Source organism: Equus przewalskii, chromosome 9, assembly GCF_037783145.1.
Source record: "Equus przewalskii isolate Varuska chromosome 9, EquPr2, whole genome shotgun sequence".
Classification (NCBI taxonomy): Eukaryota; Metazoa; Chordata; class Mammalia; order Perissodactyla; family Equidae; genus Equus; species Equus przewalskii.
In genome coordinates this window covers 27,556,208-27,690,813 of record NC_091839.1, presented here as the reverse complement: position 1 = coordinate 27,690,813, position 134,606 = coordinate 27,556,208, and the positions used below count along the sequence as shown (strand labels likewise).

Below are 134,606 nucleotides of genomic sequence, written 5' to 3'. Positions count from 1 at the left end.
GGGCACTGTGCAGAGCGAGTTGTTTCTTAGCTTCCCAAAGAGCTGGAAGCAAGATGCTTTGGGGCCCAAATCGCCCTTTGGAAAGAAGCCTGCACGTTGTGATTTTCAGCTCTAGGGCAATGTAGCACACCCAGAGCAGAAGTTCTACTTCAGGCAGATCAGGCTTGCTAAGAAACTGCATTTCACAGGCCTTTGTAAGAGATGTTCCCGGTAGGCTGTAAGAGCACTGTGCAGAGCGAGTTGTTTCTTAGCTTCCCAAAGAGCTGTAAGCAAGTGGCTTTGGGGCCCAACTCGCCCTTTGGAAATGAGAATGCACGTTATGCCTTTCAGCTCTAGGGCAATGGAGCACACGCAGAGCAGAAGTTCTACTTCAGCCAGATCAGGCCTGCAAAGAAAGTGCGTTTCACAGGCCTTTGTAAGAGATGTTCCCGGCAGGCTCTAAGACCACTGTGCAGAGCGAGTTGTTTCTTAGCTTCCCAAAGAGCTGGAAGCAAGATGCTTTGGGGCCCAACTCGCCCTTTGGAAAGAAGCCTGCACGTTGTGCCTTTCAGCTCTAGGGCAATGGAGCACACCCAGAGCAGAAGTTCTACTTCAGCCAGATGAGGCCTGCAAAGAAACTGCGTGTCACAGGCCTTTGTAAGAGATGTTCCCGGTAGGCTGTAAGAGCACTGGGCAGAGCGAGTTGTTTCTTAGCGTCCCAAAGAGCTGGAAGCAAGATGCTTTGGGGCCCAACTCGCCCTTTGGAAAGAAGCCTGCACGTTGTGCCTTTCAGCTCTAGGGCAATGGAGCACAGCCAGAGCAGAAATTCTACTTCAGCCAGATGAGGCCTGCAAAGAAACTGCGTTTCACAGGCCTTTGTAAGAGATGTTCCCGTTAGGCTGTAAGAGCACTGTGCAGAGCGAGTTGTTTCTTAGCTTCCCAAAGAGCTGGAAGCAAGAAGCTTTGCGGCCCAACTTGCCCTTTGGAAATAAGCCTGCACGTTGTGCCTTTCAGCTCTCGTGCAATGGAGCACACGCACAGCAGAATTTCCACTTCAGCCACATCAGGACTGCAAGAAACTGCGTTTCACAGGCCTTTGTAAGAGATGTTGCCGGTAGGCTGTAAGAGCACTGGGCAGAGCGAGTTGTTTCTTAGCTTCCCAAAGAGCTGGAAGCAAGATGCTTTGGGGAGCAACTCGCCCTTTGGAAAGAAGCCTGCACGTTGTGCCTTTCAGCTCTAGGGCAATGCAGCACACCCAGAGCAGAAGTTGTACTTCAGCCAGGTCAGGCCTGCAAAGAAACAGGGTTTCACAGGCCTTTGTAAGAGATGTGCCCGGTAGGCTATTAGAGCACTGTGCAGAGCGAGTTGTTTGTTAGGTTCCGAAAGAGCTGGAAGCAAGATGCTTTGGGGCCCAACTCGCCCTTTGGAAAGAAGCCTTCACGTTGTGCCTTTCAGCTCTAGGGCAGTGGAGCACACCCAGAGCAGAAGTTGTACTTCTGCCGGATCAGGCCTTCAAAGAAACTGTGTTTCACAGGCCTTTGTAAGAGATGTTCCCGGTAGGCTGTAAGAGCACTGTGCACAGCGAGTTGTCTCTTAGCTTCCCAAAGACCTGGAAGCAAGATGCTTTGGGGCCCAACTGGACCATTGGAAAGAAGCCTGCACGTTGTGCCTTTCAGCTCTAGGGCAATGGAGCACACCCAGAGCAGAAGTTCTACTTCAGCCACATCAGGCCTGCAAAGAAACTACGTTTCACAGGCCTTTGTAAGAGATGTTCCCAGTAGGCTTTAAGAGCACTGTGCAGAGCGAGTTGTTTCTTAGCTTCCCAAAGAGCTGGAAGCAAGATGCTTTGGGGCCCAACTCGCCCTTTGGAAAGAAGCCTGCACGTTGTGCCTTTCAGCCCTATGGCAATGTAGCACACCCAGAGCAGAAGTTCTACTTCAGCCAGATCAGGCCTGCAAAGAAACTGCGTTTCACAGGCCCTTGTAAGAGATGTTCCCGGTAGGCTGTAAGAGCACTGTGCAGAGCGAGTTGTTTCTTAGCTTCCCAAAGAGCTGGAAGCAAGATGCTTTGGGGCCCAACTCGCCCTTTGGAAAGAAGCCTGCACGTTGTGCCTTTCAGCTCTAGGGCAATGGAGCACATGCAGAGAAGAAGTTCTACTTCAGCCAGATCAGGCCTGCAAAGAAAGTGCGTTTCACAGGCCTTTGTAAGAGATGTTCCCGATAGGCTGTAAGAGCACTGTGCTGAGCGAGTTGTTTCTTAGCTTCCCAAAGAGCTGGAAGCAAGATGCTTTGGGTCCCAACTCGCCCTTTGGAAAGAAGCCTGCACGTTGTGCCTTTCAGCTCTAGGGTAATGTACCACACCCAGAGAAGTTCTACTTCAGCCAGATCAGGCCTGCAAAGAAACTGCGTTTCACAGGCCTTTGAAAGAGATGTTGCGGGAGGCTGTAAGAGCACTCTGCAGAGCGAGTTGTTTCTTAGCTTCCAAAAGAGCTGGAAGCAAGATGCTTTGGGGCCCAACTCGCCCTTTGGAAAGAAGCCTGCACGTTGTGCCTTTAAGCTCTAGGGCAATGTAGCACACCCAGAGCAGAAGTTCTACTTCAGCCAGATGAGGATTGCAAACAAACTGCGTTTCACAGGCCTTTGAAGGAGATGTTGCCGGTAGGCTGTAAGAGCACTGTGCAGATCGACTTGTTTCTTAGCTTCCCAAAAAGCTGGTAGCAAGATGCTTTGGGGCCCAACCTGCCCTTTGCAAAGAAGCCTGCACGTTGTGCCTTTCAGCTCTAGGGCAATGGAGCACACCCAGAGCAGAAGTTCTACTTCAGCCAGATCAGGCCTGCAAAGAAACTGCGTTTCACAGGCCCTTGTAAGAGATGTTCCCGGTAGGCTGTAAGAGCACTGTGCAGAGCCAGTTGTTTCTTAGCTTCCCAAAGAGCTGGAAGCAAGATGCTTTGGGGCCGAACTCGCCCTTTGGAAAGGAGAATGCACGTTATGCCTTTCAGCTCTAGGGCAATGGAGCACATGCAGAGAAGAAGTTCTACTTCAGCCAGATGAGGATTGCAAACAAACTGCATTTCACAGGCCTTTGAAGGAGATGTTGCCGGTAGGCTGTAAGAGCACTGTGCAGATCGACTTGTTTCTTAGCTTCCCAAAAAGCTGGTAGCAAGATGCTTTGGGGCCCAACTCGCCCTTTGCAAAGAAGCCTGCACGTTGTGCCTTTCAGCTCTAGGGCAATGTTGCACACCCTGAGCAGAAGTTCTACTTCAGCCAGATGAGGCCTGCAAAGAAACTGCGTTTCACGGGCCTTTGTAAGAGATGTCCCCGGTAGGCTGTAAGAGCACTGTGCACAGCGAGTTGTCTCTTAGCTTCCCAAAGACCTGGAAGCAAGATGCTTTGGGGCCCAACTCGCCCTTTGGAAATAAGCCTGCACGTTGTGCCTTCCAGCTCTAGGGCAATAGAGCACACCCAGCGCAGAAGTTCTACTTCAGCCTGATGAGGCCTGCAAAGAAATTAAGTTTCACAGGCCTTTGTAAGAGATGTTCCCAGTAGGCTGTAAGAGCACTGTGCAGAGCGAGTTGTTTCTTAGCTTCCCAAAGAGCTGGAAGCAAGATGCTTTGGGGCCCAACTCGCCCTTTGGAAAGAAGCCTGCACGTTGTGCCTTTCAGCTCTAGGGCAATGTAGCACACCCAGAGCAGAAGTTCTACTTCAGCCAGATGAGGATTGCAAACAAACTGCGTTTCACAGGCCTTTGAAGGAGATGTTCCCCGTATGCTGTAAGAGCACTGTGCAGATCGACTGGTTTCATAGCTTCCCAAAGAGCTGGTAGCAAGATGCTTTGGGGCCCAACACGTCCTTTGCAAAGAAGCCTGCACGTTGTGCCTTTCAGCTCTAGGGCAATGGAGCACACCCAGAGCAGAAGTTCTACTTCAGCCAGATGAGGCCTGCAAAGAAACTGCGTTTCACAGGCCTTTGTAAGAGATGTTCCCGGTAGGCTGTAAGAGCACTGTGCAGAGCGAGTTGTTTCTTAGCTTCCCAAAGAGCTGGAAGCAAGATGCTTTGGGGCCCAACTCGCCCTTTGGAAAGAAGCCTGCACGTTGTGCCTTTCAGCTCTAGGGCAATGCAGCACACGCACAGCAGAATTTCCACTTCAGCCACATCAGGACTGCAAAGAAACTGCGTTTCACAGGCCTTTGTAAGAGATGTTGCCGGTAGGCTGTAAGAGCACTGGGCAGAGCGAGTTGTTTCTTAGCTTCCCAAAGAGCTGGAAGCAAGATGCTTTGGGGCCCAACTCGCCCTTTGGAAAGAAGCCTGCACGTTGTGCCTTTCAGCTCTAGGGCAATGCAGCACACGCAGAGCAGAAGTTCTACTTCAGCCAGATCAGGCCTGCAAAGAAACTGCGTTTCACAGGCCTTTGTAAGAGATGTTCCCGGTAGGCTGTAAGGGCACTGTGCAGAGCGAGTTGTTTCTTAGCTTCCCAAAGAGCTGGAAGCAAGATGCTTTGGGGCCCAACTCACCCTTTGGAAAGAAGCCTGCACGTTGTGCCTTTCAGCTCTAGGGCAGTGGAGCACACCCAGAGCAGAAGTTCTACTTCAACCGGATCAGGCCATCAAAGAAACTGTGTTTCACAGGCCTTTGTAAGAGATGTTCCCGGTAGGCTGTAAGAGCACTGTGCACAGCTAGTTGTTTCCTAGCTTCCCAAAGACCTGGAAGCAATATGCTTTGGGGCCCAACTGGACCATTGGAAAGAAGCCTGCACGTTATGCCTTTCAGCTCTAGGGCAATGGAGCACACCCAGAGCAGAAGTTCTACTTCAGCCACATCAGGCCTGCAAAGAAACTACGTTTCACAGGCCTTTGTAAGAGATGTTCCCGGTAGGCTGTAAGAGCACTGTGCAGAGCGAGTTGTTTCTTAGCTTCCCAAAGAGCTGGAAGCAAGATGCTTTGGGGCCCAACTCGCCCTTTGGAAACAAGACAGCACTTTGTGCCTTGCAGCTCTAGGGCAATGTAGCACTCCCAGAGCAGAAGTTCTACATCAGCCAGATGAGGCCTGCAAAGAACCCGCGTTTCACAGGCCTTTGTAAGACTCGTTCCCTGTAGGCTGTAAAAGACCTGTGGAGAGCAGGTTGCTTCTCAGCTGCCCAAATAGCTGGCAGCTTGACACTGAGGGACTAGTCTTCCCTTGGGAAAACAAGGCAGGACTTTGTGCCTTGCAACTCTAGGGCCATGTAGGACACGGCAGAGCAGAAGTACTACTTCAGCCACATCAGGGCTGGGAAGAAACTGCCTTTCACAGGCCTTTTGTAAGACATGTTTCCGGTAGGCTGTAAGAGCCCTATGCAGAGCGAGTTGTTTCTTAGCTGCCCAAAGAGCTGGAACCTGGACGCTGAAGGACTAGTCTCCCCTTCGGGAAACAAGGAAGGACTTTGTGCGCTGCAGCTCTAGGGCCATGTAGGACATGGCAGAGCAGAAATTCTACTACAGCGAGATCAGGACTGGGAAGAAACTGCATTTCACAGGCCTTTGTAAGAGATGTTCCCGTTTGGCTGTAAGAGCACTGTGCTGAGCGAGTTGTTTCTTAGATTCCCAAAGAGCTGGAAGCAAGATGCTTTGGGGCCCAACTCGCCCTTTGGAAAAAAGACAGCACTTTGTGCCTTGCAGCTCTAGGGAAATGTAGCACACCCAGAGCAGAAGTTCTACTTCAGCCAGATCAGGCCTACAAAGAAACTGCGTTTCACAGGCCTTTGTAAGACTCGTTCCCTGTAGGCTGTAAAACTCCTGTGCAGAGCAAGTTGCTTCTCAGCTGCCCAAAGATCTGGAAGCCCCATGCTGTGGGGCCTGTCTGCCCTTGAGGACACAAGACAGGAGTTTGTGCCTTGCAGCTCTAGGCCCATGTAGGACACGGCAGAGCAGAAGTTCTACTTCAGCGAGATCAGACCCTGGAAGAAACTGCGTTACACAGGCCTTTGTAAGGTATGTTCCCGGTAGGCTGTACAACACCAATGCATAGCGAGTTTTTTCCTAGCTGCCCAAAGAGCTGGAAGCTGGACGCTGAGGGACTAGTCTCCCCTTGGGGAAGCAAGGCAGGACTTTGTGCCTTGCAGCTCTAGTGCCATGTAGGACACGGCAGATCAGAAGTTCTACTTCAGACAGATCAGGGCTGGGAAGAAACGGCTTTTCACAGGCCTTTTTAAGACATGTTCCCGGTGGTCTGTAAGAGCCCTATGCAGAGCGAGTTGTTTCTGAGCTGCCGAAAGAGCTAGAAGCTGGACGCTGAGGGACTTGTCTCCCCTTGGGGAAATAAGGCAGGACTTTGTGCCTTGCATCTCTAGGGCCATGTAGGACACGGCAGAGCAGAAGTTCTACTTCAGCGATATCATGCCTGGGAAGAAACTGCGTTTCACAGGCCTTTGTAAGATTCGTTCCCTGTAGGCTGTAAAACACCAGTGCGGAGCAAGTTCTTTCTTAGCTGCCCAAAAAGCTCAAAGCCCCACGCTGTGGGGCCTCTCTGCCAATTTGCAAATAAGGCAGCCCTTTCGGCCTGGCAGCTCTAGGCAAATGTAGCACACCCAGAGCAGAAATTCTACTTCAGTAAGATCAGGCCTGCCAAGAAACTGCGTTTCACAGGCCTTTGTAAGTGATGTTCCCGGTATGCTGTGGTAGCATTGTTCAGTGTCAGTTGTTCCTTAGCTTCCCAAAGAGCTGGAAGCAAGATGTATGGGGCCTCTCTCCCCCTTTGGAAACAAGGCAACCCATTGGGCCTGGCAGCTCTATGCCAATGTAGCACACCCAGAGCAGAAGGTCTGCTTCAGCCAGATCAGGCCTGTCAAGAAACTGCATTTCACAGGCCTTGGTAACAGATGTTCCAGGTAGGTTGTAAGAGCACTGGGCAGAGCCAGTAGTTTCTTAGCTTCCCAAAGAGCTGGAAGCAAGATGCTTTGGGGCCTCTCTACCCCTTTGAAAAGAAGCCAGCACTTTGGGCCTGGCAGCTCTATGCCAATGTAGCACACCCAGAGCAGAAGGTCTGCTTCAGCCTGATCGGGCCTGTCAAGAGACTGCATTTCACAGGCCTTGGTAACAGATGTTCCAGGTAGGTTGTAAGAGCACTGGGCAGAGCCAGTAGTTTCTTAGCTTCCCAAAGAGCTGGAAGCAAGATGCTTTGGGGCCTCTCTACCCCTTTGCATGGAAGCCAGCACTTTGGGCCTGGCAGCTCTATGCCAAGGTAGCACACTCAGAGCAGAAGTTCTGCTTCAGAAAGATCAGGCCTTCCAAGAAATTGCGTTTCACAGGCCTTTGTAAGACATGTTCCAGGGAGGATGGAAGAGATCTGTGCAGAGCAAATTGTTTCTTAGCTGCCCAAAGAGCTGGAAGCTGCACACTGAGGGACTAGTCTCCCCTTGGGGAAACAAGGCAGGACTTTGTGCCTTGCACCTCTAGGGCCCTGTAGGACACGGCACAGCAGAAGTTCTACTTCAGGTAGATCAGGGCTGGGAAGAAACTGCCTTTCACAGGCCTTTGTAAGACATGTTCCCGGTAGGCTATATGAGCCCTATGCATAGCGAGTTGTTTCTTAGCTGCCGAAAGAGCTGGAAGCTGGACGCTGAGGGACTTGTCTCCCCTAGTGGAAACAAAGCAGGACTTTGTGCCTTGCAGCTCCAGGCCCATGTAGGACACGGCAGAGAAGAAGTTCTAATTCAGCGAGATCAGCCCTGGGAAGAAACTGCGTTTCACAGGCCTTTGTAAGACACGTTCCCTGTAGGCTGTAAAAGACCAGTGCGGAGCAAGTTGTTTCTTAGCTGCCCAAAAAGCTGGAAGCCCCACGCTGTGGGGCCTATCTGCCCTTGAGGACACAAGGCAGGATTTTGTGCCTTGCATCTCTAGGCCGATGCAGGACACAGCATAGCAGAAGTTGCACTTCAGCGGGATCAGGCCTGGGAAGAAACTGCGTTTCACAGGCCTTTGTAAGACATGTTCCCGGTGGGCTGTAAAACACCAATGCAGAGCGAGTTGTTTCCTAGCTGCACAAAGAGCTGCAAGCTGGACGATGAGGGACTTGTCTCCCCTTTTGGAAACAAGGCAGGATTTTGTGCCTTGCAGCTCTAGGCCCATGTAGGACACGGCAGAGCAGAAGTTCTACTTCAGAAGGATCAGGCCTGGGAAGAAACTGCCTTTCACAGGCCTTTGTAAGACATGTTCCAGGGAGGATGGAAGAGCCCTGTGCAGAGCAAGTTGTTTCTTAGCTGCCAAAAGAGCTGGAAGCTGGACGCTGAGGGACTAGTCTCCCCTTGTGGAAACAAGGCAGGACTTTGTCCCTTGCAGCTCTAGGGCCATGTAGGACACGGCAGAGCAGAAGTTCTACTTCAGCGAGATCAGACCTGGGAAGAAACTGCGTTTCACAGGCCTTTGTAACACTCGTTCCCTGTAGGCTGTAAAACACTAGTGCAGAGGAAGTTGTTTCTTAGCTGCCCAAAGTGCTGGAAGCCCCACGCTGTGGGGCCTAACTGCCCTTGAGGACACAAGGCAGGACTTTGTGCCTTGCAGCTCTAGGCCGATGAAGGACACGGCATAGCAGAAGTTCTACTTCAGCGAGATCAGGCCTGAGAAGAAACTGCGTTTCACAGGCCTTTGTAAGACATGTTCCAGGTAGAATGAAAGAGCCCCGTGCAGAGCAAGTTGTTTCTTAGCTGCCCAAAGAGCTGGAAGCTGGACACTGACGGACTAGTCTCCCCTTGTGGAAACAAGGCAGGACTTTGTGCCTTGAAGGTCTAGGGCCATGTCGGACACAGCAGAGCAGAAGTTCTACTTCAGCGAGATCAGGCCTGGGAAGAAACTGCGCTTCACAAGCCTTTGTAAGACTCGATCCCAGTAGGCTGCAAACCTCCAGTGCAGAGCAAGTTGTTTCTTAGCTGCCCAAAGAGCTGGAAGTCCCAAGCTGTGGGGCATGTCTGCCCTTGAGGACACAAGGCAGGACTTTGTGCCTTGCAGCTCTAGGCCAATGTAGGACACGGCATAGCAGAAGTTCTACTTCAGCGAGACAAGGCATGGGAAGAAACTGCGTTTCACAGGCCATTGTAAGAAATGTTCCCGATACCCTGTAAGAGCCCTATGCAGAGCGAGTTGTTACTTAGCAGCACAAAGAGCTGCAAGCCCCACGCTGTGGGGCCTGTCTGCCCTTGAGGACACAAGGCCGCACTTTGTGCCTTGCAGCTCTAGGCCCATGTAGGACACGGCAGAGCAGAAGTTCTACTTCAGCGAGATCAGGCCTAAGAAGGAACTGCATTTCACAGGCCTTTGTAAGACATGTTCCCGGTAGGCTGTAAAACACCAATGCGGAGCGAGTTGTTTCTTAGCTGCCCAAAGAGCTGGAAGCTGGATGCTGAGGGAGTCGTCTCCCCTTGTGGAAACAAGGTAGGACTTTGTGCCTTGCAGCTCTAGGGCCATGTAGGACATGGCAGAGCAGATGTTCTACTTCGGCCAGGTCAGGGCTGGGAAGAAACTGCGTTTCACAGGCCTTTGTAAGACATGTTCCCGGTACCCTGTAAGAGCCCTATGCATAGCGAGTTGTTTCTTAGCTGCCGAAAGAGCTGGAAGCTGGACGCTGAAGGACATGTCTCCCCTTGTGGAAACAAGGCAGGACATTGTGCCTTGCAGCTCTAGGCCCATGTAGGACACGGCAGAGCAGAACTACTACTTCAGCGAGATCAGGCCTGGGAAGAAACTGCGCTTCACAAGCCTTTGTAAGACTCGATCCCAGTAGGCTGCAAACCTCCAGTGCAGAGCAAGTTGTTTCTTAGCTACCCAAAGAGCTGGAAGTCCCAAGCTGTGGGGCATGTCTGCCCTTGAGGACACAAGGCAGGACTTTGTGCCTTGCAGCTCTAGGCCGATGTAGGACACGGCATAGCAGAAGTTCTACTTCAGCGAGACAAGGCATGGGAAGAAACTGCGTTTCACAGGCCATTGTAAGAAATGTTCCCGGTACCCTGTAAGAGCCCTATGCAGAGCGAGTTGTTACTTAGCAGCACAAAGAGCTGCAAGCCCCACGCTGTGGGGCCTGTCTGCCCTTGAGGACACAAGGCCGCACTTTGTGCCTTGCAGCTCTAGGCCCATGTAGGACACGGCAGAGCAGAAGTTCTACTTCAGCGAGATCAGGCCTAAGAAGGAACTGCATTTCACAGGCCTTTGTAAGACATGTTCCCGGTAGGCTGTAAAACACCACTGCGGAGCGAGTTGTTTCTTAGCTGCCCAAAGAGCTGGAAGCTGGATGCTGAGGGAGTCGTCTCCCCTTGTGGAAACAAGGCAGGACTTTGTGCCTTGCAGCTCTAGGGCCATGTAGGACATGGCAGAGCAGATGTTCTACTTCGGCCAGGTCAGGGCTGGGAAGAAACTGCGTTTCACAGGCCTTTGTAAGACATGTTCCCGGTACCCTGTAAGAGCCCTATGCATAGCGAGTTGTTTCTTAGCTGCCGAAAGAGCTGGAAGCTGGACGCTGAGGGACTTGTCTCCCCTTGTGGAAACAAGGCAGGACTTTGTGTCCTGCAGCTCTAGGGCCATGTAGGACACGGCACAGCAGAGGTTCTGCCTCAGGCAGATCAGTGCTGGGAATAATCAGCGTTTCAGAGGCCTTTGTAAGACATGTTCCCGGTAGGCTGTAAAACACCAGTGCTGAGCAAGTTGTTTCTTAGCTGCCCAAAAGCTGGAAGCCCCACGCTGTGGGGCCTGTCTGCCCTTGAGGACACAAGGCCGGACTTTGTGCCTGGCAGCTCTAGGCCGATGAAGGACACGGCATAGCAGAAGTTCTACTTCAGCGAGATCAGGCCTGAGAAGAAACTGTGTTTCACAGGCCTTTGTAAGACATGTTCCCTGTAGACTGTAAAACACCAATGAAGAGCGAGTTGTTTCTTAGCTGCCCAAAGAGCTGGAAGCTGGACGCTGAGGGACTAGTCTCCCCTTGTGGAAACAAGGCAGGACACTGTGCCATGCAGCTCTAGGCCCATGTAGGACCCGGCAGAGCAGAAGTTCTACTTCAGCCAGATCAGGGCTGGGAAGAAACTGCGTTTCACAGGCCTTTGTAAGACATGTTCCGGGTAGGCTGTAAGAGCCCTATGCAGAGCGAGTTATTTCTTAGCTGCCGAAAGAGCTGGAAGCTGGACGCTGAGGGACTTGTCTCTCCTTGTGGAAACAAGGCAGGACTTTGTGCCTTGCAGCTCTAGGCCCATGTAGGACATGGCAGAGCAGAAGTTCTACTTCAGTGAGATAAGTTCTGGGATGAAACTGCGTTTCACAGGCCTTTGTAAGACTCGTTCCCTGTAGGCTGTAAAACACCAGTCCGGAGCAAGTTGTTTCTTAGCTGCCCAACAAGCTGGAAGCCCTTCGCTGTGGGGCCAGTCTGCACTTGAGGACAAAAGGCAGGACTTTGTGCCTTGCAGCTCTATGCCAATGTAGCACACCGAGAGCAGAAGGTCTGCTTTAGCCAGATCAGGCCTGCCAAGAAACTGCAATCAAAGGCCTTGGTAACAGATGTTCCAGGTAGGTTGTAAGAGCCCTGGGCAGAGCCACTTGTTTCTTATCTTCCCAAAGAGCTGGAAGCAAGATGCTTTGTGGCCTCTCTACGCCTTTGCAAAGAAGCCAGCACTTTAGGCATGGCAGCTCTATGCCAATGTAGCACACCCAGAGCAGAAGTTCTGCTTCAGCCAGAACAGGCCTTCCAAGAAATTGCGTTTCACAGGCCTTGGTAGCAGATGTTCCAGGGAGGTTGTCAGAGCACTAGGCAGAGCCAGTTGTTTCTTAGCTTCCCAAAGAGCTGGAAGCAAGATGCATTAGGGCTTCTCTGCCCCTTTGCAAACAAGGCAGCCCTTTGGGCCTGGCATCTCTATGCCAATGTAGCACACACAGAGCAGAAGTTTTTCTTCAGCCAGATCAGGCCTGCCTAGAAACTGCGTTTCACTGGCTTCTGTAAGAGATGTTGCCGGTAGGCTGTAAGAACACTGGGCAGAGCCAGTTGTTTCTTAGCTCCAAAAGAAGCTGGAAGCAAGATGCTTTGGGGCCTCTCTCACCCTTTGGAAACAATGCAGCCCTTTGTGCCTGGCAGCTCTAGGCCAATGTAGCACACCCAGAGCAGAAGTTCTACTTCAGCCAGATCAGGCCTGCCAACAAACTGCGTTTCACAGGCCTTGGTAACAGATGTTCCACATAGGCTGTACGAGCACTGGCGAGAGCCGGTTGTTTCTTAGCTTCCCAAAGAGCTCTAAGCAAGATGCTTTGGGGCCTCTCTGCCTCTTTGCAAACAAGGCAGCCCTTTCGGTCTGGCAGCTGTAGGAAAATGTAGCACACCCAGAGCAGAAATTCTACTTCAGTAAGATCAGGCCTGACAAGAACATGCGTTTCACAGGCCTTTGTAAGTGATGTTCCCGGTAGGCTGTGGTAGCATTGTTCAGTGTCGGCTGTTCCTTAGCTTCCCAAAGAGCTGTAAGCAAGATGTATGGGGCCTCTCTCCCACTTTGGAAACATGGCAACCCTTTGGGCCTGGCAGCTCTATGCCAATGTAGCACACCCAGAGCAGAAGGTCTGCTTCAGTCAGATGGGGCCTGCCACGAAACTGCATTTCACAGGCCTTGGTAACAGATGTTCCAGGTAGGTTGTAAGAGCACTGGGCAGAGCCAGTTGTTTATTAGGTTCCCAAAGAGCTGGAAGCAAGATGCTTCGGGGCCTCTCTGCCCATTTGCAAACAAGCCAGACCTTTGGGCCTGGCAGCTCTAGGCCAATGTAGCACACACAGAGCAGAAGTTCTACTTCAGCCAGATCGGACCTGCCAAGAAACTGCGTTTCACAAGCCTTGGTAACAGATGTTCCACATAGGCTGTACGAGCACTGGGGAGAGACAGTTGTTTCTTAGCTTCCCAAAGAGCTCTAAGCAAGATGCTTTGGGGCCTCTCTGCCCCTTTGCAAACAAGGCAGCCCTTTCGGCCTGGCAGCTCTAGGCAAATGTAGCACACCCAGAGCAGAAATTATACTTCAGTAAGACCAGGACTGGCAAGAAACTGCGTTTCACAGGCCTTTGTAAGTGATGTTCCCGGTAGGCTGTGGTAGCATTGTTCAGTGCCAGTTGTTCCTTAGCTTCCCAAAGAGCTGGAAGCAAGATGTATGGGGCCTCTCTCCCCAATTGGAAACAATGCAGCCCATTGGGTCTGGCAGATCTATGCCTATGTAGCACACCCAAAGCAGAAGCTCTGCTTCAGCCAGATCAGGCCTGCCAAGAAACTGCATTTCACAGGCCTTGGTAGCAGATGTTCCAGGTAGGTTGTAAGAGCACTCGGCAGAGCCACTTGTTTCTTAGCTTCTCAAAGAGCTGGAAGCATGATGCTTTGGGGCCTCTCTACCCCTTTGCCAAGAAGCCAGCACTTCGGGCCTGGCAGCTCTATGCCAATGTAGCACACCCAGAGCAGAAGGACTGCCTCAGAAAGATCAGGTCTTCCAAGACATTGCGTTTCACAGGCCTTGGTAACAGATGTTCCAGGTCGGTTGTCAGAGCACTTGGCAGAGCCAGTTGTTTCTTAGCTTCCCAAAAAGCTGGAAGCAAGATGCTTTAGGGCTTCTCTGCCCCTTTGCAAACAAGGCAGACCCTTGGGCCTGGCAGCTCTAGGCCAAAGTAGCACACTCAGAGCAGAAGTTCTACTTCAGCCAGATCAGGCCTGCAAAGAAACTGCGTTTCACATTCTTGGTAACAGATGTTCCACGTAGGCTGTGCGAGCACTGGGCAGAGACAGTTGTTTCTTAGCTTCCCAAAGAGCTCTAAGCAAGATGCTTTGGGGCCTCTCTGACCCTGTGCAAACAAGGCAGCCCTTTGGGCCTGGCATCTCTATGCCAATCTAGCACACCCAGAGCAGAAGTTCTACTTCAGCCAGATAAGGCCGGCCAAGAAACTGCATTTCACAGGCCTTGGTAAGAGATGTTCTGGGTAGGCTGTAAGAGCACTGGGCAGAGGCAGTTGTTTCTTCGCTCCCCAAAGAGCTGGAAGCAAGATGCTTTGGGGCCTCTCTGCCCCTTTGGAAACAAGGCAGCCCTTTGCGCCTGAGAGCTCTAGGCCACGGTAGCACACCCAGAGCAGAAGTTCTACTTCAGCCAGATCAGGCATGCCAAGAAACTGCGTTTCACAGGCCTTGGTAACAGATGTTCCACATAGGCTGTACGAGCACTGGGCAGATCCAGTTGTTTCTTAGCTTCCCAAAGAGCTCTAAGCATGATGCTTTGGGGCCTCTCTGCCCCTTTGCAAACAAGGCAGCCCTTTCGGTCTGGCAGCTGTAGGCAGATGTAGCACACCCAGAGCAGAAGTTCTACTTCAGTAAGATCAGGCCTGCCAAGAAACTGCGTTTCACAGACCTTTGTAAGTGATATTCCCGGTAGGCTGTGGTAGCATTGTTCAGTGCCAGTTGTTCCTTAGCTTCCCAAAGATCTGGAGGCAAGATGTATGGGGCCTCTCTCCCCCTTTGGAAACAAGGCAACCCTTTGGGCCTGGCAGCTCTAAGCCAATGTAGCACACCCTGAGAAGAAGGTCTGCTTCAGCCAGATCAGGCCTGCCAAGAAACTGCATTTCACAGGCCTTGGTAACAGATGTTCCAGGTAGGTTGTAAGAGCACTGGGCAGAGCCAGTTGTTTCTTAGCTTCCCAAAGAGCTGGAAGCAAGATGCTTTGGGGCCTCTCTACAGCTTTGCAAGGAAGCCAGCACTTTGGGCATGGCAGCTCTATGCCAATGTAGCACACCCAGAGCAGAAGTTCTGCTTCAGACAGATCAGGCCTTCCAAGAAATTGCATTTCACAGGCCTTGGTAACAGATGTTCCAGGTAGGTTGTAAGAGCACTGGGCAGAGCCAGTTGTTTCTTAGCTTCCCAAAGATCTGGAAGCAAGATGCTTTAGGGCTTCTCTGCCTCGTTGCAAACAAGGCAGCGTTTTGGGCCTGGCATCTCTATGCCAATGTAGCACACCCAGAGCAGAAGTTCTACTTCAGCCATATCAGGCCAGCCAAGAAACTGCGTTTCACAGGCCTCTGTAAGATATGTTCCCGCTAGGCTGTTAGAGCACTGGGCTGAGCCAGTTTTTTCTTAGCTTCAGAAAGAGCTGAAAGCAAGATGCTTGGGGCCACTCCTCCCCTTTGCAAACAAGGCAGGCCTTTCGGCCTGGCAGCTCAAAGCCAATGTAGCACAGCCAGAGAAGAAGTTCTACTTCAGCCAGATCAGGCCTGCCTAGAAAATGCGTTTCACAGGCTTCTGTAAGAGATGTTGCCGGTAGGCTGTTAGAGCAATGGGCAGAGCCAGTTGTTTCTTAGCTTCCCAATGAGCTCTAAGCAAGATGCTTAGGGGTGTCTCTGCCTCTTTGCAAACAAGGCAGCCCTTTCGGCCTGGCAGCTGTAGGCAAATGTAGCACACCAAGAGCAGCAATTTTACTTCAGTAAGATCTGGCCTGCCAAGAAACTGCGTTTCACAGGCCTTTGTAAGTGATGTTCCCGGTAGCCTGTGGTAGCATTGTCCAGTGCCAGTTGTTTCTTAGCTTCCCAAAGGGCTGGAAGCAAGATGTCTTAGGGCCTCTCTCCCCCTTTGGAAACAAGGCAGCCCTTTGGGCCTGGCACCTCTTGCCAATGTAGCACACCGAGAGGAGAAGGTCTACTTCAGCAAGATCAAGCCTGCCAAGAAACTGCATTTCACAGGCCTTGGTAACAGATGTTCCACGTAGGTTGTAAGAGCACTGGGCAGAGCCAGTTGTTTCTTAGCTTCCAAAAGAGCTGGAAGCAAGATGCTTTGGGGCCGCTCTACCCCTTTGCAAACAAGGCAGCCCACTCGGCCTGGCAGCTCTAGGCCAATGTAGCACACCCAGAGCAGAAGTTCTACTTCTGCCGGATAAGGCCTGTCAAGAAACTGCCTTTCACAGGCCTTGGTAAGAGATGTTCCCCGTAGGCTGTAAGAGCACTGGGCAGAGCCAGTTGTTTCTTAGCTTCCCAAAGAGCTCTAAGCAAGATGCTTTGGGGCCTCTCTGCCCCTTTGCAAACAAGGCAGCCCTTTCGGTCTGGCAGCTGTAGGCAAATGTAGCACACCCAGAGCAGAAATTCTACTTCAGTAAGATCAGGCCTGCAAAGAAACTGCGTTTCACAGGCCTTTGTAAGTGATGTTCCCGGTAGGCTGTGGTAGCATTGTTCAGTGCCAGTTTTTCCTTAGCTTCCCAAAGAGATGGAAGCAAGATGTATGGGGCCTATCTCCCTCTTTGGAAACAAGACAACACTTTGGGCCTGGCAGCTCTATGCCAATGTAGCACAACCAGAGCAGAAGGTCTGCTTCAGCAAAATCAGGCCTGCCAAGAAACTGCGTTTCACAGGCCTTTGTAAGTGATGTTCCCGGTAGGCTGTGGTAGCATTGTTCAGTGCCAGTTTTTCCTTAGCTTCCCAAAGAGATGGAAGCAAGATGTATGGGGCCTATCTCCCTCTTTGGAAACAAGACAACACTTTGGGCCTGGCAGCTCTATGCCAATGTAGCACAACCAGAGCAGAAGGTCTGCTTCAGCCAAATCAGGCCTGCCAAGAAACTGCATTTCACAGGCCTTGGTAACAGATGTTCCAGGTAGGTTGTAAGAGCACTGGGCAGAGCCAGTTGTTTCTTAGCTTCCCAAAGAGCTGGAAGCAAGATGCTTTGGGGCCTCTCTGCCCCTTTCCAAACAAGGCAGCCCTTTCAGCCTGGCAGCTCTAGGCCAATGTAGCACACCCAGAGCAGAAGTTCTACTTCAGCCAGATCAGGCCGGCCAAGAAACTGCATTTCACAGGCCTCTGTAAGAGATGTTCCCGGTTGGCTGTAAGAGAGGTGTGCAGAGCGAGTTGTTTCTTAGCTTCCCAAAGAGCTGGAAGCAAGATGCTTTGAGGCCCAACTCGCCCTTTGGAAAGAAGACTGCACGTTGCGCCTTTCAGCTCTAGGGCAATGTAGCACACCCAGATCAGAAGTTCTACTTCAGCCAGATCAGGCCTGCAAAGAAACTGGGTTTCACAGGCCTTTGTAAGAGATGTTCCCGGTTGGCTGTAAGAGAGGTGTGCAGAGCGAGTTGTCTCTTAGCTTCCCAAAGAGCTGGCAGCAGGATGCTTTGGGGCCCAACTCGCCCTTTGGAAAGAAGACAGCACTTTGTGCATTTCAGCTCTAGGGCAATGTAGCACACACAGAGCAGAAGTTCTACTTCGGCCAGATCAAGGCTGCAAAGAATCTGCATTTCACAGGCCTTTGTAAGACTCGTTCCCTGTAGGCTGTAAAACACCTGTGCAGAGCAAGTTGCTTCTCAGCTGCCCAAAGAGCTGGAAGCTTGACACTGAGGTACTAGGCTTCCCTTGGGAAAAGAAGGCAGGACTTTGTGCCTTGCAGCTCTACGGACATGTAGGACACGGCAGAGCAGAAGTTCTAATTCACGCAGATCAGGACTGGGAAGAATCAGCGTTTCAGAGGCCTTTGTAAGACATGTTCCAGGTAGGCTGTAAAACACCAGTGCAGAGCAAGTTGTTTCTTAGCTGCCCATTGAGCTGGAAGCCCCACGGTGTTTGCCCTGTCTGCCCTTGAGGACACAAGGCAGGACTTTGTGCCTTGCAGCTCCTGGCCGATGTAGGACATGGTATAGCAGAAGTTCTACTTCAGCGATATCAGGCCTCAGAAGAAACTCCGTTGCACAGGCCTTTGTAAGACATGTTCCCGGTAGGCTGGAAGAGCCCTGTGCAGAGCAACTTGTTTGTTAGCTGCCCAAAGAGCTGGAAGCTGGACGCTGAGGGACCAGTCTCCCCTTGGGGAAACAAGGCAGGACTTTGTGCCCTGCAGCTCTAGGCCCATGTAGGACACGGCATAGCAGAAGTTCTACTTCAGCGAGATCAGCCCTGGGAAGAAACGGCGTTTCACAGGCCTTTGTAAGTCATGTTCCTGGTAGCCTGTAAGAGCCCTATGCAGAGCGAGTTGTTTCTTAGCTGCCGAAAGAGCTGGAAGCTGGACGCTGAGGGACTTGTCTCCCCTTGGGGAAACAAGGCAGGACTTTGTGCCTTGCAGCTCTAGGGCCATGTAGGACACGGCAGAGCAGAAGTTCTACTTCAGCGAGATCATGCCTGGGAAGAAACTGCGTTTCACAGGCCTTTGTAAGATTCGTTCCCTGTAGGCTGTAAAACACCAGTGCGGAGCAAGTTCTTTCTTAGCTGCCCAAAAAGCTCGAAGCCCCACGCTGTGGGGCCTCTCTGCCAATTTGCAAATAAGGCAGCCCTTTCGGCCTGGCAGCTCTAGGCAAATGTAGCACACCCAGAGCAGAAATTCTACTTCAGTAAGATCAGGCCTGCCAAGAAACTGCGTTTCACAGGTCTTTGTAAGTGATGTTCCCGGTAGGCTGTGGTAGCATTGTTCAGCGTCAGTTGTTCCTTAGCTTCCCAAAGAGCTGGAAGCAAGATGTATGGGGCCTCTCTCCCCCTTTGCAAAGAAGCCAGCACTTGGGCCTGGCAACTCTATGCCAATGTAGCACACCCAGAGCAGAAGGTCTGCTTCAGCCAGATCAGGCCTGCCAAGAAACTGCATTTCACAGGCCTTGGTAACAGATGTTCCAGGTAGGTTGTAAGAGCACTGGGCAGAGCTAGTTGTTTCTTAGCTTCCCAAAGAGCTGGAAGCAAGATGCTTTACGTCTTCTCTGCCCCTTTGGAAACAAGGCAGCCCTTTGGGCCTGGCATCTCTATGCCAATGTAGCACACTCAGAGCAGAAGTTCTACTTCAGCCAGATCAGGCCTGCCTAGAAACTGCGTTTAACAGGCTTCTGTAAGAGATGTTGCTGGTAGGCTGTTAGAGCACTGGGCAGAGCCAGTTGTTTCTTAGCTTCCCAAAGAGCTCTAAGCAAGATGCTTTGGGGCTTCTCTGCACCTTTGGAAACAAGGCAGCCCTTGGGCCTGGCATCTCTATGCCAATGTAGCTCACTCAGAGCAGAAGTTCTGCTTCAGCGAGATCAGGCCTGAGAAGAAACTGCGTTTCACAGGCCTTTGTAAGACTCGTTCCCTGTAGGCTGTAAAACACCAGTGGAGAGCAAGTTGTTTCTTAGTTTCCCAAAGAGCTGGAAGCCCCACGCTGTGGGACCTGTTTGCCCTTGAGGACACAAGGCAGGACTTTGTGCCTTAAAGCTCTAGGGCCCTGTATGACACGGCACAGCAGAAGTTCTACTTCAGCTAGATCATGGCTGGGAAGAAACTGCCTTTCTCAGGCCTTTGTAAGACATGTTCCCGGTAGGCTGTAAGAGCCCTATGCAGAGCGAGTTGTTTCTTAGCTGCCGAAAGAGCTGGAAGCTGGACGCTGAGGGACTTGTCTCCCCTAGTGGAAACAAAGCAGGACTTCGTGCCTTGCAGCTCCAGGCCCATGTAGGACACGGCAGAGAAGAAGTTCTAATTCAGCGAGATCAGCCCTGGGAAGAAACTGCATTTCACAGGACTTTGTAAGACACGTTCACTGTAGGCTGTAAAAGACCAGTGCGGAGCAAGTTGTTTCTTAGCTGCCCAAAAAGCTGGAAGCCCCACGCTGTGGGGCCTGTCTGCCCTTAAGGACACAAGGCAGGACTTTGTGCCTTGCATCTCTAGGCCGATGCAGGACACGGCATAGCAGAAGTTCCACTTCAGCGGGATCAGGCCTGGGAAGAAACTGCGTTTCACAGGCCTTTGTAAGACATGTTCCAGGGAGGATGGAGTAGCCCTGTGCAGAGCAAGTTGTTTCCTAGCTGCCCAAAGAGCTGGAAGCTGGACGCTGAGGGACTAGTCTCCCCTTGGGGAAACAAGGCAGGACTTTGTGCCTTGCAGCTCTAGGGCCATGTAGGACACGGCAGAGCAGAAGTTCTACTTCAGCGAGATCAGGCCTGGGAAGAAACTGCGTTTCACAGACCTTTGTAACACTCGTTCCCTGTAGGCTGTAAAACACTAGTGCAGAGCAAGGTGTTTCTTAGCTGCCCAAAGAGCTGGAAGCCCCACGCTGTGGGGCCTATCTGCCCTTGAAGACACAAGGCAGGACTTTGTCCCTTGCAGCTCTAGGCCCATGTAGGACACGGCAGAGCAGAAGTTCTACTTCAGCAAGCACAGGCCTGGCAAGAAACTGCGTTTCACAGGCCTTTGTAAGACTCATTCCCTGTAGGCTGTAAAACACCAGTGCGGAACAAGTTGTTTCTTAGCTACACAAAAAGCTGGAAGCCCCACGCTGTGGGGCCTGTCTGCCCTTGAGGACACAAGGCAGGACTTTGTGACTTACAGCTCTAGGCCGATGAAGGACACGGCATAGCAGAAATTCTACTTCAGCGAGATCAGGCCTGAGAAGAAACTGCGTTTCACAGGCCTTTGTAAGACATGTTCCAGGGAGGCTGGAAGAGCCCTCTGCAGAGCAAGTTGTTTCTTAGCTGCCCAAAGAGCTGGAAGCTGGACGCTGAGTGACTAGTCTCCCCTTGGGGAAACAAGGCAGGACTTTGTGACTTGCAGCTCTAGGCCCATGTAGGACACGGCAGAGCAGAAGTTCTACGTCAGCGAGATCAGGCCTGAGAAGAAACTGCCTTTCACAGGCCTTTGTAAGACATGTTCCCAGTATGCTGTGAAACACCAATGCAGAGCGAGTTGTTACTTAGCTGCCCAAAGAGCTGGAAGCTGGACGGTGAGGGACTAGTCTCACCTTGTGGAAACAAGGCAGGACTTTGTGCCTTGCACCTCTAGGGCCATGTAGGACACGGCAGAGCAGAAGATCTACTTCAGGCAGATCAGGGCTTTGAAGAATCAGCATTTCAGAGGCCTTTGTAAGACATGTTCCCGGTAGGCTGTAAGAGCCCTATGCAAAGCGAGTTGTTTCTTAGCTGTCCAAAGAGCTGGAAGCTGGACGCTGAGGTTCTTGTCTCCCCTTCGGGAAACAAGGCAGGACTTTGTGCCTTGCAGCTCTAGGGCCATGTAGGACACGGCAGAGCAGAAGTTCTACTTCAGCGAGATCAGGCCTGGGAAGAAACTGCGTTTCACAGGCCTTTGTAACACTCGTTCCCTGTAGGCTGTAAAACACTAGTGCAGAGCAAGTTGTTTCTTAGCTGCCCAAAGAGCTGGAAGCCCCACGCTGAGGGGCCTATCTGCCCTTGAAGACACAAGGCAGGACTTTGTCCCTTGCAGCTCTAGGCCCATGTAGGACACGGAAGAGCAGAATTTCTATTTCAGCAAGCACAGGCCTGGGAACAAACTGCGTTTCACAGGCCTTTGTAAGACTCGTTCCCTGTAGGCTGTAAAGCACCACTGCGGAGCAAGATGTTTCTTAGCTACCCAAAAAGCTGGAAGCCCCAAGCTGTGGGGCCTGTCTGCCCTTGAGGACACAAGGCAGGACTTTGTGCCTTGCAGCTCTAGGCTGATGAAGGACACGGCATAGCAGAAATTCTACTTCAGCGAGATCAGGCCTGAGAAGAAACTGCGATTCACAGGCCTTTGTAAGACATGTTCCAGGTAGAATGAAAGAGCCCCGTGCAGAGCAAGTTGTTTCTTAGCTGCCCAAAGAGCTGGAAGCTGGACACTTAGGGACTAGTCTCCCCTTGGGGAAACAAGGCAGGACTTAGTGCCTTGAAGGTCTAGGGCCATGTCGGACACGGCAGATCAGAAGTTCTACTTCAGCCAGATCAGGGCTGGGAAGAAACTGCATTCACAGGCCTTTGTAAGACATGTTCCCGGTAGCCTGTAAGAGCCCTATGCAGAGCGAGTTGTTTCTTAGCTGCTGAAAGAGCTGGAAGCTGGACGCTGAGGGACTTGTCTCCCCTTGGGGAAACAAGGCAGGACTTTGTGCCTTGCAGCTCTAGGGCCATGTAGGACACGGCAGAGCAGAAGTTCTACTTCAGCGAGATCATGCCTGGGAAGAAACTGCGTTTCACAGGCCTTTGTAAGATTCGTTCCCTGTAGGCTGTAAAACACCAGTGCGGAGCAAGTTCTTTCTTAGCTGCCCAAAAAGCTCGAAGCCCCACGCTGTGGGGCCTCTCTGCCAATTTGCAAACAAGGCAGCCCTTTCGGCCTGGCAGCTCTATGCAAATGTAGCACACCCAGAGCAGAAATTCTACTTCAGTAAGATCAGGCCTGCCAAGAAACTGCGTTTCACAGTCCTTTGTAAGTGATGTTCCCGGTAGGCTGTGGTAGCATTGTTCAGTGCCAGTTGTTCCTTAGGTTCCCAAAGAGCTGGAAGCAAGATGTATGGGGCCTCTCTCCCCCTTTGGAAACAAGGCAACCCTTTGGGCCTGGCAGCTCTATGCCAATGTAGCACACCCAGAGCAGAAGGTCTGCTTCAGCCAGATCAGGCCTGCCAAGAAACTGCATTTCACAGGCCTTGGTAACAGATGTTCCAGGTAGGTTGTAAGAGCACTGGGCAGAGCCAGTAGTTTCTTAGCTTCCCAAAGAGCTGGAGGCAAGATGCTTTCGGGCCTCTCTACCCATTTGCAAGGAAGACAGCACTTTGAGCATGGCAGCTCTATGCCAATGTAGCACACCCAGAGCAGAAGGTCTGCTTCAGACAGATCAGGCCTTCCAAGAAACTGCGTTTCACAGGCCTTTGTAAGATCTGTTCCCGGTAGGCTGTAAAACACCAATGCAGAGCGAGTTGTTTCCTAGCTGCCCAAAGAGCTGGAAGCTGGACGCTGAGGGACTAGTCTCCCCTTGGGGAAACAAGGCAGGACTTTGTGCCTTGCAGCCCTTAGGCCATGTAGGACACGGCAGATCAGAAGTTCTACTTCAGCCAGATCAGGGCTGGGAAGAAACTGCATTCACAGGCCTTTGTAAGACATGTTCCCGGTAGTCTGTAAGAGCCCTATGCAGAGCGAGTTGTTTCTTAGCTGCCAAAAGAGCTGGAAGCTGGACGCTGAGGGACTTGTCTCCCCTTGGGGAAACAAGGCAGGACTTTGTGCCTTGCAGCTCTAGGCCCATGTAGGACATGGCAGAGCAGAAGTTCTACTTCAGTGAGATAAGTCCTGGGATGAAACTGCGTTTCACAGGTCTTTGTAAGACTCATTCCCTGTAGGCTGTAAAACACCAATGCGGAGCAAGTTGTTTCTTAGCTGCCCAAAAAGCTGGAAGCCCTTCCCTGTGGGGCCTGACTGCACTTGAGGACACAAGGGAGGACTTTGTGCCTTGCAGCTCTATGCCAATGTAGCACACCGAGAGCAGAAGGTCTGCTTCAGCCAGATCAGGCCTGCCAAGAAACTGCATTTCACAGGCCTTGGTAACAGATGTTCCAGGTAGGTTGTAAGAGCCCTGGGCAGAGCCACTTGTTTCTTATCTTCCCAAAGAGCTGGAAGCAAGATGCTTTGTGGCCTCTCTACGCCTTTGCAAAGAAGACAGAACTTTAGGCCTGGCAGCTCTATGCCAATGTAGCACACCCAGAGCAGAAGTTCTGCTTCAGAAAGATCAGGCCTTCCAAGAAGTTGCGTTTCACAGGCCTTGGTAACAGATGTTCCACTTAGGTTGTCAGAGCACTAGGCAGAGCCAGTTGTTTCTTAGCTTCCCAAAGAGCTGGAAGCAAGATGCATTAGGGCTTATCTGCCCCTTTGCAAACAAGGCAGCCCTTTGGGCCTGGCATCTCTATGCCAATGTAGCACACCCAGAGCAGAAGTTTTTCTTCAGCCAGATCAGGCCTGGCTAGAAACTGCGTTTCACTGGCTTCTGTAAGAGATGTTGCCGGTAGGCTGTTAGAGCACTGGGCAGAGCCAGTTGTTTCTTAGCTTCCCAAAGAGCTCTAAGCAAGATGCTTTGGGGTCTCTCTGCCTCTTTGCAAACAAGGCAGCCCTTTCGGCCTGGCAGAAGTAGGCAAATGTAGCACACCCAGAGCAGCAATTCTACTTCAGTAAGATCTGGCCTGCCAAGAGATGGCGTTTCACAGGCCTTTGTAAGTGATGTTCCCGGTAGCCTGTGGTAGCATTGTGCAGTGCCAGTTGTTTCTTAGCTTCCCAAAGATCTGGAAGCAAGATGTTTTAGGGCCTCTCTCCCACTTTGGAAACAAGGCAGCCCTGTGGGCCTGGCAGCTCTATGCCAATGTAGCACACCCAGAGCAGAAGGTCTGCTTCAGCAAGATCAAGCCTGCCAAGAAACTGCATTTCACAGGCCTTGGTAACAGATGTTCCAGGTAGGTTGTAAGAGCACTGGGCAGAGCCAGTTGTTTCTTGGCTTCCCAAAGAGCTGGAAGCAAGATGCTTTGGGGCCTCTCTGCCCCTTTGCAAACAAGGCAGCCCTTTCGGCCTGGCAGCTCTAGGCAAATGTAGCACACCCAGAGCAGAAGTTCTACTTCTGCCGGATAAGGCCTGCCAAGAAACTGCGTTTCACAGGCCTTGGTAAGAGATGTTCCCGGTAGGCTGTAAGCACTGGGCAGAGCCAGTTGTTTATTAGGTTCCCAAAGAGCTGGAAGCAAGATGCTTTGGGGCCTCTCACCCCCTTTGGAAACAAGGCAACCCTTTGGGCCTGGCAGCTCTAGGCCAATGGTGCCCAGCGAAGGAAGAAGTTCTTCTTCAGCCAGATCACGCCTGCCTAGGAACTGCGTTTCACAGGCCTTGGTAAGAGATGTTCCCGGTAGGCTGTAAGAACACTGGGCAGAGCCAGTTGTTTCTTAGCTCCAAAAGAAGCTGGAAGCAAGATGCTTTGGGGCCTCTCTCACCCTTTGCAAACAAGGCAGCCCTTTGTGTCTGGCAGCCCTAGGCCAACATAGCACACCCAGAGCAGAAGTTCTACTTCAGCCAGATCAGGCCTGCCTAGAAACGGCGTTTCACAGGCTTCTGTAAGAGATGTTGCCGGTAGGCTGTTAGAGCACTGGGCAGAGCCAGTTGTTTCTTAGCTTCCCAAAGAGCTCTAAGCAAGATGCTTTGGGGTCTCTCTGCCTCTTTGCAAACAAGGCAGCCCTTTCGGCCTGGCAGCTGTAGGCAAATGTAGCACACCCAGAGCAGCAATTCTATTTCAGTAAGATCTGGCCTGCCAAGAGATGGCGTTTCACAGGCATTTGTAAGTGATGTTCCCGGTAGCCTGTGGTAGCATTGTGCAGTGCCAGTTGTTTCTTAGCTTACCAAAGATCTGGAAGCAAGATGTTTTAGGGCCTCTCTCCCACTTTGGAAACAAGGCAGCCCTTTCGGCCTGGCAGCTCTAGGCAAATGTAGCACACCCAGAGCAGAAGTTCTACTTCTGCCGGATAAGGCCTGCCAAGAAACTGCGTTTCTCAGGCCTTGGTAAGAGATGTTCCCGGTAGGCTGTAAGAGCACTGGGCAGAGCCAGTTGTTTATTAGGTTCCCAAAGAGCTGGAAGCAAGATGCTTTGTGGCCTCTCTGCCCATTTGCAAACAAGGCAGACCTTTGGGACTGGCAGCTCTAGGTCAATGTAGCACACACAGAGCAGAAGTTCTACTTCAGCCAGATCATACCTGCCAAGAACTGCGTTTCACAAGCCTTGGTAACAGATGTTCCACATAGGCTGTACGAGCACTGGGCAGAGACAGTTGTTTCTTAGCTTCCCTAAGCGCTCTAAGCAAGATGCTTTGGGGCCTCTCTGCCCCTTTGCAAACAAGGCAGCCCTTTCGGCCTGGCAGCTCTAGGCAAATGTAGCACACCCAGAGCAGAAATTCTACTTCAGTAAGATCAGGCCTGGCAAGAAACTGCGTTTCACAGGCCTTTGTAAGTGATGTTCCCGGTAGGCTGTGGTAGCATTGTTCAGTGCCAGTTGTTCCTTAGCTTCCCAAAGAGCTGGAAGCAAGATGTATGGGGAATCTCTCCCCATTTGGAAACAATGCAACCCATTGGGTCTGGCAGCTCTATGCCTATGTAGCACACCCAAAGCAGAAGGTCTGCTTCAGCCAGATCAGGCCTGCCAAGAAACTGCATTTCACAGGCCTTGGTAGCAGATGTTCCAGGTAGGTTGTAAGGGCACTGGGCAGAGCCAGTTGTTTCTTAGCTTCCCAAAGAGCTGGAAGCAAGATGCTTTAGGGCTTCTCTTCCACTTTGGAAACAAGGCAGCCCTTTGCACCTGACAGCCCTAGGCAAATGTAGCACACCCAGAGACGAAGTCCTACTTCAGCCAGATCAGGCATGCCAAGAAACTGCATTTCACAGGCCTGTGTAAGTGATGTTCCCGGTAGGCTGTGGTAGCATTGTGCAGTGCCAGTTGTTTCTCAGCTTCCCAAAAAGGTGGAAGCAAGATGCTTTGCGGCCTCTCTCCCCCTATGGAAACAAGGCAGCCCTTTGTGTCTGGCACTCTAGGCCAATGCACCACACCCAGAGCTGAAGGTCTCCTTCAGCCAGATCAGGGCTGCCAAGAAACTGCATTTCTCAGGACTTGGTAACAGATTTTCCAGGTACGTTGTAGGAGCACTGGGCAGAGCCAGTTGTTTCTTAGCTTCCAAAAGAGCTGGAAGCAAGATGCTTTGGGGCCTCTCTGCCCCTTTGCAAACAAGGCAGCCCTTTGGGCCTGGCAGCTCAATGCCAATGTAGCACACCCAGAGCAGAAGTTCTACTTCAGCCAGATCAGGCCGGCCAAGAAACTGCATTTCACAGGCCTCTGTAAGATACGTTCCCGCTAGGCTGTTAGAGCACTGGGCAGAGCCAGTTGTTTGTTAGCTTCCAAAAGAGCTGGAAGCAAGATGCTTTGAGGCCTCTCTGCCCCTTTGCAAACAAGCCAGCCCTTTGGGCCGGGCAGCTCTATGCCAATCTAACACACCCAGAGAAGAAGTTCTACTTCAGCCAGATCAGGCCTTCCAAGAAACTGCGTTTCACAGGCTTCTCTAAGAGATGTTGCCGGTAGGCTGTTAGAGCACTGGGCAGAGCCAGTTGTTTCTTAGCTTCCCAAAGAGCTCTAAGCAAGATGCTTTGGGGTCTCTCTGCCTCTTTGCAAACAAGGCAGCCCTTTCGGCCTGGCAGCTGTAGGCAAATGTAACCCTAACCCTAACCCTAACCCCAACCCCAACCCCAACCCCAACCCCAACCCTAACCCCTAAACCTAACACTAACCATAACCCTAGCCCTAGCCCTAGCCCTAGCCCTAGCCCTAACCCTAACCCCTAGCCCTAGCCCAAGCCCTAGCCCTAGCCCTAACCCTAACCCTAACCCACTAACCCTAACCCTAACCATAACCCAAACGCCTAACCCTAACCCTAACCCTAACCCCAACCCCAGCCCCAGCCCCAGCCCCAACCCCAACCCCTAAACCTAACGCTAACGCTAACCCTAACCCGACCCTGACCCCGGCCCCAGCCACAGCCCCAGACACAGCCCCAGCCCTAGCCCTAACCCGAACCCTAACCCTAGCCCTAACCCTAACGCTAGCCCTAACCCTAACCCTAACCCTAACCCTAACCATAACCCTAACCCTAAACCCTAACCCTAACCGTAACCCTAACCCTAACCCTAACCCTAGCCCTAACCCGAACCCTAACCCTAGCCCTAACCCTAACGCTAGCCCTAACCCTAACCCTAACCCTAACCCTAACCCTAACCCTAGCCCTAACCCTAACCCTAACCCTAACCCTAACCCTAACCCTAAACCCTAACCCTAACCCTAAGCCTTACCCTTACCCAAACCCTAACCCTAACCCTAACCCTTACCCTTACCCTAACCCTAACCCTAAAACCTAAACCCTAATCCTAACCCTAACACTAACCCTAACCCTAAACCCTAACCCTAACCCTAACCCTAACCCTAACACCTAACCCTAGCCCCTAGCCCCGAGCCCCTAGCCACAGCCCCAGCCCCAGCCCCAGCCCTAACCCCTAACCCTAACCCCTAACCCTAAACCTAGCCCTAGCCCTAGCCCTAGCCCCTAACCCCTAACCCCTAACCCTAACCCTAACCCCTAGCCCTAGCCCTAGCCCTAGCCCTAACCCTAACCCTAACCTAACCCTAACCCTACCCTAACCCTAACCCTAACCCTAACCGGACCCTGACCCTGACCCTGACCCTAACCCTAACACTAACCCTAACCCTAACCCCTGATCCCTGACCCTGACCCCTAACCCTAACCCTAACCCTAACCCTAACCCCTAGCCCTAGCCCTAGCCCTAGCCCTGACCCTGACCCTGACCCTAACCCGACCCCGACCCCGACCCCGACCCCGACCCTGACCCTGACCCTAACCCTAACCCCAACCCTAAGCCTAACCCTAACCCAACCCGAACCCCAACCCCGACCCTAACCTGACCCTGACCCTGACCCCTGACCCCTGACCCTGACCCTGACCCTAACCCTCACCCTAACCTCTAACCCTAACCCTAACTCCCTGACCCTGACTCTTGACCCTAAACCCTGTCGTTTGGCTGCTGTGACTCTCCCTAGTATTCCTGTGGTATTAGGATAGTTTCTGTTCAAATATGTTTGCTCCTTTTTCTTGTGTTTTGGAGCGGAGAATGTCCCAGGCAAGCTCACTCCACCATGACACTGACATCATTCCCATGTTCTCGGTTTTTGTTTTTTTTTTTTTTTTTGGAAGATTAGCCCTGAGCTAACATCTGTCACCAATCCTCTTTTTGCTGAGGAAGACCGGCCCCAATCCAACACCCATGCCCATCCTCCTCCACTCTACATGTGGGATGCCTACCACAGCATGGCTTGCCAAGCGGTGTCATGTCTGCACCCGGGATCTGAATCAGTGAACCCCCAGCTGCCAAAGCAGAATGTGCGAACTCAACCACTGTGCCACCAGGCCAGCCCACCCCATGTTCTCATTTTTGATGTAATAGTGAAAGCTGGTGTTGCCTTCTGACAGGGATGATCAGTATGTCTTCGTTCCTGATGCACACAACATCAAATCACTTCAGTCGGTGGAATGAGAGGGAAGACTTCCTCTTTTCTAGTTTGGCATTTTTCACTCGTTTGACTATCTCACTGTACTTGTCACTTGTGAAATACATAGAATTGCCTTCTTTTTAGACAGTAAACGGTTAAAGCAATGATAAAAGTGTCAACTAGCATCATACCTGAGGTTCTCTCTGGATGTATTTGGGAGCTGTGACAACAGTGGGAAGCAGTATCAGCTGGAAACTAATGAAGGTTTAGGGAAGGCCATTTACTGAAAACACTCAACCAGGTGTCCCCACCACGGCAGCTGGGCACACGCTAACCAGCAGGCTTGGACTCCTAGATGGAGAGGTGCCAGACATCCCACGGCCAACTAAGGTCAAGTGACTCTTCCCTTATCTGATTAATATGCCCAAAAATGGTGTTTAAAGTCAGGCTCTCATCTGACTCTGATTCTACAACGAATGGCAAAGACACCCAAATAGGAAGAGGTCCAGCCAGCAGGCAGTCCTCATTTCATGTGTGTGATCTGAGGTTGGGTCTGGGCACACCTCAGCCAGGTGTGCACAGGTGTGTATGGCAGGCAGATGCAAGATATGTGGGCACCTGAGCTCTCAAGCAAAACCTTGAGGCCAAGTTTAGCCCTTGACCAAACCCCTGGGCTAGCCCCTCCAAATCTCACAGGAGGCAGGCAGGCTCAGGTAAAGGATTCCTCTAGGTGGGGCCCATGGCTGGAAACAGGGACCACTCACCTGAGGACCTGTGTATCTTACAATAAGACCAACCCACACCCAGAAACCCGCATCCTTACCCAAATGGGTCACCTCCCTGCAGGCCTCCTTCTGCAGGGCATCATGTGGCCCCTAGTCTTCCCATGTGGGATGCAGGGCCTGGTCTCCAAGCGCCACCAACAGTTGGAATGAGCCCGTGTCCATGGGAAGAAGAGAGTCAAAGGGGCATGGTAGGAGTCAAATGGAAACTGGGAGAGAGAGAGAGTGCAGGCCAGAGAGACCAGGGAGAGGGGAGGACAAGGGGAGAGGGAGAATTAGCACCCAGGTCTGGCCAGAGAGTGCGTGCAACCATGAGGATGCTGGGAGGCCTGGTGAGTGCTCACTAGCTCACCCACCACAGGCTGAAGTCTCTGCTCCCTCTGCCCATCCAGTCAGCTGGGGCACAGCATCATTTCAGAGGACAGGACAGGGTGACAAGCATCCAGGGCCCCAGAGGAACAGAACAGAAAGGTGTGTGGCAGGCAATCCTCCCACCCAGGCCCACCCTCTGGATCCCTGAGTCTCTTTGGAGGCCCCTCTGGGGTCAGCCCTTACTGTCTGCAGGGCCTGAAGCCCAGCTGAAGGGTGAGAGGACCAGAAAACAAGTGGAACCCCTCTCCTGACTAGATGTCCACCCAGCTCCGCGAGCCCCACCTCTGAACACAGGAAGAGCTCAGTACAGTGAGCAGGTGTCAGGGACACCGTGCCCAGGGTGCTGCACAGTAAGCCTGGCTTTCTCATGGGCTTCCACTAAAAAACTGGGTACACTGTGCTCCAAGAGGCCCAAGATGTAATAAAATCACACTTGAGAATTCATCAAGGCTTTTAAAACCATGTATTTGAGTTCACTTGAGATAATAAATTATTTGCTGATAAAAAAACATTTGTGAAAGGGGCTGGCCCAGTGGCACAGTGGTTAAGTTCGCACATTCCACTTCGGCGGCCTGGGGTTCGCCAGTTCAGATCCTGGGTGCAGACATGGCACCACTTGGCAAGCCATGCTATGGTAGGCATCCCACATATAAAGTACAGAACAATGAGCACAGATGTTAGCTCAGGGCCAGTCTTCCTCAGCAAAAAGAGGAAGATTGGCAGCAGATGTTAGCTCAGGGCTAATCTTCCTCAATAAATAAATAAATAAAAACATTTGTGAGAGTGGAAGGGCCCCCAACATGAAACCAGGTGAAAACAACGGGGTGCAAAGCACTGACGGGGCTTTCTTTGGAAACGTCTATGTACTGCTCAACACACATACATGTGCATACATGAGAGAAGGGAGTAAGGACACATGACGGGTAACAGTGGCCATCTCAGAGAGGCAGACGAGGGGGGAGGCTTGAAATTTTACATACTTTTGTTAACGTTTGAATTACTTATAATGCACATATATTTTGAAATTTTTTTAAAAGTGAGAGGACAGACAAGATTAGCATATTTCTTTCTACCTCTGTGCAAGAGAAACTACAACTAAACTAATAAATGAAAACCCACTTTTGAAAAGTCAGGCAGAGCCCAGGGGTGGACAGTGAGATGGGGAGGAGCCTGAGAGAAGCAAAGCCAAGATCAGAGACAGCCCAGGAGGCACAGCCGAGGCACCCTAGACAGGAGAGGAAGCCCAGGCCTCGCTGCAGGCTGGTATGGTCAGTCCTGCCCACAAGTCTGTGTCCTCTGGGGCTATCTGATGCCATTTTAAATTGTCAACTGGGGGGCCAGCTCCGTGGCCGAGTGGTTAAGTTCGCGTGCTCCGCTGCGGCGGCCCAGGGTTCGGATCCTGGGTGCGGACATGGCACCGCTCGTCAGGCCACGTTGAGGCGGCGTCCCACATCCCACAACTAGAAGGACCTGCAACTAAGATATACAACTATGTACAGTGGGGGTTTGGGGAGATAAAGCAGAAAAAAAAAAAAAAAGATTGGCAACAGTTGTTAGCCCAGGTGCCAATCTTTAAATAAATAAATAAATAGTCAACTGGGTGCCAAGGATAAAACCTGGATTATGGCTTTTCTGGCAGCACTGCTGTCTGTCCACAGCCAGAAGAGACCAGGCAACCAATCTATCTGGGCCCCAACCTCACTCTTGTGCCTGTGGGTTTGGGCGCTGGGGTCCTGAGTTGTGGGGACAAGCACCTACTCCACTATTCAGGCAGTGTGAGCCTGGGGAGGCCTGGCTCTCAGAAGCATGAGCTGGGGGAGCCTACAGGGCAGGCTCCTGGGTCAGGCCTAAGGATAAGGGAGGTGTGTTGGGGGAGCTGCTGGACACAGCTACTGAATGTGACCCTCCATGGCCCGTGGTGGTGAAAGGTTGGGGACATGGACAGCAGGATGTGGCATCTCTGACTTTGGAGGACTCACAGCTCACCTCAGCTCCATCTGTGAAGGGCTCGGCTGGCTCTGCTAGGTCACCAGAACACTGGTCCTCAGGAGGGGCCAACACTGAGGGGAGAGGGGAGTCAGTGTCCTCAGCTCCACCTTGAGGACACAGGGGTCAGCACCGAAGGCAATCAATCAATCAGGCAGTCAACATATGGCCAGTGTCCTCAAGTGTTCCTTGCACCAGCTTGGGCTGGCCAGTGGCCTGAGACTGAGCTGGACAAGACATGGGCCTGCCCTCTATATCACACAGAATTCCCTGCCCTGGCTGGCATGCAGCCCCACTCTGGGCCACATACATACGCATACCTCAAGAGTACACCCAAGGCCCCTGAACCCAAGTCATTGAAACACGAGGAAACAGTCATTAGAAGCTTCCTTCACCTGCAGCCAGGTGTGCAGTAAAGGGTTGACTCAGCAGGCCTGGGTTGTCCAAATCCTAACATTCCAAAGGTTTGGCTCTTGACCTGCTCCTGGGAGGTATCTCTAACTGCTGGAATATTCTGCCTGTTAAGAGTATCTTTGTTTACCTAAGGCCTTGGGCCAGATAGATTCTGCTAACAAGGTGACTTAAGGTAGTGACCTTGGGCCACACTGTATCAGTGTGACCTCTGGGGGAAGTTGAGACTGAGTAACTTAGGTCAGTCATGACTGTGTGACTGACCCAAATAAAAAGTCAGTACACCTGGCTCAGGTGAGCCTCTCTGGTTGACAACACCCTGTGTGTGTTGTCACACATCAGTGCTGGGAGAATTAAGCACCGTCCACATGACTCCCCTGGGAAAGGACATCTAGAAGCTCATGCCTGAGATCTCCCAGACTATGCACCTTTTCCCTTGCTAAACTTAATCTATATCCTTTCACTGTAAGAAAGTATAATCATAAGTATAACAATCTTGCTGAATTCTGTGACTTCTTCTAACAAATCATTGAGCCTAATGGTGGTTTTGGGGACCCCCAAACACACCGCAACAGTGACAGTCAAGGAAGAGCTCAGGGATCTGGCCAAGATTAAGTAAGGACATAGAGCAAAGGCAGGAGTCTTGATGTAAATGTGAATTGTGGCGAACTGGAAACCATGGGATTTCAAGGCTGAGTGGACATAACCAAGCATGCCCCACAGGATCCACATGAGTACCAGGCCAGAGCCCATTCAGTGACCAGTAGGCTCTTGTTCCAACATGCACATCGTTACAATGCAAAGTCTCTTTTTAGTGTGTGTCACTTAAGCATCGATTCAGTGGGAAGCTGGGAACTGGAACCGGGGTAAAACCTCTAAGGAGGAGGCAAATGCTTGCTGTTGTTCAGGAGATAGCCTGCCTCAAAACGCTGGCAATGGGCTTAGAAAAGAGCCCAGCAGTACAACCCAACACCCCATGAGGACCACAGACACACGCATCCAAGATGTCTCACCTGCACCTCAGGTTCAGGCCTCGGTGAAAACCAGTCATGTGTATTCAAGGTTTTCCTCAGCAGTAGCTGAATCCAGTTTTCAGCTTTTCCAGCAAGTGTAGAACCAGCTTCATCATGTCCTCCTCGAGACCCCAGCACCATCCAGCAGCAGCCCCTCCTCAGAGGTCTGGGTCCCAGCCCCTCCTTTGAGTTTCTGTCATAACTCCAACCTTTTCCCTTTGTTCCCACAGCTCTAGAAGTGCAGTGTCCCCTGCAGTGCCTACCACCATGACACCTGAGGGTTCTTTTTGTCCTTTTTTACTCCTTCAATACCTACGTTAAATTCTTTACATCAAATTCCCTCTGTTAAAACAAGTGGTATGTTAGAAGTTCCTCAAAAAGGGGCCGGCCCTGTGGCCAAGTGGTTAAGTTCGCATGCTGCGCTTCAGCAGCCCAGGGTTTCGCCAGTTTGAACCCTGGGTGCGGACATGGCACCGCTCATCAAGGCATGCTGAGGCGGCGTCTTACATGCCACAACTAGAAGGACCCACAACTAAAAATACACAACTATGTACACAGGGGGCTTTGGGGAGAAAAAGGGGAAAAAAATAAAGTCTTTAAAAGAAGTTCCTCAAAAGGACCCAGCACTTTCACTCCTGGGTATATAATCAAGAGAAATGAAGACATTTGTCCACGCAAAAACACATAGATACATGTTCACAACAGCCAAGAGGTGCAAACAACATAAATATCCAATAATGGATAAATGAATAAACAGAATGGGATATATCCATACATCAGAATGTTATTTAGCCATAAAAATGAGTGAGGTGCTGACATGCTACAACATAGATGAACACCGAAAACATTATCCTCAATGAAAGAAGCCAGTCATAAAAAGCCACATACTGTATGATTCCATTTAATGGAATGTCCAGAATAAGCAAATCTAGAGAGACACAAAGGAGATTACTGGCTGCCACGGCATTAGGAGAGGGAAGAATGGGGAGTGACCACTAATGGGCACGGAGTTTCTTTGGAGGTAATTAAATTACGGTATTAGACAGTGCTGGTGGTTGCACACTTTGTGAACACACTAAAACCCAAGAATTGTATGCTTTCTTGGTATGTGAATTACAGCTTAGTAAAAGTGCTTTTTTTTTTTTTTTTAAGTGCTATGGTTTCTATCTCTTGATGCAGAGGGCCAACAGGCAAAGGCTCTGCATAGATCTGTGTGAATATGTGAGTCAACAAATGCCAGGACAAGTGACATTGTAACTGACCATCTCTCCTACCTGTTTCATGGCTGTCATCTCCTCACAGGTGTATAGATGCATATGTGGCCCAAGGTGAAGACATCACACGGCAGGAAGTGCAAAGCCACCCCTGGCCAAGTCTACCTCTTTGCTCACCTCCTCTTGCCCCCAACCCCTCCAAAGAAGAATACCCTAATTGTGACTGGTGGTCTCAATGTCCAACTCTCCAACCAGACTAGGCTTCAACAGGGCAGGAACTTTGCCTGTCTCCTTCCCTGCTGAACCCACAGGGCCTGGCACCTAGCATGCACTCAGTGACCTTTTGAGGAAGGAGAAAAGGAAGAGAAAGGAAGCCCAGTATACCCCAAGAGGGTGACATGTCATACCAACCTCAAGCTCACACCTCTGCAAGGCTCAGAGGCCAGAAAAGGCTCCAAGCATGTGGCAGCTTCTCAGTCACGTTCCCAGTGATGAGAACACTGAGGGCCTGGGCAGTACGGGCAGGCATTCAGGCCTCAAGTTCCTGGGTTGTGTCCCCTTGCACATTCCCTGACCCCCAGGCCTCCTGACCAGCCCCTAGGTGCCTGTGGCTCGCTAGACTCCCATAACATCTAAGCGAGGTCCTCCAGCAGCACCACAGCCTCCTCACCACTCTCAGGACACTGGGACTCCACCCAGACCCAGGCGTCAGGTGGCAGCACACCCAGGAACTGTTCCAGCACTAGCAACTCCAGCACCTGCTCCTTCAAGCACACATCGGGCCTCAACCACTGGCAGCACAGCTTTCGTAGCTGGGCCAGGGCCTTGCAGGGCCCTGTTGCCTTCTCATAGCAAAAGCTACAGAAGCGCTGCTAGGGGTCCCTACCAAGCCCAGGCGGCAGGGTTGGGAGCTGAGGGTTGGAAAGGGGTTCAGGATACCATGGGGTGGCCTCATCCTCCATCTTGATGATCACGAGCTCTTCCTGATCAAGAGATGCTGGGTCACCTGCCACGGCAAGACCTCAGGAAGCTGGCCTCCCTTGCCCTCACTCAGGCCGCACTCACTGTTTTCCTGGGACACACATGCACCCAGTCAGGGCCACGGACCACCCACACCCCTTCATTTACCCACACCCTCCAAGGCCACTTGCTTTGGGGAAACTGTCCCCAGACCTGGCCAGCTGGCAACCTGGCAGGGGACACCTCCAGCCTCAACCTCCCCATCTGTGCCCTCAGGAGGACAGCTGGCAGTGGAAATCCACTTAAGAGGATAGTGAGCCAAGCCCTACAGGGAAGCTCTCGGGAGCTCAGGCCAGACTGGGCCAAGGTAAAATGGCTGCTCCTAGGGACATGGATGCAAACAAACCCAGTATCTCAATGAACTGAAAGAACCCCCACAGCAGCCAAGCAGAGGTGCTGGCAGGAACTAGCAGAAGGTCTGTGCCCATGGAGGGTCTGAGCAAGCAAAGGATGCAGTCTGAGGGGCACTTGGAAGAGTGATGTAGAGAACAGACAGGAAGGGGACGGTGGAAGCTGATGACAGCTGCAGTGCAGCCAGAGTGGGCCAGGTGGAGGGAGAGCAACAGCTGGCTCCCGCCCTGGGAGGCCTTCCTTCCTCCACGGCAGACTACTACAGAGCTTGAGAGGCTCAACTAGCCAAGATCAACAACGGACAGGAAGAGATGTCCACTCTATGATGCCACACAAGAAAGTAAGCTGTAGACCTCCTCACTCGACACGATGCCACTAGTGTTAAAATTTTAGAACTTACCTCTGCGGGCGTATATGCCTGTGTGTACACAGGAGCTGCCGTTATAAATGTTCAGAAAACGATCCTGAAAAACAAATCCCCAGCTGGCAATCCTTGGGAAAGAATTTGGAGGACATTCACGTTTTCCTTTATAGATCTCTGATTATTGTGATTTTTTTTCTTTTGCAATGGCCATTTGTTACCGTTGCAACTTCAAAAACCAATAAAGATTGTTGTCAATGCCAGCGCATGTTTCTAAAACGGCTCGTCAGGACTCCCCAGACCTGGGCGGTGCCATCCCTCCCCCGACGAGACCTCGGGCTCCTCACCCCCTGGTGCCCTGTGAAGGTGACAGCTAGAGAGCAGGACATTCTGGGCAGCGGATCAACAGAGGCAAAGGCCGTGTGGCCAGGGCGATCCGGTAGAGCCTCGGGCCGGCTAAGGATCTCCGGTTTAATCCCGAGTGCGGCGAGGGCCCCTGCACCGCGCTCTCACTTCACGGAGGGGCGAGCGCACAGGTGCAGTGAGATCAAAGAGGGGACCCAGGCCTGGGCTGCGGAAATCCAGAGTCTTCCCAGAGGAGGTGAGAAGAGTTTACGGAGAGCTGAGTGGGAATGCGAACGGAGTCTGCACGGAACCGGGAACCGCCGGAGGGAGGCCAGGAGCTTCCGCGGAGGATGGACCGGCGCACGTCCGCGGCTGAGAGCCGGAACCGCTGCTGGGACAGGCCCCGCCCCCCCGGACTCCATGTCCCAGTGGCCCCCGCGCCGCCCTTCCCTGCGGACTCGCAGGAGCTCCTGGGAGACAGGTGGTGCTTCTCTGCCCCGCCTCCCCGCCACCCTCCGGCAGGCTGCACACTCTACTTCCGGCCTTCCCGACGCCTCTGGCCGCAACGAGCCCACGCTCTCCGCCCCCGGGAGCCAGGCAGACCGGCACCGAGGCGCAGGAACAGCGACCAACCACCCTGGGGCCCGAGGACCGGGCGCTTCCAGGAGCACCAAGAACTGCTTCTGGCGCCTTGTACCCTCTCTCTCCCGCCCCTGACGCGCAACCCACACTAACACCCGACATTCCAGGCAGGCGCGCCAAGAGGGGAGAGCTGACGGGTCAGTGATTTCTGCGTCTCTATGGCAACGGCCCGCGCCCGGAAGTGAAAGGCATGCGACACGGTCGGCCGGGGAAGTTCCCTGGGAAACGTAGTCCTCGACGGTCGCAGCTGCAGACACTACATTTCCCAGAAGGCAGCGGGCGCCCGCGCTCGGGGCCGGAGCAGACGCAGTGCCGCCCGGAAATGTACTTCTTCAGGGGCCCGCGAGAGGGCGCTGCTTGAACGCGTCCGGGGCGCTCCGCTGCGCGCTTGGGGAGGACCAGGCGTCGTCCCTAGCTGCGAGGAAACGAGCCCTGGAGCCGGACGGGCCCACGTGCATGTGGTCTCCGCCACGCACGGCCTGCGTGACCGCAACTGCAGTCGCTTCCGTGCGCTCTGCTAGCATGCGGTGGCTGTGCCCGGCTGCCGCTCACCTGCCTCTCTATTCCTTCCACCCCTCCGAGTTTGGCCTCAACCACTCCTGCCTGGTCCCCTGGCCTCTTCCATCTCTTGTGCGGCGCTCAGCTGCCATCGGGGCTACTCCTTCCTTCCGGGCCTCAGGCCTTTACCAACCACCCCATCATGCTGGGGCGCCTCTGACAAGCCCCTCTCTGACGGTGGCATTTTGAAGTGACCAATCCACTGATTGTCAGCACCGTCCCGAAGGCTAGGACACCACCTCCCCAGAAAGCCTCCCCTATCGTGTCCTGTCCTCTGCCCCTGGCTCAGTTGGGGTCCCTTCCAAGTCGCCTGTCACAGACCTTGTCACACAGAATGTAACAACCTCTGGACTGACGGCTCCTGAAGCCAGTCTCACTCACCCTGGTCTCCCCAACACCTAGCCCAAGTGCTCATAATTGGTGCAATTAATCCAGTCAGTCATCAGGGTGCTAAGAAAAAAGCTCCTTCCCTTCTCCTTGCCACTCCTCTTGCCACTCTCCCCCAGAACACAAACAAACGACCTCATCTGACCTTTCTCCCAGTAAGAGTGGGCCCTCAAGCCCCTCCCTGGCCCCAGTCTCTGTGATGTGTTGACTGCAGGCCCATCACTGCAGGTATTGGCTGGGACAGAGGTGGTAGAAATCCTTTCTCCCATCTTTATTTCTTGGCACGAGAGTCTATGCGCATGTGTGCAGGCACATGCAGGTACCTGTGCTGAAAGGAGTCCAGGAGGCCAGACATCCCTGTTCCATCCCCTATGGCTCATCCAGGTGGAGCACAGGAACATCTTCCCTTGCTGACTGTGTTTTGGCAGCCCATGTGGTGCGTCTGCAGAATCAGGCGGACACCCTAGGGTGCCTGGTGTTAGAGTTTGGGGAACAGAACAAGCTGGAATGAGGGGAGATAACAAGACTGTCCAGGGAGCCCATCCATCAGAATCAGAGGTGTGGGTCTAACTTCAGGGAGAGGCTGGTTTGCAGCCAGTGCACTGGGAGCTGAGCCTGAGGTGGCCACTGAGCCCTCATAAGTGGATGGGATTTCCCAAAGAGCACCAGACACAGGAAACCATCAGAGTCATAAAAGGCTCAGCCTCTGAGGCTGGAGGGAAGCCAAGACAACCATGACAACCACAGAAACCCAGAAAAGAGAACATCTCCAAACCAAAGACGTGGTCCCTGGTATTAAAAACCACAGTGGACCAATATGTGCCCATGGGCTTGGGCACAGGGAGGGTACCAGAGACCTCAGACAACAGAGGCCACAGAAACCACAAGGGGACAACGATGGCACGGAAAGCGAGCAAGGAGACGCTGAGAGCAGGAAACCCTCATCTAAACTTGGCTAGGAAGGGTCACAATGGTGCAAGGAGTGAGAGGTCAAGGTTGGTAAATGGGAGAGGCTGGTCTCTGCCCTGGCCCCTGTGAAAAGTGATAAAGAAAACCTTATTCAAAATGGAGTCAGGAAGCCATGAAGACAGAGCTCTCATGCACATACCACTCGTCAAAGCCTACATAACTAGTGAGGGAAGAAGGAAGATCCCTCCTCACCCCAGCAGCAACACACTAACCACCACTTGCAGCCAATGAGAAACCTCCACAACCTCAAACTCATGTCCTCCCCTATGAACTTTTATTCAAAAGAACCCTCTCCAATTTCCTCCTAAAACCTAATAAAAGCTGACCTTCCCTTTGTCTCTTCAGACTTTCCTACGGTTCACCATAGTTTACTTGTCCCAAGTTGCAATTTCTCTGCTATTCCTAAATAAGATCAACTTTAATAATCTGCCAATTATTTTATTTAAGGTTGACACTCCTTACAAGGCAGGCCACCCTGAGGGGCTGTGCTGGGCAACTACTGTGTTACGGGGTGTGTCTCTCTCATGGGTGAGCACTCCTGGGCCCTGCAGCTCATTTGCAAATCAGAGACCACCACCCTCCAGTTCCCCAAGCCTGGCACTGTGTGTACCACTGTACAAAGACCAGAGGGCATGAGATATGAGAACCATGGGAGAGAAGGGACAGTGTCCACCCTCTAGAAACAAAATGTCATCAGACAGGGCCCATCTGAGGTCAGGCCCAAACCCCAAATCATGCAGGACAGCCGTACAGGTTTGTCCTTCAGCACCTGTACCCTTAGCCACTGGTCCACCCTGTGGGCCCCACCTGGGGTGAGTGCAGGCTTCCAGCCAACTCCCTCGTTGCCAACACCACGGGGCCTCCTGAGGATGTAGCTGCCTGATCTTGTCGCCTCCTTTCCCGGTGCAGCTCCCGGAGGCGGGCAAGGGCACAGTGGACACCCCGGGACACACGCAGGCTGCGCTCCCGGTTGGGATCATTCTCTGTGAGGACCCGCAGGCCAGCAGCGAAGTGGGAGAGGGCCTGGGCCAGGTGCTCGGGGCTCGGTGCACCCACACCAGCTTCCTCCTTAGTCCCTGCACCAACCACAGCCCCTGTAAGATCTGGCTCTGGTCTTCTGGAGGCCAGGCCTTTCCCTACCTCCCAGGGCAGCTCAGAGGCACTGGCGTCCCCATCCTCTGCATCTTGAGGGATGCCCCGGGGCAGGGGCTCCCCATGGGCCTGGAGCAGGCAGGTGACATCAGCCTCAGCCACGTCCCCAAGGCCCACATGGCTTGCTAGTGCCATAATGCTGCGGTGGAGCTGGGGCACAGCATTAGGTTCAGGGGCACCAGTGGGCACGCACTCAGGCCACAGCTTCCTCCAGGCACTATTCATGGTGGCAGGCTGCAGCTCTGCCCAGGCCTCGGCAATATTGTCTACAGCGGTTATGACAGTATAGCTGCGCCAGAACTCCCGCACAGAGGGCCGGTCCTCACCAGCCGTTTCCTGGACCAGCTGGCTGAGCATGCGGTGCAGGTAATGGGCCTTGAAGGCAGCGATGATGCCCTGGTTCATGGGCTGGATCAGGGCTGATGTGTTCTTGGGCAGGAACTCGACACGCACATGGGCCGAGAGGCCACCCAGGTGGGCAGGGTGGCAGGGCGCACCATCCAGGAGCAGCAGGGCACGGTGCGGGAGGCCGTGGCTGGCACAGTAGCTCTCCACAGCAGGGCAGAAACAGCCAGTGAACCACTCTTGGAAGATGCTGGGCGTCAGCCAATCATTGCGGTTGGAGCGCCAGACCACAGGCAAGCTGGACTTGGAGCAGCCCCTGAGGGCGCGTGGGTTCTCTGAGGGGTACACTAGCAGGGGCTTCAGCTTGAAGTCACCAGCTGCATTGCCACCGAGCAGCAGGGTCAGGTGGTCCTTAGAGGCCTTGGGCCCAGGCCCAGCTGCCCCCTCCAGTGCCAGCAGCATGCGCTCAGGCAGCCGCTTCCAGAACAGGCCCGTCTCATCCACGTTGAAGACTTGGCTTGGTGAGTACTGGCCTTCCTCCAGAATGGTGCGCAGCACTGGGGGGTACTGGGCTGCAGCCTGGGCATCAGCCACAGCTGGCTCATCTGTCAACAGCACATTGTGGCGCATCTTGAAACGGGCAAACCAGCCATTGCTGGCCCCGAAAGTCTCGACCTGGGTGCCATCACCCTGCTCGTGCTGCAGCTGCGCAAAGAGCCGACGTGCTTTGTCCTGGATAAGCAGTGTGCTGACAGGCAAGTTCTGCCGCTTCTGCTCCTCAATCCACAGGCTCAGCAAGCGTTCCATGTGGCCCATCACCACACCCCGGCAGCGGGTGAGCTGTGTGGCACTGACAGGTGTGGCTGCCTGAGAATTGGCACGGATCTTGTCCTTGTTGACACGGATAGAGGCGACAGTGGAGGTGGCCAGCCCCAGGGCCCGGGCAATCTGTGTCAGCTTCTCACCCTCCTCAAACCTCCGAAGCACCTCCAACTTCATATGCAGGGTGATGGACTTCCGGTCCCGCCTGGCACCGGGACGGAGGCCAATCCCACCAAGGGGCGCCTTCCCTGATACCTGCAGGTGGGGGATTGTCTTCATTCCGCCTCCCCAAGCCATGCACCTGGACAAGCTCTCTCCCCACTGCCCATCCACGGTAGCTACTGCAGTGCCCACGAAGGCAGCCTCTTGGCCTCTCCTGCCAGGCCTGCCTCTGCCTGTGAGAGGAGGAAACATGGGCATTAATGTGTGAGCACATGGGAGTCCCAACCACTGCCCAGCCTTCCCATGATCTGACACAGATCACCCAGCCCCGCTGACCACTGCCTCAGAGGTACACCCAGTCCTTTCTCTCTCTACTGCTAAAAACACTGCACGCTCATTTCCAAGCATTCTTTGCATCTGGAGGAACATGTCACTTAGTTTTAGCTTATGAGATCAAAAGAGAGATCTGTTGGGAGACTTCACTCTCTTCCCCCCAGCAAACCCCTTGCAACCACAAGAGAAAGTCAAGAGAGTCTAGAAACCCTGCCAAACACTGATGAGCAGATGAGCTACCCATCTCCATGCTTCTCCCTCAAAGACATCAAATGTCAGTGTGAGAAGCTGAATAATGGCTCCTAAAGACATCCATATCCTAATCCCAGGAACTTATGAATAAATTATCAACACGGCAAAAAGGAGAGTGCAAATATGATTAACTTAATAATCTTGAGATGAGGAGATTATCCTGGGTTCTCTGAGTGGACCCCAAACGTAATCAGAGGTCCTTGTAAGAAAGAGACAGAGACTTCTTCACTCAGAAGGCAATATGACCACTGAAGCCTGGAGGTTCCAAAAGGAACCAGCCCTGCCAATATCTTGGTTTTTAACCCAGTGAACTTATTTCAGATTTCAGACCTCTAAGACTCTAAGATAATAAACCTGTGTTGTTTTAAACCACTAAGTTTGTAGTAATACATTACAGCAGTCATAGGAAACTAACACAGAAGGGAAGCTCCCTAATTCATGCCACCACTGTGGTGTACCTGGGGATAGAGGAGGAAGGTGGTTCCCCACAAAGCAGCCAGAATGATTCACTAAGTCAGGTCCTGTCCCCCTCTGCTCAGAGCCCTTCCAGGCTACCCACCTCTCTCAGAGTAAAAGCCACAGTTCTCATCAGCTTCATCAAGGGCCTCAAGGCCTACTTCTCTCCTTTGCTAACTCCTGAGCACATCCTCAGGGCAGACTAAGGATGTTCCTGACTCAGAGCTTTTGCTCTTGTGGTTCCTTTGGCCCAGAGCCGGCGCTCTTCCCTGTTATCTGCATAGCTTGTTCCCTCTCCTTCTGCAAGTCTCTGCTCAAATGTAACCTGATCAGAGAGGCCCTCTCCCCCTATATTTTATTGTGCATCTGTCACATGCTGCCTGAGGGCAGGAGCTGAGTCTGCTGAGCTCTCTGTTGCATCCCAAGGCCCAAGAACAGTGCCCAGCACTTAGCAGGCATCCAGTGGTCGCTGGCTGACTAAATTATTAAACGAAATACAGTGGTGGGAGGCAGGGTTCTCACCTCATCCCTTTTGCATTTTAAACCACGTGAAAGTAGCACCTAATGAAAACACTAAGATTTTTTTGAAGGAGTGGGTGTGAAAAGCAGGGAAGGACAAATGCCTGACGGGTCTGTGTTTGGGGCGTATCTATGGCACCTAGGACGAATACCTTCAGGGACCCACGGGCTGCACCTGGCTTGAAAGAGCCCACAGAGCCCTCGAGCCGGGGAGGCAGAAAAAGGTAACTGGCCACGGGGAAGGCTCCTGACCAGGAAGAGGCCCCGAATTCTGAACCACTCACGCGCCCACCCTTCTCTCTCCGATATCCACGCCTTTGCCTGCGAGCCCACAATTTCAAATTAATTCACCCATATATTCACTCATTTCCTCCCTCCCCATCTCGAGACAAAGACCCCAAGCCCGCCACCAGGAAGGCTCGCCGCCCAGTCTGGGTGAAAGACAGGGTTCGACCCTCGAGACTACATGTCCCAGACAGCCATGGAGCAGCCGAAGGCTCCGATTGGCCCACTAGCGCGCGTCCCCGGCTGCGCGCGCAGCGGCCTCTCTCCGTTCCCTTCCCCCCGGCCGGAGCCGAAAGAAAGGGCGCCCCAGCCCCCGCCCCCGGAGCCCGGTTCCCAGCGAGGCCGAAAGTCCTCACCCCCGGACCGCGACGCGAGCCGGCTGCTTCAGCTGGGCAGGTCGGGCTGCCGCCCCTCCCCAACTCCTACCTCACAATGCCGATTCCCAAAAGCGGCCGAGCCCAGCCTCCATCTTGCCAGAGGAGGCCGAAAGTTGTCGGGCGACGGCCAGGATTGGAGGAGGGTGCGTGGGGCCCGCCCCCGACGGCGCTCTGGCCCTGCGCCCGGCGCTCCCGGGCCTACCGGGAAATGTAGTTCAGCGTCGAGCCCCCTACGCGCGGAGTCCAGGCGGGGACGCCCGAGGCTGTCTCTGCTGGCGGTTGGTTTTCTCGACGGTTAATTTTTCTCTCGTATCTTTTCCGCCGCCTACTTTCTCTTTCCATCATCATCCCTACCTCCTTCCCTTCCTGTCTCTGTCTCACTGTTTTCTCATTATCCCTGTCTGTTCCCCATCCCGGAGAACTGGTTCCCTTCAGACTGTCAAAACAGAATTTTCAAAAAACTTAAACTCAGAACGTGTCAAAGATTTATTTACCTCATGGAGGGAACTAGTAGGATAACGTAGGTGGTTCCAGGAAGATGAGAGAGAAGGAGCGATAGAGTAAAAGAAAGAACAAACACTGAAATAAAAGTGCAAAGTCGGATTAGTGCCCTATAGGGCAGTGGGCAGGCCCGGGAGTCTTAGTATCCTGTTTAGTGTCCTACAGGGTCACACAACTATAACCCTTGGGGCACTCTTTTCTACCAGACAGAAAGCATTTGCAACCTTTCAACCTTTTACAAGTTAGCATCTAACTTCACAGTATCTGGACTCTGATAAAAAGTAAAGTCAAAAAGAGTTGCTTCGCTTAGAGAGTCAAGTGACCCGAAGCAGGCTTGGTAGAGACATGCTAGGGAACTCAGAGAGGGCTCCCAGTCAGCTTCTTTGTCTTATTGTCAAGTTTTGGATAAGGTTTTCTAACAAATCTCCCTCCAACTCTCTGTCTCTCTTGCTGCCTGTCACCCTTCTCTGACTCTTTGAAAACTCAATCCATCTTACTTTATCTCTAATTTCTGTCCCTTTCTCCCCTCTTGCTTCTGTACTCCTGTATCCTTGTCTGTCCCTTAGTCTCGTAATCTGCCCTTCTTGTCTTTGTGAATCTATTCTCCCTCTCCCTCTTTCCCTCTCCTTTCATCTGCATCCCTTCCTGATCTCTCTCCCTCTTATCTGTTCTGACACACCTGTCTCTCCGTCCCTGACTCTCTGACACTCTAGCTTATCACATTCTCTAGGTCTCTGAGGGTAGAAATCTCTCTCCGGTATTCTTCTTTTCTACCCGTGTCTCTGTCTCCTGTCTGTTCACTTACTTTCAGTCTCTCCTCACATCTCTCTCTGCCCCAGAGTCTCTGCCCTAGAAGGCTCTGGGTCTCTCCTTGTCCCTGAGTCTCTGGGTTTGTTTGTCTTTCTCTCCACACTGTCTCTTACTCGGTATCTCTGCCCCAGTCTCCTCCCCACGCCCTCACCCTACCTCTCCTATCGCCTTTCAGACGCCCGCCAGGTCCCTGGGGTTGCCTTGGAGACCTCCGTGTCGGTCCAACCGGTTACTATGGAGACGCCCGGGCCCGCCTACTGCCTGCGAGCACAAAGGAAAGTCTCGCCGCACACGCGCGCACGGAGGACCTGGCCGACTACACCTCCCAAGAAGCACCGGGCCGAACCTCTCTCCATTTTGCTGTCCCGGCGGACGGTGAAGGAGGAGCGCCCCCTCAGCAGGGGGTTGCCATGGAGACGCGGGCTGACGGCGTCCTAGCGAGGGCAGTGATTGGTGCAGAACCCTGCCCCCGGAAGGCCCGTAGAGAATTGAGGGAAACGTGGTGGGGGGCATGCGCGTTTGGGAAGGCTGTGCTGGTGTCGGTTGCCCCCTGAGAAGCTTGCGCACGTTGACGGGGGCCCAGAGGCCTGGATCTGAGGCCGGGAGCGCGGGAAGAGGCGGCGGGAATGTGACCTGATCGTTGTGAACAACGCTACCCCGGGGAACAGGGGGAGAAGGGTGGAAATAGAGGCGAGGGTGGGGGAAGGGCAAGGAGGCGCTCGGGCTGGTGCGTGGAGCATTCTGGGAGACATAGTTCGGCCGGGGAGGGGAAGTCGGCAATTGCGCATGCTCAGCAGCGCGGAGCGACCTGCTGAGCGCCGAGGTGAGGGCCGGAGCCTCTCGACTGGGAAGGCTCGGGCGGGGTCCAGGGCAGCGGCTGCGGACTCGTGGATTCTGGCTGCCCAGCGGGACCAGTATCGCGGGGCAGGGACCTGGGTACTATGCACGCAGGCCCGGTGCTGTCGCGCGAGGCTCGTCAATCACTGCGTATTGCCATGGTGACAGGCTCTGGGAGCCCCGCCTCCTGGTTGCCATGGCGGCACCAGGACCTGCCGGGGCTCCCTCGCGGGGAAGTTGCCTGCCAAGATTTCTGGTAAATGTAGTTCAGGAACCTCCACAGGTGCGGGCCGGCTTGGCGAAGCTTTCTCCCAGGATTTCAGGATGACCTGGAATCGAGGAGCAGAGGTTTGATTTGGAATCAGGCGGCCCTCGAAATCGGATCCAAATCGAAATCTTAATTAGATTGCTTCAAAGAGCTCGCTCCTTAACCCTAGCTGTAGAAGGAGCAGCAGGGGGTGGGGGAAGGGGGGAGGTCGTCCACATTTGCAGATGAAGAAACAAGTTCACAGAGACACAGCGACCTGCCAAGGTTACGTGGCAAATCGACTGGATCAAAATTCCCGACCTTGCTTGCAGGCTCCTGGTGCAGTGGTCTCAGGGCCTTTGTGCGCCCCCTGGAAACTCCCCATCACCTTTTAGCAGCATTTAAAATCAGGAAGCTGAAGAAATGATGGGACGTTGTGTGGTGTGAAAAGTTGGGTTCAGAGGATGGGGCTGAATGGGGGGAAGATGCTGCCTGGGGGCTGGGACACACAGACGACCTTGCACAGGTGGAGAAGAGGGGAACAGGTGGAGATAGGCTGCCCTGTGGAACCAAGCTGGGAGGGGAATAGTCTGAAGGACTGGGTGGGAGAATGGATAGTGTAGTGATGGGCTGGTGTTAGAAGTGGGGAGTAGTGGTACTGATGCCCAGGTGGTGGTGTTGTAGGTGTCATTCACCTATAGGGTAGGGATGAAGTGGTATGAACAGAAGAAGAGCAGGATTTAAGGGAGAGCGAAGGTATCTTCTGGACCTAAAAAGCAGCCTGTGTTTGGAACGGGACTACCAGAGACTGCATAGGCCTAGCTAGAGACCAAGGATACGAGTGATTCATTGAGGGCTTAACAGCCCCACAGCTCCCTGGCATGTGAGCACCTCTCTATGCCTCAGTTTCCTCATATTCCTTTCACTCAGGGTAACTCTGAGGATCAAACAGCACAACATACAGTAGCCACTCAATAAGTATTCGTTGCCACTGTTTGTTCTCATCTTAGCAGCCTCTTCCCATTCTTCCCCCAGGGGCAGACACTGGTCTCAGAGGTCCAGCCCGGTCTTTCCAATGAGGCCCGCAGCACTGGGATCCCCAGGCCATGCACCCCCGGAACACGAGGGACCTGTCATGGTGAAGCTGGAGGACTCTGAGGAGGACGGTGAGGCAGCCCCATGGGATCCTGGCCCGGAAGCTGCACGCCAGCGTTTCCGGCACTTCCGATACGAGGAGACAATGGGTCCCCGAGAGGCCCTGGCCCGGCTCAGGGAGCTGTGCCGCCAGTGGCTACGGCCCGAGGTGCGCTCCAAGGAGCAGATGCTGGAGCTGCTGGTGCTGGAGCAGTTCCTGGGCACACTGCCCCCTGAGATCCAGGCCCGCATGCGGGGACAGAGGCCAGGCAGCCCTGAGGAGGCTGCTGCCCTGGTCGAGGAGCTGCGCCCAGAGCCGGGAGGGCCCCGGAGATGGGTGAGTCAGTGGCCCTTAGCTGGATTCAAGGCTGGAACAGTTTCCAGCTTTGCCTCACCTGAGTCATGGACACAGGAAGGGACACAGAGTGGGGAAGAGGGAGGGCATTGGGCAGCCATGGGTGTCAGCAGCAGGAGAGCAACTGCAGGTGGTCCCTTCACTCCCTGCTCCCTCCCAGGGGAAGGTAGGTGCTTGGAGAACCTAGTCAGTCAGGATCTCTGGGGTCTCACAGTGGGGTGGATGCCCAGGAATCCCTTGCTTGCGCCCAGCCCAACTTCCTGCCTGGGCCCCTAATGGTGGGGGGTGCGCCTCCCCAGGTCACAGTTCAAGTGCAGGGCCAGGAGGTGCTATCAGAGAAGATGGAGCCCTCTGACTTCCAGCCCCTCCCTCAAACCAAGCCTCGGACTCCAGAACCTGGGCCTGAGATACCCCCTGGGGCCACGCGGGAGTCGCCACTGGGCCTTCAGGTGAAAGAGGAGCCCGAGGTTACAGAGAACCCAGGTGAGGGCAGGCAAGGTGGGCACAACCCAAGGCCTGATTGGATGGGATGAGGGGAACTTGGCCTGAACAGCCTGAAGCCCACTGGGCTGGTCATCTGCCAGATGGGACTCTTCCCATGCACTGGTGGCTCCCACATTCTGCTCACCCAGTGGCCGTCACTACCCCTCGCATGCCAAGCCTGACTGTCACAGCTGTGTTTCCATGCTTTCCCCTGGCATGGAGCAGACTGTTGGGGTTTCCGTATGTGGGAGGTACGTGGGGTTCCCAAGGAGATCCACTGGGGGACATGAGCCCGTTGCTGGTGAGCAGACAGCAGGCTGGAGTATGGGTGAAAGAACTCCAAAGTGCTGGGGGGCATGCTTCTCCTTTGTATGCCTCCAGACAGGTGCTACAGCTGACCACCCACACTCTCCGCCCTTCCTGTGTGGGCCCTTGTGCAACGACCCTCTCCTGGCCTCACTGGCCATCCTGTACAGGCTTCACGCAGGGGTGCAGGGCACTGACCTGAGCCTGCCTTGTCCTGCTGCAGCTCCTCCCATAGCCTTCCAGGGGTCCCTGCTTTGCTCCACCCTCCAGCTGGGCCCTTCGAGCTACTGTGCTATGCCCAGCCCCAAGCCTGCACCCAGGTGTCACCACACCTGGATCCCAGCATCTAGCACACCACTGAAGAAGGCAGTGGAGTGGGGACACCCTTGGACTGCCTAACCCCACCCTTTCTCTGCAGAGCTTCTGGCTTCTGGGCCTCTAGCCAACCCCGAGGAGGCCCCTTCCACTTTCCTGCCTGAGGAGGCCCAGGTGAGCCCCACACAAGCCATGCCCTCTCCATACCCCGGGAGCGTCAATGGGTGGGGGTCAGGTATGTCCCTCCCTGGGCCTATATTGGCACACTTGAGCAGTGAGCACTGTGGTTTCAGGGCTGTAGGATCGTGCTGGAACAGGTCCCTCCCCAGAGCGAGACTGGGCCTGAGGGGCCCTCATGGAGGGAGCACCCTGGAGCCCTGTGGCAGGAGGAACGTGGAGGAGTCTTCTCCCCAGGTAAGACGAGATGTGGTGGGGCTGGGCCCTCTTCATGGACATCACCCATCCCACTCCTGGCCCTGCTCAGGTGGCCCTCTAGCTCCAGCATCCCCAAGCTCTCCCCTTCCGTGGACCATCCATGGCAGCATTCAGCATGCTTCAACATCCTACCCTCCAAAGCCAAGCCCTCCACTGACCTCATGACCCCTCCAGCTGATCCTCCCAAGATCGGAGCTTGTGTTCCCCACCCCCACATTCTCTCCCACATTCTGGGCTTGCACCCCACTGATTGAGTGGCAGGGAAGGAAGGGTTGGGATCTGGCAAAGACAGCAGGTTCATGGACAGGGTGGGCAGGCAGGAGGGATCTTGACAAAGGGTGGGTATCAAATAGGACAGAGCAGGATCCTGCCCAATAGTCCAGGCATCTCAGGCAAGAGGCCCCCTGTTGTCCATCTCAGCCACACCGCCCTCTGGCTGCCATCATCCACGCTTCCCACCTCCTCTTTCTCCATGTTCCCTGGACCCCGCCTCTTTCTTGGTTTATTCCCTTGTTCTGGTGGACCTTCCTGTGAACTGTGAAACTCTGGTGTGGGAGGTGAAGTTGTGAGATGTTATATATCTGAAGCACATTTGTCTAACACTCAATGTTAGACTGAAGTTTGGCTGGATGAGGAATTCTTTTTATTAACTCAGTCTCAAACATTTTTTACCACCATTGTTGATGAGATGAAATTCACATCTCAGTTGTGGGAAATTGGCTTGAATTGTTTCTTTGATTTCCTTCCCCTCCATTGTTCTGTTCTCTTGTTTCTGGAATGCCTGATACTTGCTTATTGGCCTCTGAGGCAGGTCCTCTAATGTTCATTTCACTCCGATTTCCCATCCTTTTCTTTCTGCTCTATTTTCCAGAAAATTTCCTTAATTATATTTTCCAGATTTTCTGTTGAGATTTTTGTGTTTCCTAGCATAGTTTTAATTTCCAAGAGTGTTTCCATTTGCTGTTCATTTTTATAGCCACTTCCTGTTGTTCTTACAGTTGTACCATAACATCTTTCCTCATTTCTCTGAGGATTGCAATAATTTAAGTTTTTTCTCCCAGTGTAGTCTCAGAGGGACCACAGATCTGGCGGCTCTGAGCAGGTAGGTGAGAAGCTTATCAGCCATGACAACAAACCAGGGCTGGAAGGAATGTTGGGCGTCACTAGTCAAGGAGACCCACTTCTTGGGGGATGTGAGCGGGTGGGTGGAGTATAAATGGACGCTACTAAAGGATCCATAGGGCAATGTGGCTGGGCCATTTGGGGGCACCCCATTGCTGTGAACATCTTTGGGTCTTTCCTCTGAGTCTTCCAAGAGGGCACATCCAGCATCTTGCAAGCATCCCAGGAGAGAGGCTGGTGTCTTAGTGCCCAGTGTGACTTCACTTAATCTCTTGACTTCCTCAGTATGGTCTCCCATCCTCAACCCAGCCTTTTGCCACGATGGGAAAGAGAGATCCAGGGATGCGAGCTACAGCAGTGCCCACCATTTACTCAGGATTCTGTGCAGACAGAGCCCAGGGCTGTTCTGTGCAGTAGCCATGCCCAGCTTCTGTTTCTGACACAGCCTCCCCAGCCTGCTTGGTGCCCCTGTCGCTTCACATGCACAACCTGAGGTACCTGGTACCTCCAAGTCCTGAACTTTTCAAGTCTTCTTTGGGGTAAAACGAGTTGATTTTTTTCAATTTTCCCCATTGCTGGCTTAGTGTTCACCTTTAGTCTGCCCCACAGTTGCCATTTACCCATCTGCTTTCCAGACTAGAAAATGTCAGGGGTTGGTTTGTTGGCTTATTTTTCTTCTGTTCATCTTTGTGGATTTTATGCCTAAAAAAAGAACATTGTGGTTTTTACTATTGTTTCAAGGTAGAAAAAATTTAAATAGATGCCATGGTTACCCAGAAGTCCCAATTTATTATGGTTTTTTTATCAATAAGGATCCCAACTCATTAATTTTTTCATAATTTCCTTGTTTCATGGATACTGATCCTACCTTTGAGGATTTGGAAATACTTTAGTGTCCTTTCTAGACTGGTTAGTAAGTTCTGTTTCCTCAGGTGTGAGTTATCCCACTAGTTGCATTGTTGACAGCCTGCCCTTCACAGCTCTAGGAGCTTCTTGTTTGTCCCTGCCCTAAGCATCATCCTAAGTGAGGGGGCCACAGGGTCCATCATAACCCAGGCCATTCAGTGAAGATACCTCTGTAGCCCAGCCAAAAGCAAGCAACCTATCCCTGGCCAGGTCTGTGGGTAGACTATGCTAACGCAGCCCATTTCCCCAACCCCTACCTTCACGACAGAGCCTGGTTTTAGTCCCTGGATTTCCACAGTCTTAGAGCTTTAGAGCTTACTGTACCAGGCTCTGGATTCCTGAATCTTACCAACTGTCCTTTCTTGCTTTGGAGCTGCCCAAGGTATTTTTAAAGTTGTTCTTCTTATGTTTTGTCATTTTTGCATGTTGGAGCAGAGAGAGTAGGATCTAGCACATGCTCCTTCTGCTGTTTTAGTTTTCAGCTGGCTGGCTGGGCTCAGCCCATGCTGTGTGGCTGACCATTCTCTCCAGCTTGGGTCTGCTTCTCTCTCAGTTCACAACCCCAGTCTCTTGGCTTTCTCCAGCCACACAGCAGCACTCCCTCAGGCTCTTTGGTATGTTCTTTCTCTGCAGCACCCCCATTCTCTCCTCAGGCTGCACTCCCCATAGACAACTTCAGCTCCCAGCTTCAGACACTGATTCCCCTCTGAATCAGACACTGATCTCTCCATCAGGTCTCCTGGCTGTTTCCCTTGTCTCTCAACTAAACATCTTCTGTGCAGCCAGTGTTTTCATCATGAGACTATTTTGAATAGCTAATGCATTCACACGTTAGAAAATTTAAAAGGCACGAGGGAGTATACACTGGAATGCCCCTCCCTTGCCTATGTCACACAGTCCTGCTCCCCATCAGCCAACATTACTAGTTTCTTGTGTGTCCTTTCAGAAAGATTCTCTGCCTAGAAGAGCAGACACAAATTCAGGTGCATACTCATTTCCCTTCTTTAAAACAGACATGGATGCTTAATCTCCACTGTGTTCTACACCTGACATTTTTTGTGCACCTTCCCACTTTAACACATAGCAGCAAGTGCTCTTGTCTTTGGACCGCTGCGTAGAGCCCCACTGTGGACATGTTTATCCATGCAGGCTCCTACTGACAATCCTTTGGGTCACTTTTAAGTGATAAAATGAGAAACTTCATATGTAGGTCATTTCAAACAGGGGAACACAGCTGTGGGAGAAGTACCTGAAAGTGGAATTGCTGGATCAAATTGTGGGAAATTTGCCATTTTGATGTATTTTGCCAGACTGGCTTCCCATTCATGATCACCAGCAATGCACACAAACACTTGGGTCCCTGCAGTAAGGGTATGGAAATGGTAGATGAGTACAGCTCTGATGTGCAGTTTTCTTATTAGGAGGGGATTAAGCATATTTTATGAGATTTAAACATTAGTTACATTTCCTTTCCTGTTCACATCCTTTGCCCATGTTTGTCAGGTCGTTGGTCTTTCTTGTTGATTCATTGGAGCTATTTTCTTAGGTTAATTAGCCCTTTGCCTCTGGAGAGTTTCTCAGTTTGTCATTTGTTTTTTGACACTGAGTTGTTTTTTCTATGCACAAATGACTTCCTTTGATGCAGTATAATTTATCTGACTTTTCTTTGACAGCTTATTGATTTTCTGTCACCCACTGAGGCCCTTGCTACTGCCTCCTTGATTTAACTTCTTCTGGGCTTCCTCCTTCTCCCACCCCTGCTTTGCTCACACGTCCTCCCTCACCCAGCATCTAATGCTGGAGTGCTCACAGCATGGCTGGGACCTACTCCTTTTCTCCATAGACACCCACCCCTATTTGATCACATGCAAGCCAGGGCTCTATGTGCCATGCATATGCCACAACACCCATGTGCACATTTCCCTGCACACTGAGCCCCTAACTCCAGCACCCCTGACCCTGCTGGAGTCTCTGTCCCTCAGACACCCCACAGACATCTCAAGCAAGGTACATCAGACCAAAGTCCTGGCACCTGCATTCCCTCCCTCCCCTCCCCCATCCCTTCTATTGGCTCTACTTCCAGCCTCCCTCACCCACCCACTTATCTACATTTGTGGAAACCATCATCACCCACCTGGACAGAGCAATGGCCACCTGCCCCACTTTGCCCTACAGCCCTTCCAGAAAGGAGATTCTTGCAAACTTCAGTCAGACCTAGGAAGCTTGTCCTCAGTTCCTCACTCTTCCTCCTCATGCAAGGTTCTGTCCATTGTCACCTCCTTGGGGAAGCCCGCACAGACAGAATCCCTGCACCTGCCCATGTCACCTCAGACTGCCTCATTGGGTCAGTTTCAGATCCCTCTGTTCACAGTTTCCCCCAGACTGCAGTGTGTCCGGGTACACAGTGGGTTCTCTGTCACGAATGAGTGGATCTCCTTGTGCAATGCAGGGTTCGCACTCCCGATGGACAACGTCTCTGCTGGCCCAGTCACTGTGAGCCCCCACCTCCACATTCCCTGGCACCTCGGGGTACCCGACCTTACTAGCCGACTCCGGTCACCCTGCCGAGAAAGTAGTTTCTCGCACGCGCTCGTCCTCCACAGTGACCTGGGAGGTGAGCAAGATCTCACGGGCGAGGATCCCCGCCAAAGCGTGGGCCCAATGCTGGCCACCGCCCGCTGGCGCGCCCCCAGGGGTCGGAGCCGGGGCAGGGGTCGGCCCAGTACAGGCGCCGGGACCGTGCGAGGTGGCCGCTGCGACGTATGCGGGAAGGTGTTCAGCCAACGCAGCAACCTGCTGAGGCACCAGAAGATACACACGGGAGAGCGGCCATTCGTGTGTGGCGAGTGCGGCCGCAGCTTCAGCCGCAGCTCACACCTGCTGCGCCACCAGCTCACGCACACCGAAGAACGTCCGTTCGTGTGCGGCGACTGCGGCCAGGGCTTCGTGCGCAGCGCACGCCTGGAGGAGCACCGACGCGTGCACACGGGCGAGCAGCCCTTTCGTTGCGCTGAGTGCGGCCAGAGCTTCCGGCAGCGCTCCAACCTGCTGCAGCACCAGCGCATCCACGGTGACCCCCCGGGTCCCGGTGCTGCGCCCCCCACACCTCCCGGAGCGCCCGAGCCCCCAGGCCCCTTCCCGTGCAGTGAGTGCCGCGAGAGCTTCGCGCGGCGCGCCGTGCTGCTGGAGCACCAGGCGGTGCACACCGGCGACAAGTCCTTTGGCTGCGTGGAGTGCGGCGAGCGCTTCGGCCGCCGCTCGGTGCTGCTGCAGCACCGGCGCGTACACAGCGGCGAGCGGCCCTTCGCCTGCGCCGAGTGTGGCCAGAGCTTCCGGCAGCGCTCCAACCTCACGCAGCACCGGCGCATCCACACGGGCGAGCGGCCCTTCGCCTGCGCCGAGTGCGGCAAGGCCTTCCGCCAGCGGCCCACGCTCACGCAGCACCTGCGCGTGCACACGGGCGAGAAGCCCTTCGCCTGCCCCGAGTGCGGCCAGCGCTTCAGCCAGCGTCTCAAGCTCACGCGCCACCAGCGGACACACACCGGCGAGAAGCCGTACCACTGCAGCGAGTGCGGCCTGGGCTTCACGCAAGTCTCACGGCTTACCGAGCACCAGCGCATCCACACGGGCGAGCGGCCCTTCACCTGCCCTGAGTGCGGCCAAAGCTTCCGGCAGCACGCCAATCTCACGCAGCACCGGCGCATCCACACGGGCGAACGGCCCTATGCCTGCCCCGAGTGCGGCAAGGCCTTCCGCCAGCGGCCCACGCTCACGCAGCACCTGCGCACCCACCGGCGCGAGAAGCCCTTCGCCTGCCAGGACTGTGGCCGCCGCTTCCACCAAAGCACCAAGCTCATCCAGCACCAGCACGTCCACAATGCGGAGTAGCTAGTGTTCACTAGACCCCCTCTCTGCTCCACCTTGGTCCTGTGTGTGGGAGCGGGCAGAACACATACCTCACAGGGTTGTTGTGAGGCCTGCAATCGCTTCGGTACGAGCAGACCCGCCCAGGGCCTGACCCCCTAGTAGGTGCTCAATAAACAGTAGATGGAACCTGGGTCTGGGTCTCTACCCACTCAGTGCCTCCCCACTTGCGCGAGTTCCTCTCTGCCCACCTCACCCATCCACCACTACTTCTACAACAGTGTGGTTTCATGGCCCCCTGCCAGGTGGCTTCTAACAGCACCTGCCCACGGCTGTAGGGTGCCCCCATGTACCAAGGCTCCTATACTGTTTGCCCATCGTGCCTTTAACCCACACATCCACAGGCCAAGCCAGCTGCCAGGTGAGTACCTGAAGCGGCCCAGTTCTCCCCAGCCAGACGATCATCAGATGCAGAGGTAGAAAATGTGCCCAGAAGGCCAAAGACAGCCTGGGGATGAGCATTTGTAAGCTTTTAAAGCTAGGAAGCCATAGGTTTTATCTGTAAATCCAGATTCTTTCAGGACCTTTCTCTGGTTCCAGTATGTTCACCACCACCAAGTGTTGAGGATGGGGGCCCCTTTGGGGGGGACCCCAGCCAGTCTGGGAATTGAAGTGGGCTGCAGGCCCCAGGCCAGTTCTCCAAGCCTCTAGTGATCATCCCGGTACCATGGGCCACAGCCTCCTCCCACCCTGACCCCTTGCACAGCCCCCAAGGGCTTCCCCACACTGGAAGGTCACCATCAGGAGTGTGTTCAGCAGCAAGTCAAGAAACATGGCTGGCAGCAGCTTACATGAAAGTGGACAGACACTGCTAGTGTGGGTTCAACGTTCTGCAGACTTGGCTGGCATTTCTGGAACCGTCTAGCCTTTTCCCATGCCATTGCCTCTTTTGCCCTATCTTCCCCTTCCATCCCGTTGCCCAGGCTCTTGACATAACCCCCACTACACGAGTGTGTGCACTGGGTGCTTGAAACAAGGAGTAAAAGTTAGCGCCAAAGAAGAGGACTTCATGCAACAGGGTCTGGCTTGGGACCTAAACCCTACTCTGGGTGGGTGTCAGCCTGGCCTTGGCCAGGGGGATTCCAGGACCAGCCTTTCGAGGCCTGTGTGTCCAAGCTTCTTAGACAGGTACAGCTGGACTTCACTGCTTTGAGTCACCATGACCCTCACAAGACTGGGGCCCTGGTATCAGGGAAAGAAGACAAACCAGCCTGGGCCAGACATTTTCAATGGCCATGCTAGAAAAGGTGTGCTCCCTGCTCCTGCCCCCTTTCTCCCCTTCCCTCATCCTCCCGCCCTCTCCATCTCCCCAGATGCCTAGCCCCAGCCAAGACCAGGGCCACTCTGGCATCCATACTGGCAAAGTCAGCAGCTCCCCATGCAGGGGCACTCCTGTGTGGCATAGTCAGGAAAGGAGTGTCTCCTGGGTCCTGGAACAACACTCGCCGTCCTCTCCAACAGGACTCTGGTGTGGGATCTGCAGAATCAGAGCGGAGAGGAAGGTGGTCACTGGGGCCCTAGGCAAAGGCTGGGAGAGTCAGATCAGGGAAGGCAGGCAAACACTGAGGTAGCTAGTGGTCTCAGGTTGGAGCAATGTTGCCAAAGCTTTATAAATCATGTAACAGATTTTTTTACAAGCCTGTGTGACTTTTAAGATTTTACTTTTCCGGGGCTGGCCCCGTGGCCGAGCGGTTAAGTTCGCGTGCTCCGCTGCAGGCGGCCCAATGTTTCGTTGGTTCGAATCCTGGGCGCGGACATGGCACTGCTCATCAAGCCACACTGAGGCAGCGTCCCACATGCCACATCTAGAAGGACCCACAACAAAGAATATACAACTATGTACCGGGGGGCTTTGGGGAGAAAAAGGAAAAGTAAAATCTTTTTTTTTTTTTTTAAAGACTTTTTATTTTTTCCTTTTTCTCCCCAAAGCCCCCCAGTACATAGTTGTATATTTTAGTTGTGAGTCCTTCTAGTTCTGGTGTGTGGCCTGACGAGCGGTGCCATGTCCGCGCCCAGGATCGAAACCGGCAAAACCCTGGGTTGCCACAGTGGAGTGCACAAACTTAACCACTGGGCCACAGGGCCGGCCCCTGTGTGACTTTTATAATCAGAAACAAAGAGAACAAGAAAGCTCTCTTTCATGTTTTGATTATTTTGGTGTTGTGAAGAACATGAAAGGAAATCTGTGCAGATATGACTACATAAAAATGTGAAATTCTGCACAGGAAAAATTATGACAAACATGAAAGACTAGGATAAATCACGCCAAGGTCCCACGCCCAAAGCCATGAGAAGTCTGCCGAACCAGCCCACTGAGAAGAAACATGAAAAGCAAAGTGAGAACCCTCCACAAAAGGCCATTTCTGCAGTTTGCTGGGGAGACCCCTGCAACCTGGCCGTGTGGCTGCAGGTTGAGAATGCAAGTGCTTCCATACCATCAGCAAGACTGAGGGCTTGGACAGAATAACTATTTGGCCCCACCTGGCCAGAGCCACAGGAGGAACCCAGGAGAGGAACCCCCAAGGCACTGGTCATCTGGTGAAGCTACAACAGTGCCAAGCCAGCCTGTCCATGGATCGTCTGTACCTGAGGCCATTGTTGTTTGCTCCCAAGCCCAGCCTCCCCATGCCACATCCATCCAGTTATTCTCACCCCAACCCCAACCTTGTAAATCTGTCCACTTCTCTCCACCCCCAAGCACTGCTCTGATCCCAGCCACCAATCTCCAGCCTAAAGGTCCACAGCACTCAGCCTCCCTTCCCAGCCTGCTCTTGCCCCTTCCTTCCCAAAATGGACCCTATCTTCCCAGTGTCAGCTCCCAAAGGCTACGCTAACACCCCCAGTGCACTTCCACTCTCACTTCCTTGCCCACTATGTTCTACCCAGTCCCTCCAAGACACTGGCCCCACCTTCTCTCAGGGCCTTTGCACATGCCAAGCCCTGTGCTGCCTCTCAAGAGGCACCAGGAGCTACAGGCACCCTTGCTACACAAACCACCTGTGCCCCTCTGCCACTTGGGTGGCCATGAGGGTAACAAGGAAGACACAACTACACCACTTTTCAGCCCCCTGCCTCAGTTCAGACATCCCTCCTCCCTGGTCCAGACCGCATGACCCCCTTTTCCCAGCATTTTGTTGCATGGTCAAGTCTTCCCCACTGGATGGTGGGGAAGCCACAAGGTCAGAGACCAACAAGTCCAGCTTTGACTATTCCAGCATCACCTGTCCAGGGAACCAACACCATAACCCCAGATAGGCCCCCAGCTGATGGGCCTCAACAACTGGCCTTAGCATGGACACGTGGACCAGGCTGGCCAATATGAAGCACCCCTGAGACTTTGGCTGGAAACAGCAGGATGGTCATCAACCCTCAAGTTGATACCTGTGTGAAAATAATCACCAAGAGTAGAGTGGCTGAGAAGAACAGAGAGAAAGGGATAGCGGAAGAGGGAGACTGAGTCTGGAGGGGCCCTCCGAGTCCCAGGACCAGCCATGTCTGAAGCCTGAGAACACCGGGATAGCTGCAATCATGTCAGCCCCAAACCTGAGCTGTTTGATACTTCTGAGCCCCCATCCTCACCCCGGCACCTCTCCAGCACTCAGCTCTGGAGGGAGTCAAGAAAGGATCCTGGGAGTATGAGGCTGGGACCATCAGAGGGCTGAAGGGGGCGTCTGGGATGGTGGCGTTGAGAACGGAAGGGCAGAAAGGGGGAGCGGTTGCAGAGACACGGCTGGGATCAGCCCACGGAGCCCAAGGGCGCCAAGGGTACCGGGCACGCATGGGGCAGGGCCTCCGAGAAGACTGGGCCGCATGTACGCCAGACCAAGGAACGGAGAGGCGGAGGCGACTCCCTGAGGTGAGGGTGGGAGCCGGGTGGACGCCGGGACGGGTCCGAGGAGGCGCTGGGCCTGAGGGCGTCAGGACCACTCCGCCGAGGCGAGGACCGCGGGTGCGGGCCGGGACGACGGCTGAGAGGAGCCCACGAGCACGCCCCGGGCGCAGGCCCAGGCGGACCGCGCGCGGGCCCACTTCTCCCAGAGCTCCGGGAGGCGACAGCACTTGGCTGCGCAAGGGCTGAGCGGCAGAGCCCCGGCAGCCCCCACCGGCCCGGCCTCCCGCCCTGGCCAGCCCTCTCTGCGCCGCTCACCCGCCTGACGGTTTCCGTGGTGACAGCCGGAAGTCGCAGAACCTCCCGGCACCGCTTCCTCCCGCCCTTCGAAGCACGCAGAGCTGTGATTGGAGAGAAGGCTGGGCCCGCTCACACCTGCCAGTGCAGACGGCGGAAGATGGTGGCGCGCCTCCGCTGGAACTCAGGACCCATGCCGAGAGGCCCAGTCCCAAGTCCCGTCCCCCAAATATCCACCCGTGTACACCTCCTTGGTGCTTACCACTCTCTGGCACAATACAAGTTTAATTGTTGTTTACCTCAACCAGAGTCTCCGCGAGCGGGTTCTTTGGGTTTGCGATGGGACACCAAGGGTGCTCGACCCCACACCCTCTAGACAACGCCCCTGGCGTCGCCCAGGATCTAGCCTGCCGTGATCACCCTGCCTCTGTCACCTCCGGGGGGGGGGGGGCAAGGACCTCATTTGACCGAAACCCGCCTCGATCAGTACAAGCGCAAGTTGAGCGGCCGGACCGCGCACGGAGCGGCTCGCGTCTGCCTCACTTAAAGATGGGGACGGCACCGCCCCCTTCCTGGACCCGCGAGATTCCCCGGAAGTGACCGTGGGACGGCCTGTATGATCGGAAATACTCGAGCCCAGCCGAAAGAACCCGAACCCCGAGCCCCATCGCTCAGCAACGCGGAGCGGAGGCACCGGTGGCTGCGCAGGCGCAGAACGCAGGCCAGGCGGGAAGAGCCGAAGCGGGCAGGCGGCGGAAATATCCGAAGCGGTGGGGCGCCCGAGGCCGTTGCAGAACCCCGCGCTGCAGCCGCTGCTGCCGCGGAAACCGAGCCTCCTCCAGTACACGGCCGCCGCCTCCTCTTTCCACCTCGAGCTGCACCCTCCTTGCAGAGGGAGGGAGTGAACAAGCAAGCGGCGCGGCCCCAGGAGCCCGCGTCCGTAGCCTCAGCTGGGCCTGAGGAGACCTGAGCGGGCGAGGGGGAGGAGGGAGCGGCCTGTGGAGGCGGGGCCGAGCGGGTCCGAGAACAGCCGAGTCGGCCCGAGCGCCGCCGAGGGAGCCCGAGGCGCCGGGCCAGGCCAGAGCCGGACTACGGGAGCCGACGCGGGCCGCGCGGTGGGCGCGGAGCGGCGCGGCAGGCCGGGCGGGCGGCGGCAGCAGCGGAGGAGGCCGCGGCGGCGAGTCCGAGTGGCAGAGGCAGCGCGGGCGGCGGGGGCGGCGGCGGGGGGCCGGGTGGCCGGGGTCCCGGGCCCCGCAGCGGCGGCAGCGGCGGCGGCGGCAGGATGATCAAGCTGTTCTCGCTGAAGCAGCAGAAGAAGGAGGAGGAGTCGGCGGGCGGCACCAAGGGCAGCAGCAAGAAGGCGTCGGCGGCGCAGCTGCGAATCCAGAAGGGTAAGGGGTTAGGGGATGGAGGTAGGAGCTAATGGTCAGGGCCTGGGGTGGGGTGATGTGGGAGTCATGAGTGGGATAATGCGGTCACCGGGGATCAGAGATGTCAGAGACGGGGAGGCCGCGGATGTGGGGGGTCGGCGGTCAGAGCCTAGGGGTTGGGGGGGATGGGGAAATGAGAGGCAGGGTAATGTAGTCACCAGGGGCTCAGAGACGGGGGACCGAGGATGGGGCAGTTAGGATATTTGGAAAACTAGGCATCTGGTATTAGGGACCGGGAATTTGAGGGTCAGGCGGTGGAGGGCGGGGGTGGGGGGCCTGGGACTCTCCAGAGTCTGGGAGTCAGATAGTAACTAGGTGACAGGCAGAGATGATATTGGGATTGGGGATAGTAGTGGGAGAGGATTTAGTGTATTATGTGGGGGTCACTGGGTGGAGTCAGATAGAGTGGAGTAGATTCTGGGGCCTAGGAATCGTGGGTCTTGGGGGGGTCACTTGGCAATTTGGAGTTTGGGGTGACAGGTGGAGGAGAGAGGATAATGCGTTCCAGGAATTGGAAACAGGAGTGGGGTTGGATTTAGCCTATTGTGCTGGAGGTGTTGGGAATCTTAGAGTCAGACAGTGGTATAGCGTAGGGAGACTGGGGACTCACAGGTCTGAGATCAGATGGGAACCTGGATTTGGGACAACAAGCAGAGAGAGAAGAGGAGGGACAACGGGGGCCTGGGATTGGTGAGGGGATGATTTATGGTATGGGGGGCAGGGTCCTTGAGTTTGGGTGGACAGATGGGGACCAGCAGTGTCCACTATAAAGTCGAGGTCATGGCTGGGGATCCTGGGGTTTAGGGTAGTCAGAGACTCTTGGGGGCCACATGGGAGTGGGGGCATTTAGGAGCTGGGTTGAGGGGACCCAGCTGTTGGGTGCTGGGACTTGGTGCTGTGCATTCAAAAGGATTGTTGATTACCCTGGGCCGGGAGCTAGAGCAGAGCCACAATTGAAGATGCATGTTTGGGGCGTGTTGGGGATCCAGAAGAGCCTGCCTGGAGACTAGGGAGTGGAAAAAGCAGGGAGAGGGTTGGGGATGTGGGGCACAGCCCAGGACAGAGCCCTGGGAGTCCTGGAGGAGGCCATGGGGGCTCTGCTGACACTTGGACTTAGCTTCCTCCATCTCCCTTTCTATTGTTTGTTCCCCTTCTCTGTTGTGCAAATGCAGACATAAACGAGCTGAACCTGCCCAAAACGTGTGACATCAGCTTCTCAGATCCGGACGACCTCCTCAACTTCAAGCTGGTTATCTGTCCTGATGAGGTGAGGGCACACTCAGCTGGATTCCCAGGCATAGACCTGAGAAAGGCCTCACCTCAAGTAGGGAGACCTGGTTCACCTGTCGGGCCCTGCAGGATGCAGCCCTAACACCCTCCTCTCTTCTTCCCCAACAGGGCTTCTACAAAAGCGGGAAGTTTGTGTTCAGTTTTAAGGTGAGTCCCAGGTGGGCAGGGGTGGCCCCCTGGGCTGAGGAGGCAACTGCCAGGGTACCTATCCACCTCCCCTCTCTTTTCCTGGAGCCAGGTGGGCCAGGGTTACCCGCATGACCCCCCCAAGGTGAAGTGTGAGACGATGGTCTATCACCCCAACATTGACCTCGAGGGTAACGTCTGCCTCAACATCCTCAGGTGAGGGCGCTGGCCCTCCACTGCTATCCCTAGCCCTGCCTGCCAGGCCCTCCTCATGGCCTTGCACTGCAACGGTCTCCATCCCCCGTTCTCTCTCCTTTGTGGTCTGATCCCTCTGTCTTTTCATCTCCATATTTTCTTTCTCATGGCTTGATCTTGGCTTTGTCCCTGACCTGTCCTGCTCTGTGCCCTCCACCTAGTCTTTCACATCTGCATTGTCCCGTGCGCTGGGTCTAACCTGTCCAGTCCCCACAGGGCCTGTGACAGCCTCCCATTCACCAATCCCCTGACCCTTATACTTTCTGCCCACAGAGAGGACTGGAAGCCAGTCCTTACGATAAACTCCATAATTTATGGCCTGCAGTATCTCTTCTTGGTGAGTAGGGGTGGGTGGGTGGGTAGGGGGAGGTTGGCCCTCTGCTCCTTGGGCTTGTTGACCTCCACCCATACCGGCCACAGGAGCCCAACCCTGAAGACCCACTGAACAAGGAGGCCGCCGAGGTCCTGCAGAACAACCGGCGGCTGTTTGAGCAGAACGTGCAGCGCTCCATGCGGGGTGGCTATATCGGCTCTACCTACTTCGAGCGCTGCCTGAAATAGGGTTGGCACACGCACCCACCCCTGCCAGGGCCACCAGCCCCGGCATCCCCTGCAAATATTTATTGGGGGCCACAGGTGGGGGGCATGGGGCGGCCGGTGGGGAAATCCCATGCCCTGGCCTTGCCTCCCCTCCCTGCCACCCGCTCCTATTTTTTTTTTTAACCACCATGTGATTAAGGTCGGCACAGCCTCCCCCGACCCACTCAGCGATGGGAAATGAATTGGCTTGTCTAGCCCCCTGCTGGGTGCTGTCCAGCCCCCCACTCTGGGCTCTGGGGTGGGTGGCCAAGGGGACTGGATGGCCGGGGCCCTGGCACAACTCCCCCTCCACCACTGGAGGTTCCACCAGGCTATTAAAGGGGAATGTTACTGCATAGCCTCTGCCTCTTCCTTCTGTTGGGTGGGAGGGACAGGTGATGTCCACCAGGGCTCCTGTGGCAAGAGTGGTGGGAGGTGTGGTCACAGGTGGCATTGGGCACCCCTTAGCAGGCTGCCCAGTGGCTGGGGCAGCCCTCGGGCTAATGGGGGGGACCAAGCTCCAAGCCTTGGGTTGAGTGGGATGAATCCCACTCTGGGATGAGGGAGGGGCAGGATCCCATAACCGCTGGCTTCCAGGCCGGTAAGCCAACATAGGGGAAAGTCCGCGCCGTCTCCAGCTCTGCTCCCTTATGCCATGGGTGGGCCCGCGGAGGAGAACCCTGGTGGGTGCTACCGGTTGCTACCAGGTGCCTGAGGTCCAGAAACATCAGGGAGATGTCAGGGTCCTTCGGACGAGCAGGGCCCTCTAGTGGGTGATGTGGTGGAATGCAACACTTCTGAGGGGACTAGACGGAAGACACCCGAAGTTACAGCAACCCCGCCGGGGCTCCGGGTGTGGCTCCACTCCCTTAGGCGGCAGTCGAACCTGTAGAAGATCCTCGCTGCACCCGAGAAACAGAAGCTACTGCGCATGCGCCTGGGCGTCTCCCTGTGCCAGAGCGCCTGCGCACGCGCGCTCTTGTCGCCTCCCAGCATTCCCGGTGCCGACGGGGCCTGTGACGTCAGGTCGTTTAATCCGGAAACGGCGGCGACGGTAGAGGCGACAGAACCGAGGGGCTGTGGTTGGTGGGCGGCACGCTGTCAGAGCGAGAGTAGCGTGACCCGGAAGCGGAAGCAGGCCCCCGTCACGGCTCCGGTGAGTGGCCCTTGCCCGGCTGTGGGTCCCGGTTGGGAGAGTGGGCGGTGGCGAACGAGGGCTTCGCTGGGGCTTCCAGTGCCTCGCCCTTCCCTGGGACTCTGGCCTCATTATCAGGGCCCCTGACGCCGCTTTGCCCTCGATGCACAGGAGCCCCGACGCCCCCAGATTCTGAGTGGACAAGGCGCCCGAAACGCCCATCATCCGGTCCTCGGTGTACAGGGGTCCCCGACGACCCCAGACCCTGTCTTGGGTCTACGGGGCGCCCCAAAGTCCATCATCGCGTCTTTAGTGTACAGGGTGCCCCAACACCCCCCACCTGTATCTTCTGCACCCAGGTTCCCCCCCAGTCCTAATGCCATCGATACGCTGTTAGCTTCAGAGCCACTATATCGGCCCTGTTCTTGGCACTCAGGGCCTCCAATTATCCTGCCCTCCCTTCTCAAGTACCCCTACAACTGCCCTTTCCTTGGCGCTGAGGGTCCCAAATGCCCCACTGCACCCACGCGCATACACCTCTAGTCTCAGTCCGTCAGAGACTACAAGGCCTCACCCCCCACGTCTGGAGAGGGAGGCTGAAGCCTTGAACCTCCTTGGGGGTACTGTGATGGAGGAGGGGCTGGAGTGGGTACATTGTCAGTAACTTTTAAGTCTTCACTTGGGGCTACCCTGATGTTCCAGGCTGCAATCTTTTGGCTTTCCATTCACGCCTCCTCTCCCTGCTTGCCCTTTCCCATTCTGCAGGCCTTCTGCCTGTGCCACACACACAGTGACCCTGCCTCTGCCTCTTCCCCTCTTTCTGGATCCCCCGCTGCCCCACATCTAGGCTTCGCATTTATCGCAAGCCCGCTAGCAGGCTTCTGCCTCCATGGACCTGTTGTTTGGGCGCCGGAAGACGCCAGAAGAGCTGCTGCGGCAGAACCAGCGGGCCCTGAACCGCGCCATGCGAGAGCTGGACCGTGAGCGACAGAAGCTAGAGACCCAGGAGAAGAAAATCATTGCGGACATCAAGAAGATGGCCAAGCAGGGCCAGATGGTGAGCTGGGTTGGGGCACAGGGCTAGGTGCTGTGGCTTGGTCAGGCACTGAGGCACTGCTGTGACTGCAGCAAGCATGACACCAACAGATAGATGCTTCAGGGAAAATGGAGTGAAGGGTAAGGAGGGCTTCCTTAGTTGGTGGCTCCAAAGAGGCTGTCTCCAAGGAGGTGCTGTCAGAAGTAAACCTTGAGTAATGAAGAGAGCCTCTGAAGATCCAAGCAGCAAATGTTATCAAGCAGATGGAGTGGCATATGTTAAGTGAAGGAGTGATAGGTGACCTCAGAGAAGTGGATGTAGGCCAGAGCACTCAGAATCATGGACCGCAGTGGGAGCTAAGTCGAAGGGTTTACTGGAAGAGGCTTGGCCTGGAATACAGTTTGACTTGGAGCCCAGTGAGAGAAGAGATGGAGACAGCGTGAACTAGTAGGGAGCAGATGTCACCCTCTGATGGGTGACAGAGCCTTGGCCCTAGCAGCTGGGCTGAGAAGGTCCCACTTCCTGGGATGGGCAAGGCAAGAGGTTTGGGGAGGAAGTCAAAAGCTGAGTTTTGGATAGGTTTTTATGTGATTTCAGATAAAAAGCTTGAATGAGGGTGTGAAGTTGAGGGAGTGACTTTAGACATGGGGGGAAAAGGACCCCCAAAGAGTGAGCCCTGCCTTCCAGCATTTGAGAGGTGAGGAGAACCTTACACAGGAGCTTGTGGAGTGATGACCACTCCACAAGAGGATTGGAGGGTGAGGTTGGGAGGGAGGAAGCAGTGACCACTTGAGTTTAGCCATACGAAAAGTCTCCAAAAGCTTCAACTTGAATGGTGGGATGGGAGCAAGCATATTCACGTGGCCCACTCTCTGCCACCTTTTTGTCCACTCAGGATGCTGTGCGCATCATGGCAAAAGACCTGGTGCGCACACGGCGCTACGTGCGCAAATTTGTACTGATGCGGGCCAACATCCAGGCTGTCTCTCTCAAGATCCAGACACTCAAGTCTAACAACTCAATGGCACAAGCCATGAAGGGCGTCACCAAGGCCATGGGCACCATGAACAGACAGGTGTGCCTCTCCCGATTTCCCCTCCCTGTCCCCCCTCTGATTCAGGGATGACTCACCCTCCCCCCACTTCCAGCTGAAGCTGCCCCAGATCCAGAAGATCATGATGGAGTTTGAACGGCAGGCAGAGATCATGGACATGAAGGAGGAGATGATGAACGATGCCATTGATGATGCTATGGGTGATGAGGAAGATGAAGAGGAGAGGTTCGAGGACACTAGGTGGGAGTGTGTGGATGGATACCTGACCTTCCCATGTCCCTTGCCCTAATAGAGTTCCTCTTCTCTCTTCCCTAGTGATGCTGTCGTGTCCCAGGTCCTGGATGAGCTAGGACTGAGCCTGACAGATGAGCTGTCAAGTGAGTACTCAAAGCCTTGGTCCCTGTCCCATTCACAGCCCAGCCATAGCCCCTGATCCTCCCTCTCCTAGCATTACTCTCCATGGGGGCTCTTCTCCTAATCCCTACTCTCTGCAGACCTCCCTTCCACTGGAGGCTCACTTAGTGTGGCTGCCAGTGGGAAGAAAGCAGAGGCCGCAGCATCAGCCCTAGTCGATGCTGATGCAGACCTGGAGGAGCGGCTGAAGAACTTGCGGAGGGACTGACCACTCCATGCCACCCCAGGAGACCAGTGGATGCCCACCCAGCATTTTCACTGTCTCCTTCCTGTAATAAAAAGAGATTGGACACTAGTTCCTGGCCCTGTGTGACTGGCCTGATGTGGGCAGAGCAAGTGTCTCTTGGCACAGGAGTCACTTGCCCCTGGGTGGCATAGGGACAAGTACCAGATCAGCTGGGCTATGGGATAGGGAAGGGTGGACTGTTTCCCAGTTTGGTACAGGGGTGGACAGGCCAAGCCCACCCAGGATGTTCAGGGCCTGGGAGCTGAAGGTCAGCTGTAGGCCCTGCTTCAGCACCCCTTTGGGGCCTCCAATGCCTTGGCCTCAACACCATCATCCCCAAGTTGGTGAGGTCCTGATACCCTGGGTAGAATCCCGGGAGTGCGGTCCTATCCACCAGGAATACAGTACCCAGTACCCAGCTCACCTTGGCCCCAATGGGAGTCTCTGCCCACCTAGTTCACTGTGATGCCCTATCTGGTAAGGAAAAATGGTTACACCCAACTCCAAGAAACACTGAGGAAGTGTGGACACCATGTAACAATATACCTGGGACTTCACCCTATCTGCTGCCTACCTACACGGCACCCAACAGCCTCCAGTGTGTGCACCCTGTGACCCTCCCACCCACCCACCCAAGGAACCCCCAACATCAGGAAGGGCCCAGGAGGGATGCTCTTGGACACCCACATGGCTAGGGGAAAGTGCCTCCACCCCTACTCAGCCCATCACAGCTTGGGAGACTGATGCAAACAAAGACTAGGTCCCAGGACCACTGTCCCCACCAACCAAGGCCTGAGGAACCGGTGAAGTTTTTATTAAATCCACAGAAGTAAAAACCATATAGTGAGGAGCTGGGGGATGGGGCCACCAAGGAGTGGGAGCCAGGCCACCAGAGGGAGAGGATGGTGGGGGCAGGGCTGACAGGACAGAGAATAGAGCCACGCTGGACTGGCCCAGGGGGCCCATGCCTCAGGGGCCATCACCAGGGCCACTGGACAGCTCCTGGGCACTCAGGCTGGCACCAGGCAGGCTCAGTGGCGGGGGCTCCACCAGCACAGCAGAGAACTTGGTGTCACCGAAGGCCTCATTCATGCGAGTCTCAAAAAAGCGCTGCAGGCCGATGATGGACTGCACATCCGCCTTGTCCTGGGCAAGCAGATTTCGATGGGTGGGTCCTAGCTCTCCCCGCTCCACCTCCCTTCCCCCTGCCCACAACCCCACTCTCCACAGGCTCACCTCTGTGAGCTTGTTGAACTGCTTGAACATGCGGCCCACATCCTGGGCAAACTCCTGGGGGGAGCTGTAAGGTGGTGACAACTTCTCCTGGAGGCGGGCACGGATCAGGGTCAGGTCCAGGGTGCCACCAGGCTGATCCTGTAGGCAAGGACACAGGCCAAAGTTGAGACCAGGCAGCCCCTGGCCCTCCCCTCCTCCCAAGTCCCAGGACTCACCAGGGAGAAGGTGGAGTCAGTAGCCAGCTGGTGCAAGGGCCGGCAGGGCTCATGGCAGAACAGGGCCAGCAGGACACGCTCACACTTCTATAAACATTACAAGAAACATCAAGAGCCATAGGGTGAGCTGAGGGCAGTAAAACTGCTGGGCAACCCCCAAGGGAGTGGGCCCCTGCTCTCACCTGCTGGTTGGCTGGAGAAAGCTTGGCTACCACGCCAGTGCTGTCACCACCATCCAGGCTCAGGTTGCCATCCTCCTCCTTCAGGTCTGGTAGCACATGGCAAAGCGAGCAGCTCCACTCCTCCCTGGAAGAAAAAAAGAATGAGGGGCTGCACAGGACATGGCCCTGCCCTCCACCCCACACAGACCCCACATAGCCTCCTACCCTGGCACATCCTGCAGGGCAGGCAGGTGGCAATCCAGGTGGAAGCAGAACTCGCACTGGTTGCACATGACGAGGTCGCCTGGCTTCTGGCAGACGCGGCAGATGGTGGCACTGTCATCCAGGGCACCTGGGCCACCAGTTGGGGCTGAGGTGCCCTCTGGAGCCACCACCTCCAGGCCTGAGCTGGTACTGCCACTGGGTGAGGCCAGGCGAGGGCCCTCAGCACCAGGACCCTCTGCCAGCGCCATCAGCACAGGTTTGGTCTCAGGGCCCTCAGTGGCAGCAGGTGGGGCTCCAATGGCAGCCTCTGTCTCTTCCTCCTGCAAGGAGGTGACGCGTGTTCAGCAGAGTAAAGGCCTGGACAGCAGACATCATCCATTTCCCTGCCAGGGTCACTTGGGGCAAGCTCACCTTGACAATGGCCATGCCCGGCAGGGGTGGGGCCCCAGGGGCGCCAGGGGGCGCAGTCCCAGGCTGTCCAGCAGCAGCAGCTGCAGCACCCCGCTCAATAACAATGAGATTGTAATCCTCAGTGGTGCTGCCTGGGAAGACCTTGAAGACTGGTGGTTGGCTGTCAGCCGTGAGGTCCAGGTCCAGGCGCTCCAGGCTCACCCGTGGCACCTTGCGCATGAGACCACTCACCTCACCCTCACCTGAGCGGGACCTGTGGGTGCAGCGTGGCGTGAGCATCCATCCCTATGCCCACCCCATTCCATCAAAGGATAACCACACTCACCGCTTCACCCCTGACACATGTGGCTCTGCACTCGAGTAAGGGTCATCTGCTCAAGACAGAGGAGACGGCAGATTGAGCTAGACCTAGAGTACTGCAACTCTCCCACCTAACAGGCAGACCCACTCACCTGACCCAAAGCCATAGCCTTCGTGCACTTCCATGGGCTGTAGGCAAAACAATTGAACAAGCCTCAGTGGGCAAGCATCCCACAGGACCCCGCATCCCTCTCCTCCCTCCATAGTCCCCCTCCCCTGCTCACCTGGCTGCTGCCAGAGCCCTGCTTGCTCAAGGGCCCTGGAGGCCGTGGAGGAGCCATGGGTGCAGGGCCTGTCGAGTTGGTGCCAGGACGCTCTGCCACAATCTTACCTACAGGAAGGCAATAAAATAAGCATAAGATAACACACTGCCTGGGATGGTGGCAAGCTACAGCTGGAGGACAGAGAAGGACCCACCGAAGGCCTCCGCACTTTTGGTCCAGGCGTTGAGGTCCCACTGGAACTTCATCTCGCCATGTGGCTCCACAGGGTCCACAATCATCTTGAGGGCCCGGTGCAGCTGGAAGTAGATCTGGGGGTGGAGAAGTGCCTGAGTACACATGCAGTGAACAGGGATCCAGGCTGCTGGGAGGCACCCGTCTAGAACCCACCACCTGGGTGCCCACCCACACAACACACACCAGCTTCTTAGAAAGCAGTAGGGCTGTGTTATTGTCACTCTCCAGGGCCCATGAGGCAAAGCGCAGGATATGTTCCTGGTGCTTCTGGATCTTGGTCATGGTCCAGTGCTGGCGCTCCAGGCGCTCCTGCTGCCCTTCAGTCACCTTCTGTGGATGGAAAGGCAACAGGGTTGAGGAGAGAAGAAGGCACTAGGACCCCTCCACGCAAGGATGGCATCAGCAGGCAGCAGAGGGAGCCCAGGAACCCTCCCTCTCACAGAGAGTGTACCTGGGCATCATTGACCAACACGCGGCCCCGCTTGTTCAGTTCCTTCATGATCTGCAGGATGGCCATCTTAACATCGACCTGCACACGCTTCTGTACGTCAGACACTTGGCGGATCCTGGAAGAAAGTCAGGGTGGGTCAGTTCAGGTCTTGTCAGGCAGGTGGTCACCCAGGGAACCTCCACGACCCTGGCATCCACAACTTACGAGCTGCGAACCTCCTTGGTGTTCTTCTGCAATGTTGCATGCTTGTCCCCCAGACGCTTCACCAGCGAGGCCAGGAGCTTGCGCTGGTTCCTCACTGCATCCTCCAGAAACTGGTATCTGATGAGAGACAGAAATGGTCCTGTGCACTGTGCATGGCAACAGGCAGCACCCACCCACTCACCCACCCTACCTCAGGACTCACTGGTGGTCCTTGTGGGCATTGAGCTGGCAGTCCCGGCAGGTGAGTGTATCACAGCTCTCGCAGAACAGCACAAGGGGCTCGTGCTTGTGCACATTGCAGTACACGGTGCGCTCACCATCCCTTGACTTGGCAGGCCCTGAGGAACAGGAACCATGAGGCTGGAGCTTATCCTCAGCCACTCAGAGAGCAGACAGGGCTTGGGGCCTCACTTCCTGCCTGTCCTGGGCTGTCTGTTGGGAAAACCCAGAGGGCCCTGCAGCAGTGGCCAGGAAAGCACAGGCCTACAAGACCAGATCCTTGCTCTCAAAACCCTCTGCCCCAGTATGGCCAAGAGAACCCCCCCCCTCCTTTCAGCTTCTAGTAGTGACAACAAAAAAATGTAAGAATGATGACCTCTACCAGGAGAGACCTCCCCTCTACTGTTCCTTCTACTAGAATCTTCTCCAGAGGGACATTCAAGAAAGATCCTCCTCCAAACCCCCCAGTGGGCTCCCTTTCTCCTCCACTCACAGCAGCTTCTGTCCAGAAGGGGAGGGGATTCTGACTACTGTGGCATCCCAGCATGCAGAATGTTTGCTTTCTGGCAGAGAAAGCAAATCAGGGCCTAGAGACAGGCAATTTCCTCAGGAGCCGGGCCTGGTGACCTCCCCTCTCTCCTCTGCTAAGAGAAGACCATGGACTTCTTACAACCCACAAGAGGCCTTGCACAGCCTTCCCAAGCTGGGAGAGATAAGACATCAGACCAGAACCCTCGGAAAGGTATCAAGCCCCCTCTTGAGGGGAGTATCCTGGTGCTCAGAATAATACCACCAAAAACCAATATACCATGTTGACTCCCACCCCCCGCGCCTGTCCCCGTTAGAAAGCTGTCTGGGAACAAGTCCTTCTTTCCTCCCCAATCCCAATCATGACCTGGCTGCACCAACCCAGCCCGAGACACTACAGTCAGATATGATCAGCCAGTGTTTGGCTTCTCCAATACTACCCCCTCCTGAACCCTGAATTTTGCCTGGAACACAAGACACCCTGCAGACCTCTGCCCTTCCCTCCTGACTCCTCATGCTCCACAGCCACCACCTCCATCCTCATCTTCCCACCTCTGAGCTGAAGGAGCCACACTGTAACTACCAAAAACCCATTCACAGGGAGTTCTGGACCGAAAACCAGGCTAGACTCAGAAGGCTTCCAAACCCCTCTCTGTACCACTGCCAGCACATTCACAAAAATATCTGGACATGCCTATTTGATCTTCGAGTAAAACACCTACAACCCAAAGATAAAACACTTCCAGAACTCACTCTCAGTGATGCTCTAAGGGCCCTCATAGCTTATTAAGACAGTGACCCAGAGGCGTCACTTTCCCCTACAGAGCCTTAAACCAAGTGCCAGAGAACTCCAGGTCCAGAAGGCCCCTCACATCCTTTCCCAAATACCTGTTTCCCTGACTGTACATAGGGGTCCCTCCAAAACTGGGGCCTATGCCCTGCCTGGTGGCTTCCCTGATGAGCTTCCTCAAATTCTTCATACATCCCCTGCGGCACACTCAGGTCCCTTGTGCACTCCCCAGTCCCCTGCCTGTGGCCTTTCTCTGACCACCTAGACCCACAGAAACTCACACCACAGCCCCAGCCTCCCCATTTTTGAGTTCTGCCCTCAGACCCTTCTGTTAGTACTGCCTAAAGAAGCACCCTGGGACGCATCCACCATTTGCAACCTGCACCATAAGCAGTTAAGGGCGTATATAGGAAGGCAGCCTGGACCACTCCCTCAGCCTTACGTACCAGTGGAGCGCACGGTGTGGTCCTTGGTGTACTTCACCCGCTGGTGTGCCTCCACACAAGTCTCACACAACGGCTCAGAGCACTCTACACAGTAGCTGGTGGCAGGGGCATTATCCTCACAGCTAGTGCAGCACTGCTAGGCAAACAAAGAGTCAAAAAAAAAACAGAACCACCAAATAGGCGCATATTCACATCTCAAGAACCACAACCTGAACTAAGCCTTTACCTAAACTAGGCAGCCTACGAGAGCCTCGTAGTGTGGGGAGAATAAAATCTGGAGTTGGTACCATGCTCCTGGGCTGGTGCCGCCTCCCCATGGCCCGAGGCCTCCTGAAGGTTGATGGAGCAAGACATACCTGATTCGCATCCTGGGAGTCGGTAGCAGCCTTGCTGCCACTGTCCCGCATAAAGTAATTCTCCACAATGTCTTTGGAGAAGCACTGCTGCTTGCACACAGGACAGTCCACCACTGTGAAAAACAGGAAGAAATAAGACTATTGCATGTTCACGTCCAAACTATAACCCCATCTCCCTACCGGGCCCCAACCTCCACATCAGGCCAGACCCCCGCTCCCGGGGCAGGACCCAAATCCTTCTTTCATCGAACTCGAAGCAGACGCCCCATCTCAGCGCCCGACGGCTCAGACCCGATCCAGCCAAGCACTATCCGGGTCCCTATCGTCTCTCGCCCGGGCGACCCCAGCCATCGACGCGCAGAGAAGACCCCCAATCCCTGCGCCGAGCTAGGACAAACGCTGTGGGGCGGGGGGCGGGGCCGCCCTGGCCGGCCCGTACTCACCGGCGCCGTCGCCCGCCGCACCCCCGTCCCCCGAGCTGTTGGCGGCGGCGGGGGCCGCGGGCCCGAGGCAGGCGCTGCAGGCCGAGTGCAGGCAGGGCAGCAGGCGCGGCTCCCTCTCGGGCCGCAGGCGCTCCCGGCACACGCCGCAGTGCTCCAGTAACTCCAGGGCCTCACCACCGCCCCCCGCGGGTGACGACGCTGAGGCCGAAGCCGAAACCGAAGCCGAGGCGGCGGCGGCGGTGGCGGTGCGCTTTTCGCCGCCCGCCGAGCCCTCGCCCGGGCCGGGGCTGCCCGAGGCCGCCGCCGCCGCCGAAGCCGCCGCCGCCGAGGCCGCCATTCACACGCCGCCGGGGGCGCCCAGGGAGGAGGAGGGGCGCGGGGCCCACCGCGCAAGCGCAGATGCACTCGCCGCCAACGGCTGGGCCGCCGCCGCCGCGAGGCCGAGCGCCGCCACGCGCCGCCTGGGCCGCCGCCCGCTGCGCGCGGGGCGCTGCCGACTACTGGCCGCCCGCTGCCTGTTCGCCTCCCGCCGCCGACGCCCGCGCTTCCTCCTCAGCGGCCGCCGAGACCCACACGACGGACCACACACGCAACCGCTCGCCCGCGCGCCCGCTCGCAGAAAGAGCCGCGGTTGGGGGGCGGGACAGAAATAACTGGCGCCGACGCCAACGCGCATGCGCGCTAGGCGCCTTGCACCCGGGGGCGGGGCCCGGGTCGGCAGCCGCTGGAGAAGCCGCGAATACGCAAGCGCCTGAGCCGGGTCCGCCTACACCACCACAGCGTGCGGCAGGAGCGCGGCATCTGTGACGCCACTGCCGCAACCTAGGTCGCGGGCGGGGCGCGCGCACCGTTACTGGAGCGTGCGCCCCCTCCAACCCTTTCGCCAGGCCGCGATACGGCGCATGCGTATTAGCGGTCCGCTCCTCCAGCTCAATACCTGCCCCTTAGGCCGGCCAAGAGAAGTCATCTGTCGTTGCGTCAACAAGCGTCCAGGAGAGAGGGCGGAGCCTAGGGAGAGGGACGGAGGGTCCCTATTGGAGGAGGAAGTGCCCTTCTGAGCCGGGAGGCTGACTTTTGGGTTTTAACCTTTTTATTGTTTAACATGAGAAACACTGAAACTTGCCTAAGTCCAATAGATCCCAAGTACTACAGAACAGCGAGTCACCTGGCCCCCCAAGCCTTCCCTTCCCATATTTCAGCCAGCCGCTGCGCTGACATACTTTTCCAGGTGGGCGAACTGAACCTAACAGTGGGGGAATTCTAAGGAGGAAAGCAGGGTGCGGGGGAGTGAATCCTGTCGGAGGAAGCAGGATCTGTAAAGAGGGGAATCCTGCCTCAGTGGGGAGCAGGATGGGGGGGCAGGTGAGCCCTGTCTGAGGGAGGAAGCAGAGTGTTTGGGGAGAATTCTGTCAGATGGGGGAGAGCAGGCCTGTGGGGGGTGGGGGGGATCCTGTTTGAAAGAAACATGGCGGTTTTGTGGGAATCCTGTCTGAGGAGAAGCAGAGTCTCGGCAGGGATCGTGTCTGAGGTGGGAGCAGGGTCTGTGGGAGGAGATGGTGTCTGAGGTGGGAGCAGGGTCTATGGGAGGGGATCGTGTCTGAGGTGGGAGCAGGGTCTGTGGGAGGAGATGGTGTCTGAGGTGGGAGCAGGGTCTATGGGAGGGGATCGTGTCTGAGGTGGGAGCAGGGTCTGTGGGAAGAGATCCTGTCTGAGGTTACTAGGAGAAAACTCGAGGGACCAGTGCCTCGGGGCTGGTCCCTGCGTTGGGCCTTGGCCCCCTGTGCCGGGCTCCTCGGTCCTGAGGTAGCCAGGCCAGGATGAGGCTCGGGGCAACAGCTTTTGAGAGGACGCAGAGAGCCTGGAGTGCCGGCGCGTCCAGCTCTAAGACCTGCCTCTACCTCTCCAGGCCTCGCACACATAGGGGCTGCGGGACAAGCGGGGCGCCGCCTCCCCCTGCCCCAGCCCCCTAGGCGCCCACGTGCGGCGGCCGAGAAGAGTCTAGCCCTACAGGCCGGGTGTGGCCCTCGTGGCCAGCGGGGGTCCGCGGGGCTTTGTTTCTGCGCCTGCCTTTGTTCCAGCCCCGGCGCGGCCCCCGAGGCCCGGCCCCGCCCCGCGGCTCCCCTCCCCACCCCTCGGCGGCGGTGCTTCCACCGGGCCACGCCCCCTCGCCGCCGGGCCCGCCCCTTCAGTCGTTTCCCCGGGGCCTGGCCGCCGACACTTGCTTCCTTCCTCTGGTAATCGGGAAGGAAAGTGTTGCCTGGCAGTAAGCGGGGTGAGGTGTGGCCTCCTTTAGTAATATATCCTGCTCACTTTTCACGACCCCCTCCACACACACAGGGCCCCAAAGTCACCGAGGGAGGTGGGGAGGAGTGACCATATTTACCTGGCCCCTGAGGTAGACACGGGGTTGTGAGGGGCCAGACAGTCAAAATAACTAGGTGATGGTACAGAGTGTGGGAGAGGACTCTCCTTGGGGCTCCCAAATACCTGCAGGAAAGACAGTTCATGCAGAATCAATAAGTGCAAAGGCCCTGAGGCAGACCAGGCACATAGGGAGCAGGGAAGTGAGGAGTAGTGGGAGGTGCCTAGAGGTTGCTGGACAGCTAGCTGCGGATAGGTTGCGTCCTCTGATTGCCCCTGGTTATAGGCCCTTCACTAGACTCTGGCAACTGGTTTCAACAGCCCGCTAAGGCCCATGCTCTTGTCTCTAAACAGTCCTTCCTTTCTCCTTCTGGGCCCAGGACCTTCCTTCCTAGTACCTGGCAGCCACACAAACAGGGTGTGGAGTGTCCCCTTACCAGGTGCCAGTAGCGGGCCTTGGAGTGTCCCCTTACCACCAGGTTTTGGGCCACTGCCAGCCTCATTGTCCAATTGGGGAAACCAAGGCTTCTGGAAGTGCCAAGACAGCAATGGGGGAGGTGGATCAACTGGAAACCAGGCTCAGGCAGACTCAGGGAAGCATAAGGGGGCATCCTAGGACTGGCTGGGCCACAGTGGACATACAGGAGGGCAAGGCCAGGGCAGAACCCTTGCTCACAGGTCTTTTTTTTTTTTCCTTTTTCTCCCAAAACCCCCTGGCACATAGTTGTGTATTTTTAGTTGTGGGTCCTTCTAGTTGTGGCATGTGGGATGCCGCCTCAGCATGGTTTGATGAGTGGTGCCATGTCCGCACCCAGGATCTAAACTGGTGAGACCCTGGGCCTCTGAAGCGGAGCACACAAACTTAACCACTCAGCCACGGGGCCAGCTTCTCAGAGGTCCTTTCTTAGGAGCCAGCCTATTCACAGGTCCAGAGGTATACAGCAGGACATGAGTACCTCTTGGCTCTGCCCCCAAGGTAGGCCAGACTGAAAGTCAGTGTCACCTTATACTCTCATCCCCTGTGCTCCTTGCCTGCTCTTTACAGCATCTCACCCTTCCGAGTTCTGGACCACTGGAAACTGCCTCTATGCTGGCTTTGCAGTCGGGGCTCCAGGTAAAACAAAGCGTCGGAGTCACTCAGACTGCACCCAGGCCAGCCAAGGCCTGCCCACTGCCCCTTTGGGGCACCTGCCTGCAGACAGCCACCGTCTCTCTCTCTTCCTTCCCCAGACTCTACACCCGCACCTGGCTCTCCATCCAACTTCGGGTGTCACCCCCAGAGCCACGTCCTGGAGAGGTCTTGTGGCTGTGTCATTCCAATCTCTTGCTCCATGTTCACAAATTTCATTCAGAAAGTAGACAGTTGTGATAGTTGCACAACATCATGAAAGTATTTCATATCACTGAATTGTATACTTCAAAATAATTAAAAGTTTTATGTGTAATTTACCACACACATAAAAATCAGATTTTGATGAGAGTCATGGGGTCTGTTCCTGCTGATTTTGATCTCACTGCTCTGCTCCAGCTACACAGCTACACAGGCCAACCCGTTGTTCCCATTGCACTTGCTGTTCCCTCTCCCCAGAATGTTCTTCCCCACCTCTTTCTGGCTGGCTCCTTCTCTTCCTTCACATTTCAACTAGAGTGAATCACAAGGACATGACTTCCAAACAGTTTGTGCTCACTGCTGCATCGTCCATGCCTAGCCCAGGGCCCACTTCACAGTAGGCACTCAGTAAATGTGTAAAATTCATGGAGATGATGACTATCTTGACCCTGGCAGTTTTATAGGCTACAAGATGAGGTTTGAGTTCTATTACTTTTTAAACTTTTTAAAAATTTAGTTAAAATTCATATAACATCAAATTCATCATTTTAGCTATTTTAAAGTGTACCTTCAGTGGCATTTCATACATTCACAATGTTGTGCAACCACCACCTCTGTCTGGATTCAGACCATTTTCATCACCCCAAAAGGAAACCCTGTAGCCATCAGCACTCACTCCCCATTCCCTCTCCCACCAGCCTCTGGCAACCACTAATCTGCTTTCTGTTTCTATGGACTTTTCAACCTTTTGATATGATATATAATTATATAATATAATGCTTATAATATGTAGAGAAAAGCACACACATCATACGTACAATGAGCAACCTGGGTAACCAGCTCTGATAGCAAAAAACAGAACATCTCTGGCTCCCAGAACCTCTTCATGCCCCTTGTAGTCCCCGCCATCCTGACTTCTCCCACTGCAGACAAGCTTTCTTCGTCTACTCACGAAACCACGCAGGGTTTGCACATCAGTGTCTGGCTTCTTTCTCTGAGTGCACATCCGTGTGGCTGTGTGGCCTTGGTTCCTCCCATGTCCTTGTGTAGGGCACCGTCAGACAAATACCCTGCATTTGTTTACACATTCTCTTCTTGACTGCGCTTGGGACTTCCTCCTGCCTGTGCTGTTACGAACACAGCTGCTGCACCATACATGGCTTTTGGCTGGGTTTTTCTTTCATTGTAATGAGCTAGCGGAAGGTTTTAGCAGAAGATGGCATGATCTGATTCCCATTTCAAGGGTCTCAGGCAGGGACTGGATGGCTGGGAGATGGAAAGCAGAAGATAAGCATCCTGGCAAGCCAGGCAGAAAAGGCACTAGATCCTCTAAATACCCTTCAAAATCACTGTAGCTCTTCCATTAGTTTCCTATGGCTACTGTAACATATTACCACAAACTTGGTGGCTTAAAACAAAAATTTAATTCACAGTTCTGGAGGGCAGAGTTCTGAAATCAAAGTGTTGGCAGGGCCACACTCCCTCTGAAGGCTCTAGGACAGAATCTTTCCTTGCCTCTTCTAGCTTTTGGTGGTTTCAGGGGTTTCTGGCCTTGTGGCTGCATCACGTCAATCTTCAAGGCCAACGTCTTCAAATCTGTGTTCCAACTTCATATTGCCTTTCCCTCTGTGTGTTATTGCTATGGCTGAATTGTATCATCCCACCCCCCCAAATACATATGTTGAAGCTCTGCCAATGTGATAGTATTTGGAAATGGGACTTTTGGGAGATAATTAGGATTAGGTGAGGTCATGAGGGTGGAGTTCTCATGATGGGATTAGTGTCTTGTTAAGATACCAGAGAGCTTACTGTGGTCACAAGACATCATGTGAGCACACAGCAATATTGCAGCTTCCTACAAGACAAGATCAGAGGTCTCAGGATAAAATCTACCTTGCCAGCACCTTGATCTTGGACTTCCCAGCCTCCAGAACTGTGAGAAGTAAATTTCAGTTGTTTAAGCTATCCACTCCATAGTATTTTGTTATGGCAGCCCGAGCAGACTAAGACAGTTTTGACAAATTTCCCTCTGCCTCTCTCTTATAAGGATCCATGTGAATTTACATTTTGAGTCCACCCAAATAAGTCAGGATAATTTCTCCATTTCAAGAGCTTTAATCACAATTGCCAAGATTCTTTTTCCTAAGAAGGTAATACTTCCAGGTTCCGGGGATTAGGGTGTATATATCTTTGGGGGCCCTTTTTCCGCCTACTGCAGTCCACTTTTCACAGATGGGAAAACCAATCCCCAGAGAGTAGAAGGAGTTGTCCAGAGTGCCACAGCCTGTATGTGTCCAACCCAGTCCTGGGCTTGGCAGGTGCCCCTTCCATCTGCTGCCTTCCCGAGGGAATCTGTGGCCCCCAGGGAGGGCAGGCAGGGAAAGGACAGGAGGCATCCAGAGTCCAGAGTTTCATCCCTTTCCTTGCAGAGAAACCAGGGCTTCTGGGAGACGTTACTGATTCCAGGACTATACAGGGGAAACTCCCAGGTGAGCCTGGAATACCTTGTTATGCCCCAAAGTAAGTAGTACCCAAAGAATGAGAGAAATGTGTTAGAAGGACACAGAAGCCAAGCCTGATGATGTATATAACTCAAGCATCAGAAAAAACAATGACTGGGGCTGGCCCCGTCCCCGTGGCCGAGTAGTTAAGTTCGCGCACTCCACTGCAGGCGGCCCAGTGTTTCATCGGTTTGAATCCTGGGCACAGACATGACACCGCTCATCGAGCCACGCTGAGGCAGCATCCCACATGCCACAATTAGAAGGACCCACAACTAAGAATATACAACTATGTTCCCCGGGGGCTTTGGGGAGAAAAAAGGAAAAAATAAAATCTTAAAAAAAAAACAATGACTGTCATTGACTGACACACAATGAATCCACTCTATGCATGAGTCCTTAAGGGTTCTCAAAAGAGAGAGCCAGAAAAAGGTGGCCATCTGTCACCATATGATGCTGCTTTTAAGCCAGCCCCTCACTCTGAGGATTCAGCACTGATCCTGCCCTCCCAAGGGGAACTGTATTTCAGAGGAACGTATGGCACCAGTTCTTGCTTAGATAATTAAAAGTTAGAATTCGGAAAACATTTCCTAACCAGTAATGAGATTCCTAAGCTGGCCAGGATTATCTGTCGTGTACACTATGAGGTGAATGGAGGGAGTGTTGTCAATGTGGCTGTCTGAGGAGGGACACGTGAGTGGGTAGTGGACAGTCAGGTTGCCACTGCCACCATTAGGGTCAACGACGTGGAGATCCCCCAAGGAATGCAGTAGGACCCACTCAACACCCCTTGTGAGGGGTTCTAGCCAAGAACGTTTGGCCTGAAACCCAACAAGTCTTTATTTAATTAATTAATTTATTTTTTGAGAAAGATTAGTCCTGAGCTAACATCTGCCACCAAGCCTCCTCTTTTTTCTGGGGAAGACTGGCCCTGAGCTGACATCTGTGCCCATCTTCCTCTACTTTATATGTGGGACACCTGCCATGGCATGGCTTGCCAAGTGGTGCATAGGTCTGTACCCGGCATCCAAACTGGCAAACCCTGGTCTGCCGAAGTAGAATGTGCGAATTTAACTGCTGTGCCACCAGGCCGGCCCCCAACAAGTCTTTACATCTAACTTCCCATCCACGGGAACTACAGGGGATGTTGGAGGGAGACTAGCAGCCAGTGTGCCCATCCAGAAGGGCTGATGTCCTGCCAGAAACCAGGTCCACCATCCTCTACCAGTGCTCTTAGAAGGGACTGTAAATTTCCAGCCAGACACCAGATCAGTGGCTGCTGGGGCTGGAGCAGAAATGGATGCATACTGCACAGAGGAAATTTTAAGGGGAGGGGGAAAATCTTTGAAGGGTACCTGCCATGGGTATATTTTTTTTAAAGATTTTATTTCTCCTTTTTCTTCCCAAAACCCCCAGTACATAGTTGTGTATTTTTAGTTGTGGGTCCTTCTAGTTGTGGCATATGGGATGCCGCCTCAGCATGGCTTGATAAGCGGGGCCATCTCCGCACCCAGGATGTGAACCTGCGAAACCCTGGGCCGCCTGAAGCAGAGCCCTTGAACTTAACCATTCAGCCACAGGGCCGGCCCCAATGGGTGTATTTTATGGCATATAAATATATACTTCAACACAACTGTTAAAAAAGGAGGGAAGGTCCAAAGAAGATATGCAAATGGTCTGGACAATAAGCCTATGAAGTCATTAAGAAAATGCAAATCAAACCACTATGAAATACCTATCCATACCCCACTTAGGATGGCTATTTTTTTTTAAAAAAAGGACAATAACAAATGTTAGCATGGGGGCTGGCCCGGGGGCGCAGAGGTTAAGTTCACACGTCCCATTTTGGAGGCCTGGGGTTCGCTGGTTCAGATCCTGGGTGTGGACATGGCACCGCTTGACAAGCCATGCTGTGGTAGCCATCCCACATATAAAACAGAGGAAGACGGGCATGGATGTGAGCTCAGGGCCAGTCTTTCTCAGCAAAAAGAGGAGGATTGGCAGCAGATGTTAGCTCAGGGCTAATCTACCTCAAAAAAAAGAGAAGAAAAGAAAAGAAAAAAAGAAAAAGAAAACATGTTTAAACAAATCCTTGTACAGAAATGTTCATACCAGCACTATTTACAATAGCCAAGGGTGGAAACAACCCAAATGTCCATCAGCTGATGAATGAATAAATAAATGTTGTATTTCCATACAATGGAGTCTTATTCAGCCATAAAAAAAGAATGAATCACTAATAAGTGCTGCAACTTGGATGAGCCTTGAAAACAATATGCTAAGTGAAAGAAATCAGACACAAAAGACAAATATTGTATGATTCTATTTATGTAAAATATCCAGAATATGCAAATTCATAGAGACAGAAAGTAGAGTAGTGGTTGCCAGAGGCTGGGGGGCGGGGGGAGGAATGAGGAGGTACTGCCAGTGGGTACAGGTTTTTATTTTGGAGTGAGGAAAATGTTTTGGAACTAGATGGAGGTGATGGTTACACAACATTGTGTCTATACTAAAATCCACAGAATTGTTCACTTTAAAATGTTTAATTTTGTGTTATGTGAATTTCACCTTACCTTAAAAGGAGGGACAATGAATGATCTAACCAGACAAAATTCACAACATCTGAGTGGCAAGGGAGCCTGAGGCAAAGTGGCCAAGACCTCCCTCATATTGTGTGATTCCATTGATATGAAATGTCCAGCACAGGCCAGTCTGCAGCGACATTAGATTAGCAGTTGCCTAGGACAGCGCTGGGAATGGGGACTCACAGTGAATGAGCGGAGGGATCTCACTGGGGATGATGGAAATGTTCTATAAGAGGAGGGTGCTGAGGGTTACACAACATGGTAAATTTACTAAAAATGGTTGGATTGTATGTATCTTGAAATGGGAGAATTATATGAGAGTTGGTGTCCAGAGTGGGGAAAGGCTGTACTGGGTCCGTTGCCCAGCTGGTGAGGCAACCTTACAACCTTATAAACTTGCTGGTGTCAAGCCCACACCAACTCCTATGACCAGGGTGGCAAGAATGTCATGGAGGAGCAGTGGATGTGAGAGGAAGTGACTGAGAAACATTAATTAAAACAAACATTTTAGGGGCCAGCCCCGTGGCCCAGTGGTTACGTTCCCACGCTCCGCTTTGACAGCCCAGGGTTTCACTGGTTTGGATCCTGGGAGTAGACCTAGCACCACTTATCAAGCCACACTGATGTGGTGTCTTACATAGCAGAACTGGAGGGACCTACAACTAGAATATACAACTATGTACTGGGGGACTTTGAGGAGAAGAAGAAGAAAAAAAAAAAGACTGGCAACAGATGTTAGCTCAGGTGCCAATCAAAAAAATTTTTTTTTAAAACCCCAACATTTTAATCTGGCTTCAGTGGATGGGTTAAACCGGGGATGGAAGAAGAGGCCTTAAGGAACAGAACTGTCCAGGTGTGCCATCTTGAGGGCTTTCCCCTTTGCCTACAAGCTTTACTTAAAAAAAAGTTTTTAACTTAAATTTTGTTTTCAGTGTACTAAAAACAGGACCAAAAAAAGGACAAAACATTTGCTAATTTGGGGACGTGAGTGCTCCAGTGGCTGCAAAATTGTTCTACGTGTTTCTTGGGTTTTTTAATTTTTCAAAATTATTCCAAGAGCCCAGTACACTTGATTGCGGGGACCCAGAGAAATGACAGTGGTGGTTGCGTTCTTACGATTATTATTTCAGTTTAGGTCTCCCCCTTCCCTAGTGATTTCCTTAGACCTTGTCCATGAGGCTAGAAGGATGTTTTGTCTTTTACATATGAAAGCAAATTAAATCTCTTCTCTTCTCTGTTGCAAATATTCCATACTCCACCCCCACCCCCTTGTAGACAGTCCCTGATCCCTGTCCGGATGTTTCTTTTTTGGTAAGTCCTGAAGGCACCTTGCTTGGTCCCACCCATTGCTCCTACCTGCTTTGTAGGCTCCACCAGAGCCTGGGTCAGGGCTCCCCTCCAGCCCCCTCCCCAGGCTTCGGCCTCTGAGGCCTTTCTGGTACATAAATGAGATCTGGCCACTGCCCCTCCCCCATCCCACAGGTCTCCCCATTTCCTCTCAGTCCTGTCAGGAGGGCTATAAACTCTCCACTGCTGGTACCTGCCTTGCCAGGGGCCTCCCTCAGTCACCAACCTACCTTATACGGGGAAGCATTTTTCCGGGGACATGCTTAGTATTTGACCCCTGGGGTTCCTGGCAGACTGAGGTGTGTGCCTGGGTTTGTGGACGTGCATCCCACATCTAGCACAGCCCAGACATAATCGGATGGGGCTGCACTTGTAGACACTGGGACCTGAGCACTGGGCTTTACCCATGGAGAGTGGCTGCCACAGAGAGGGACCCTGCATGAGATGCCAGAGTAGTAATGGAGGGTGGAGGGAGTTTGGGGACTCTCATTGAGCTGGGAGCAGCTGAACCTTCTGACTTCTGACCTGTGGTGGGAGTGGGGTGGGGTCCCACCTGGGCCAGCTGAGAAGGCCCATTCACTCAGGAGCTCAATTTCTGCTCCTTTCATGTGTCTGTGATCAGTGTGACCTTACAGGTTCTTTCCTCCATGGGCAGCCAGTGTCGCCTGCCCTTTCTCATCCTCCACAGCCTCCAAGACTCTTGGACCTAGCCTGGAATTTTCAATATTTGCAGGCCACATCAGACACTCCCTGGCTTATTATTATTTTTTTTTTTTGAGGAAGTTTGGCCCTGAGCTAACATCTGTTGCCAATCTTCCTCTTTTTGCTTGAGGAAGATTGTCACTGTTAACATCTGTGCCAATCTTCCTTTATTTTATGTGGGATGCTGCCACAGCATGGCTTGATGAGCGGTGCTAGGTCTGCTCCTGGGATCTGAACCTGCGAATCCTGGGCCGCTGAAGTGGACTGTGCGAACTTTACCACTATGCCACTAGGCTGGCCCTCTCTGGTTTATTAAACTTGTGTCCTCAGCTACACTATTTATTCCTTGAAATGCCCTCAACCACTGTGACAGTCTTTGGAGAGAAAAGCTAAATAGATGTTTTCTCAATTCTCGTGATGCTGGAGGCTGCAGCTCCTCCCTCTCTTGCAGCCTAAGAAGGGTCAGGATTTGGATTTTTTCCCTCCTGCCTCCCACATCTCTTCTGGGCCAGGTCCTCCATCTCATCCTCATCCACTGAGACCTTCTCTGAAGCCACTCATGTCCTCTCCTTCCTACCCTGAATCTGTCTCCTTCTGGCCTTTCCTGCCAAGGTCTGAGCAGCCATTGCTGCTTTCTGGGCCTCCTGCTTTTGCTACCCCACTAGGTCCACTATCCTCCCTGTGGTTCTTTAAACACACAGATGTGCTGCCACCCCTGCAATCCTCACAGCAGTCGCCTCATAATTCTCTCATCTGCCTCACCGTCCCTCCTCAGAGCCTTCACACATGCCTTTCTACCTACCCTGATGCTGTTCCAGCCATGTCTGGACAGTTGGTTTCTTCTCTCACCCCTTCAATCCCTCTGCTTGTAGGATGGGGGAATGAGACCACCAAAGTGCTTGATAAATGCTAGTAAGGCAGAAATTAGGCATTCAGCAAGAGAGAAGCAGTGGGAGGGTATTCATCAGATGGGAAAACAGTGGCATTTATCACACACTTACTGTGTGGAGGCCCCCAGTCTCTGGCAGCTGTATTCATTTTCTACTGCTACTTAAATTACCACCAACTCAGTGGCTTAAAACACCACGCATTTATTAGCCCACTCTTCTGTAGGGGAGAAGCCCAGGCAGTGTCCTCTGCTCCAGGTCTCACAAACGCTGCAATCAAGTTGTGGGCAGGGCTGGGCTCTTATCTGGAGGCTCTGGGGAAGAATCTGCTTCCCAGCTCAGTCAGGTCGTTGGCAGAATCCAGTTCCATGCAGTTGTAGGACTGAGGTCCCTGTTTTCTTGCTGACTGTTGTCCCGGGCTCTTCTCAGATTCTAGCCCCCCCATCCATTGTCAAATGGCCCCCTCCACCTTCAAAGACCCTGGAGTCCTCCTCCTACTTCAAGTCTGTTTTCCTTTTCTGCCTTTAAGGACCCTTATGACTACCTTGGGCCTATCCAAACAATCCAGGATCATCTTATTTTAAGGTCAGCTCATTAGCAACCTTAATTCTATCTGCAATGTACTATAACTATTCACAAGTTCTGAGGATTAAGGCATGGAATTTCACAGGGGGGATTTTTAGAATTCTGCCCCCCCCCAACAAGATGATTTACAATGCCCAGAATCCTATGGAATCAGGCCCAGGGTAGGGTGAAGCAGCTGTTGGCACCTCCATTCCTGTTTGGGTTGTAGCAGCAGCAGCTGTCTGTCGAGGTGAAGGACACAGATGAACCCCCACCCTCACTGGCCCTGTGATAGAAGATGGGGGGCCTTGAGGTCAGGGAGGGTCCCTAGGGGAAGTGGTGGCAGCTCAGCTGTGTGAGAGGGTGCTACAAATGGAACTGTACTGGCTGGCCTCGAGGTGGGCAAAGCAAAGAGCCTGAGGCCAGAGAGAAATGAGCAGTGACAGGAATTGGGGAGGAGAGGGGTCATTGAAGTTGGATAGAGCAGACCCAGTGAGCCAGGTAGGCCATTGCCAGGGGCCTAGATTCTGAACAAGGACAATAAGGCCATTAGACTTCGGTTTTAATGAGGTTCCTCAGGGTATGGGCCATCAGATGGGGATGGTGGCTCCCCACCAGGCAAATCCCCTCCCCCCACTCCCTTCAACACATCTACAACACAGCTAGCCAAGGTGGGAGGCAGGCACTCTGCACTTGTGTCCCCATACTGGAGGCTAAGAAGTCAGACCTCTCCTCCTCCTCAAGTAGGACTCCACACCTGCCGCACAAGGCATAGGGGTCCGCTGAGATGCCAGGGGATGTTCTGACCTTGAGGTCCAGGCCCTGGTGCCTCTCTCCAGCCACCGAGTAGAGCATAAGGCCAGGCCAACAGGCCACTCCAGCCTCACCATCTAGAAGGCTCGGTTCATGAACGTCCTAGACAGCCAGCCCCATCTCAAGGCCCTTGCAGACCAAGGCTGTTCCCTCTGCCCAACAGCACTTCCCACAGATTCCGTTCCCTACAGTGACTTCTGGTCTTTGGAGGCCGGCTGCTCACTACCCTCCTGGCAGAGGTACCCCCGCCGCCCTTTCTTTTCTGAGCCCCGGCCCCGAGTGTGGCGTGCAGACGGCGTCCAGCTCAGCATCCGTTTATTTACGTGGTCACCACTCGCCCTGAGCAGGTGGGCAGGGGCGGGGAGGGGTGGGCTGCCGCCCATCTAACCTGGGACCGAGGCTCGGGGAGGGTAGCATCCTCTCCCGCACTCCGGCCGCAAACGCCGGTGGGGTATCTCGCCTGCGTCCATGCGGGGCTGGAGTCCGAGGGGCCAGGGGGCGAGCCCTTCTCCCACGCCCGCGCACTCCCCACCGCGCCTCCGCTGCCCGCGGACAGACACACAGGCGCCGCCCCCGCCTCCCTCTATGGCCGCGCCGGAAGCGTGCTCTAGCCGGAGTTTCCTCGCCGCCAGGAGGCCCCAGCCTCTGTGCATTTGGTTCCGACTCTAACCAGAACCGGAAGTGCGGGCGGGCAGCGGCGGCTTATCTCTATAGAAACACCGGAAACGTGCTCCGACCTAGCGCTACCTAGCGCTGCAGGGGTTGAGCACTTTGGTTCCGTGGGCGTCGCGGCCCGGAAGTGCGGCCTTAGAGGTGGTGAGCGGGAGACGGCCGCGGCGCGGCCTGGTCCCTGAGGAGGAGCCGGAGGTGGGGTCGGGCGGGCATCCCCCTGCAGCAGGGCCCGCGGGGAGGCCGGGGCGTGCCAGGGGAGGGGCGCCCGTGCTAGGCTCGGAAAGCATGCTGCGGACGGGAGGGGGCGCTGTAGGATGTGGGCCTGGCGCGGGCAAGGGCACGGAGGCGGGAAATAGGTTGGCCGGGGCCGGGGCGGTGCAGCCGGAGCGGGTCGGAGAGCGGGCTGTGGGCTCGGGCAGGGCGTGAGCAGTGGCGCAGGGTACGGGAGAGGGTGCTCCGAGCCAAGCGCATGGCGCAGGTGAAGGCGTGGCACGAGAATGCGGCGCCATGCCTGGGAGGGTGGGCCTGTTCTGAGGCGCCAAGAAGGCCCTGCTGGTGTGGACAGGAGTCGGAGCCCGCCTGGGAGCAGGGCGCGGTGGGTCGGAGAAGGGCTCCAGCCCTGCAGGTCGATGCGGAGGTCGATGCGCAGGTCTCTGTCCCCATCGCCCGGGCACGGATCGGAGGCCTTTGGATGCTGGTGAATGAAGACGGGGAGGGTGCTTGTGGCAGAGTAACGGCACGAGCAGACTTGGCTCGTTTGAGGAATTGCCAAGAATTAACTTTCGCCAAGGAGGGGTCTGAGCAGAGGGTCCCCATCTCTCAGGTCTCTTAGGTCTGAAGAGGCTCCCCCTGGCTGTCGCGTGGGGAACTGCGCGGGAGGGGGGCCCTGCATCAGTGTAGGCCAGCGGTACCGCTGCGGGCGAGGTGTGCAAAGTGGTCTGAGCAGTCAGAAGTGGAGCATGCAAGAAAAGGATGGGTCTGACGCTAGCAAGGGAAAGGCGATTTGGGCATAAAGAGTCAGAGGGCGTGAGTCTGAGACCCCACTAGACCCTGAAGATTAAGAGAGGCCTCACTCTGGGGCTGAGTGACCCTAGCTGAGCCAGGCTGTTGGATAGTGGGTGGGCCCCAGGGTGCATCCTATGTCCCAACTCTCCTCCCGTAGACTGGAGGTGTGTGGGGCCTGGGTGGAGGATGAGCCAGGTCTCCCATCCCTGTTTGATAGAGGGGAAACAGGCCCAGTGAGCTTGGTGCTTTTCAGCTTCCCCACCCCTCCTCTTTCCTGTCCCAGAGAGTGGGCAGTGCTCAGATTACAAGGCCACAGTTTGGTGAGAAGTGTCAGGATTGCTCAGCCATGCTGACCTCCAGGCGGCTGCTGCTCCACTCGTGCCTACCCAATTACACACCCCTGCACAGTCCACACAAACCTCCTCCATGCTACACTCACACCCTGCGTCCCATAGGTCCCACTGAGAATCCAAAAAGCACCTCCCTGCGTGCTGGGGTCTGCCAGAAACCATGTGTTTTCCTCCTGTGGGGTACCTGCTAGGCTAAAGCTGAATGCACTCTCAACCCCTTGTCACTATGCATACCCTGAATCGCTAAGCCCAGGAGACAGGTAGTGCCACCGACCCCTGCAAAGACCTCGGTATTCATTAGTCAACCTAACCCTGTTCTGAGGCAGCAGACCTGTTCTGCACAGGGCCTTGCATGCTCTAAAGTTGAGGGATATGGCAAAGGGTGACCAAAAGAAGCCTCGAGTCGGGGAGTCACAGCTAGCCGGGTGGGATGTGGATGAGGCTGGCAGCCAGTTCTGGATAGGGGTCCCTGCCTCCCTGGGAGTAGGACATGAGGAAGGCTTATGGATATTGGAGTTAGGGGAAGGGTGGGTGGGTAGGCTACCATAGGGGAAGCTGAGCCCTGGACGGGGGCAGACCTGTAGTATCCCTAACGGTCTCCCAGGGGTGCGCTGGGGGCTGCGGAGGTGGAGGGAGCTACAGAAGTCCTGGAGTAGGGGGAGTCCTGCTGTGTCCTGTGTGTTGGGACCAAGGACTTCGAGGGGCGGTTAGGGAGGGCTGGGGTTCTGAAAGCCTGGTGGTGTGGTGTGCCCTTGAGCCCTGTCCTGCGATGAGGGCTGAGGGACATCAGTGCTGGGGCAGAGGGGGGTCCTGGGCTGACCTCCCCCCACCCACACCCCCTCGTCCAGTGCAGATGGCGGCAGCAGAGGCGGTGCATCACATCCACTTGCAGAACTTCTCTCGCTCGCTTCTTGAGACCCTCAACGGGCAGCGGCTGGGTGGCCACTTCTGCGACGTGACAGTGCGCATCCGCGAGGCTTCGCTGCGTGCTCACCGCTGCGTGTTGGCCGCCGGCTCGCCCTTCTTCCAGGACAAGCTGCTGCTTGGCCACTCCGAGATCCGCGTGCCGCCGGTAGTGCCCGCGCAGACCGTGCGCCAGCTCGTAGAGTTCCTCTACAGTGGCTCGCTGGTTGTGGCGCAGGGCGAAGCACTGCAGGTGCTCACGGCCGCGTCGGTGCTGCGCATCCAGACCGTCATAGACGAGTGTACGCAGATCATTGCCCGTGCCCGCGCCCCCGCCGCAGGCACCCCTGCGCCCGTGCCGCTGCCCACGCCCGTGCCCCCGCCGCTCGCACCTGCGCAGCTGCGCCACCGCTTGCGCCACTTGCTGGCCGCGCGACCCCCAGGCCACCTGGGTGTCGCGCATAGCCGCAAGCAGCGCCAACCCGCGCGCCTGCAGCTGCCCGCGCCCCCGGTGCCGGCCAAGGCGGAGGGGTCGGACGCTGACCCCACCCTGCCCGCGGTCCCAGACGACGGCTGTGACGACGACGACGAGGAGACCGATGACGAGACCGAAGGCGAGGAGGGCGAAGGCGGCGGCCCAGGCGAGGGCCAGGCGCCCCCTTCTTTCCCCGACTGCGCCGCCGGCTTCCTCAGCACAGCCCGTGACAGCGCGCGCGAGGAGCCGCCTGCGCCCGCCGGCCTCTCTGACTACGGCGGCGCCGGGAGAGATTTCCTTCGGGGGGCCTCTGCGGCCGAGGACATGTTCCCCGACAGCTACGTCTCCGCTTGGCAAGACGAAGACGGCACCACCGCCGAAGGCTGTCCAGCCGAGACCTCGGCCCCGCCCGACTGCGTCCTGTCGGGACCCCGCACGCCCGGTGTGAAGACCCCGGGGCCGCCCGTCGCGCTTTTCCCCTTTCATCTGGGCGCTCCCGGGCCGCCTGTGCAACCCTCGCCTGCGCCCTCCGGGCCGGCCCCTGCGCACCCGCCCACCTTCTACCCGCCACTCCAGCCGGACCCGGCCCCCAGCGCGCCTCTCGGGGAGGCTCCGGCCCCGCCCGCCGCCCCGTCGGCCACCCCTGCGCGCGCCCCGGGTGCGGAGCCGCCCGCGTATGAGTGCAGCCACTGCCGCAAGACGTTCAGCTCGCGGAAAAACTACACCAAGCACATGTTCATCCACTCGGGTGAGCCGGGGTGGGCCTCAGCCCCTTGGTCATTGGAGATTCAAACGTGAGGGGGAGCGGGCACTGACGCGGTTGGTTGCTCTTTCGTGACCCCAGGGCAGTCTGGAAATTGAGCCCCCGAGTATGACGCGTGTAGGGGTGGGGAAAGCCCCCTTACATGGAGTAGCAAACACTCCTGCCGCCCCCCTACCTCGCTTTATTGCGGCAGGGGGAATCTGAAGGCTGCGTTGGGGAGCAGGAATCAGCCCAGAACCTTTGGAAAGCTGGTGGTGGAGCCTTTGGTCATCACGATGGAGTGTGGGATGCGCAGGAGGGATGGAGTCTTGGCAGGGGAGATGTGGCCAGGTTGGGGAGCAGTGCTTCAGGAAACCTCCTGGGTCTTCCCGAATGCCAACGGACCCAATGGAAGGGAGGGGGCGTTCCCTGGCCTAGAGAAAGCGTGGGGGAGCCGGCAGAGAGGCGGCCTGATCAGGGCTGGAGGAGGGAGATGGAGCTGCAGTATGGGGACCCCACAGCTGCTGGGGAAGGAAAGGGAGGCCTCCTCGAACCTCAGCTATGGCTGTGTCAGGGAGGTGGCTCCAGTCCTCAGTGGCTGGGGGAGAAGTGGAGAGTGCGCCCGGGTGGTGTGCTGGGGGTTGTGGAGCGAGGGCCCAAGGTGGTGCCTGGCAGGTCCTGGGTGTGTCGTCGCAGGGAGGGTGCAGGGTGCTCCCTGGGGGCTGAGGTGGATGACACGGGTACGGAGCTGCATGTGGTTAGGCAAAGTGAAGATTTGGTTGGCAGGCCAGTGGGAGTGGAGTGGGGAGTTCTGCAGGGCCAGGAATGTGGGATTTCACTGTGAATGGTGAGGAAGGCATCATCAATGTTGTGAGCTGGAGAGTGACTGAGGTGTGATTTACAGTTTCAAAGCTCCACCTGGCTGCCTTTCGGACAAGGAGAGAGGGCAGGGGGTGCCAGGGGGGTACCAGTCAAGATTTGCAAGCTTTGTTTGGCCTTAGCCAAACAGGTGCCAGGTGCTGAACAGGTGCCAGGCCTGGTTGGTCTGGGGAACCCTCTGCCAGGCACTGCCCTGCAGCCCCCTGCCGCTGACAGAGACTTTTTATTAATACCTGATGACTTTAGGGGCCAACACAGCCCACCTCCCTTTCTCTGATCCAGGATGGGGGCTGCAGCCTGCTTTGTTACCCCGGGAACATTATAGTGGCCAGCAGGCAGGGGTCCTGGGCAACAAGAGGCTTCCAGGAGGAAGGGGGGAAGGTATGCCTAGGTCTCTTCCAGTGTAAGGGTGCTGGGCCTTGCCAGATTGTCCCCAGAATGGTGGCCAAGGATAAGTTCAGAATGCTCTATGGGCATGCCAAGAATGGGGGAAGGGGAGGCCCTGCCCTGTGCCAGGCCCCGTGTGGATTGGGGCGGGGGGAGGGGCAGTCCCTGGAGGTAGGGGGAGACCTGAGTGGTTAGTCCCGTTGGGCAACGATGTCCCAGACAGGAAGGGTTCCCAACTGGGAGAGTACTTGTGGGAGTTGGGGGACCTTGACAGGCAGTGGTATCCCTGTATGACAGTAAGGGTCTGAGAGAGGGGCGTCCCATACTGGGATATATGTGGGGGTCCCTGTTAGGCAGAAAGGTACGGGAGTGAGGGGTAGTCCAGGAGTGGAGGGGGTGTCCCTGCCGGGCAAGAGGATTCGTGGTTGCTGGTTGGCCTGGGAGTGGAGGGGAGCCCCTGCCCGGCAAAGGCGCCCCAGGGCTCCTTCCCAGCTGACTTGTGCGTGGCCGCCCTGTCGCCCGCAGGGGAGAAGCCCCACCAGTGCGCAGTGTGCTGGCGATCTTTCTCGCTGCGCGACTACCTGCTCAAGCATATGGTCACGCACACGGGCGTGCGCGCCTTCCAGTGCGCTGTCTGCGCCAAGCGCTTCACGCAGAAGAGCTCGCTCAACGTGCACATGCGCACGCACCGGCCCGAGCGCGCGCCCTGCCCCGCCTGCGGCAAGGTCTTCTCGCACCGTGCGCTGCTCGAGCGCCACCTGGCTGCGCACCCGGCGCCCTGATCCGGGCCTGGGGCCTGGCCACGCCCGCCGTGTGACTGACCACGCCCCCCACCGTCTGCCTCCCCCTCTGAGGGGTCTGGGACACCCGGTGGGGCTAGGCCACGCCCACTGCATCGTCCCTGCCCAGCGGAGTCACACCCGCTGTGGTGCCTCCACCACGTTCCCGCCACCAGACCACTCTTTCCCCGGAGCGCAGGCCCTCCCCATGCTTCCACCCTTTCCTCCAGACCTGACCAGTGGCCCAGCCCGCCTTACTCTTATCCTCCTGCCTACTCGAACCCTTCCGGTGGTGGCTGGCTGTGGCTGGGGATGGTCAGGGACTCGACCCGCTCTGAGAAATGGATCATCCCCAGCCTGAACTGGGCGTTCACACCGTTGGAGCCGGGGCTCAGGATTCGTGGCTTGGACTTCGCCTCGCACCCTACTCCCTCTGCCCCAGTGTCATGCTGGGCCAGGTCCCTGGCTCCCCACTCCGAGCTACCCTTCCCTCATCTGAAGCCTAAGGAGGCTCAGGTGGGCCCATCATGGACTGGGACCGGGCCTTGCGACCCGCGCTCTGTAATAAAGGACTATGGGCCGTGGAGCCCAAAGCCGGAAGCTCTGAGCTCCCGGACCCGTGCATTCCTCGCCGTCACAGGCTGGCTGTGGGGGTCAAAGCTCAGCACCCACGTCCCTGGGCAGCACCCCTGCCCCCACCCTGGGCTCCCTTGGGCAGGGACAGCACAATTTGCTTCGTCATCTCATGTCTCTGTTCTCTGGGTGGGAATGGGGTGTGCATATGACTGGTGCTTGAGTCATCTAGAACCCTCAGTTCTATGGGGAGAGGTACAGGCTAGCCACATCTGAGGTGGGTCTAGGAGAGGGAGGCCATATGTGTGAACCCCCGGGCCACAATCCCCGCTGCTGCTATCCAAGATGCAGATTTCGAGGCCCTTCCCTCCAGTCTTCCAGCCAGACTCTGAAGGCCATTTGGACTTAAAACTTGCTCTCCCTTGTTCTGATGGGCATGATTGTTGGCATTTCAGTTTTGGGGGGGCCTAGAGGGTCTTTGGAACAAGGGTGCCATGAGGGGATCTGAGCCTAAGGATACCTGCCCTGCCAGGCAAGTTCAGGGGGCAGGGGAGTGGCAGCTGGACCCTTGGGCTGCCCACTGGGCAGCTGGCCAGCAAGTGTCATGGGACCCCGCAGCAAGCAGTGCTTGCGGCGAGATTTCCCTTGCTATCCTGCTGGTTTTGCAGTTGGCCTGACTGGAACATCACCTTCCTGAGAGCAGGAGTTTCTGCCTGTTTCCCCAGTGCCTGGCCCACAGCCAGTGGTGACAGAGGCGGAGGGGCTGGAGCCACGCAGAGGACCAGGCAATGAGAAACAAACAGGTGGGGTGAAGGGCTGGGGGCAGAGTCCTGGGGCCAGAGCACTGCTAACATCTCTGGGCTACTGCCAGTGGGCGGGGCTGATGGGCTGCCCTGGGGGTCCAGAGTTCCAGGCCAGGTCACCCGGGGAAGAGGTGAGCATTCCATGGACATTTCTCAGGGCGAAGCAGGTGCAATGGGCGTCAGGCTGCGACTGGCCTTCTTGCTGTTGCTGCTGTTCCTGCTTCGAAGCCTGGGGCAGCCGGTATGGCCTGCAGCCATGGCCCTGGCACTGCGCTGGCTCCTAGAGGACTCCACCTGCTGTGTGCTGCTTGGCCTGGCCCTACTGGCTTGGCCCTGGCTTGGTCCCTGGATGCCCCACTGGCTGAGTCTGGGGACCGGGGCCCTCACACTGGCCCTGCTGCCCACACAGCTGCCCCCCGGCCTGCGCTGGCTGCCTGCTGATATGGCCTTTATCATCAGGATCCTCCGCCTGGGCCTGGACGTCAGGGCGCGTTTGAGCCGCCAGCCGCCCGACACTTTTGTGGATGCCTTTGAGCGGCAGGCACGAGCGCAGCCGGGTCACGCGGCCTTGGTGTGCACAGGGCCAGGGGACTGCTCAGTCACCTTTGGGGAGCTGGATGCCCGGGCCTGCCATGCGGCGTGGGCCCTGAAGGCCAAGCTGGGTGGCTCTGTGGGCCCGCATGCCCAGGAGACTGTTGCCCTTCTGATGCTGCCCTCCCAGGCCATTCCTGCCCTGGGCTTGTGGCTGGGGCTGGCCAAGCTGGGCTGCCCAGTGGCCTGGATCAATCCGCACGGCAGGAGGGCGCCCCTGGTGCACTCGGTGCTGAGCTCTGGGGCTCAGGTGCTGGTGGTGGACCCAGGTGAGGACCCAAGAGGCCAGCGGACGACAAAAGGGGGCAGGGACAGGAGCAGGGAACAGACAGAGGACCACTAGTCCAAGGGTCCTGGGGCTGGGCAAGGAGCTCCTTCCTCCCCACCCACCCTCACAGGCAATTAGAGTCAGAACTTAGTTGCTGGAAAGTAATTCTGAGAGCAGCAGAATTTGTTTTTTCCTTCACCATGGCTATTTCATTTCTTTTTGCCAAAAAATACTAATTTGGGGGTTCTTGACAGAGGAATGCAGAAGCTTCTCTGCTGGCTGCTTCCTCTGGCTGGCAGTGGGCTCTTCTCCATCTGTGGGTCTCAAGTCCTCTCTTGAGAACTTGAAGGTGGGCTTTGCCTCAGTTTCTCCTCTGAACCATCCTTGCAGACCTCCAGGAGAACCTGGAGGAGGTCCTTCCCGAGCTGCAGGCAGAGAACATCCGCTGCTTCTACCTCAGCCACTCCTCTCCCACGCAAGGGGTGGGGGCTCTGGTGGCTGCCCTTGAGGATGCACCTGCAGACCCCGTGCCTGCTGACGTGCGTGCTGGGATCACACCACGAAGCCCTGCCCTGTTCATCTACACCTCAGGGACCACTGGTGAGGGCGCCTGGCAGCCCTAGTCCCAACCTCTGAACTCTCCTGCTGACCTGACCCCAGGCCTGATCTGTGCCTCAAACTTGACCTCTGAAACCCTGCCCTTTGATTGTGACACCTGGCCTGAACTCTGACCCCCAATGTGATCTGAGTGGTCTGTGCCAGAACCCTGCCTCTGCTCAGTAAACAGCCACTGAAACCCTAACTGAACTTTGGAATTCAGCCTCTGAACTCCAAATCCAATTTGTCCTCCCTGAACCCACCCACAAATTCGCATACTTGACCCCCTTCTGAGAACCTCAAACCCCTGACCATGGAGACACACCCCTGTGTGCTGATCCCTCTTGTGCTGTCCTTTCACCACCACACCCTTCCCACTCCTTTGTTTCCTAGGGCTCCCGAAGCCAGCCATCCTCACACATGAGCGGTTGCTACAGATGTGCAGGATGCTGTCCTTGTCTGGGGTGAGAGCTGATGACGTAGTCTACACAGTCTTGCCTCTGTACCACGTGATGGGGCTTGTCATTGGAGTCCTCGGCTGCCTGGAACTCGGTAAGCCCTTCCCTGAGGACCCCTCCAACCCACAGGACCTCTAGACGGGATGTCAGAGTGGGGCTGTCAGGGTTAGAAGGTCCCATAGGTTACCCAGCTTCAGCCACCATCGACATTTTGCTGTACTTGTTTCATTTATCACTTCCTCCTCCGCTTCCACTTGTCTTTTTTACTCTCAGATCTTAATATAATTTTTTTTAAAGATTTTATTTTTCCTTTTTCTCCCCAAAGCACCCTGGTACATAGTTGTATATTTTAAGTTGTGGATATCTCTAGTTGTGGCATGTGGGATGCCGCCTCAGCATGGCTTGATGAGTGGTACCATGTCCGCACCCAGGATCTGAACCAGTGAAACCCTGGGCTGCCACAGGGGAGCATGTGAACTTAACCACTAGGCCGTGGGGCCACCCCCTAAATTTTTTTTTTATCATAGACAACTTCAGACATAGAAAAAAGTAAGCAAATAGTTTGATTATATCTAACATATCCTCACCCAGCCTCAACAATTGTTAACGTCCTGCCAATTTCACTTCATATGTACTCTCCTTTCTTTCTGGATTATTTTAGAACAAATCCTAGACACTCTGTCTTTCAGCTTGTAAATATTGCAGTAGGTATTTCTAACATATAAGAACTTAAAAACTATAAACCATAGTGATTGTCACATCTGACTAAATCAACAGTAGCTCTTTAATCATCTGATGTACACTTCATGTTCAAATTTCCCTAGTTCTCTAATTGTCTTTTTACAGTTAAAGTCTCCTTATTGTACTTGCTTGTTTGGTCTGTGCTCCTCTTTCCCCCAAATTTCCTGTCAGACTGGAAATTCCCTCTAGAGATGTTGTTAGATTCAGTTCAATTATTCAAGAACCTTGGTGGGGTGCATTGTGCTTCCTAATTCGTCACATTGGAGGCAGCTCATAACTGTTATCCTACCTTAGGGAGGCTAACATGAATTCAGAAGCTTTAATCGGAAAACTCCCTATCAACCCTCCCCCTGATTTTTATTTTTTAAAAGATTTCATTTTTCCTTTTTCTCCCCAAAGCCCCCTGGTACGTAGTTACATATTTTTTAGTTGTGGGTCCTTCTAGTTGTGGGATGTGGGATGCCGCCTCAGCATGGCTTGATGAGTGGTGCCATGTCCACACCCAGGATTTGAATTGGCGAAACCCTGGGCCGCCAAAGCAGAGTGTGCAAACTTAACCACTCGCCCCCGTCCCCCTGGTTTTACCAGCTCTTGAAGACCTTTCCAGAATCAGGCGTGTCATTAGGGGTTGCAAACAAAGCTGTCGCTTTCAAGGACTGGCATCTATTTTCACAGAGAGGGCTTTATATTTTACCTCTCTGCCAAAAATACAGCCTCAAAGAAGACAAACACTTGCTACCTCACCAAGCACATGAGTAACTGTCCCTTTGGGTGCAGGGATGATGATATTTAGCTTGTCAGGCTTTGTTGAGGATTAGGCTTGAGGTAGGGTGTGTACCTTCCATAGAGCCAGCTGTAGAGGAGGTAATCAGAAAAGGAGGGATCACTCTCCTGGGGTGATGTAGTGGCCCCTAAAATTTATTAATCCATGTGTCCATCCTTAAAAACATCTATATATCCATCCACCCATCTGTCAACTGAAATAAAGAGTCTGGGTAAAGGTTAATTAAAGGAGTCTATTTGATAATCAAGGTGAGGAATTCAAATCCCAGGACACAGTCCAACAGAGTATTCTGAGGAACTGCTCCGAAGTGTGTAAGTTTAAGTGCAGCTTATGTCTCTTTCACAAAACACTGCACATGCAGAGAAGAGGGAAAAAAACAACTTACAACTAGATTTCATATATGTCAAAAAAAGATAGGGTATATCTGTTTTTTCTGTAGATTATACATTAAAAGTAACACAAGCAAGAATTCCTTGGTTATGTATCAAATGAATTCAGAGATGCTGGCATTATCTATGTGTGGAGGGAGGCAAAAACCAGGGTCATTAATTATTCCCTCAGTCTCCAAGAAATGCAGCTGTGGATGTAGGAACTAGGTACACTTAATCTTTTCATGTTGCTGCTGTCTCCAGTTGGTGCCTTAAGTCAGGTGTGGGGTTGCAAAGTCATTTGACACAGGCTGACGATGGCCTGCACAGCTGCTTCATGGAACAGCATGGATTTTATTGTACTGACTTAAAGCCTATGCAGTTTGCTTGCTAGATCGCCTGTTAGATCAGAGAGAGGGGTCCCAAAAATCTGTCCACACATCCATCCATCCATCCATTCATCCACCTTTCTATCCATCTACCCAGCAAGACATTCATAAAACATTTATCATAATCAAGAAAGATTAATATTCACAGCCCTTATTTAGCAGTGCTCACTTTGTAGCAGGCACCGAGCTTTCCACACATTCTGGAGACAAGATTTGACCCTAGGTCAGCCTATGCTCTTCTAATGGGGGCAGTCCTGGCTGGGCCAGGGACACAGAGATGAGCCCAATATCATCCTGTACTTCAGGGGGCCATAGTTAGGTGATCAAAGCAGTTTCTCACATTGATTTGGAAGCATGACCTAAAACTCTTTCCTCTCCTCCCTCCCAGGAGTGACCTGTGTCCTGGCCCCTAAGTTCTCTGCCTCCTGCTTCTGGGATGACTGTCGGCAGCATGGTGTGACTGTGATCCATTATGTGGGCGAGGTCCTGCGGTACCTGTGTAACACTCCCCAGGTGAGGTGCTAAGATTAGGGCTCCATGGTGAACACCCCAGGTAAAGGTCTCAGGTAGATTCAGGTACAAGACTCAGGCAACGTCCCTCAGGTAAAACACCCCTGGCAAAAGCCACAGATAATGAGTCCCACACAAGGTTTCTTTTTTTTTTTTTTTTTGAGGAAGATTAGCCCTGAGCCAACTACTGCCAATCCTCTTTTTGCTGAGGAAGACTGGCCCTGAGCTAACATCCATGCCCATCTTCCTCTACTTTATACATGGGATGCCTACCACAGCATGGCTTTTTGCCAAGCAGTGCCGTGTCCGCACCCGGGATCCCAACTGGCGAAGCCCGGGCCACCGAGAAGTGGAATGTGTGAACTTAACCGCTGCGCCAGCGGGCCAGCCCCATCCACAGAAGGTTTCCAGTCATGGCTCCTTCGATGATCAGCTGTGCTACCTTGGGCAGGTGATTTCACCTCCCTCAGCCACAGTGTCCTCATTTGGAAAACGAGGACAATACCTCAAGGAGGTATTGTGAGAATTAAACACCCGTAAAGTGCCTAAAACAGCGTATGGCTCAGGACAAACTCACTAGATGTGAGCTGACCTCATCCTTACAGAGCAGTGAGGTATGGACCCCCGGTGACTATCTCCAGGCAAGGTCCCCAGGTACCTCTCCAGATAAGACCTCTAGGTAACCCCTCAGGGAAAGGATCCAGCAAACTACCCCCAAGTAAGGCCCCAGGTAACTCCCCAGGATGAAGCTTCAAGTCACTCCCCAGGTTACCTCCAGGTAAATTCCTCACCCCCCACCCCAGGTAAAAGTTTCACGTAATTACCCCTATATAAGACCCCAGATATTTCCCCCAGGTAAGACCCAAGATGAGGCCTCCAGTCATCCTTAGGTATTGCTCCAGAAAAGGCCCCCAGGTAACTCCCCTGCAGGTAACCCTCCAGATACAGACTCCAGGTACTACTTGCAAGTAAGAACCCCGGGTACATCCTCTAGGTATAGGCCCCCATCACCTCGCAGGTATCTCCTCAGGTAAGGACCCAAGATAGCCCTCCCAGGTAAGGATTTCTCTTCGCCTTTCTTGGGATCTACCTGCAGCGACCAGAGGACCGGACACATACAGTGCGCCTGGCGATGGGCAATGGACTCCGGGCAGATGTGTGGGAGACTTTCCAGCAGCGCTTTGGCCCCATTCGGATCCTGGAAGCCTACGGCTCCACGGAAGGCAACGGTGGCTTTGTCAACTATCCAGGGCGCTGTGGGGCCTTGGGCAAGACAAGCTGCCTCCTTCGAGTGAGTGGGTTGGAAATGGCAGTGGCCCTGATTGAGGCTGAGCCCATAGGACCTCTGCTGACACCTCCTCACCCTCCATTCAGATGCTGTCCCCCTTTGAGCTGGTACAGTTCGACATGGAGGCCGAGGAGCCTGTGAGGGACCATCGGGGCTTCTGCATCCCTGTGGGGTCAGGTATTGTGGCTGGAAAATGTTTTCTGGGTGTGGGAAGGGTAGGGACCCTCAGTTTCCTCCTTGGCTAGAACAAGCTGCCCGAAGCTTTGAAGTCGGTGCCCAGTGGTGGTGTCTGCAGCCCTCACCCGTACCCTGAGTCCCCGGCCCATCTGTTGGCCGTCTGGGACCCTCAGCCTCAGCTCTACCTGGCTCCCCAGCCTCAGTCTCTTGCTCTGCGGGGTCTCTGGGTGTCCATCTGAGTTGTTCTCTCGAGCTTCTGCGGAAGTCTCATCCTCCTAGGCATCAGTCTCTTGTCCATACCATCCAGGGGCTTCTCTCCCGGGGCTTTGCAAGGTCCTGGCGGTCTCTCTTCCCACCACCATTTGTCTTTGCCCCTCGTCCATCCCTTGCCATCCTTTTCCTATTTCTGGTGGTCTCCCCGATGCCACCTTCTCGCTCGTGTCTCATTTTGTCTCCCTGCCTGGCTCTCATTTCTGATCTCCCTGTCTGTATCTCTGGGTCTCTGGCGGGGTCCCGGGTGACGAAGAGTCCACTATTGGAAACCTCCGGCTGGGGGCTGGCGGGCTCCTGAGGCCTGGTCCGTGGTTAATGCCCCAACTACCCCTACCCCCAGGGGAGGCGGGGCTCCTCTTGACCCAGGTGCTAGGCCGCCACCCTTTCCTGGGCTACCGTGGGCCCCGAGAGCAGTCGGAACGGAAGTTGGTGCGGAACGTGCGGCGCCCGAACGACGTTTACTACAACACGGGGGACGTCCTGGCCATGGACTGCGAAGGCTTCCTCTACTTCCGCGACCGCCTCGGGGACACCTTCCGGTAGGGGGCGGGGCCTCTCGGGGCGGGACCGGGGGGCGGGGCTTCTGGATCCTGAAGGGCCGGGGCGGGCCCTCGGCTCCCGCGGTGGGGGGGGAGGGGGGGCGAGAGGCGGGGCTTCCCCGTGCCGGGGCGTGGTCACGAGCGCCGGGTCCCATACCGCAGATGGAAGGGGGAGAACGTGTCCACGCGGGAGGTGGAGGGCGTGTTGGCCCTTGTTGACTTCCTGCAGGAGGTGAACGTCTACGGTGTGTCTGTGCCAGGTGCGGAGGGTTCACCTCATGGGTGGAGGGTTGTTGCCCGGTTTCACAGGTGGGGGAGCAGCTGGGGCACAGTCAGTGAGCAGAGCTGGGCCAGGCGAGAGGGTCAGCCCTGGGCACTGTGAGGTAGGCCGGCCCAGAGTGACCGCTGTGCTTCCCAGGGTGTGAGGGCAAGGTAGGCATGGCTGCCGTGCAGCTGGCCCCCGGCCAGAGCTTCGATGGGCAGAGGCTGTACCAGCACGTGCGTTCTTGGCTTCCTGCCTACGCTGCCCCCCATTTCGTCCGTATCCAGGTGAGCTCAGGGTGGCAGGAGTAGGTGGGTGGGAGGAGGGAGACCGAGGCCAGGGAGTCACCATCGGGGTTATGGTCTCTGTCCCTGCAGGACACCCTGGAGATCACGAGCACATTCAAACTGGTGAAGTCCCGCTTAGTACGTGAGGGCTTCAATGTGGGCGTCATTGCTGACCCCCTGTTTGTGCTGGACAATCAGGCGCAGGCTTTCCGGCCCCTGACACAGGACACGTATCAGGCTGTGTGCGAGGGAACCTGGAGACTCTGACCACCTGGCATTCCACATCTGGACATCCAAAGGGGCCGGGCTCAACGCTGACAACCACCCCCACTTGCAGTGTTACCTCCACCCGAGACGTGCACGAGATCTCATGAATCCCAGCCCGGCCGTATCCCCTGCACAGGGTGGGACAACACTGAGTCCAGGAGCAGAGTGAGAATAAACTTGGATGTACACAAATGTCTGTGCGGATGGAGAAACAAGCGAGGAGTGCAGGGCCCAGTGCCCTCCAGAAACTTTACTTCCCCATGCCTCCTCACCAAGGGCCTCAGCTAGCCTTGAGGAGTGTCTTGTCTGGGTAAGGCCAGGGGTGTGGGAGGCGCCAGCAGCCTCGCAGCCACTGCAGGGTGGAGAGATGAGAGCACCGACTCCATCTGTGGGTCTCTGTGGCCTCTGACGGGGCCGGCCCAGGCCAGCAGATGTGGATGTGGTCTGCAGCATGTGGAGAGAAGTGCAGTGATGGGCGATCTGACAAGGGCCGGAGGGCATTGAACTGAGAGGCAAGAGAGCAGGAAGTAACCAGGAGAGGAGCCTTCCTGGCACAGTGCACGTGTAAAGGCCCTGGGGCAATAGGGGTGGGGGAGCGGGTGAAGAGCCCTCTGCAAAATGGACTCCGCAGCGTCTTGGGGGCCATAAGTGCTCTCCGCGGTATCGTGGGAGCTGTGGGGAGGGGCGTGCAAGCGCTGGTCTTCGGGCAGTGGAGTCCGCATTGTGTCGGGGGCTTTAAATGCTGCCTGAACATTGTGAGATCTGCAGGCTAGGGGCAGAAGGAAGAAGGAGGGGGAGCCGCGAGCTCCGAGTCCTTTAGGGAGTGTAGTGTGCGCTGTCTCAGGGCTGGAAGGGCTTCCTGGGGCATTGTGGAGACGTAAAAGGAACGCGCGGGCGCCGAACCTCTGGGAAATGCAGTCTATTCCGTGTCCGGGGCTCTAAGTGCTGCTCAGTCGTTGTAGGACCCGCGGACGGGAAGCCTCAAGGAAGTGTGGTCCTTGTTGTCTCCAGGGCAGAAAGCGCTGCCTGGGCGTTACGGGTGTTGTAGGCAGGCACACGTGGTTGCAGAGACGGGGAAGCGCGGTCCGCACGCACTCAGGGTCCGGAAGTGTCTCTGGGGCATCGTGGGAGCTGTAGGCAGAGGCTAGCGGACGCTGAGGCCTCTGGGAAGTGTAGTCCGCGCAGGGCCCGGAAGTGCCCCCTGGGCACATCCGTAGGAGCTTTAGGCGAGGCGGCGGAAGCTGTAGTCCCTGGGGCCGGGCTGTGCCCCCGAGGTGGGGTGAGTGCCGGTTACTCTGCTGCGAGGGGATGGTACCCCCACGGCGTCCCTGGGCATTTTAGCGCCGGTTCGGCCATGGGAATCTCCGTCAGCGGTGGCGGCGGCCTGAGCACAGCTGACTGGCGCCGCAGGCCGTCCCTGGGATTGGCTTTCACAAAGTAGTCATTCTTGTTGTCACTCTCTGTTTCTCGGTCCAGGGGCTGAGGGAGCCCTATGAGCCTCCCATGAAACCGCAGCCCCTTCAATGCACCTGTAGGGGAGGAAGAACTATTCCTCTACCCTCTAGGTCCTTCTGCCTGATCTAAGAACTAAATTGACGTGAGGCAGAACAACAGGAGAAAACCAAAGTTTGATAACGTGTACATGGGAGAAACCCAAGAAAACTGAGCAACTCGCCAAAATGGCTGAAGCTGCTACCTTAAATACCATCTTCAGCTAAAGAGGAAGGAGGATGTTGGCGGTAGTGGTGTGGGTCTTGAGGCGGGCGGGGAGGCAATTCATATGGAGATGGAAAAGCAAATGTTTGGTAAACGAGTGTTTTCTTGGCCGTCTGTAAACAAGGGGATCCGGAAGAGATCTTTTGATAAACTGGCCCTTGCTAAAAGCCTCTGTCTACCACACCTAGAATTACCTATGATGATGGCCTGTCGCGGGGACAGGTCTTCTACCTAAAATTCTTTCAGGCAATTGGGGGAAGGTCAAAGTGTCTTTGAGTCTCTAGTTCTTGAAAATAAGCCAAAGAGACACATTTTGGGGTGGCAAATTCTTCTTTTTTTTTTTTTTTGAGGAAGATTAGCCCTGGGCTGACATCTGTGCCCATCTTCCTCTGCTTTACATGTGGGACGCCTGCCACAACGTGGCTTGACAAGCAGTGCCTGGGTCCACACCTGGGATCCAAACCGGTGAATCCTGGGCTGCTGAAGCAGAATGTGGGAACTTAACCACTGTGCCACCAGGCTGGCCCCCTGGGGCGGCAAATTTTGATTCCCCACACACCAGTGTGCACAGCTGGGCTTGGATCCGGGCCCGCTGCAGTCCAGTCCTCGTCCCTTGCACACAGTAGGTCATCAGGCTGGTTCACACGCCTCTTCCTTCTAGGAGTTGCCCTGCTTAGGAAAGGGGGCTGTGTGAACATAGCAGCAGAGGCCCAGGCTGTCCAGCCCTGCCCCCCCCCCGTGCACACAGTAGGTCCAATGTCATTTGACAGCTGGCACATAGCAGCAGAGGCTGGGCTTACCCCCGCCTTGAGGCTCATTTTCCTGCCCTGCACAGAGTAGGTCCTTGTTACCTTAAGGCCCTTGTACTCTCTGGGACCAGAGACCTGCCTGGAAGGGAGCTGCATGGATGAAGCAGCAGAGGCGGGAGCTGGCCACCCCCAGTGTGACCAAGTGCTCCTACCATGTTTTATAACCATTGCGCAAGACCTGCTTGACCCTGCTCTCCAGGCTTCCATGGGCTCCTTTGGCAAGCTGCCCAAGGTGCCAGCCTAAGCCAGTATATCCACTTCTCTTGCATGTACCATACTGTGAGTGGGTGTTAAGTTGTGGCTGTCCTCCTGATGAGGAACATTGCATTCCTGTTTGCCCACTCTGACCAGCGAGGCTATGTCACTGCATTTCTTACTAACAGACGAAGCTAGCATTTGTGATGTGAACAGAAAAAATTCACTCAATCAACAGAATACCATGGGCCAGAGATGCATGGGGGAGGGGTGCAGGGACATGTGCTGGACTCAAACCCGGTTCTTTGCATCCCAGAGCTTGCAGTGTGGTGTGAGAGGTGGCCACTTACATGCTGTGTGGCCTGGGGCAAGTCCCTAGAACCACCTGTCTACCCTGCATTGGTTTCCTTCATTTTAAAATGGGGCGGATGATTGTGCCCACCTTGAAAGTGATTGTGGAGATTAAACCAGAAGAGTGCTGGGGAAATTCCCCCAGAGGGTTACCTGTTGTCCCTGATATTGGCATCTTGGTTTTGGCTGTCAATGAGGGCCTGTTTCTTCATCTGCAGAGTGAGCATGTCCACCCCACCTTGAAGTGTCATTGGAAGGGATCGTTGTCAACAGCAACAGAAATAAAACTGTGCCTAAGAACCCTCATGACTCCCTTGGGGCCAGGCCAAGTCTGGTACTTCTCTCTTCACGGTCTGTCTCATCCTCATCGAGTCTCAGGGTGGGTTGTAGTGTTGTTGCCACTTTATGGTCAAGGAAACCCTGGTTGAGAGGTGCTTTAACCGTGAGTTATTTAGCCAACCCCGTCGTTGCAGGTGTCACATAGGGGCCATAGATGTTATAGAAAGATCTCACTGTGGATACACAAGTTTACAGGTTCACTAGCACTTTATACAAATCTTTGCCTCCCCAAGCCCCAGCCACCTTGGGGGCATTCACACATTTTGCTATTACATTGGCGAGAATTAAAACATAATTGTGTACTTCTCTCATTTTCCCCCTAGACTAGAAACTCGGTGAATTATTATTTATTGAATATATCACATGCATATTTTATTCTTATTTCATTCAGTTGATCTTTCTGTTTCTTCTTGTCCCACACTGCTCTAACTAGCATAGCTTTTAGTAATGTTTTAATATCCAATAAAGAATTCCTTCTCTTTACTCTTATTTCAAAACATTCTTAGCTAGTTCTCTTAGTCCATTTGGGCTGCTATAACAGAATACCATCGACTCAGTGGCTTATAAACAACAAATTTATTTCTCACGGTTCTGGAGACTGTGAAGTCCAAGATCAAGGTGCCAGCAGATTTGGTGTCTAGTGAGAGCCCACTTCCTGGTTTGTAGACGGCTGTCTTCTCACTGGGTCTTTGTGTGGTAGAAGAGGCACAGGAAGTTTTTCTCATCTCTTTTTATAAGAGCACTAATCTCATTCTTAAAGGCTCTGCCCTCATGACCTAATCACCTCCCAAAGGCCCAGCACCAAATACTGTCACGTTGGGGATTAGGTTTCAACATATGAATTTTGGGGGGACACAGACATTCATACCATAACAGTAGTCATGTGTCAGAACTCTTCTGCAGTTCTACCTTCCCTCCTCCCAAAACACACTGGTTAGGAAGAGAAGTGAAAGGTGGTGGAGAGCAGTGTGCTTTATCATTGTTCTTGTAGGGAGGATGCTGGTGCAGGGCTCCCTGCAGTGGGTGGGGGATGCCTTCTTGGGAGGACCAGCAAATCCCACGAACAACAGCCCTTGTTGGCCTAGGGAATAAATCATGCCTAGCACATAGCATGTGAGTTTTCAAGATACAGTCAGATACTATAGTGGCAGCTCTGATGGTGAAGTTTGTTAAGGAATACCACGTCCACAGGGTCTTGTCCCATCTTTCCCTGTCTGCCCCATGTTAAGTGCCCCACCCTCACCCCTTCCCCATCTGGGCCTATGCTTTCAGGTTTGATGGTTCAAGATGAGTTTTTCTCGTTCAATAAATGAGTCATGATGATAAACAATGATGGTTATGAGCTCCTTTCTCTAGACCCTTCTTGTCCCTGGTGATGGCGCTCTGAGGAGGTGTGACCATGGCTGCTGGCTGTCCTGCAGCCAGACCCCCACTGAGTTAGAGTCTTCTGTGTTTCCTCACATTCCCCTCCATCCAAGGAGAGCTGGGCAGGGCCTCATGGTCTGGAGCTGTTGCTCAGGTCTCTGCTGTGGGAGGTTGGATGACAGGAGGCCCACAGGGAGGACCTTCTGCGAAGAGTATGGTGTGGGGGGAACCTTTTGGGGAGAGCGAGGCCAGATCTGAGGGGATAGCAGGCGTGGCAAGAGGGTAGGTCCCCAGGGCTCTTTTGGTGCTGGGGAGTGGGATAGGCAGACTTGGTCCAGACAGTCCATTTCAGGGTCAGGACTCCATTGGGGAGCCCTGAGGAGGGGTTGTTGGGGGCACAGCTCACAGAGGAGTAGAAAGCCATGGAGCAGACATGGGTTGGTGTTGCCAAGACCACGGAAAACACAAGTCCTGTGTGAAAGTGAATGTGAACTGCCCCCCACCCCCACCCCCCCAACACCAATGACTGGTTAGATGAGAGTTCTACCCGCAGGCATCTGCCATTGTGAGAGGAGGCTGTGGCCTGTGCAGTAAAGGCCTCAGTTCTCAAAAAAGATGGTGCTGGCTTGAGTGGAGTTGGAGTTGGTGATGGACATGGGTGGGTGGGACTTCCCAGGTGTGGTTCCAGGTGGCGAATGTGAATGAACATCTGTTAATTTAGAAGTTATCTATTTTAAGGTGACTTGAAACACACTGTTTATTTGCTTATTGCATGATGTGGAGTTTGCTTTAAAATTAATGTATGAATCTTTTGAAATAGAAATGTCAAGAGCAAACCTGATTCCCCAAGGGGAAGGGGTGGGTCCTGTGGTCTAGGGCGCTGTGTGGTTTAGGTGGCTGCCCTCACACAGGAGACCTGGCCTTTCTTGGGCTCTGTCTCTTCATCTGTCAAGGGGATGGTCAAGCTCGTGGTGTGGGGGAGAGGAGGGGACAATTGTAGCACCCAGAGCAGGCCTGGCATGTGGGTTGTACTGGGGTGCCATCTGCCCTGGTGTGGCATGTGTCAGTCTTTTGTTCTTTGTTATGGCTGAATGCTATTCCACTGTATGGGTATTCTAGGATTTGTTTATCCATTCATCTTTTGATGGACATTTGGGTTCCACCTTTTGGCTACTGTGAGTGTGAACATTCCTTTACATGTACTTGTTTGAGTACAGTAGACCACACTTATCCTCAGTTTCACGTTCTATGGTTTCAGTTAGCCACGGTCAACCATGGTGCAAAAATATTAAATGGGCAATTTCAGAAATAATTCATAAGTTTAGCTCGTCATTCTGAGTAGTGTGATGAAATCTCATGCCATCCTGCTCCATCTCACCTGGGAGACGAATCACACTTTGTCCCGGGTAACCACACTGTACTGTATAGGAGAAAACATAGTATATATAGGGTTCGGTGCTGTTCTTGGTTTCAGACATCCACTGGGGATAAGGGGGGGACTACTGTACCTGTTTTCAGTCCTTTGGGTTATATACCAGAGTGCTGACTGAAGTTTTAGCAGAATCCTTCTACCTATTGTGGGGCAAACAGACCATGGGGAGGATGAGGGGGGATACCAGTTCAGTTAAGGGGCTAGGGCCATGATGAGGGGAACAAGGATGGTGGCAGTGGAGTGGTGAGGAGTGGAGCCTCCTCATTCTGGAACCCAAGATGAGGATTATGGGGGGCCCCTTGGTTTCGGCTCTGAGTGAGTAGAGGGATGGAGTCACCACTGAGCAAGACAGGAAGCAACTAGAGGGATAGCATTGAGCCAATGAAGTCTAGGCTGCCTGCAGACTCCGGAGTGGGGAGCCGAGGGGCAGCTGGCCATAGGCTCCAGGAGCTGAGGGTGACATGACTGTGGTGTGAGGGCCGGCCAGAGAGAAGAGAGGGAAGGGAGTGTCCCTATGGCAGGGAAAGTCCAACAGGTGTAAGGAATGAAGAGATCCACACATGGAGTGGAGCAGTCGTGCAGCTCCAGGTGGGGCCAGGGCTTCCTGGAGACGTGTGTCCACTCTCCTATGGACTCCGGGTTTGGGCCTGGGTGTCTCTCAGCCCTGGGCATTGTGGAATCCTGGCCCCTACCCTGAGTCTGCTCAAAGCAGGGATGGAGAGGAGATGACCACGCCGGGCTGGGCAGGCATGTCTGTAGCCCCAGAGCTCTGTGACCTTTGAAGTGTGGACAGATTTTGGGACCCCTCTCCCTGGTCTAACAGGCGATCTAGCAAGCAAACCACATAGGCTTTAAGTCAGTACAATAATATCCATGCTATTCCATGAAGCAGCCGTGCAGGCCGTTGTCAGCCTGTGTCAAATGACCTTGCAACTCCATACCTCATGACTGAAGGCGCCAGCTGGAGACATCAGCAATGGGAAAAGATAAAGGATACCTAGCTCCTACATCCACAGCTGCACTTCTTGGAGACTGAGGGAATAATTAACAACCCTGGTTCTTGCCTCCCTCTTCACATAGATAACATCAGCATCTCTGAACTTGTTTGATGTATAACCAAGGAATTCTTTTTTTTTTTTTCTGCTTTATCTCCCCCAACCCCCCCTGTACACAGTTGTATATCTTAGTTGCATGTCCTTCTAGTTGTGGGATGTGGGATGCCACCTCAACGTGGCCTGATGAGCGGTGCCATGTCCGCTCCCAGGATCCGAACCCTGGGCCGCCGCAGCGGAGTGCGCGAACTTAACCACTCGGCCACGGAGCCGGCCCCTCTTTTTTTTTTTAAAGATTTTATTCTTTTCCTTTTTCTCCCCAAAGCCCCCTGGCACATAGTTGTGTATTCTTTGTTGTGGGTCCTTCTAGTTGTGGCATGTGGGATGCCACCTCAGCATGGCTTGATGAGCGGTGCCATGTCCACGATCAGGATTTGAACTAGCGAAACCCTGGGCTGCCACAGCGGAGTGTGAGAACTTAACCACTCAGGCACGGGGCTGGCCCCAGGAATTCTTGTTTATGTTACCTTCAATGTATAATCTAGAGAAAAACCAGATGTACACAGTTCTTCTTTTTCTGACATATTTGAAATCTACTTGTAAGTTTTTTTTCTCTTTTCCTCTTCCCTGCACATACACCGTTTTGTGAAAGAGAGATGAGCTGCACTTAAACTCACACACCTCGGAGCAGTTCCTCAGAGCCCTCTGTTGAACTGTTTTCCTGGGATTCAAACTCCTCACGCAGATTACTGAATAAACTCCTTCACAAACATCACCTAGACACTATTTCAGTGGACAGAGGACACAGTTGTGACCTTCACCAGGAAGGAGTGGTGGTGGCTGGAGGCCGCCCAGGGGGACCCTGTCCTGGGAGGTGAGTCTGGAGAGGCCATGTAGGTATTTGCTTTATGATTATTTATTAACACCCTGGATCAGGGGCCCTGCGCTGCTGGGGGAGACCGGGCCCTCCCTCCCAGAGTCGTGGCTAGGGGCCTGAGGCATGGGGGCTCAGCCAATCTTGGTCGCTGGGCTAGGCCTGAGTCCCTGCATGGCCTGAGAGCCAAACATGAGAGCCACTGGAATCCTTTTCTCCATGGCTGAAAGCGCAGCCTCTGTCATGAATTCATGGATCCATCTGTAACCATGTGCTATGAACCAGCAAGTTTTACTGTGACCTTTCCCTTTTTCTAATTTATTTTTTATTTTATTTTATTTTTTGAAGAAGATTAACTCTGCACTAACATCTGCTGCCAAGCCTCCTCTTTTTTTTTTTTTTTTTTTTTTGCTGAGGAAGACTGGCCCTGAGCTACCATCCATGCCCATCTTCCTCTACTTTATATGTGGGACACCTATCACAGCATGGCTTGACAAGTGGTGCATAATTCTACACCCAGGATCCGAACCAGCGAACCCTGGGCTGCCGAAGTGGAATGTGTGAACTTAAACACTACACCACTGGGCCAGCCCATCCTATTTTTTAGATAAGAAAATTGAGGTTCAAGAAGGTTGAATTGTTCATTGTGCAGAATTAATGCAGCAGGCCTGAAACTTAGAGGGGCTAGCTTGCACGTTGGCCCTTGGCTCGCTTAGATTTTGGGAGGGTTCCCATTATTCCTGAACACTTAACAGCAGCTCACTGAGCCCAAACTGTTTGTGCAAACATAGCTTATGTCGAACACCTGATTCCTTCTGGGAGTGGGGGATTTTTGGTCTCTGCCAGGCAGTGAGTGCCTACGTGACGAGCTTACGATAAAAACCCTGGTGCTGCGTCTCTCAGGAGCTTCCCTGCTGGACAACATTTCACATAAGTTTTCACAACTCATTGCTGGAGGGATTAAATGTGCTCTGCGCAGCTGCACTGGGAAAGAACTCTGGAAATTCATGCCTAGATTCCCCTGGACTTCGCCTCATGTACATTTTCCCTTTGCTGAATTTTCTCTGTCCTTTCACTGTAGTAAATCAAAGCCGTGTGGACGACTCTATGCTGAGTCCTGGGAGCAGTCCTCATGAATCACCAAACCTGGGGTTGTCTCAGGGGCCCCAACGCACTCACCCTGGATCACACAGCTTGTCAGTGGCAGGGCAGGGACACAAGTCAGAACTTCCATCTCTGATTTCTCAGAACACCTAGAGGGGAGGTTTGCAGAGTCTGAGAGGAGACTTCAAGCTGGAGGGAAACCTGACAGGCAAGGCCCTTATGAAGACAAATGAGAACATGGGCCCCATTCCCAGGGAGCCCCTAATCCAACTGGATCAGGGAGGAAGACCCAGGAGGAAGGAAGACCAGGGTCTTCTCAGAGGTGGCAGCAAGCGTGGGTGACCCTGAGGTCCCAGCTAACCCTTGAGAGCCTGGCCTTCGTGGGGGCATTTTCCTAGTTTACTTCCACATCTTGAGCTCAGTCACTTAGATCTACCGGTCACAGGTGAGCAGATGGCAACGCACACGGGATTAGGGACACTGAGCAGAGGGGCCTGACAGTGGTCAGGCCAATGGCCACTCCCCTCCCGATTCTGTAGATGATGCTGCAGAGGAGCATTTATTTAAAACACAGAGAGGGGACAGCCCAGTGCCACAGCGGTTAAGTGTGCATGTTCCGATTCTCGGCAGCCCAGGGTTTGCCAGTTCGGATCCTGGGTGCGGACATGGCACCGCTTGGCAAAAGCCATGCTATGGTAGGTGTCCCACGTATAAAGTAGAGGAAGATGGGCACGGCTGTTAGCTCAGGGCCAGTCTTCCTCAGCAAAAATAGGAGGATTGGCAGTAGTTAGCTCAGGGCTAATCTTCCTCAAAAAAAAAAAAATTTAAAAAATAAAACACACACAGTCTAAAGAAATACTGTGTTCGTGTTAATAGATAATCATAAAGCAAATACCCATGGCCACCTGCCAGGTTAAGACAGAACAGGGCCTCCTCCTGCCACTGCCCCAACAGCCCAGCCTTCTCTGCTCAGGAAACGAGCTCCAGACTTCTGTGATTGTATGAGAGCTATCCAGAGACACAACCAATAGCTTATACATAAAAGGAGATTGATTTGGAGGAATTGGCTTGCATGATTATGGAGGATGAGAAGTCCCATGATCTGCCATCTGCCAGCTGGAGACCCAGGAAAGCTGGTGGTATAACTCAGTGTGAGTCTGAAGGCTGAGAACCAGGGCAGAGGATGGGGTAAATCCCAGTGCAAGGGCAGGAGAAGAGGAGACGTCCCAGCTTAAGCTGTGAGGCAGGGGAGAAGGAGCAAATTCTTCCTTTCAAGGCCTTTGGTTCTATTTAGGCCCTTAATGGATTGGATGATGCCCACCCACATTGGGGAGGGCAATTTGCTTGACAATTTGGGTCCACTGATTCAAATCCTAATCTCACCTGGAAACAGCCTCACAGACACACCCAGAGACAGAAATAATGTCTTACTTGGGCACCCTGTGGCTCATTGATAACCATGTCCTTCCTTTCCTTTATAGGAAGCCAAACCACATGGTTTGCTTCTGCTTCTTTTTGAACTTCATGTAAATAGAATCATAGTTGATGCTTTCTTTTGTTAAGATTTTTACTTTTTTTCCTTTTTCTCCCCAAAGCCCCCCGGTACATAGTTGTATATTCTTCGTTGTGGGTCCTTCTAGTTGTGGCATGTGGGACACTGCCTCAGTGTGGTTTGATGAGCAGTGCCATGTCCGCGCCCAGGATTGGAAACACTGGGCCGCCTGTGGTGGAGCGCGCAAACTTAACCGCTTGGCCATGGCGCCAGCCCCGATGCTTTCTTTTCTCTCTTGCCTGTTTTGCTCAGCATCATTTCTGGAGTTTGTCCACGTGGAGCTGGAATCTGTCCCCTGTGTGGCTATACAGTGTTCCATCGTAGGGCTAGCCCAAGCTGGTCCACCCATTTGGCTGTTGACGGGCATTTGGGTTGTTTCCCATTTGGGGCTATTATGAACACTTGCCTGCCTCTCCTGGAGCATGGGTGTTTCTCAAGGGTTGCGTCTAGGAGTAGAGTCCTGGGCCATTGGCTGTGTCTGTCTTCAGCTTTATCCACACAGCAAACAGTTTCCATAGGGGCTGTCCTGTTTTACATTCCCACCAGGCATATGTGAGAGTTCCAGTTGCTCAGCATCCTCACCCACACTTGGTATTGTCATACTTTTAAATTTTATACATTCTGGTCAGTGCCTAGTAGTATTTTTCCATTTCATTGTGGCTTTTATTTTTATTTCCATGATGACTCATGATAGTGAGCTCCTTTTCATGTGCATATTGTCATCAGGATTTCCTCTTTTGTAAAAGTCTTGCCCCATTTTTCTCTTGGGGTACCTGCCTTTTCTCATGGATTGGTAGGAATTATTATTTGCTCTGGATGCTAGCTGTGCATATCTTCTCCCTCATTCTGGCTTGCCTGTTTCACTCTGTTTACGTTTGATGAACAGATGCTCCTAACTCTTGGCACTACAATTTATCAAGCTTTCCCTTTATGCTGAGTGTTAGTCTGACTAGGAAAACTCTTTTCCACCTTGAGATCATGAAGGTAGCCTCCTGTGTTGCCATGAAAGGCCTCATTGTTTTCCTTTCACACCTAACTCTTTATGTGGATGTCCCTTTTATGAAACAGCTGCTCCTTCCTCAAGCTCTGCAGGGCTTACTCTGGCACAGGACAAGAGTACGCTTGTAGGGGCTGGCCTGATGGCGTAGCGGTTAAGTTCGCACGTTCAGCTTCTTGGTGGCCCAGGGTTCGCCAGTTTGGATCCTGGGTGCGGACATGGCACCGCTCATCTAAGCCATGCTGTGACAGGCGTCCCACATATAAAGTAGAGGAAGATGGTAATAGATGTTAACTCAGGGCTAGTCTTCTTCAGCAAAAAGAGGAAGATTGGCAGCAGTTAGCTCAGGGCTAATCTTCCTCAAAAAAAAAAAAAAAAAAAGAGTCCACTTGTGTGAGAGTCCATGGCTGGGCTCTCTCTTCTGTCAGTTGCATTGGGTTTCTTCATCTGTCTGAGTTCTGACGACTGCGTCTTGCTGACAGGCTTGGAAAGAGACTCTGTACCTGGTGGATGTGGTGATTATCTTCTCACACCCTCTCATGGTCTCCCAAACAAGTAGTGGGTGAGCAGCTGGCTCTGCAGGTCAGGGGGCTTTTTGTGCTTCTAGGTCCCAAGGATGGAGGACAGAAGTGCCGTGTGGACCTAGCTGCCTATCTCTGAGCCTGCTCGCTCTCCTCAGGCACCTGCCCTGGGCTCCAGGCTTGCAGCACCACCATCTGCTTCTGGCCCTTTGCAGGTACTTTTCCCTCCACTTGGTGCCCTTACCACGATCCTGGGTAACCTGTTGATAAGAGTGTTTTGTATCCTGAAGCCTTGGGCTGTATCAGTGTGAACTCTTGGGCATGGGGAGCTTAAAACTAAGTAACTAAGGTCAGCCATGCAACACTCCATGCCTACGTGACTGAACCCAGCAAAACCTGGATACAAAGGCTCAGGTGAACTTCCTTGGATGGCAACACTTTGCACATGTCACACATTGCTGGGAAAATTAAGTGCTCTCTGTGAGATTCCACTAGGACAGGGCACCTGGAAGCTCATACCTGCTTTCTCCTGAACTTCACCCCATACACCTTTCCTCTTGCTAACTTTTAATCTGTATCCTTTCACTGTAATAAACCATATCTATGAGTATAATAGCTTTTCTGAGTCCTGTGACTCCTTCTAGTGAACTATCGAGCCTGAGGATGGCCTTAGAGACCTGGGCACGCTGGGTGACTGGTTGAACCGGCTAGGCTCAATTTCTCCAAGCTCTGCTCTCCATCTGCTATCATCACCCTGGCTTCTGAAAGTCTGTGGTGGTATCCACTGGGAGAAGTGGACCATGTATCTTCCAAATTATTACAAGGAAAACCCAAACACAGAATAAGAACCACAAGAACAAAACATAGGCCACAAAGTGGATAAAAGTAATAAAAGATACCTTAAAACCAGAAAGCAAGCACACTATTCTGCCACACTGAGACGTGCTGGTTAGACGGTTTGTTGTTGTTTCAGGTACCACTGAGAGGGGCAGAAAGTTAATCTAGGACACACTTTCGGTCCTAAACTACATCCAGATCTTAGAGATGTTAAAACGTGATACAGGGACTGGCCCTGTGGCTGAGTGCTTAAGTTTGTACACTCTGCTTCGGTCGCCTGGGGTTTTGCTGGTTCAGATCCTGGGTGCGGACATGGCACCGCTCATTAGGCCATGTTGAGGTGGCGTGCCCCATAGCACAACCAGAGGCACTCACAATTAGAATATACAACTATGTACTGGGGGGCTTCGGGGAGAAGAAGGAAAAAAAAGATTGGCAACAGACGTTAGCTCAGGTGCCAGTCTTTAAAAAAAAAAAACACGTGATACAATCTGTGTCTTAGAATTGATGAACTATGGTAGGATAAGATGCCCAAACTGAAACCAGACAAATCTGGTCTTATTTATTATAAATAAATGTGTAAAGGGTAGGCTCACCTGTTACAAGATAAATCACTCAGGAGGTTCAAGGCTCTGACCTCCCCTTCCAGCTGAGATGGTACCTCCCACCATAGCTGTCCCCAGACTCTCAGCACCTGTAGGCCCTGGCATCCTTCCCTCTCCCCTGAAGCCCCCTCCTGTCTTCACTTCTCTCCAGCGGCAGCCCCACCTCACTGCCTCTGTCCTTTGTCTAATCCCAGAGGAGTCTTCCAACCTCTAGAACAAGATAGAACACATTTCCAGCCACCTAACCCACTTCTGGACTCCCTGGGCCCCTTCTAGTTGGTATCCCCCAAAAGTAACACTATTCTGACCATGGATTACTTTTGCCTGTTTTTGAACTTATGAATGGAATTCCACAGTGTGGACTATTGCATCTGAGATTCAACAGTGTTGTTGCACATAGCAGTGACTTGTCATTGCTGTGTGCGTGGTATTTCACTGCATGGATATCCACAGTTTATTTATCCATGTTGGGTGAGTGTATCAGTCAGTGTCCAGTCAGGAGGCAGAAGCCACACAGTAATTTAACAGGGTAAATTTGATATAGGAAGTTATTAACTATAACTATTAATTATAACAGGGGAATTAATGCTGAGAGAGAGTGCCCAAGGTAGGAGTAAACTTTAAAGGTGGGAGCTCTTTCCTCAAGGTTGGGGTTCAGAAGGTGTGTTTGCAGCACACTGGGTGGCAGAGAAATTCTCTGGGTTGCCCAGGCTAAGCAGGAAATGCCACTTTGGTGTGGCAGTGGGCCAGGCTAGACGTAGGCCTGCAGAGGGAGTTAAGGTGGCCCCTGCAGGTTCAAGGCCTACAGCATGATGTGTCTGATGGGAGGCCATTAGGAACCTGCTCACCAGCAGGGCAGCTTGGGGTGCACAGTATCTGTGTCAGGAGGGCTGCAGTGAGGCTCTTACAAGGCCAGGGCCAAGACTGCGAGCTTGCAAGAGAACGCTTGCTTTGGCCAGAGCACCTCTGGACGTCCTCCACATGCCCTGCTGCTGTTATGCAGTAGCAGGAAGAAGAGAAGAGAAACAGGAAGACTCTCTTCTCCTGTGGTTTCCCTCTGGTGCCGTCTTCTGACAAAGCTAACGATGTGCTGACTGCAAGGGAGAAATGCCTGCAGGGTCCAGCCCACTACCGCAGAGCAGGTAACAAGGGTAGACATGGAACTGAAAGGAAATAAATTGATAACTGATGCAGTGGGCTTTGGGTTGTTCTCAGATTTTTCGCTTTTATATATAGTTGCTGTAAACATTTTGCCATGTCTTTTGGTGCACATAAGCACTCGTTTCTGTTGGGTGCATTCCCTGGAGTGGAATTGCTGAGTCAGAGTGTACATATGTTTAGCCTAGTAGATACTGTCAAAGTTTCCCAAAGTCATTATTTGCTCCATTTCTTTTTTTTTATAAAAGATTTTATTTTTCCTTTTTCTCCCCAAAGCCCCCCAGTACATAGTTGTATATATTTTAGTTGTGGGTCCTTCTAGCTGTGGTACGTGGGATGCCACCTCAGCATGGCCTGATGAGTGGTGCCATGTCCATGCCCACGATTTGAACCGCCCAAACCCTGGGCCGCCGAAGCAGAGCACATGAACTTAACCACTTGCCCACAGGGCCGGCCCCTACTCCATTTCTTATTATAATAATTTTATTGAAAAACTGTCTATCACATTTCATTCATCACAACCTACAGGCCAGTTTTATGCTTTGGGCCATGAACAATACTAAGCCTATTAACAATATGTGGTTGTGTTAGTTTTCTATTCTGTGTAACAAATTATCACAAACTCAGTGGCTGGAAACCACAGCCATTTGTTAGCTCACAGTTCTGTAGGTTAGGAGTCTGGGAGACCTCAGCTGGGTTCTCTGCTCAGCATATCACAAGGGCGAACTCAAGACTTTGGCAGGGCTGGGCTCTTATCTGGAAGATCAGGGAAGAATCTGCTTCCATGCTCATTCAGGTTGTTGGCAGATTCCAGGTCCTTGTGGTTGTGGGACTGAGGTCTCTGTTCCCTGGCTGGCTGTTGGCCAGGGGTTGTTCTTACCCTCTAGAGGCCGTCTGTGGCTCCCTCCATCTTCAAAGCCAGCAATGGTGCATCAAATCCCTCTCGTGCAATTCTTTCTGACTTCCTTTTCTGCAACCAGCCGGAGAATACACCAAGCTTTGAAAGGGCTTATGTGATTAGGCCACCGGGCCAGATCATCTCCCTTCTTTTAAGGTCAATTATGCCAAATAACATAACTTAATCACAGGAATGATAGCTGGTCATTTTCACAGGTCCCAATTCCAAACTTCCTCACCAATGCTTGTTGTTGGGGTTTTATTTGCTATTTAAGATTGAGCAATACATCACATTTTTTTTTAAATATTATTTTTTTTCTGCTTTATTTCCCCAAATCCCCCTTGTACATAGTTGTATAGCTTAGTTGTGGGTCCTTCTAGTTTTGGCATGTGGGACGCTGCCTCAACATGGCCTGATGAGCAGTGCCATGTCCACGCCCAGGATCCGAACCGGCAAAACCTTGGGGCACTGCAGCGGAGCCCGCGAACTTAACCACTCAGCCACGGAGCCAGCCCCGTTCACGTTGTTTTAATTTGTATCATACTTACTCATGTTGGCCATGTTATGAACACTGAGCAGAATGCCAGGAACGGGGTATGTGAACGCGGCAGGCAGGCCCTGCCTTCACTGTGCAGGTGTTTCCCTGATTACTTCTGAGCATGTGTGTCTTCACTGGTTTGTCGGCCAGCCAAGTTTCTTCTGATGTGAATTACCAATTCATAGCCTTCCTCCACTTTTCTATCAGGTTTTTAGTCATTTTACTATTGATCTGGAGTTAAAAAATATTTTGTTTTTTTGTTTATGTTGCAAATGTTTTCCTCCAGTATTTTTCTTATCTTTTATCTCTGTTCATAGTATCTTTTCTCACATTTAAGTTTAATTTGTTAAACTTATCAGTTATTTCTTTAGTGATCTGGGTGCTTTTTGTGTTTTGTTTAAGAAATCATTTTTAGGGGCCGGCCCCATGGCCGAGTGGTTAAGTTTGCGTGCTCCGCTTCGGCGGCCCAGGGTTTCGCAGGTTCAAGTCCTGGGCGCAGACATGGTACCACTCATCAGGCCATGCTGAGGTGGCATCCCACATGCCACAACTAGAAGGACCCACGACTGAAAATACACAACCATGTACTGGGGGGCCTTGGAGAGAAAAAGGAAAAATAAAATCTTTAAAAAAATATATCATTTAAAAAAATAAAAATCTTTAAAAAAACCCAAAAAAGTGGGGCTGGCCCCATGGCCGAGTGGTTAATTTCGCACGTTCCGCTGCAGGCAGCCCAGTGTTTCGTTGGTTCGAATCCTGGGCGTGGACATGGCACTGCTCATCAAACCACGCTGAAGCAGCGTCCCACATGCCACAACTAGAAGGACCCACAATGAAGAATATACAACTATGTACCGGGGGGCTTTGGGGAGTAAAAGGAAAAAATAATCTTTAGAATATATATATATATCTCATTAAAAACATCCTGGTATTTAAAAAATCTGCAATTTAGTTTTGAGTGTGTGAGGTGAGAATCTATTTTCCTTCCATATGGGAAGCCAATTGTTCCAACATTTAGTGAAAAGCTACGTTGTCTTCCCTGATTGTCTTCACATGCACCAAATTCCAAAGGGTTTGTTTCTAGATTGGTCTAGTTGTCCACCTCCTGCACCAATATCACACTGTTTTAATATTATGTAACTTAACAATGTTTTTACCCAGTAAAGCAAGCCTTCCCTACTTGTCATGTTTTTCCAAATTGTCATAGCAATTCTTGGACTCTCCCACATGCATTTTAGATTCATTTTTTTGGATTATGTATATTTAAAAAAAGACGCTATGGGATTTTTTTTTTTTTTTGAGGAAGATTAGCCCTGAGCTAACACCTGTGCCCATCTTCCTCTACTTTTTTATATGTAGGATGCCTGCCACAGCACGGGTCCACAAACGGTGTGTAGATGCGTACCCAGTATCCAAACTGGCGAACCCCAGGCCACCGAAGCAGAATGTGCAACCTTAACTGCTGTGCCACTGGGCTGGTCCCAACCCTATGGGATTTTTAACTGGAGTTGCACTTAATTTATAGGTTGACTTGGAGAGAATGGACATATTTAATATTGCATCTTCTGATCCATGAACATACTATATGGCTCCAGAGAGTCAGGTCTTTTATGCGCATTCCTTGTTGTGACACTTGCAGACTGTCATTTAAGGCTGCCAATGATTTCATTGTACAGGAAGTACTGTAATCATTTTAGTGAAATTCCTATAACTTAACACTTAGGGTTGTCCTTTCTTCCCCCGTCACAAACAACACCTGCAGTGTACACAGACCTTTGCACCCTTTGTTCTCATCCCTTTATTTCCTTAACAAATGAGTGCGAGTGTGCCATGCCACTTCTTTCTCTCTGGCCTGACAATCACAAACAGACATACTTATATAATATGTAGAATTTGTTTGTTTCTCCCAAAATTGGACCACAGAATATCATATCTTAAGGGAACCTCTCTAACTCATTAGATCTAGACCGAGTCCTTTTAAATGCTGCATGACATTCCAAGGTGCAGCTGTCCGCCAATTAAACAGCCATTCCTATAAAGGTGGCATTCAGGTTTTTGTTTTTTTTTTTAAAGATATTAGTTTTCCTTTTTCTCCCCAAAGCCCCCTGGTACATAGTTGTATATTTTTAGTTGTGGGTCCTTCTAGTTGTGGTATGTGGGATGCCACCTCAGCATGGCTCGATGAGCAGTGCCATGTCCATGCCCAGGATTCGAACCTGCGAATCCCTGGGCCACTGAAGCAGAGCGTGCGAACTTCACCACTCAGCCAGGGGGCCGGTCCCCCAGGTGTTTTTCTTTTTTAAGTTGGGTCTTTTCTTGCTTCTAAACCAGGTCGCAGTTAGCATCCCTGAATACATCCTTTTGTACTGATGTATTTCAATAGGATACAGTCCAAGAAATGTTGCTAGATTGGAGAGTCAGTTAACCTAAAAATGTTAACAGGTACCACCAGTTTGCTTTCCCAAAGGCTGCAGCAGGTCACAGTCCACTGTCAATGCCAGCAAGGAGTTTTGCTGCCATTACAATTTTCTGCCACCTGGTCAGGTAGAGTCACAGCTCATGGCCACTTTAAATCCCATGTCTAGGCTTCAAGTGACAGGGACATTGGTTGTTCCTCCTTGTGACTTGTCCATTTGTGTTTTGCCAATTTTCTTTGAACATTTGCTTTGTTCTTATCAATTTATGGGAGTTCTTTATCTTTTTTTGGATATTAACCGTGGTGTATGTACAGATTTGTCGCAGACTCTTTTGATCTTGTTTATGTATCTCTTTGCTATACAGAAATCAGAGTTTATGTAGTCACATGAGATTATCCCAGCTTCATAAAATAACTAGATGGATTTCTGTATCCCTTGGGCTTCTGTTGTAGAAAATGTATTTCTACTAGATTTTTAAATGTGTTGCCATAGAGTTGCTCATAATATAAATGAATGTGTATCTCTTATATCTCTGATGTAAATCTCTTCAGTGGGTACATATTACTCCTTTTTCATTCTTAGACTCATATGCTTTAGCATCCGCTCTCATTTCTTCACTCAGGTGCAAAATGGTTTAATCTATTTTATTTACTGGTCTTTTCAGAGTGCTAGATTTTGGGTCTTTTGTTTTCTGTGTCATTGGATTAGGCTTTTTTTTTTTTCTGCTTTATCTCCCCAAACTCCCCCTGTACACAGTTGTATATCTTAGTTGCAGGTCCTTCTAGTTGTGGGATGTGGGATGCCGCCTCAACGTGGCCCGATGAGTGGTGCCATGTCCGCGCCCGGGATCCAAACCCTGGGCCACCGCAGCAGAGCGCGCGAACCCAACCACTCGGCCACGGAGCCAACCCATGGATTGGGCTTTTAAGTTTGTGTACTGTCCCTGCCTGTGGAAACTTCTGCATTAACAAGCTGCCAGAGCTGGGAGAGAGATGGGGTCCATAGAGGCTCTCCACTCAATGGGCCACACTGAGCTCACCTCACTCTGAGAGGAAAAGGCCTGAGAACTTGCTGGGCAACATGATTTAGGAACCACATTCATCTTCACTCTGCCATTGTTTCATGACTTTGGGCTTTTACTACAATGTCTCCTACACCCTAAAATTGACTTGGGCCTGAGAGCCCTAATATACATTTACAAGAGAAAAAAGCAAATTCTGTAGCTCCCAAAAGACTCAATTTTGGCTGTCAGGAAGACAAAAACCAGCAAATAGATTATACAGCAAGACACAGTCTAATTTGGGATTTTCTTCTTGGCCTGGCAAATTCACCTGGCAAGAGTCAATTTGTAGGGAAATATCGATACCCTTCTTTGATCCAGAGTTCTTTTCAGGAGACTATCTTGATTGTCAAATAGTTTACTTTTTTGTCATCTTATTTCTAAATTTATTGGATTATGATTAGAAAGGTGGATCCCATAAAATCTCTTCATTATACTTCACATCCATTAGCATGGTTATAATAAAAAAAGACAGACAATAACAAGAGTTAGGGAGGATATGGAGAAATCGAAACCCTTGTACCCTACTAGTGGGAATGTAAAATGGTGCAGCTGCTTTGGAACACAGTCCTCAAAAGATTAAACATAAGTTATGTCTGAGCCAGCAATTCCACTTCTAGGTTTATACCCAAGAGAGATGAAAACATGTCCATACAAAGACTTCTGCGGGAATGTGCACAGCAGCCTTATTCACGGTAGTCAAAAAGTGCAAATAACCCAAATGTCCATCACCTTAGGAATGTATAAACAAATGTGGAAAGTGCATACAATGGAATATGATTCAGCAACAAAAAAAAGAATGAAACATTGAGATATCTACAGAGACAGAAAGGAGATTAGTGGTTGCCGGGGGCTGAGGGGAGGAAGAGTTGGGGATGGCTGCTAATAGGTGTAAGTTGGGAGGAGTTGTGAGAAGATGTTCTAAATTTATGATGGTGGATGCACAACTCTGTGAATATACTAAAAACCACTGAATTGTACACTTTAAATGGGTGAATTGTATGATATGTGAATTATATCTCTATAAAGCTGCTAAAAATCTCTACGTTAGGGGCCGGCTCCGTGGCCAAGTGGCTAAGTTCGCGCGCTCCGCTGCAGCGGCCCAGGGTTCGGATCCTGGGCGCGGACATGGCACCACTCATCGGGCCACATTGAGGCGGCATCCCACATCCCACAACTAGAAGGACCTGCAACTAAGATATACAACTGTGTACGGGGGAATTTGGGGAGATAAAGCAGAAAAAAAAAAAAAAGATTGGCAACAGTTGATAGCCCAGGGGCCAATCTTTAAAAAAAAAAAAATCTCTACGTTAAAACTTAACATTTTATGATATTTGCATTAATTTTTTTTTTTTAGAATGTTGCACTAAACTGTTATCTGTCTTGATGGCTGAGTTTTTTGGCATCCCTTCAGGCGGTGCCTTGCTTACCTCACTCAGGCTCCAGCCCTGCTCAAAACCTTGGGGCATGTGGTGCCCTACGTCTGGAGTGCCTTCATCTGGTATCATGGCTCCCACAGTGGTCAGCCTGCACCAAGGGGGCCCACCATTATAATACCTCCTATTCATCTGGCCCTAGGGTTTTGGGGATGGATGAATACACGACACGTGACCTTGGACAGATGAAATGGACAGCAGTCTATTAGATGTATGAACTCACAGCCTGGGGAAGAGGACACCTCATGCCATGCAGGGTCATAGGGGGCTTGCATTTGGGAACCAAGTGAACAGACTACAGGAGACAGGCTTTGTAGTAACAAGAGGCCAAGGTGGCCCCTGGTTCCTGCTGCAGGATGTGACTAGCCTGTTTGAATAATTCTTCAGGCTGAGAGGGAACTGAAATCTGCTGCTCAGGGATAAGCAGGAACTGCGCCCAGTCCCTTGGCCAAGGAGCGCTGTTTGACATGGGGCTCTTCTCTGTAGGAGCAAGGTGGGGAGGGGAGTTTGCTGTTTGCCCTTCGAGACTCTCCTGGTTTCAGGTGTTAAGGCAGCACGTAATATTGGGCCTTAATTTTAGCCCTTAGACACTACACCCACAGATGCTTCCAGAGTCAGGCAGACCCAGGTCAAATCCTGGCTCTTTAATCACCAGGCCATCTCTGGGGCTGAGGGTGGTGGAGTGTGTCTTGGCCCCAAGTAGGCTTAACCAAGGGGTAGTGGCTAAAGAAGGTAAAGGGGGTGCTGGCCCAGTGGCTTATTGATTAATTTCACTTCTACAGCCTGGGGTTCATGGGTTCAGACCCTGGGAGCAGACCTACACACCACTCGTCAAGCCATGCTGTGGCAGCATCCCACATACAAAATAGAGGAAGATTGGCACAGATGTTAGCTCAGCAACAATCTTCCTCAAGCAAAAAGAGCAAGATTGGCAACAGATGTTAGCTCAGGGCCAATCTTCCTCAAAAAAAAAAAAGTTAAAGGGGCCTGAAGGAAGACCCAGGTGGGGAGGAGGAAAGACTCCTGAGGTCATCATGAGGATCAGATAAGATGCGACGGGGACCCAAGCAGCTGGAATGGGACAGGCAGACACCTCCCCCAGGCCTTTGCCCAGTCTCAGCCCAGGGAATGGAAGCAGCAAGTGGGTCCCACAGTAGGGGTGGCCTGGCCCAGTTCCAATGGGAAGAGGTAAATTCTGGAACCTATCCTGGAAGTTGACAGGCTGCTGAGCTGGCTCGGGTGAACGCAATGGGCAAACTGTCTAAGAAAAGCAATGGAAGACATCAACAGATATAATACATGAAAATTCAAGCCACTAATGACCAGATGCACAAGGAAGTGACAAATGGGGTGGCACATACCCTTTTCTTCGTGGAGGAGGAGGCAACATGAGCGAATGTGGGAAGGAGGGCTCAGCCTGACCACATCCACAGAAACAACACTACAATCATGTTCTGCCTCCGGAACTGAAGAGGACAGTAGAAAACAAGAATCTAGGGTGTCTTAACTGTTGGGGAGTCATTCTGGAGGGGAGGCAGACTGGCCCCATGTTTCTGGAAAATGCTTTGATGTAGCCATCGAGAATTTTAAAATCCCATGCCCTATCAGCTGACCTCGAGATAGGGAGATTATCCTGAAGTATCCAGGTGGGCCCAGTGTCATCACAAGGGTCCTCAAAAATGGGAGCAGGAGGCAGAAGAGTGCCAGGGTGATGGGTGATGCAGTGTGACAGAGTCAACTGGCTGCTGCTGGCTTTGAAGACGGAGGATGGGGCCATGAGCCCAGGAACACAGGCCAACTCTAGAGCTGGCAAAGGCAAGGAATGGATTCTCCCCTGGAGTTTACAGAAGGAACGCAGCCCTGCCGACACCTCCATTTTAGCGTAGTGAGACTGTCTAACTTCTGACCTCCAGAACTATGAAATAATTTGTCGTTTTACAGCAGAAACAAAAATTAAAAAGAAAAACCCCATGCTCCCTTAAACTCACCAATCCCACTTTGGGAGACTTATTCTGAGGAAATAGCCAGAGCTGCATCCGAAATGTGTGCTCAGGAGCATTCATACAGCACAGGGCACCGTGGGGGTGGGGGGAACAAGGAACTATATGGGCTCGGCAGAAGTGACAGTGCCTGCGAGAAAATGGAATTTTTCACCCAGGCATTAAAAAACATGTTGTGTTTTTAATAACACAGGGAAATGAGGGAGTGAGAAGAGCATGATTCAAAATGACATAGTCTCTCTGGAAGCTTTATAAGACAAACACCCTGAGTGTGAACACCTAGAATGAGCACTGCCATGAGGCAGTGGAATTAGGGACCATTTTCATGATATTCTTTGCTCTCTGGTATATTTCAACTTTTTCTAAGTGAATATAAACTACTTTTAGTTACGAAAAACATTATTAAACAACTGCCTGCCCACTCTTCCTCAGTGTAGTGCTCCCCTCCATCCCTCCGCCTTCCCTGTGGGGTTTGCACCCTCTCAGAGCCTTCACCACCTGCCATGCCCCCCACCCCACTTTCCTTTCTGGCCTGGGTGTGGCTTGAACCCATGGGCACTGCTCCATCCTCTTCCTCCATGTCCCCAGCACGGATCTCACCTCCTGCTTACCTACCAGATCACCTGCCCCCAGCTCCACCTCCAGTCTGGCCATGCTTCCCCAAGCAACAGATGAGTAGGTCCTCAGAAGACTGGGGACAAGCCCCCTCTCCCCCCAACCCCATGGAGACTTATCCCTCCCAGCTTTAGGCTGCAACAATGTCCAGACCCCCAGCCAGGTGATCCCCCTAGGCAGCCCCTCCCCTGCTTGGGTAGCCATGGCCACAGCCACCCTCAACACCCACTCCCCTCATGCGTGTGCCCGAGGCTGCAGAGGGCTCCTTCGTTGTGTGCACCTGTTTCTGGAAACCATCCTTCATGAAAATGTCCCTAGTTTTTAGAGTCGAAAGGAGATGGGGAAGGGTGCTGAATAACGGCCCCCAGACATCCATGGTCTAATCCCTAGAACCCATGAATATGTTATCTCAGACACAAAAGGAATTTTGCTGAAGAGATCAAGTGTGAGGGTGGGGACTGGACCAGATGTGATGGAGAACCCTGAGACAGGGAGATTATCACAGACTACCAGGTGAGCCCTAAATGTGACCCCAAGTGACCTTGTAAGGAGGGGGCAAAAGAGTCGGAGCTAGAGATGGGAGCATTAAGACAGACTTGACCACTCACTGTTGGGCTTTGAAGATGGACAAAGGGGCCATAAACCAAGGAAGGTAGTGGTCTCTAGAAGCTAGAAAAGGCAATAAAATGGATTCTTCTCTAGAGCCTTCAGGAGGAACCAGCCCTGCTGAGACCTTGATTTAGCTCTGTGAGACCCATTTCAGAGTTGTAACATAATAATAAATTTGTGTTGTTTCAAGCCACCATGTTTGTTAGAGCAACAATAGGAAACTAATACAGGGCATTGGCCAAAGTCCCAAACAACTGCCCAGAAATCCAGACCGACCTCTGTGGGCAGTAGGCAGCTGATCCTTTGTTCTCTTGTTTTGTGACCGACTGACCAACTGCGTGGGCTGTGGGGGTGCAGCCCTCACGCAGGCGTGCATGGCTAAGTGACACGTTTATGGCCCCTTTTCTCAGAGGCCACCCTTGTCCATCCATATTGGAAAGGAAGCTCCCTTAGTGTCCACTCAAGCTGGGATTTGAGAGGTCAAAAGAGAACACCAGGGAGTGACGTGGGCAACCAAGGAACAAGGTAGGCTGGGGGTCCAGGACTGTGGGCCCTTCTTGTGGGTATGGCTGCTCTGTGGTTCCAGCTGATCTTGTGATCAGCAGAAGCCAGAAATGAGGATTCTTATGCAAAAACTTCATTATAAAAGTGGTATTTGCTAAAAATCTAAAACGCACATAGAGGGCCATTAGTCTTCCATCTGCCTGCAAACAGAAGCAGGCCATGCTCTCCAGGGTTTTCCGGCACCTTCCACACACAGACCTTGGCCCAGCCGCTTTCAGGTGTGGGAAGGGGCAGTTTTTGAGCATCCACCAGGGGCCAGGGAGGTCCCAGGGGCAGGGAGAGTCGTCAGCCTGCACCATGTCACAGGTGGGGAGCTCGGAGCCTGGAAGTCACCTGGCTGCCACTGGTCAGCGGTGGATTGAACCCAGGCCTCACTCTAGATTGGGAGGGGGGGCGGGGCGCTTCTTTTCTTTGCACCCAGGTGGCTTTTTTGGGGGAGACTGAGCCAGGGGCAGGGGACCCCCGGGAACTCTGATTGAGTCCAATCTCCCAGACTGAGGCCGAGCAGCGGGCCCCTGAGGCGAGGCTCAGGGGGCCTCGGGCCGATGGCTCTTCCTGTGGATGACCAGCTGGGACTTCCAGTCGAAGCCGCGGCCGCAGTCTCCGCAGAAGTGGCGCCGCTGGCCGGCGTGGCTCTTGCGATGGATGACCAGCTGCGACTTCCAGCTGAAGCTGCGCCCGCACTCCTCGCACGCGTAGCTCCGCGGGCCCGGGGGCGCGCGCCGGGGGTGGCGGGGCGCGCCCGGCTCCCGGGGACTCTGCGGCGGCTTCTCCGAGGCCCCGCCGGCCAGGGCCGGCACCCGTGCGCCCGCGTGTGTGCGGTGGTGGATGACAAACACCGACTTCCAGTCGAAGCCGCGGCCGCACTGTTCGCACGTGTAGGGCTTCCTTCGCGGGCCGCCCGGCTCCGGCCGCGCCCCCGGGACCGCGGGTGCGGAGCGCGCCGGGGGCATCCCCCGGCCAGCGGGCCCCGGCAACAGCGGGGAGGGCGCGGCGGCCCCGGACGGGCCCTCCCAGGCGCCAGACGCGGGGCCCCGTAGCGGCCGGGCCTCCGGGCGGCCGGCCGGACCCTCGCGGGGGCTCTCGCTTTCGTCTCCTGGGGAAGGAGAGGCGGCACCGGGTGGCCCCGGGCCCGCGACACTGGCCAGTCCCTCCCCCAGGCGCGAGAGGGCGGGCCCAGCCCCTGTCCCCGCCCCCGCCCCCGGGAACGCTCACACTGAGCCGCACTCACCCGTGCGCAGGCTTCCTGGGCCCTCGGTCCCCGCACTCAGCGCCCGCGGCTCCGACTCGGCCGGCGCCTCCCGCCGCGGGGGCGGCAACCCTGCCGGGCGGGGCGGTCAGCGCCAGTGCCGGCCGGGGCGGGTCGGGGCACCGGCCAGTGGCAAGGGCGCCCTTGGGAAGGCGGGGGAACGCGAACACGCGCTGGAGGCGCACAGGGAAGGGCCTGGGGGCGCGGCCGGTCCTCACCTAGGGAGACCACCGTGCCATACTTCTCCAGCATCGCGTCCCAGTACAGCTCCTTCTGAGACGGGTCCAGCAGCCCCCACTCCTCCTGCGGGGACGCGGCCCATCACCCGCGTGCCCCTCGGACTCGTGGTCACACCCTTACGGCCTGGGGGCGCGGGCAGGTTATCTAAGGCTATAGACGAAGCTGAGATGAGACTGTGTGCTGTTGGGGAAGCAGGGCCGGGGAGAGAGCTGTCCTTCAGCTCACCTGGATGGAGCATGCTGCCAGCACAGTCCCCTCAGCTGCCCCACCCCACATGCTGGCCGGACAGATTGAAAGTGAGGACCCCTGGATGGGTTTTGTGGGCGGCTGAGGCAAGAACAGATGTGCTGACCCCATTCCTGTGCCTTGAATAATCTGTGCTGCACCGAGAACAAAAGGCCAGGGAAGTCGAGGAGACCCGAGCCACCTCTTCGCCAAGCCCACATTACAAGAGTAACAGATGTTCCTTGGGGAGCTTCCCAGGGCCTCAGCATTCCTGGAGGTGGGGACCTGGCTGTGGGGAGATGGGGAGGTGGAGGGACCAGGGAGCACTGGAGTCAGGAGGTGTGGCCACACAGCTCAGGACAGGGACCAGGAAGGGACCAGGTGCGTGGGTTGGCTGCTACCTATTGCCAGAGGGTGAGCTGGGCCCAGGCTTTGTGGTCGCAGGACCTTTCAGCTTCACCAAGAGATTCACTCCCTGCCCGTGGGGTCTGCCCTCCTCACCTCCCAAAATCCCATCATCTGGCTTTGCTGGGTTGGGAAAAATAATCCTGACAGACATGCCACAGTGACTCCAGGGGCAGGAAGGAGGGCAGGAAGGCGGCAGCCACACAGAGCCACAGCCCGGATGGTGCTGCTGGAGAAGAGGAGGCTTTGGAGGGTATGTGGCCTCCTGCCCCCCTCGGTTTCCTTCTGTGCCATCAGGCTGTAGAGGGAGCCTGGGGGACTTCTCAGCCTCCAAGCATATCTCAACCAGCTCTTCCGCCGGGGATGCTCCTGAGTGGCATGGTTTAGGAGCAGAGCTGCTAGGGGAGGACAGGCCTCCTGCTCCCCACACTCAGGAACATGCGCTCCAGATAGCAGGGGCCTCAGCTGAGCTTCTATGGCCAGCTGGCTGCAGCTGGGGCAGGCTGGCCTTTGAGGAAGGCCCTGGGAGAAAGGGGGTTGCAGGCATTGCTGACAAAGAGCATCTCCATTCTGATCTCAGGTGTGTTGGGGAGACCAGACTGCTGTGTGGAGCTCAGGCTTCCTGCCAGCATTGGTCATCTTGTCCCCTCCCCACCTGCCTATGAGGCTTCAAATCCCCAGGTGCCAGCTCAGGACTGCTGGGAGCTGGAACCCCACCCTCTCCCCAGACTTCTCTGTAAGTGAGGAAGCCAAGCCTCATGGTTCCAGTCACTCTAAAGCCATGGCCTGAGGCAAAAATCCTTCCCAACCAGAAAGAAACCACTGGTTTGTTCCTCTGTCCCCTAGGACCTGCAAGGGGCACCCTGATGCCAACTCCACTTCTGGGCAGCAAAGAGCACAGGAACCACTAGCCAAGGAGACTGGAAAACTGGCAGGCAGAGAGTGGCCACCAGGGACACTCCCTTCCCACTGGGGTCCTGTACCTCCCACCTGGACTGCTCACCTGAATCCTGGGTGGGTGGAAGGACGCAGAGGCCAGTTCCCAGTGTTCAAGGCGCCCCTCATGGGATGGGGCTGGATTTGGGGGACTGGAGGGTGCTAGGAAGCGAGGCAGATGGGAGTCAGGGGCTGCCCATGTGAGCCAGGGCAGGTGAGGAGCTAGTGTTGGTGGTGCAGCCTTGGTCCTCCTTGGCCAGCAGGCAGGAGGCCACCATGTGTACCAGTCACATGACAGGCAGCCAGCCAGCCAACCCTTTCCTCCTACCACCCGGGGACCCAAGAGGGGAGGGTCTGCAGTTTGCAGACCCTCCTGGGTCCCCATCCCACCTAGGGACATCCACACTCCCTCTAGGAGCACACCCCCCCTCTGTCCCCCGTCCCAGCACAGCATCTCCTGGGATCCTCACCCTATCAGGGGATGCCCACACTCCCTCCAGGAGCCCACCAACCCCACTGTGGCCCCCTCTCACCCATCTCCTGCCTATCAGCATCAGGCTCCTCTTTCACGCTGCAGCTGAGCTGGGCAGATCCCTCCATCTGGGCGTCCTGTGGCTCCTCGCCAGAGGCTGCTTTGAGGGCCTCCACCGTCCCTGAAGTGGGGGGGCTCCCCAAAGACTCCTCTGTCTTCTGTGCTGCTGGAAGCACCCCTTGCTTCAGGACATGGGCTGTGATCTGAGGGGGAGAGGCAAGTCATGGGGGCTCTAGTCTTGCTGTGTTCCTCCAAGAAACCAACACCAGCCACACTCACCCAGTCCAGCAGCTGCCCAGGGTCATGCTGCAGGCCCTCGACCAGGGCTGCAGCCTCCTCAGGGCTGCCTGGCCGCTGTCCCCGCACCCAGGCCTGGATCTCAGGGGGAAGGGTGCCCAGGAACTGCTCCAGCACCAGCAGCTCCAGCATCTGCTCCTTGGAGCGCACCTCTGGCTGCAGCCACTGGCGGCAAAGCTCCCGGAGCTGGGCCAGGGCCTCTTGGGGACCCGCCACCTCCTGGTAGCAGAACCCCCGGAAACGCAGGCGTGCTGCCTCAGGCTCCTCCAGGGTGGCCAAGGAGTCCACGGAGGGCAGGCATGGGGGGCCCAGTGGGGATGGCATTGTTGTACCAGAAGTCTTCTTGGAGCCACCAAGAGGGACCTGCAGAAAAGGAAGGATCAGGGTACTGGCCAAGAGACCATGGCCAGGTAGGCAGACACGTGCAGAGGCCCAGCCCCAGGGGGCTGGGACCAGGACAGAGAGGACCCTTGCTTGGGGATGGGTGAGGCCAGGAAAGCTTCACGGAGGGAGGGGTCACAGGAGCTGGCTACTAAAGGAAACAGAGCAGGAGGGAGCCTTGTGGACGAATTCTTGGAAGCAAGTTGCCCAGTGGAGCTTCCAGGAAACTGCAAACATTTGGGTACAACAAGGGACTGTTGGAAGACGACGGTGGAGAGGTAGGTGAGGGGAGTCATCACGGGCGTCCAGGCTGAGGAGCCACGGAGGGCGCCCAGCAGAGCAGGGAGGGAAGCAGTAATCCGGAAAGAGGCTGAGGGACAGCCAGAAGGCGGTGGGGCTGTGATCTCATGGGCGGAGCCATGAGGACGGGAAGGTCAGCAGCAGGACATGGGGCCAGGCGGGGCATGTCTGTGCCCAGGTCTCCGGCACATGTTGACTGAAACGGGGCACCGAACGGCTGGCTGCAGGGACAGGCACTTCTCCGCCGTGGGTGGAGGCAAGGGCTGATGCGGACCCTGGGACAACCTGCTCGCTGCCTGAGCACAGAGGACCGAGGATGACTCACACCGTCCGGACCGTGCACGTGAAAAGCAAAACAATACGGAAGCCACGAGTTGCGTGGACGCGTAAGTGGACAACTGGGTCCCGAGCCCGAAGACGGTCTGGAGTGAAACGCGCCCACCTGGGGGACTGTCAGACGGACTGGACCAGGCCTGACCTCTAGAGTCTGTCTCCCAAAGGAAAGGGAGGGAGGAGGTCTTCCCGGAGGAGGGGGAATAGTGTTGTGGCGGGAGGAGGGGCCTGGGCAAAGGCTCGGCGGCCGGGCGCACAGAGCACGTCGAGAGGTAGCGCAGGGAGCAGGGCCGACTGGGTCCCGGGGTCGGAAAGGCCGCGCCCAGCCCAGCGAGGCCCACGCTCACCTGGACCGCCGCGCCGGCGCCCTGAGGCCACTTCCGGTGAGTGGCACCGCGACCCCCTCGCCCGCCTTCCGCAGACCGCACCGGCCCGCCCCTCCGCGCGTTGCCCTGGCGACACCGCCCTGGCCAATCATGCGCCTGCGCAGAAGGCACGCACACACACACACACACACACACACACACACACACACACACACACACACACACACACACACACACACACACACACACACACACACACACACACACACACACACCCCCACACACCCACCCCTTGGACTACGTTTCCCATGAGCCTCAGCAAGCAAGGACAGTCGTGGCCTCCGCCAGCGGACGGTCGCTTTGAGAGGCCTTTCAAGACTGAGAGGCGCTCCGTCCCTCTTAGAGGAGCCTGCAGAATCGCAGAGTTTGGGGATTTCCCTCCCCTCACTGGTGGCCGCTTTTTCTTTATATCCGAGCCCTTCGACTCACCGACTGCCGTGATGGACGGTACCTTAGAATCCTGCGCATGTGCACAACGGACCCGGTTCCTATTGGCGGGCGAGGGGAGGAGTGGGGAGTACCGTGTCCCTTCGGCCAATCAGAGCTGGTACTCCGCCGAGGCTCCTCCCTCGACGCTCTTCCCGAGGCTTCCTTCTCTTCGTCCAGCAGTCCCCTTGGTAACCGTCAGAGCACATCCGCCCGCCTCTCGCTATCTCCAAGGCAACGGCCGGAGCGTAGCCCTGTCCGCCAGGGAGGACGGAAGTGGCTGCCTGGGTAGTGTAGTTCGAGACGCCTCCACATGGTCCCAGGAGGCAGCGACGTCTGGCCGGGAAGGCGGGCCTGATCCGTGGGTTTCCTCCTCCATCTCCGGGAATTTCTCTAGTGAGGAGGGTGCTGGGGACCTTCATTCTTCCTCTGCTGAGCCCCCTGCGGACTTGCTGGGACACAGAGACTCGGGTGGGCACCCATTTACTGATGAGGAGACTGTCCCATTATTTATACCCTCAGAATCTCAGACATGTCTTCAGATATCAGTATTGCAAAGTGAGGGATGCAGGTTTTGGTCTAGGTTTATGGGATGTGCTCAAGCTTTCATTTACTTTGGGGACCAGAACAAGTAAGGGTGACTTTTATTTTTAGATTATCTCCATAGGCAGTGTTATCGTTTTTAAAATCTGACTGTAGGACGGGCTCAGTTTTGCTTCCAAACATCAAGTGGCTGAACCATGACTTATTCAATCCTAAATTGCATCTGCCTTTTTGGTTTCTTTGGATGCCTAGGAATCCCTGGCTGCCAGCTCCTGATGAAGAGCAGTGATCTTAAACACTGATGGGAAGCTCTGAGCATGTGCGTGGCTGGGGCTTGTCCTCTTCCCAGTAACATCATCAGATTGGGCTTTTTTTTGTAGGGGCTTAGGTCTTTTCTTTGGGACTGTGGGGATGCCCCAGAAATGACTCTACCGACATCCACTGTGTGAGGAGAGAGCTGGGGCTCTAACAGCTTCTCCAGTAGCTCTCCCCAGCCATCTTTGTTTGAAGTCTCCCCTCCCAGGGGGCTGCTGGTTTTCAAGCCTCCTGGAGTTCTGCAGTGTAAGCCTGGTGGGACCTTCCTCCACTTCTCCCAGTGCCAACTCAGTATTTGGCTTTCCCTAAATCAGTCACAGCTCCCCATCCCCTCCTAGCTTCAGAATGCTATTGCTGTCGACTCCTCCTTCATCATCTTGATCCAGAAAGCACAGGGACACTTTTATAGTCACAGCCTGTTCAGGATTAAAAGCAGAAGGGCCAACCTGGCAGGACAGGGCCCAACATGACCACAGAGGTTTGGGGGAGGACAACTTAGGGGCTAAAATGTGGGGGAAGGCAGGTGCTCATGGTTGGTGTTCCCATAGAAACAGGGGTTGGGGGGGGTCACTGGCCAGTCCTGGGATGGGGACCTGTGGATTCAAGGAGGGTGGAGGAACTCAGGGATAGCGTGGTCCAAGCACACAGGTGGGAGGCTAAGTGAAGCAGGGAGGCGGCCAGGGGGGCGAAGGGGACATAGAAGGCAGGATAGGGCATCAGTCCAGCTTGAGGGACTAGGAGAGCTCAAGGTGAGAACTGGGCTCCAGGAGTTTCTGTTCAAGGTGCAGAAAAGGTTGCATATGACTCAGTACCCATTTGCTGCTTGATAAATGTCTTTGCTCCTAAACTCCATGGGGGTCCCCAGAAGAGTCCTCTGTCAGCCGGGGCGAGGGGGGGGTGGTGCTGTCTGCATTTCACAGCTGTGCAGACCGAGGCTGATGAGCCTTCTTAAGGCTCCCTCTTGTAGGTCAGCCTGGGGGAAGGCGAGATGGGGGTGAGGCCAGCATGTGGACCGGAGCAGAGGAAAGATGAGTCTAGGAGGAGTGGACAATGGCTTGGATGACCTGCTCTTGAAGGTTCTGCATGACTCCTCTCCTCATCTCCATTTCTCTCCTCCCTGCAGGAACTTATAAGGTTTCAGGGCCAG

At 54.0% G+C, this 134,606-nt stretch overlaps 8 protein-coding genes and 2 long non-coding RNA genes across 46 annotated transcripts; 5 read left to right on the top strand and 5 right to left on the bottom strand.

The window, feature by feature from the left end:
* Positions 1-30,325: 30,325 nt before the first annotated feature.
* LOC139073593 (uncharacterized) lies at positions 30,326-34,754 on the bottom strand. Its single transcript, XR_011522493.1, has 3 exons — positions 33,292-34,754; positions 31,868-31,941; positions 30,326-31,357 (listed from the first exon to the last, which is right to left on the bottom strand). It is a non-coding gene; the product is annotated as an uncharacterized lncRNA (long non-coding RNA).
* Positions 34,755-39,560: 4,806 nt separating this feature from the next.
* LOC103567893 (tigger transposable element-derived protein 1-like) lies at positions 39,561-45,545 on the bottom strand. 6 transcript variants are annotated; one of them, XM_070558895.1, is made up of 3 exons: positions 45,309-45,545; positions 44,336-44,420; positions 39,561-41,852 (listed from the first exon to the last, which is right to left on the bottom strand). In XM_070558895.1, the coding sequence occupies exon 3, from the start codon at positions 41,752-41,754 to the stop codon at positions 39,916-39,918; it is 1,839 nt and encodes a 612-aa protein (XP_070414996.1). In that variant the 5' UTR covers positions 41,755-41,852; positions 44,336-44,420; positions 45,309-45,545; the 3' UTR covers positions 39,561-39,915. The 6 variants fall into 6 exon arrangements, with proteins under 6 accessions (XP_070414996.1, XP_070414999.1, XP_070415000.1 ...); XM_070558898.1 differs by having other exon boundaries at positions 45,148-45,315; XM_070558899.1 differs by lacking the exon at positions 44,336-44,420 and having other exon boundaries at positions 45,309-45,511.
* Positions 44,067-55,350, top strand: MZF1 (myeloid zinc finger 1). Of its 10 annotated transcripts, XM_070558887.1 has the most exons (7): positions 44,067-44,119; positions 45,328-45,628; positions 47,272-47,707; positions 48,106-48,208; positions 48,933-49,003; positions 49,123-49,243; positions 53,742-55,350. In XM_070558887.1, exons 3-7 carry the CDS (start codon positions 47,312-47,314, stop codon positions 55,178-55,180), a joined length of 2,130 nt encoding a protein of 709 aa, XP_070414988.1. In that variant the 5' UTR covers positions 44,067-44,119; positions 45,328-45,628; positions 47,272-47,311; the 3' UTR covers positions 55,181-55,350. The 10 variants fall into 10 exon arrangements, with proteins under 10 accessions (XP_070414988.1, XP_070414985.1, XP_070414982.1 ...); XM_070558884.1 differs by lacking the exon at positions 44,067-44,119 and having other exon boundaries at positions 45,416-45,975; positions 48,025-48,208; XM_070558881.1 differs by lacking the exon at positions 44,067-44,119 and having other exon boundaries at positions 45,492-45,628; positions 48,025-48,208.
* Positions 49,885-60,306, bottom strand: LOC139073594 (uncharacterized). Of its 2 annotated transcripts, XR_011522495.1 has the most exons (3): positions 59,642-60,306; positions 59,364-59,480; positions 49,885-51,088 (listed from the first exon to the last, which is right to left on the bottom strand). It is a non-coding gene; the product is annotated as an uncharacterized lncRNA (long non-coding RNA). The 2 variants fall into 2 exon arrangements; XR_011522494.1 differs by lacking the exons at positions 59,364-59,480; positions 59,642-60,306 and adding an exon at positions 52,542-52,886.
* Positions 60,307-60,333: 27 nt separating this feature from the next.
* UBE2M (ubiquitin conjugating enzyme E2 M) lies at positions 60,334-63,380 on the top strand. The gene is made up of 6 exons (XM_070558919.1): positions 60,334-60,733; positions 61,945-62,039; positions 62,171-62,209; positions 62,301-62,404; positions 62,717-62,780; positions 62,864-63,380. Exons 1-6 carry the CDS (start codon positions 60,625-60,627, stop codon positions 63,002-63,004), a joined length of 552 nt encoding a protein of 183 aa, XP_070415020.1. The 5' UTR covers positions 60,334-60,624; the 3' UTR covers positions 63,005-63,380.
* CHMP2A (charged multivesicular body protein 2A) lies at positions 63,301-66,956 on the top strand. 3 transcript variants are annotated; one of them, XM_008544637.2, is made up of 6 exons: positions 63,301-64,178; positions 65,005-65,214; positions 66,089-66,268; positions 66,342-66,472; positions 66,563-66,624; positions 66,742-66,956. In XM_008544637.2, exons 2-6 carry the CDS (start codon positions 65,047-65,049, stop codon positions 66,867-66,869), a joined length of 669 nt encoding a protein of 222 aa, XP_008542859.1. In that variant the 5' UTR covers positions 63,301-64,178; positions 65,005-65,046; the 3' UTR covers positions 66,870-66,956. The 3 variants fall into 3 exon arrangements, with proteins under 3 accessions (XP_008542859.1, XP_070415019.1, XP_008542860.1); XM_070558918.1 differs by having other exon boundaries at positions 63,472-64,178; positions 64,329-65,214; XM_008544638.2 differs by having other exon boundaries at positions 64,037-64,178; positions 64,923-65,214.
* A 729-nt stretch (positions 66,957-67,685) lies between these two features.
* Positions 67,686-78,347, bottom strand: TRIM28 (tripartite motif containing 28). 8 transcript variants are annotated; one of them, XM_070558874.1, is made up of 18 exons: positions 77,900-78,347; positions 75,774-75,877; positions 72,948-73,060; positions 72,592-72,724; positions 70,811-70,946; positions 70,609-70,725; positions 70,405-70,519; positions 70,137-70,283; positions 69,913-70,027; positions 69,720-69,826; positions 69,588-69,624; positions 69,461-69,506; positions 69,136-69,388; positions 68,725-69,044; positions 68,521-68,644; positions 68,339-68,425; positions 68,124-68,261; positions 67,686-68,033 (listed from the first exon to the last, which is right to left on the bottom strand). In XM_070558874.1, the coding sequence occupies exons 1-18, from the start codon at positions 78,085-78,087 to the stop codon at positions 67,857-67,859; spliced, it is 2,457 nt and encodes an 818-aa protein (XP_070414975.1). In that variant the 5' UTR covers positions 78,088-78,347; the 3' UTR covers positions 67,686-67,856. The 8 variants fall into 8 exon arrangements, with proteins under 8 accessions (XP_070414975.1, XP_070414978.1, XP_070414974.1 ...); XM_070558877.1 differs by having other exon boundaries at positions 78,034-78,118; XM_070558873.1 differs by having other exon boundaries at positions 72,592-72,727; positions 77,900-78,102.
* ZBTB45 (zinc finger and BTB domain containing 45) lies at positions 74,348-93,272 on the top strand. Of its 7 annotated transcripts, none has more exons than XM_070558902.1 (3): positions 74,348-74,618; positions 89,361-90,633; positions 92,419-93,272. In XM_070558902.1, the coding sequence occupies exons 1-3, from the start codon at positions 74,493-74,495 to the stop codon at positions 92,673-92,675; spliced, it is 1,656 nt and encodes a 551-aa protein (XP_070415003.1). In that variant the 5' UTR covers positions 74,348-74,492; the 3' UTR covers positions 92,676-93,272. The 7 variants fall into 7 exon arrangements, with proteins under 7 accessions (XP_070415003.1, XP_070415004.1, XP_070415005.1 ...); XM_070558903.1 differs by lacking the exon at positions 74,348-74,618 and adding an exon at positions 87,209-87,347; XM_070558904.1 differs by lacking the exon at positions 74,348-74,618 and adding an exon at positions 87,254-87,347 and having other exon boundaries at positions 89,356-90,633.
* Positions 93,273-94,054: 782 nt separating this feature from the next.
* SLC27A5 (solute carrier family 27 member 5) lies at positions 94,055-105,218 on the top strand. Of its 3 annotated transcripts, XM_008544632.2 has the most exons (10): positions 94,076-94,908; positions 95,298-95,507; positions 95,898-96,056; positions 98,633-98,757; positions 99,851-100,045; positions 100,129-100,219; positions 100,833-101,031; positions 101,194-101,291; positions 101,450-101,580; positions 101,671-105,218. In XM_008544632.2, exons 1-10 carry the CDS (start codon positions 94,191-94,193, stop codon positions 101,845-101,847), a joined length of 2,103 nt encoding a protein of 700 aa, XP_008542854.1. In that variant the 5' UTR covers positions 94,076-94,190; the 3' UTR covers positions 101,848-105,218. The 3 variants fall into 3 exon arrangements, with proteins under 3 accessions (XP_008542855.1, XP_008542856.1, XP_008542854.1); XM_008544633.2 differs by lacking the exon at positions 101,450-101,580 and having other exon boundaries at positions 94,055-94,908; positions 101,779-105,218; XM_008544634.2 differs by lacking the exon at positions 101,450-101,580 and having other exon boundaries at positions 94,055-94,908.
* Positions 105,219-126,963: 21,745 nt separating this feature from the next.
* Positions 126,964-132,795, bottom strand: ZNF446 (zinc finger protein 446). 5 transcript variants are annotated; one of them, XM_070558914.1, is made up of 7 exons: positions 132,605-132,739; positions 130,758-131,138; positions 130,480-130,681; positions 130,014-130,108; positions 128,359-128,443; positions 128,123-128,212; positions 126,964-127,987 (listed from the first exon to the last, which is right to left on the bottom strand). In XM_070558914.1, exons 1-7 carry the CDS (start codon positions 132,641-132,643, stop codon positions 127,419-127,421), a joined length of 1,461 nt encoding a protein of 486 aa, XP_070415015.1. In that variant the 5' UTR covers positions 132,644-132,739; the 3' UTR covers positions 126,964-127,418. The 5 variants fall into 5 exon arrangements, with proteins under 5 accessions (XP_070415015.1, XP_070415017.1, XP_070415018.1 ...); XM_070558916.1 differs by lacking the exon at positions 132,605-132,739 and adding an exon at positions 132,137-132,255; XM_070558917.1 differs by lacking the exon at positions 130,014-130,108 and having other exon boundaries at positions 132,605-132,795.
* Between the last annotated feature and the right edge of the window lie 1,811 nt (positions 132,796-134,606).

What these genes read in the sequence shown, in the direction of transcription:
- UBE2M (XM_070558919.1), top strand. Translation starts at nt 60,625, where the DNA reads ATGATCAAGCTGTTCTCGCTGAAGCAGCAGAAGAAGGAGGAGGAGTCG. An exon ending in TGGTTATCTGTCCTGATGAG is followed by an intron (nt 62,040 to 62,170) that starts GTGAGGGCACAC and finishes CTTCCCCAACAG; the next exon opens with GGCTTCTACAAAAGCGGGAA. An exon ending in GCCTGCAGTATCTCTTCTTG is followed by an intron (nt 62,781 to 62,863) that starts GTGAGTAGGGGT and finishes TACCGGCCACAG; the next exon opens with GAGCCCAACCCTGAAGACCC.
- ZNF446 (XM_070558917.1), bottom strand. Translation starts at nt 132,643, where the DNA reads ATGCGCAGGATTCTAAGGTACCGTCCATCACGGCAGTCG. An exon ending in ACCGTCCATCACGGCAGTCG is followed by an intron (nt 131,139 to 132,604) that starts GTGAGTCGAAGG and finishes CCTTTTCTGCAG; the next exon opens with GTCCCTCTTGGTGGCTCCAA. An exon ending in TGCTGATAGGCAGGAGATGG is followed by an intron (nt 128,444 to 130,479) that starts GTGAGAGGGGGC and finishes GCGTCCCCGCAG; the next exon opens with GAGGAGTGGGGGCTGCTGGA.
- ZBTB45 (XM_070558900.1), top strand. Translation starts at nt 87,622, where the DNA reads ATGGCGCAGGTGAAGGCGTGGCACGAGAATGCGGCGCCATGCCTGGGA. An exon ending in TCGGAGGCCTTTGGATGCTG is followed by an intron (nt 87,850 to 89,360) that starts GTGAATGAAGAC and finishes CGTCCAGTGCAG; the next exon opens with ATGGCGGCAGCAGAGGCGGT. An exon ending in GCACATGTTCATCCACTCGG is followed by an intron (nt 90,634 to 92,418) that starts GTGAGCCGGGGT and finishes TGTCGCCCGCAG; the next exon opens with GGGAGAAGCCCCACCAGTGC.
- MZF1 (XM_008544642.2), top strand. Translation starts at nt 46,094, where the DNA reads ATGCACGCAGGCCCGGTGCTGTCGCGCGAGGCTCGTCAATCACTGCGT. An exon ending in CGGGAGGGCCCCGGAGATGG is followed by an intron (nt 47,708 to 48,024) that starts GTGAGTCAGTGG and finishes GCGCCTCCCCAG; the next exon opens with GTCACAGTTCAAGTGCAGGG. An exon ending in TCCTGCCTGAGGAGGCCCAG is followed by an intron (nt 49,004 to 49,122) that starts GTGAGCCCCACA and finishes CTGTGGTTTCAG; the next exon opens with GGCTGTAGGATCGTGCTGGA.
- TRIM28 (XM_070558871.1), bottom strand. Translation starts at nt 73,727, where the DNA reads ATGGCGGCCTCGGCGGCGGCGGCTTCGGCGGCGGCGGCGGCCTCGGGC. An exon ending in CCACACCGTGCGCTCCACTG is followed by an intron (nt 70,947 to 72,591) that starts GTACGTAAGGCT and finishes CCTGTTCCTCAG; the next exon opens with GGCCTGCCAAGTCAAGGGAT. An exon ending in TACTGCTTTCTAAGAAGCTG is followed by an intron (nt 70,028 to 70,136) that starts GTGTGTGTTGTG and finishes CTCCACCCCCAG; the next exon opens with ATCTACTTCCAGCTGCACCG.
- CHMP2A (XM_008544637.2), top strand. Translation starts at nt 65,047, where the DNA reads ATGGACCTGTTGTTTGGGCGCCGGAAGACGCCAGAAGAGCTGCTGCGG. An exon ending in TGGCCAAGCAGGGCCAGATG is followed by an intron (nt 65,215 to 66,088) that starts GTGAGCTGGGTT and finishes TTGTCCACTCAG; the next exon opens with GATGCTGTGCGCATCATGGC. An exon ending in GAGGAAGATGAAGAGGAGAG is followed by an intron (nt 66,473 to 66,562) that starts GTTCGAGGACAC and finishes TCTCTTCCCTAG; the next exon opens with TGATGCTGTCGTGTCCCAGG.
- LOC103567893 (XM_070558895.1), bottom strand. Translation starts at nt 41,754, where the DNA reads ATGGCTTGGGGAGGCGGAATGAAGACAATCCCCCACCTGCAGGTATCA.
- SLC27A5 (XM_008544632.2), top strand. Translation starts at nt 94,191, where the DNA reads ATGGACATTTCTCAGGGCGAAGCAGGTGCAATGGGCGTCAGGCTGCGA. An exon ending in CCTCGGCTGCCTGGAACTCG is followed by an intron (nt 96,057 to 98,632) that starts GTAAGCCCTTCC and finishes CCTCCCTCCCAG; the next exon opens with GAGTGACCTGTGTCCTGGCC. An exon ending in CTACGGTGTGTCTGTGCCAG is followed by an intron (nt 101,292 to 101,449) that starts GTGCGGAGGGTT and finishes TGTGCTTCCCAG; the next exon opens with GGTGTGAGGGCAAGGTAGGC.